At 37.3% G+C, this 118,433-nt stretch overlaps 2 protein-coding genes across 3 annotated transcripts; one reads left to right on the top strand and one right to left on the bottom strand.

Annotated features, from left to right (window-relative positions):
* Positions 1-27,926: 27,926 nt before the first annotated feature.
* LOC149839610 (small heat shock protein, chloroplastic-like) lies at positions 27,927-29,136 on the top strand. Of its 2 annotated transcripts, none has more exons than XM_090002675.1 (2): positions 27,927-28,297; positions 28,419-29,136. In XM_090002675.1, the coding sequence occupies exon 2, from the start codon at positions 28,438-28,440 to the stop codon at positions 28,873-28,875; it is 438 nt and encodes a 145-aa protein (XP_089858801.1). In that variant the 5' UTR covers positions 27,927-28,297; positions 28,419-28,437; the 3' UTR covers positions 28,876-29,136. The 2 variants fall into 2 exon arrangements, with proteins under 2 accessions (XP_089858801.1, XP_089858800.1); XM_090002674.1 differs by having other exon boundaries at positions 28,412-29,136.
* A 2,815-nt stretch (positions 29,137-31,951) lies between these two features.
* Positions 31,952-115,543, bottom strand: EMB2423 (telomere length regulation TEL2 family protein). Its single transcript, XM_090002673.1, has 11 exons — positions 115,443-115,543; positions 91,854-92,034; positions 90,235-90,432; positions 64,352-64,506; positions 61,116-61,386; positions 51,590-51,801; positions 51,420-51,518; positions 50,740-51,317; positions 39,329-40,101; positions 39,035-39,233; positions 31,952-32,242 (listed from the first exon to the last, which is right to left on the bottom strand). Exons 3-11 carry the CDS (start codon positions 90,387-90,389, stop codon positions 32,108-32,110), a joined length of 2,577 nt encoding a protein of 858 aa, XP_089858799.1. The 5' UTR covers positions 90,390-90,432; positions 91,854-92,034; positions 115,443-115,543; the 3' UTR covers positions 31,952-32,107.
* Between the last annotated feature and the right edge of the window lie 2,890 nt (positions 115,544-118,433).

Here is a 118,433-nt window from a genome sequence, read left to right as displayed (position 1 = left end):
TTAAACCATTTAAAATTATATTAATTATTATTTTACTGCAAATAATGGCTTAAAATATTATTAATTAAATTCACAATGTCGCAAAAATTGTGAGGTATTACACCCAAGCCTTCTCTTAAGAATAAATAAGGCCTTCCTACGCCTACGTATTACCTTGTTGACTTCACCAAAAATAGGGACACCAATTCGCTCTCTTTTACTCCACTACACATCCATCTAGGCACCTCCCAACACCACAATAATGAAGGTCAATAGCAAGGATTTTTTCTCGCCGTTATTGCCTATTTATCGTTGCTATAGGTCTATAATGACGATAAAAAATGGCTGCCAATTTTTGGTCTCAATTGAGTAGTAATGGCAACATTTATACATTACCGTTAATGTGTCACCCAACACCGATGAAGAATCTCGTCAAAACTGGGAACACCATTAGCGGTGACCCATACCTATAACAACAACATTTTTGTAGGGTCTTTATAGCATGTAACATGAAGAATTAACTCATTGTTTTAGCCAACAACGATGATAAGTAAATCGCCATTATAGGCTATGAATGCAATAATTAAGTCATCATTATAGGTTGCAACGATCACATAGGGTTAAGGTTGATAACGATGACACATGAATGTCATGGTTATAGGCCTTCAACCTACAAAAATAAATTTTTTATATTAGTTCTATGTTTTTTATATTACATTAAACAAAACGACAAATACAATTCAAATATACACTTCAAATATCCTTAAACATACATCCATTTAAATATAAACATACACTTCAAACATCATTTCAAATGTAAACATACACTAGTGTTTATAGATCCTCAAACATACATTCAAATATAAATATACACTTCTCCAACCCCCCTCAAACATATATTCATTCAAATATAAACATATACGTCAAACAATAATTGAAATATAAACATACACTAATGTTTATACATCCTAAAACATACATTCAAATATAAACATACACTTCTTTAACCTCCTCAAGCATTCATCCTCTCCAACCCTCTCAAACGTTCAACTTCAAACCTACATTCAAATATAAATATACACTTCAAAAAACAAATACACTTCAAAAAACAAACATGGTCATCTCCAACCCCTTCCTTTGCATCCTCTGCAAACCTGCAACAAATATACTTTAAGAATGAGTACAATTTGACAATTAAAAAAATATATAAAAAAAATAATTATGACAATGTTAATGATGATGATAGCAGTATAAAATTCAATACGATAACTTACAGATATTTTAATAATATTGCAATTAAAGGCTCGATAATGCTTTCACCTTTTCCTATACTTTCATGAAAATCTGAAAAAGCATAAAGATAACATTAACAAAACATCTTTTTACATTCAAGAGGATATCAACTTCAATTCAATAATTATATATATAGATATATATCACTTTATATATATTTGAAATCAGTTTATATATATATATATGTATAATCAATTTCACACTAAGTACTCATTATGGTAAAAATTAATACATGCCAAACATCCTCATACACACATCCATTCAAATATACACTTCAAACATCATCAAAAATAAATTCATTCAAATATATACTTACATTTCAAATATCGCTTCAAATATAAACATACACTAGTGTTTATACATTCTTAAACATACATTTAAATATAAATATACACTTCTCCAACCTCCTCAAACATTCATCTTCTCCAACCCCCTTAAACATATATCCATTCAAATATAAGCATACACTTCAAACATTATTTCAAATATAAACATACACTAGTGTTAATACATCTTGATACATATATTCAATATAAACATACACTTCTCCAACCTTCTTAAATCTTTCTCTCCAACCCCCTCAAACATACATTCATTTAAATATAAACACACTTAAAACATCAATTCAAGTATAAACATACACTAATAATATTTAGCACTATACTCTATGAAAAAAATAAACTTAGAGAATAAAAAAACTTACTCTCGTATGATACTTCTGGAGGTATATAGATGATATACTAGTTTATATAATGCACTCCCCATCGGTTCATGTCCATCTATTTTAGTCTACAAACAACAAATTAATAATCTATTAGATCAAACATATTTAACACTATACTTTATGAAAAAAAATAAACTTAGAAAATAAGAAACTTACCCTCGTATGATAGCTTTGGAGGTACAAAGACATATTAGGTGTAACAACCGTGGAAAAAAAATCCGTGTCGGACACGTGTCAGACACGTGCCCTGCACGCGTCAGACACGTGTCACGGTCGGTCCGTCGTGTCAGACCCGGATCCGAGCTGGACCCGGACCCGAGCCCAAACTCGGACCCGGCTCCTCGATTGTTCGAGAAGCCTGTGACTTTAATAAGTCACAGGCGTCTCGGGCGAGGGGCAGAACCCCTCGCCCCTTCTCTCTCTTATCTGCTTTGCCCTCCTCACGTCGCCGCCGCCGGCGATCGGAGATGCCGGCGAGCGTTTCCGTCCGGATGCCTCCCCTCTGAGTTTCGGCGATCCAAGACTCCCCCTGTCTGCTGACGACTGCGCCAACAACGGCCTCTGAGCTCCAGCAAACCCCCTCTCTGTTGTGTCTCCCTGCAACTGCCGCCGTGAAACACTTTCCCCTTTCTTCCCCCGTCGACGACTCGCCGTCAGCCACGACCTCCGTCCTAGGTGTTGCAGCCGCCGGCGATCGTTGCCACTCTTCGCCTCTCACCCTTCGAGCATCACTCTTGTATGTCGTCGACTGCGCTGGAGCCCCCCAACGTTAAAGTTGTTATCCCACTGCCGACCTCCCCATCGTCGGTAGTCACCGCCGATAGCCTCCGAGCTGGCATCGGCGGGTGCTGCCGCCAGGCGACAATGCCACCACCATCGCCACTCGTCTCCTCTCTTCTCTGGCTCCCTCTGCCAGTTAGAGGGCGTGCGTCGGTGAATCTGAGAGCCCTTCCCGGCGGCCTCCATCAGTTGATGACCTTCCTACCATCAACGACTCCGTTTGCTGTGATTTTTCGAGGTATAACCCCTCCCCTCTGCTTCTCCTTTGTGTTGAGTGGGTCGACAAGGGGGAAGAGCCCCCTGTCGCCTCTTGTCGGTAAGGGGTTACCCCCCCCCCCCCTGCCTTTTTGCAGTGGTCGACTGGGGGGCGGAGCCCCCTATTGTTTTTCGGCAGGTGTTACCCCTGCCTCTTGGGGTCCGTTGTCGGGGGGGGCTTTGCCTCCCTACCCCATTCTGTGTGCGGTAGGGGACTATCCCCCTACTTTCTTTTTGGTTTCCCGGCAAGGGGCGAGGCCCCCCTGTCATTGCTCTCATTTTTCGGCAGGGGGTTTCGCCCCCTGCCTTATGTTGTTGTCTCGGCAGGGGGCGGTGCCCCCCTGCTCTCTTGTTGTTTCTTGGTAGGGGGAGGGGTCCCCTTGTCTTTGTGTAGCTTCTCGGCAGAGGGCTTCGCCCCCCCTGCCTTCTGTTGTTTTCCCTGTAGGGGGCGGAGCCCTCCAACACCCTCTGTTGTTCCTCGGCAGGGGTTTTTGTCCCCCTGCCTCCTGCATTTTTGCCGGCAGGGGGCGAAGCCTCCCTACTTTCCTATTTTTGAGCAGGGGCTTGCCCCCTGCATCTCAGTTCTCTGGCAAGGGGCTTTGCCCCCTTGCCTTGTTCTTGCTGCCGGCAGGAGTGGCAGGGAGTTCCTACTCCCTCCCCTGCCTTTCTTTGTGCTAGCAGACAGGGAGCTTCTGCTCCCTGCCTCTGGCACCCTTGTCTGCAAGATGCAGAGCTTCTGCCTCTGCCTCCAGCGGGCAGGAGGCCTTGCTGCCTTGTTGCTTTTTGTTTACCTTCGGCATATTCTAACGTTTTAAGCTCTCCAGATTGAACGGTGGATCCAGCTCGCCCTCTGTGGCTCAAGCTCTTGCTTGCCTACGCTACATGCGTACGAGAACCAGCAACCCCTTAAGGTAGGGGATTGTTGCGTGAAAGGACAATGAACTGATAAATGCTAAAATAAGAAAGATAACTAAAAGAAGACGATATATGTATACATATAATATATATATTTTTATATATACGTATGTCTTTACCTTCAAGGACGCGGTTTCACGATCCTTATCCTCTTTACTTTCTTGCATTTTCCTTTCTGTCGCCGCTGCACTATATGTGCCTAGGATTTCCATTCATGTCTTTACATTTCAAGTCTTTTGACTCAAGGATGCGGTTTCGCGATCCTTGTCCTCTTTACTTTCCCGCACTTTACTTTTCTGTTGCCCCGCGCTTTGCGCCCTGGCATTTACTTGCTTATGTTTGCCTTGTTCTCTAGGATGCCTGGTCCTCCTTTATGTTCTTGCACTTTACTTCCTGCATTTACTTGTTGCCCCGCGCTTTATGCGCCATGGCATTGCTTCTGCTTTACTTTTTGTGTTTTACCTTCATGTGCTGTCGTGCTTGCTCTTGCACTTACCTTTTGTATGTGTTCGTCTTTACCTTGTTGCCGCACTTCGTGCATATGCCTTGCTCATGCATGTATTTTATCTTCGACGTATGCTTCTTCACTTGCTTATGCTTATCGATCTATCGAGGTGCAACCCCATGCCTCGTGAGTCATCCTTTACACCTGCGTAGTTAGTATAGGATCTCGTACCTCACGAGTTGCTTACGTAGTTGCCTGCTTGTGTGTTACGATGATTGAGGTATGATCTCATACCTCATGTATAGTTCTAACGTTCTACCATCGCGGTGCAGCTTCCCCCATCGAGTCTTGCCCCTCGTGTTGCCTTTGTATTAGTATGTGCATGAGTTTGCCTCTTGTTAGTTTGCACTCCCTGAGTGCAGCTTCGAGTGTATAGTGTATATCGTTTCACTTGTCTTACAAGCCGCGACACACACTTATGCACTTCGGTTCTCTAAAAACATCGTCTTAGGTGCAAACCTATTTTCAAGATGTATAGCTTCGTAAAGCAGTGATAGCGGCCGGATCTCCCAAATTGATGTATTTGGGAAAGGTGTGTTACAACCTTAGTTTGCCTATTCGATACGACTCAGATCACCTTGTTTAAGAGCCTGTACACGAGTAGGACGGGGATCCTAGCGAGGTACTTGCGCCATCGCTAGATCGGCGTTACCTCGCCTCTGATGTGAGACCGAGTTTCTAGGCTTTCTGGTTCAACCAAGATTGTAGCGCCTTCCCTCCTTCGTGAAGGTATTGTTGGATCTCTTACGAGGGATCCATGTTCCTCCTCTTATAGTTGTACCCTTAGTCACGTACGATATGTTTGGACTATGAAGAGCAGGATGAAAGGTCTATAGTAACCTCTAAGCGTGTATTGACACATTAAACTAATCATGTTATATTGATTTCGCCTTATAGGTAGATTGTTTGCGATTGTCTAAAGGACCCGAGCACGATCAGTTGGAACTTGAATGAGTTCACTGTAGACTTCTGTAAAGCAGAAGTGTTGGGATTTCTTGCGAGAGATCCATGGCCCTCTTATCGTGGTTGTACTTTTGAACAGGTACGTTGCTTACTACGATGAGTAGGATGAGACGTCTATGTCCGCCTCGAACATGCAATGGCATATGCTTGAGATCACAAGAGTGATTATATATTTGAATATGTACGATGCGTACTGCGGTGAGTAGGATGAGAAGTGTGTGATTGCCTCGAACGCACAATGGCGCGTATAACTCACCTAAATAATAATTATGCGCCTTCACAGACAAGATGCTTGATTGGGTTGAAAGACCAGATCATGTATAATGGGACGGCGGTTAAGAAACCCTCCGTCGTGCTCATTCGGGATGGTTCATCAAGAGGGAGGATGAATGGTACAAAACTCCGATGGACAGTGATTAATGGCATTCTCGGGCAAAGATCCGACCTTCCCCAGTCATCGGAGGTTAGGGGAAATCCTTAAGGCCACTTCTGCAGAAGTTCGGACACGCATCCATTGGGCCTTTGTTTGCCTTTGGGGATTTACTCTCTTGGTCACTGGTCGTCCCCTTAGGAAGCGGACTCAGTCAGTCATTCGGGGTATAATAAAATACATAGCATAATGGACCTCCGAATCGATCTCGGTTGTTTCTACGTTTTGCCTTGTGCGTACCCACAACGGCCTGCTCAGTAATGAGACAAGATATAACTTATTCACATGATCATGAGATACGCATGATGTGACATGCATTGCTTGCTTGCTTGTTAGCTCGGTAGTTAGGTATGCTACTCGTTGAGCTAGGTACGCCTGTCGAGGTGTTACCCTTGTTGGTTAAACTGCTTGCGCAGTTCTGCTAAGTAATGACCAGCTTCTCATACTAGTCAATTACTTACAATACTAGCATTATGTTAGTTGTTGCATGTTGTGATATAACTACTACATGTTTGCTTATCATAGCTACGGGCCGATAGACTGAACCATATAATGGTACTTGTATGTATTACGAGTGTTGTTATGAATACTTGTCTCATGCAATTGCTTTGCTTGACTGGTGAATAGAGTTAGTTACTCTTCACCTATTATATTTGTGGGATTGCTATAGTTGTTTGTTTAGCACTCTGATCCTTCCTGCTCTTGTGTGTAGCTATTTTACTAGAGCCTTGCTTACTCTACAACATATTTGGTTAGATTTGCTAGTCTTGCTTGTTCCTGCTTGAGCTAGCATTTATCTTGTTTATTGTAGCCTTTGTTCTTTCTTGTCCTTTGCACCCCTACTAGTTTGTTGTGAGACTGACCTATTTTCATGGGTAGGTGGTGAACAGGTTGCGACAGCTTGTGATGGCACGATGACGCGATACATTCAAGGCAATGCCCTTTCCTGACGTTGCGCTCTTGGGTACTCTTTTGATAGCTGTGGTATAAGGTTTCTTTGAAAGCATCTCTTTTGATTAGAACTCTGCATTTCTAAAACTGTATTACCAAAACGTGGTTCTTCTTTTCATTTCAATAAAATATCTACTTGAACTGCAAATCGGTTTGTAAGGGGGAATCTGCTTTTGGTTGTAATGCGCCCAAGGTTTAGGGACTTGCTGTTTTGAACCTGATCTTCCGTTGAACTTCTGTTTAAACTCTGATAAATGGTTGACTTCAAAGCTTTCAACATTTTCCATGAAAGGTTTCAAGTCCTCGATTTTGGGGCGTTACAACTTTTGGTATCAGAGCCACAGGGAAAGTGGTAATCCTTGATCATCCGGCATCTACATCGCACTGTGAGTATTATTTTGCTTAAATTATTTTGTATTTATTTGTATTAAAGAATGTGTTTTTGCTTAGATGTTGTTTCATAAACTGATCAAATCTCTAGATGCATTAACCAGAGCAGTTGAACAGCTCCAAGCGATGGTCCAGAATCTGGATCATAAGGTTGATAGGTTGGTTTGCACGAGCACCAATCTAGAGCGAGGTGTTGACCCTCATGTTTTGTCCGATCCTATGTGCCTTCAGAACCCCGATGATTGTCACTTTTTCGGAAAGGTGGGGCATTCTGCTGAAGAATGCCACTTTAAACAACGTCGCAATAAAAAGTCTGTCGAAGATAGTGCTGACAACAAGCATCGACCTGCTAAAAGACAGAAACTAAGTGAAGAAAATGAGCCTCAACAACCGTCAAACCCAAAATGTCTGAGATGCGATCGTGTTCACCGTGGACAGACATGTCCCCGAGCCTCTAGTGGCTGCTTTTATTGTGGCAAGATGAGTCACTTTATCCGTGATTGTCGCATAAAGAAGGTAGATGACCTCCGGTGAGGGGGCAGTACACCCCAACCTCCTCAGCAATAGCAACAAGAACACATAGTAAACATCGAATAGACACTTTTGATAGCCTTAGTTTAAGACTTTTTTTGTGTTTTGTTATGTATTTTTGTCAAGTCAAAGCTTATCAATGGAATTATGTATGACTTTGGTGTCTTTGTGATCTTAATGATTATGATGCTTATTAGGTGAATGACATGTCACACCTACAACTGATTAGTTTTTGGGTAGTTGACTCGTTACGCCTACAGATGATTAACCTTTAGGTGTTTGACTTGTACGCCTACAAATCATTAGTTTAGATCATTTAGATGAATGTCACCTCACAACTACAAACAATTAGTAGTTTGATGATACATCACGCCTACATAACTGTGTTGCAGAGGGTTTGGCATTATAATTGTTTGTGTGATTATATCATCTTTGTATAGCATGATTGATGAATATCTTGAATATTGGACTAAAATATCTTATAGATATGTGCGTATGTTTCACGTTGAATTGGTCAAATGCGATGTGCTTCGAGGTAAGAATTGTGAATGCATATGATGATGCAATGATCAGAATAATTGCACATATAACTTGAATCCTGTGAATTTATTGAATTATGTATGAGTTACGTAAGTTGAAGTTAGGTGGATTTATAATATATTATCTACGTGTTTCTGTGTATAGAATTCATGCTTTGATTACGCATGCTTTGAGGTCCTATTTGAGGATGTAATGTTCCTTGTGCCAATGATAGCTTCAATATGATGTGTTTGTCATGCCACCTGAATAGAAATGTTGAGAGCATGCGATGAATTTTTATATTCGATATATGATTATGGTTCGTGGAACCTTATTGGAAGAATGTGTGATTCTGTGTTTTGCTCTGCCATGTGAAGTAATACGATGCATATTGCTGATATATATGCTTATGCTCATTTTGGTGGTTGCTGACCCTGAGTGCGGTCAATTGTTCTGAGCAGTCGATTGTATTGATGCATGTATCACTGTGTATGGTATATGTTGGGGATCTGATCTCCAATGGATTATCTGCGAGGGGGTGTATGACCAAGATCAGGTGACCCACTAGAGTGGTAGATTTCTCTGAGGATGTGCACTGTCCAAGATCGGGTAGCCGCGAAGACGGTGAACTGTGAGGAAGTGTATGGTCCAAGACCAAGCATACCATCTAGGGCGGTAATTCCTTGTGAGGTCGTACATTTTCCCAGACTAGGTGAGTCGACGTGGATCTTGTTGATTATTAGTGGTTATCGACCCTGTGAGCGGTCATTTGTACTGATACGTGTATCGCAGTGATTTTCTTTGATTATGGCATTTGTTGAGGATAGGGTTCCCAAAGGTTTTCTGTGAGGGTTCGTATGACCAAGATCTGGTAACCCGGCTAGAGTGGTAGAATCTCTGTGAGGATATACACTGTCCAAGAGCGGGTAGCCGCGGAGACGGTGAACTGTGAGGAAGTGTACTGTCCAAGACCAGGTATACCATCTAGAGCGGTAATGCCTTGTGAGGTCATACGTTTCCCAGATCAGGAGGTCCGGCGGGGAACTTGTGTGACTTTGATTTCCATGAAAAGTTATGGTGAGCTTTGTTGATCTTCTGATTAATGAATATAGCCAGTTGTGAATCTATAGATTTGGCTTTCTGTTATAACATGATTATATGCCCAACTCAGATGTGTGAATCAGATTTTTATTGATTTTAGATTGTGATCATGTTTTAGACCTTCTGTTGAAGGGTGGGCTTTTATGAGAAAGTTTGATGCCTTAAGTGAGTCTTGATAGGTGGCAGTTGGCCGCATAAGGCCTTGAGAGATGGGAATAGATTGTGTTTATTCATGACGCAAAGTTTGTTAGAGATTGCGAGTGTGACACACGACGTCTTGATAATGATTTAGAGACCCCGTTCAAGGAACGCAAGCTAGAGCAAAGTCTCGTTTTGTCTCTTCATCCCTTATCGCATCAAGTAGAAGCTAATGATTAAACCTTTTCTATGGTCCTCTACTATACTCCTTTTCCTTAATGACTCATTGTGTCTCTTCATCCTTGAAGATAACGAATAAGTATTCTTATAGCCTTCTGCTAAATTCTCTTTCTATTTATGGCTCTCTATGAACTCTTGCGAAAACAAGTTATTAATGAATTCACACGCACGTTTTGTTCGATCAAGTTGTTGATTTCGAACCTTTCTTTGGGACTCATTATGTGTTGTCCTGATTCCTGCAAAAAGCTTGTGTATTTGGGGGTTCATGTGTGTACGTGCATCCTGACCTATACCTAGTTTCCTTAGGCTGCGGTCTAGGCATATCACCTTCCTATGAAATTTCGAGGACGAAATTCTTTTAAGGGAGGTAGGATGTAACAACTGTGAAAAAAAAATCCGTGTCGGACACGTGCCCTGCATGCCTCAGACACGTGTCACGGTCGGTCCGTCGTGTCAGACCCGGATCCGAGCTGGACCCGGACCCGAGCTGGACCCGGACCCGAGCCCAAACTCGGACCCGGCTCCTCGATTGTTCGAGAAGCCTGTGACTTTAATAAGTCACAGGCGTCTCGGGCGAGGGGCAGAACCCCTCGCCCCTTCTCTCTCTCATATGCTCCGCCCTCCTCACGCCGTCGCCGCTGGCGATCGGAGATGCCAGCGAGCGTTTCTGTCCGGCCGCCTCCCCTCTGAGTTTCGGCAATTCAGGACTCCCCCTATCTGCCGATGACTGCGCCAACAGCGGCCTCTGAGCTCTGGCAAACCCCTTCTCTGCTGTGTCTCCCTGCAACTGCCGTCGTGAGACACTTTCCCCTTTCTGCTCCCGTCAGCCATGGCCTCCATCCTAGGTGTTGCAGCCGCCGGTGATCGTTGCCACTTGTTATCATCGCAAAATTTTTACTTTTGCAAATCAAACTGACCTTTGAAAAAGTTTTTGAAAATAACTCGCCTCCGTTTTAAAATGCGGGAAAATTCCGTAGAATGGGACTCGCCTGTCGGTACGAGGTTCAACCGTTCCTGCCACCTTTAACAGGGGTAATTGAACCAAGGATCAATCTTATGCTCTACTCTATTCAACTTGTCTAAATCATATTCTAATTTCTAAATGCACATAGAATCAGGCATGTGCTATGAATTTTCAGAAAATGCACATTTTGAAAACATGATGTTTGCTTTGAATGATTGAAATATTTAGAAAATGTAAATCTTGGAAATGATATCACATGAGAAATCGTGAATTAGGACTTGAAAAAATATTTCTGAGAAAAGTAAAAATCGATTTCTGGGGAAATCTTGAGATTTTATGAAAATCAATTCTGAGAGAACTTGGTTTCTCTGAATTCCAACTTTGAACTTGAAAATATAACTTGAAATTTCGAATTTTGAACTTGAGAAACACTTGAAACATACTTAGAGATTTTCATATTCTGAGAAAATCGATTTCTCCATATGACTTAGAAAATTTTGAGAAAACTGATTTCTCTGAATTGAAATTTGAATTGGAATTGGCAAATGCATGAAATGACTGAATATGGATTTGAGAAATACTTTTTGTATTTTTTAGAAATGCAGTGCATTTTGAAGTTAGCCTAAGAGTGTAGGCTGAATGTGGCTAATGTGAAGATCATAAATCTAAGTATCATTCATATTCTGACTATGGCCATAAATACAAATTCCACCAAGTTTATAAACTTCATAGAAGCTAGTGGATGTGTCATTCGTGTAGACCATAGTGAATTCATAAAAATATGCATGAATCATCATCCATCACACATTAACATTATAAAAATAAACTATATGCAATGCAACCTAAGCTAAGCAGGAAATGTAAATTCTTATTCCAAAGTTTAATTACAAGTTACATCACTATTGAAATTTAAATACATGAAAAAATAAAGTCTTCAATGTACCTGCAAAACTAGAAAACTTGGTTAATGAAAATATGTTGGCTTTTCTAGATTTATCCAACAATATCAGGAAATTGTTGGATTTTGCTAGATATAAGCCTTTTCCATGATTCCCTTAAATCAAAATTGATAAAATATGAAATAAAATTGAATAAATAAGGAAGATAAGATATGAAATTTCGAAATTGGTGTCAAAATGACCAAAATACCCCTAATAACAAGACTATGGCCTTGAAATTAGGGTTTTTAGAAATATATTTGGTAAAGTGCAAGTTTTGAAATTCAAATGAAAATAAACTAGGCTAAAATATGATATGACATACTTAAACACATGAAAATTAAGGTTAGGGATTTCGAAATTTAGGTCAAATGACCAAATTGCCCCTGATAGCAAGACTATGGCCTTAAAATCAGGGTTTTCTGAAATAGATTTTGGTAAAAACTTAGGTTTTATGCACTAAATGAAATCAAATGAGCATCAAATTAAGCCTAAAGCATCCTAATATGATTATGAACATGATTAAACCCTAAAAATATATGCTTATGCACGAAAATCCAATAATATCACAAAAACTGTGATTTTAGCAGTGTTTTTGGATCTTTCAGGAACCCGGTTTTGCAATTTGCTTAATTCAGCCATCAAATGGATTCCAAAATCCATAAAAATTGGTACCTGCACTTGTTATAACCCTAATGTCGAATTGGAATTATAAAAAATAATTTTTTGACATTAAATTAATCCAAAAATTGCATTAAACCCTAAAATATGCTATTTTTGACCTAATTCACCAACCAATCTCAATCCAAGACCTGAACCAGGGGTTAAATCTCCATGGAAATTTATGAAATTTTACATAGACTAACTAAGAAGAAAAACAAAGATTTCCCAATTTACAGATTGGAAAAATCATCTCCGGTTAGGAAGAAACCTTTCCGGCAATCTGAGCTAAAATATATCACTTTTAACAGGGATTAAAACAGCTATTTCAGATTGAAAATACAGACATAAATAGCAATCCTAAACAAAAATCTCTGAAATTTTAGTGGTGAACAGTAGACAGAAAAATAATAATACTCACTTTTTACAGATCATGAATTGGATATGTGGTTTGGGATTTATGACTAACACAAGTCTGATTAGGGTTTTGGTAAACCCTAACGAATTTTAAATTTAAAAACAGATTCTCTGAAAGGGGAAAAATACTAAACAGTGATAAAAAAATCCGAAAATTTCACAGCAGACAGATCTACTCAATGTGAATCCATAGCACTTTACAGATCTAAAATCGGATATAAGATGAGAGAAATATCATCACAGCAAGTTACCTTCTTGATTTTAACCATGATTTTAAAGCTTTAAAAACCCGATTTGATGTCTGATTTTTTTGACAGGGTTCCCTAGATCCAAAACCTCTGATTTTTCTACAGTAACTCAATAACTCATGCATGCATCACATATAAAAAAATCAGAAATAAACAATTAGAACTTCTATCCGAAATAACATCATCTTTGCTGTTCTAAACCTAAAACACACAGAAATTTAAAAAAAACTTGGAAAACCATGCATTAACTAATGTAAATCAATAAAATAAACCATAAAACAGTAAATAAAAATTATTTTTATGCTGTAGAACGTAAAACAAACATGAATAAACCATGAAAATAAAATAAAAACAGGGAATCAATGGCTGGAATTTGATATCACCTTTAAAACATAGATTTAACCCATTAAAAAGGGTAAATCATATATTTTATTGGTTAATAATGTAAGGAATCATATTAAAATCAATTCTAATGGATTAAAATCCCTGTAAATCATCCAAAACAGGGTTAGATCACCTTCTTGGATCGTTCTTGCTGATTCTTGATGGTTCTTGAGGTGAAACCATAGTTGATCTTCCATAAGGAGTGGTGTCCAAGCCTAAATCTAGGTTTAAAGCATGAAAAAGCATTAAATAAAATAAGAAAAGTGAAGAAGTTCATACCTTGGAGTTGCAGCAATGGAGGAAGGGCTGGAGAGGAGAGAGAAGCTCCAAGATTTGCTACCAAGGTGGCTGGAAAAATCGTCCCCCCTTTGGGGGCCTTTTATAACAATTTTTTAGGTTTTAAAAATTAGCAATTTTGAAATTTTTGGACTTCTAAAAGGGGGGGCGATTTTGGGGTGGAGTTACCTAACTACCCTTAGTCTAAATTATCCTAAATAATGCCTAATTAAGCCCTAGCTAATCCTAAAAAATCCCCAAATCTGATGCCACTTGGCATTTTCCACATTTGGGTTTTTAAAGTTCTTTAAAAACCTTTTAAAACACTAGTTTTAAAATCCAAAGTTCAAAATGAGTTTTTAAAATAACTTTTGACTCTTCTAAATCTCTAACACTAACCAAGACATTGACTAACCCTAGTCTAGCCATGACTTACTCGAATATGTCACCACCCCGGGTGGGCCCTACTTGAGTTTTTAAAAAAAAGATGATTTTAAAACTTGAAATTGAAGGATTTTTCAAAAGATTTTCAAAAGTGAGCTTTGAAATTAAATTTTTTGAAATGGAATAGGGTTCTAACTGGGTCAGAATTCCTCTGGATATGGTTCCAACTGAGTGGGCCCATATCGATTTTTGAAAGTTTTGAAATAACTACTGAAAACAGCTTTGAAAAAGGGGTTAAAATCAATATTTGAAATTCAAGATCTCTGAAAATAGGGTCTCAGGCGAACTGGAACTCCGAGTCAGAGTCCTGAACTCTTAGGGCTCTGAGATTTTAAATTTTAGAAAGTTAAATGAAAGGTTTTTGAAAGATTTTATCAAGAAACGATGAAATAAGTCAGAAAACACAGTCAGGGTTAGACTCCTAACTTGACCGAACTCTAAAATAGAGTCCTGAATTAACTGGACTCTGTAAAATGACCTAAATTTTGAAAATAATCGAAAAAGACTAAAAATGGAAGTAAAACAGACTTAAAAACAGACTCCTGATTGGATTAGGACTCTGAGACAGAGTCCTGATCGGACTAAAACTTTCAAAAATTTGAGAAATTTGATGAATAGAGGAATTCAGAAGCGACACCACCTCAATGGGTCTCATCTGTGAATTGAAATCGATTAAAATGTGAATTTGGAATGAATCCAAATTATTTTCTGAGAAAATACTTCGAAATATAAAGTCCTCGGGTTGGAAAATGACAGAGCATTGAATAAAAACCCAGGTTTTGAAATTGATTTTGAAATAAAGCTTTAAAATTCAAATCTAGATTGAATGTTTTGAAATAGGAGTGCTGGATCTCGAAAATGAGATGCAATGTCATACAATGCTATGCAGAATACGTGCAATGACATGCAATGATCTGTAATGACTTATGAAATGGACAAACACTGGATGAAGGTAAAAATTTGGGGTGTTTACACCACTCTTCGCCTCTCATCCTTTGAGCATCGTTCTTGTCTGACGTCGACTGCGCTGGAGCCTCCCAACGTTGAAGTTGTTATCCCACTGCCAACCTCCCCATCGTCGGTAGTCACCGCCGATGGCCTCCGAGCTCGCATCGGTGGGTGCTGCCGCCAGGCGACAATGCCACCACCATCGCCACTCGTCTCCTCTCTTCTCTGGCTCCCACTGCCAGTTAGAGGGCGCGCGTCAGTGAATTTGAGAGCCCTTTCCGGCAGCCTCCATCGGTTGACGACCTTCCTGCCTTCGACGACCCCGTTTGCTGTGATTTTTGGAGGTATAACCCCTCCCCTCTCCTTCTCCTTTGTGTTGAGTGGGTCGACAGGGGGGCATAGCCCCCTGTCGCCTCTTGTCGGCATAGGGTTACCCCCCTTGCCTTTTTGCAGTGGTCGACTGGGGGGCTGAGCCCCCTGTTGCTTTTCGGCAGGGGTCACCCCTGCCTCTTAAGGTCCGTTGTCGGGGGGGGGGGGGGATTTGCCTCCCTACCCCATTCTGTGTGTGGTAGGGGACTAGCCCCCTACTTTCTTTTTGGTTTCTCGGCAGGGGGCGAGGCCCCCTTGTCGTTGCTCTTGTTTTTCGGTAGGGGGTTTCGCCCTTGCCTTATGTTGTTGTCTCGGCAGGGGGCGGAACCCCCCTGTTCTCTTGTTGTTTCTTGGTAGGGGGAGGGGTCCCCCTGCCTTTGTGTTGCTTCTCGGCAAGGGGCTTCGCCCCCTACCTTCTGTTGTTTTCCCTGCAATGGGCGGAGCCCCTCTGCACCCTCTGTTGTTCCTCGGCAGGGGATTCTGTCCCCCTGCCTCCTGTGTTTTTGTCGGCAGGGGGCGAAGCCCCCCTGCTTTCCTATTTTCGAGCAGGGGCTTGCCCCCTGCATCTCTGTTCTCCAGCAAGGGGCTTTGCCCCCTTGCCTTGTTCTTGCTGCCGGCAGGGGGCTGCGCATCTCTCTCATGTTCTGACAGGGGGTGCCCCCCCCCCCCCCCCCCTTGCCTTGTTGTGGCAGGAGTGGCAGGGAGCTCCTGCTCCCTCCCCTACCTTTCTTTGTGCTAGCAGACAAGGAGCTTCTGCTCCCTGCCTCGGCTGCTATTGCCAAGCAGGGCTGAGGTCCCTGCCTCTGACACCCTTGTCTGCAAGACGCAGAGCTCCCGCATCTGCCTCTTGCAGACAGGAGGCCTTGTTGCTTCTTGTTTACCTTCGACATATTCTAACATTCTAAGCTCTTCAGGTTGATCGGTGGATCCAACTTGCCCTCTGTGGCTCAAGCTCTTGCTTGCCTACGTTGCATGCGTACTAGGACCCGCAACCCCTTAAGGTAGGGGATTCTTGCGTGAAAGGACAATGAACTGATAAATGCTAAAATAAGAAAGATAACTAAAGGAGGACGATATATGTATACGTATAATATACATATATATATATATATATATATATATATATATATATATATATATATATATATATATATATATATATATATATATATATATATATATATATATATATAAACGTATGTCTTTACCTTCAAGGACGCGGTTTCGCGATCCTTATCCTCTTTACTTTCTTGCACTTTCCTTTGTGTCGCCGTTGCGCTATATCTGCCTAGGCTTTCCATTCATGTCTTTACATTTCATGTCTTTTGACTCAAGGACGCGGTTTCACGATCTTTGTCCTCTTTACTTTCCCGCACTTTACTTTTCTGTTGCCCCGCGCTTTGCGCCCTGGCATTTACTTGCTTATGTTTGCCTTGTTCTCTAGGATGCCTGGTCCTCCTTTACGTTCTTGCACTTTACTTCCTGCATTTACTTGTTGCCCCGCGCTTTATGCGCCATGGCATTGCTTCTGCTTTACTTTTTGTGTTTTACCTTCATGTGCTGTCGTGCTTGCTCTTGCACTTACCTTTTGTATGTGTTCGTCTTTACCTTGTTGCCGCACTTCGTGCATATGCCTTGCTCATGCATGTATTTTATCTTCGACGTATGCTTCTTCACTTGCTTATGCTTATCGATCTATCGAGGTGCAACCCCATGCCTCGTGAGTCATCCTTTACACCTGCGTAGTTAGTATAGGATCTCGTACCTCACGAGTTGCTTACGTAGTTGCCTGCTTGTGTGTTACGATGATTGAGGTATGATCTCATACCTCATGTATAGTTCTAACGTTCTACCATCGCGGTGCAGCTTCCCCCATCGAGTCTTGCCCCTCGTGTTGCCTTTGTATTAGTATGTGCATGAGTTTGCCTCTTGTTAGTTTGCACTCCCTGAGTGCAGCTTCGAGTGTATAGTGTATATCGTTTCACTTGTCTTACAAGCCGCGACACACACTTATGCACTTCGGTTCTCTAAAAACATCGTCTTAGGTGCAAACCTATTTTCAAGATGTATAGCTTCGTAAAGCAGTGATAGCGGCCGGATCTCCCAAATTGATGTATTTGGGAAAGGTGTGTTACAACCTTAGTTTGCCTATTCGATACGACTCAGATCACCTTGTTTAAGAGCCTGTACACGAGTAGGACGGGGATCCTAGCGAGGTACTTGCGCCATCGCTAGATCGGCGTTACCTCGCCTCTGATGTGAGACCGAGTTTCTAGGCTTTCTGGTTCAACCAAGATTGTAGCGCCTTCCCTCCTTCGTGAAGGTATTGTTGGATCTCTTACGAGGGATCCATGTTCCTCCTCTTGTAGTTGTACCCTTAGTCACGTACGATATGTTTGGACTATAAAGAGCAGGATGAAAGGTCTATAGTAACCTCTAAGCGTGTATTGACACATTAAACTAATCATGTTATATTGATTTCGCCTTATAGGTAGATTGCTTGCGATTGTCTAAAGGACCCGAGCACGATCAGTTGGAGCTTGAATGAGTTCACTGTAGACTTCTGTAAAACAGAAGTGTTGGGATTTCTTGCGAGAGATCCATGGCCCTCTTATCGTGGTTGTACTTTTGAACAGGTACGTTGCTTAGTACGATGAGTAGGATGAGAGGTCTATGTCCGCCTCGAACATGCAATGGCATGTGTTTGAGATCATAAAAGTGATGTTTCTACCCTCACTATTGATTGACCCCTTTCATCGTGATTATATATTTGGTTATGTACGATGCGTACTGCGGTGAGTAGGATGAGAAGTGTGTGATTGCCTCGAACGCACAATGGCACGTATAACTCACCTAAATAATAATTATGCGCCTTCACAGACAAGATGCTTGTTTGGGTTGAAAGACCAGATCATGTATAATGGGACGGCGGTTAAGAAACCCTCCGTCGTGCTCATTCGGGATGGTTCATCAAGAGGGAGGATGAATGGTACAAAACTCCGATGGACAGTGATTAATGGCAATCTCGGGCAAAGATCCGACCTTTCCCAGTCATCGGAAGTTAGGGGAAATCCTTAAGGCCACTTCTGCAGAAGTTCGGACACGCATCCATTGGGCCTTTGTTTGCCTTTGGGGATTTACTCTCTTGGTCACTGGTCGTCCCCTTAAAAAGCGGACTCAGTCAGTCATTCGGGGTATAACTGGGTCAGAATTCCTCTGGATATGGTTCCAACTGAGTGGGCCCATATCGATTTTTGAAAGTTTTGAAATAACTACTGAAAACAGCTTTGAAAAAGGGGTTAAAATCAATATTTGAAAATCAAGATCTCTGAAAATAGGGTCTCAGGCGAACTGGAACTCCGAGTCAGAGTCCTGAACTCTTAGGACTCTGAGATTTTAAATTTTAGAAAGCTAAATGAAAGGTTTTTGAAAGATTTTATCAAGAAACGATGAAATAAGTCAGAAAACATAGTCAGGGTTAGACTCCTAACTTGACCGAACTCTAAAATAGAGTCCTGAATTAACTGGACTCTCTAAAATGACCTAAATTTTGAAAATAATCGAAAAAGACTAAAAATAGAAGTAAAACAGACTCCTGACTGGATTAGGACTCTGAGACAGAGTCCTGATCGGACTGAAACTTTCAAAAATTTGAGAAATTTGATGAATAGAGAAATTCAGAAGCGACACCACCTCAATGGGTCTCATCTGTGAATTGAAATCGATTAAAATGTGAATTTGGAATGAATCCAGATTATTTTCTGAGAAAATACTTCGAAATATAAAGTCCTCGGGTTGGAAAATGACAGAGCATTGAATAAAAACCCAGGTTTTGAAATTGATTTTGAAATAAAGCTTTAAAATTCAAATCTGGATTGAATGTTTTGAAATAGGAGTGCTGGATCTCGAAAATGAGATGCAATGTCATACAATGCTATGCAGAATACGTGCAATGACATGCAATGATCTGTAATGACTTATGAAATGGACAAACACTGGATGAAGGTAAAAATTTGGGGTGTTTACACCACTCTTCGCCTCTCATCCTTTGAGCATCGTTCTTGTCTGTCGTCGACTGCGCTGGAGCCTCCCAACGTTGAAGTTGTTATCCCACTGCCGACCTCCCCATCGTCGGTAGTCACTGTCGATGGCCTCCGAGCTGGCATCGGTGGGTGCTGCCGCCAGGCGACAATGCCACCACCATCGCCACTCGTCTCCTCTCTTCTCTGGCTCCCTCTGCCAGTTAGAGGGCGCGCGTCAGTGAATTCGAGAGCCCTTTCCGGCGGCCTCCATCAGTTGACGACCTTCCTGCCTTCGACGACCCCGTTTGCTGCGATTTTTGGAGGTATAATTCCTCCCCTCTGCTTCTCCTTTGTGTTGAGTGGGTCGACAGGGGGGCATAGCCCCCTGTCGCCTCTTGTCGGCATAGGGTTACCCCCCCTGCCTTTTTGCAGTGGTCGACTGGGGGGCTGAGCCCCCTGTTGCTTTTCGGCAGGGGTCACCCCTGCCTCTTGGGGTCCGTTGTCGGGGGGGGGGGGGGATTTGCCTCCCTACCCCATTCTGTGTGTGGTAGGGGACTAGCCCCCTACTTTCTTTTTGGTTTCTCGGCAGGGGGCGAGGCCCCCCTGTCGTTGCTCTTGTTTTTCGGTAGGGGGTTTCGCCCTTGCCTTATGTTGTTGTCTCGGCAGGGGGCGGAGCCCCCCCTGCTCTCTTGTTGTTTCTTGGTAGGGGGAGGGGTCCCCCTGCCTTTGTGTTGCTTCTCGGCAAGGGGCTTCGCCCCCTGCCTTCTGTTGTTTTCCCTGCAGGGGGCGGAGCCCCTCTGCACCCTCTGTTGTTCCTCGGCAGGGGATTCTGTCCCCCTGCCTCCTGCGTTTTTGTCGGCAGGGGGCGAAGCCCCCCTGCTTTCCTATTTTTGAGCAGGGGCTTGCCCCCTGCATCTCTGTTCTCCAGCAAGGGGCTTTGCCCCCTTGCCTTGTTCTTGCTTCCGGCAGGGGGCTGCGCATCTGTCTCATGTTCTGACAGGGGGTGCCCCCCCCCCCCCCCTTGCCTATTTGTGGCAGGAGTGGCAGGGAGCTCCTGCTCCCTCCCCTACCTTTCTTTGTGCTAGCAGACTGGGAGCTTCTGCTCCCTGCCTCTGCTGCTATTGCCAAGCAGGGCTGAGGTCCCTGCCTCTGGCACCCTTGTCTGCAAGACGCAGAGCTCCCGCATCTGCCTCTTGCAGACAGGAGGCCTTGTTGCTTCTTGTTTACCTTCGACATATTCTAACGTTCTAAGCTCTTCAGGTTGATCGGTGGATCCAACTTGCCCTCTGTGGCTCGAGCTCTTGCTTGCCTACGCTGCATGCGTACTAGGACCCGCAACCCCTTAAGGTAGGGGATTCTTGCGTGAAAGGACAATGAACTGATAAATGCTAAAATAAGAAAGATAACGAAAGGAGGACGATATATGTATACGTATAATATATATATATATATATATATATATATATATATATATATATATATATATATATATATATATATATATATATATATATATATATATATATATATACGTATGTCTTTACCTTAAAGGACGCGGTTTCGCGATCCTTATCCTCTTTACTTTCTTGCACTTTCCTTTGTGTCGCCGCTGCGCTATATGTGCCTAGGCTTTCCATTCTTGTCTTTACATTTCATGTCTTTTGACTCAAGGACGCAGTTTCACGATCTTTGTCCTCTTTACTTTCCCTCACTTTACTTTCCTGCTGCCCCGCGCTTTGCGCATTGACATTTACTTGCTTATGTTTGCCTTGTTCTCCAGGATGCCTGGTCCTCCTTTACGTTCTTGCACTTTACTTCCTGCATTTACTTGTTGCCCCGCGCTTTATGCGTCATGGCCTTGCTTCTGCTTTACTTTTCGTGTTTTACCTTCCTGTGCTGTCGTGCTTGCTCTTGCACTTACCTTTTGTATGTGTTCGTCTTTACCTTGTTGCCGCACTTCGTGCATATGCCTTGCTCATGCATGTATTCTATCTTCGTCGTATGCTTCTTCACTTGCTTATGCTTATCGATCTATCGAGGTGCAACCCCATGCCTCGTGAGTCATCCTTTACACCTGCGTAGTCAGTATAGGATCTCGTACCTCACGAGTTGCTTACGTAGTTGCCTGCTTGTGTGTTACAATGATTGAGGTATGATCTCATACCTCATGTGTAGTTCTAACGTTCTACCATCGCGGTGCAGCTTCCCCCATCGAGTCTTGCCCCTCGTGTTGCCTTTGTATTAGTATGTGCATGAGTTTGCCTCTTGTTAGTTTGCACTCCCTGAGTGCAACTTCGAGTGTATAGTGTATATTGTTTCACTTGTCTTACAAACCGCGACACACACTTATGCACTTCGGTTATCTAAAAACATCATCTTAGGTGCAAACCTATTTTCAAGATATATAGCTTCGTAAAGCAGTGATAGCGGCCGGATCTCCCAAATTGATGTATTTGGGAAAGGTGTGTTACAACCTTAGTTTGCCTATTCGATACGACTCAGATCACCTTGTTTAAGAGCCTGTACACGAGTAGGATGGGGATCCTAGCGAGGTACTTGCGCCATCGCTAGATCGGCGTTACCTCGCCTCTGATGTGAGACCGAGTTTCTAGGCTTTCTGGTTCAACCAAGATTGTAGCGCCTTCCCTCCTTCGTGAAGGTATTGTTGGATCTCTTACGAGGGATCCATGTTCCTCCTCTTGTAGTTGTACCCTTAGTCACGTACGATATGTTTGGACTATAAAGAGCAGGATGAAAGGTCTATAGTAACCTCTAAGCGTGTATTGACACATTAAACTAATCATGTTATATTGATTTCGCCTTATAGGTAGATTGCTTGCGATTGTCTAAAGGACCCGAGCACGATCAGTTGGAGCTTGAATGAGTTCACTGTAGACTTCTGTAAAGCAGAAGTGTTGGGATTTCTTGCGAGAGATCTATGGCCCTCTTATCGTGGTTGTACTTTTGAACAGGTACGTTGCTTACTACGATGAGTAGGATGAGAGGTCTATGTCCGCCTCGAGCATGCAATGGCATGTGTTTGAGATCATAAAAGTGATGTTTCTACCCTCACTATGGATTGACCCCTTCTATCGTGATTATATATTTGAATATGTACGATGCGTACTGCGGTGAGTAGGATGAGAAGTGTGTGATTGCCTCGAACGCACAATGGCGCGTATAACTCACCTAAATAATAATTATGCGCCTTCACAGACAAGATGCTTGATTGGGTTGAAAGACCAGATCATGTATAATGGGACGACGGTTAAGAAACCCTCCGTCGTGCTCATTCGGGATGGTTCATCAAGAGGGAGGATGAATGGTACAAAACTCCGATGGACAGTGATTAATGGCAATCTCGGGCAAAGATCCGACCTTCCCCAGTCATCGGAGGTTAGGGGAAATCCTTAAGGCCACTTCTGCAGAAGTTCGGACACGCATCCATTGGGCCTTTGTTTGCCTTTGGGGATTTACTCTCTTGGTCACTGGTCGTCCCCTTAGGAAGCGGACTCAGTCAGTCATTCGGGGTATAATAAAATACATAGCATAATGGACCTCCGAATCGATCTCGGTTGTTTCTACGTTTTGCCTTGTGCGTACCCACAACGGCCTGCTCAGTAATGAGACAAGATATAACTTATTCACATGATCATGAGATACGCATGATGTGACATGCATTGCTTGCTTGCTTGTTAGCTCGATAGTTAGGTATGCTACTCGTTGAGCTAGGTACGCCTATCGAGGTGTTACCCTTGTTGGTTAAACTGCTTGCGCAGTTCTGCTAAGTAATGACCAGCTTCTCATACTAGTCAATTACTTACAATACTAGCATTATGTTAGTTGTTGCATGTTGTGATATAACTACTACATGTTTGCTTATCATAGCTACGGGCCGATAGACTGAACCATATAATGGTACTTGTATGTATTACGAGTGTTGTTATGAATACTTGTCTCATGCAATTGCTTTGCTTGACTGGTGAATAGAGTTAGTTACTCTTCACCTATTATATTTGTGGGATTGTTATAGTTGTTTGTTTAGCACTCTAATCCTTCCTGCTCTTGTGTGTAGCTATTTTACTAGAGCCTTGCTTACTCTACAACATATTTGGTTAGATTTGCTAGTCTTGCTTGTTCCTGCTTGAGCTAGCATTTATCTTGTTTATTGTAGCCTTTGTTCTTTCTTGTCCTTTGCACCCCTACTAGTTTGTTGTGAGACTGACCTATTTTCATGGGTAGGTGGTGAACAGGTTGCGACAGCTTGCGATGGCACGATGACGCGATACATTCAAGGCAATGCCCTTTGCTGACGTTGAGCTCTTGGGTACTCTTTTGATAGCTGTGGTATAAGGTTTCTTTGAAAGCATCTCTTTTGATTAGAACTCTGCATTTCTAAAACTGTATTACCAAAATGTGGTTCTTCTTTTCATTTCAATAAAATATCTACTTGAACTGCAAATCGATTTGTAAGGGGGAATCTGCTTTTGGTTGTAATGTGCCAAAGGTCTAGGGACTTGCTGTTTTGAATCTGATCTTTCGCTGAACTTCTGTTTTAAACTTTGATAAATGGTTGACTTCAAAGCTTTCAACCTTTTCCATAAAAGGTTTTAAGTCTACGATTTTGGGGCGTTAGATTAGGCTTGATAGTTACTAAAGTCTTTCGTTGTTTGATTTACTTTTGCTGCACAAAAGCCAGTCTAGTTATGGCGATGATATTTGGATTTAGTTGCAACCTTTATCTTCTACGAAATTAAGTATCAAAATATTTATCAATTATCATCTGAATCATCTCAGCATAACGACATGGGATCTTCATTGATGATGTGTGAGGGTGGGGTAATAAATCAACCACTCTACAATTGTCCTCCTGATACGCATTGTTGTTCCATTCTTCATTCAATTCAGTTGAAGGTTATAGAATCTCAGACACATTTCTTGGTTTTATCTTCTGTACTATATGCATTTCGCTCTTTGTGTGATCTCTAATATAAAATACTTGCATAGCTTGAGAGGCTAAAATATATGGATCCTCCCGGTATATTGAGTGAGACATGCTGACACAAGTATTTGTCCTTATGTATATGCCTATTATCAAACTAATTATATTTAAATGCATACACCCAATTTCATCATATATATTTAAAGTCGATAATATCTTTTAGAACACCGTAATGGTGTACATTAGGCTCTCCTACATCGCCTTCACACATAATCATTACCTCATTGTTCTAAGAACTGTGGTCTTCACCATGAGACTATGTATGAAACCTGATTCCATTCACATCACAAGTTTCTAAAATTATAAAAAATGCCCTTAAAATTCTAAAAAAATGCCCATAAAATTAAGTGTAGTTTGAACAGTGGTTTTTAATTTTTTTTAAAATTCTAACTGTATAGATGTGATCTATGCACTTGATTTTATAGGTATCAACTCTTGAAGTGTTCAATTATGACACACAAGCGAGTTTTTTATAAGGTTTGAAAAATCAACGGTCCAAAATCTAAAATATATATAGAAAGAGAGAGAGAAGGAGGGCGTCCAACCAAAAGAAGGTCCAAAATCTACAATGTAACCATTATTTGGCATTTTTTGACATTAGCAATCCACAGATCAAGTGATGTGTTCATCGATCAGTTACAATTAAGAAATAATAGCATGTTCTTGGCCATCACTCATAATCTTTTGCTAAATCACTAAACATACATTACTTAGGACGATGAATAGAGGTTTTGTTCAAACTGCCAACACAATTCAGAAATAACTCATCAATTTGGTTAGCTACAAAGACTCATCCAAGCTTGGGAAATATCCAAGATATGGGTCATGCGTATTTGATGAATCAAAGAAATCATTTATGAGCTCGCCAATGAAAAAAATTGATGGCTTTATGCATATAAAAACATAGCCAACAGATTAATGGACTGTTAAGACTTTAAAATATCCAACCCAACCCAGTAAATAACAAATAACAAAGACTAACCAATTGTCAAGACTTAAAATAATCGTCTAGATCTTTCCAAATTTTACAACCAACATTCAAATAGCATAAGAAAAAAGAACTCGACTCTGAAGGACTCAACCGTGTGCGCAGAAGAATTCAGCCGATAGTTAAAGCTCAAGGCCACTCACGATTGCTACTAGCATCATTGCTATAATACTAAATTAAAAAATAATTGAAACATCATACATCAAACAAGGATAGGAGAGATGCCCACAACATGAAACCCCAAGAAACCCAAAAGTACACAATGTGAAGAACCAAAACAATCGACCAAAGGCATTATGCAATTCAAATGGGTCTCATGGCGAGTCCAAGCAATAGCTCGCAAAGATCAAAGGCAACTCATAAACACCCAAATCATTCTGTTTGTGAAAAAAAAACAATAGAGAGAGAGAGGGGGGAAACCTAATTGGTTTAAAGGGGGAAACTGGAAGAAGAGAAATGTGGGTGATACCTGCTTCATTTTCTCTCTTGATGGAGTGGTTGTGTTCGCCTCGATTAAGCGGAGCAACAAAACGAAGCAACAAAAGAGCAAGGAGGAGGCTTCGAGAGAGGAGGGAGGTAGTCCAGCAGATTTGTCCAGAGAGAGACCCGAGCAGGGAGGAGGGAGCAGGCACTCCAGTCCGACGGTGGTCCGACAAAAGTGCAAAGAGATCGTAGAGAGAGAAAGACAAAGAGAGAAGAAGAGAAAAAAAGAAAAAGGGTCCATCAGGGAAGCATATCAGGTCATGTTGAAAATGAGCGTTTTCACTCATGTGGACATCGTGGCCATCCGATTTGCATTTTAAAAAGCTCAAAAGTCAACAAAACCATGTGGCATTCATCGAAAATGCAATCAGACGGCCATGATGTCCACATGAGCAGAAACACTCATTTTCAGCATGACCTGATCTGCTTCCGTCCATCAGGCCCTTTTAAAATACTAGGGTATAACAGTGATAAAAATACCACTGTTATAGAGAAAGAGAAAGGTTACAAAAGTGACAGACATATCACCGTTATAGAGAAAAGCTATAATGGTGAAACTTGTTATCTCGTCGTTATATATCAATAGTGTCAATATTATATGCCCATTAAATATTTCTGTAGAAGTTTTTTAATGGCAATAATTAACGACCATATGATGTGGTCGTTATATAGAAAGGCTATAATGGTGAGATTTATATCTCACCGTTATATATCAATAGTGGAGATATTATATGGCCATTAAATATTACCGTAAAAGTTTTTAATGACAATAATTAATGACCATATAATGTCACTGTTATAAACATACCTATAACACCAATATCTAAAGTCGCAATTATATGTAGGGTGGCAAAACCTGACACGACCCGCCAACCCACCTCTTAGGCGGGTTCGGGTTGGGCTTAAACTAACCCGTTTAATAAACGGGTCGACCCGCCTAACTCATTTATTAAACAGGTCGGATTCGTGTTAGGGGTATGCCAACCCGCCAACCCGGCTGACCCGTTTAATAACGGGTTAGGCGGGCGGGTCAACCCGCCAACCCGCCCTCTAACCCGCCAACCCGTTTATTAAACGGGTTGGTTGGTCGTGTCGGGTTACCCATTTAATAAATGGGTCAGGTTCGTGTTTGCCACAGCTGACCCATTTAATAAACGGGTCAGGTTCGGGTTGAGGTATGCTGACCCGCCAACTCGTCGGGTCGACCCGACCTGATTGCCACCCCTACCGACGGTGATCCGCAATCATAATGAATCATCACCGAAAAATAAGAAAAATATAAAATATATATGAAATCATTATTTTCCAACGATTCAACGGAAACATGTGCTCTGATACCAATTGTAGGATTAAAAAATCCATCGAAACCAAATGAGACCGATTCCATACTCTCGTTAAATCATTGAAACAAAATGAAAACCAAACTTGAAGCAGAAGCATACCTGAATCCATTGACATTCCGGTAAATTGTTGATGGTATGATCTTTCATAACCTATATATTTGGTTATTTTTCTTTTTCTAAACCTGATGAGAGAGACTGAATCTCTTTCTACTTATGAAGAATCTGAGGAGAAATGACCTGTATATAAGGTTTGAGGACCATAATCTAATATTTTTAAGTCTTTTTTCAACTCAACCCATTACAGAATTGTATATCTAGATTAGATCTTGAACCTAAAACAAATTTCAACCCACTTACTACTTTGAGTGGTAGAGTAGCATGCTTTCATGTTTTCTTAAAGACTTGCACCATCTAAAAAAACAACCTAACCATGTCTTACCAATAACGTGCCCAACGCGTTGGCTTCCGGGGGCGTTAATCCACGTGGCACCATTATATGCGTAAACGTGTGACAGTTGAAAAACGGAGTGCGACAAATAATGGTGGATGCCCCCAACATGTTCTCACGAAGATGGGGAACTTGGGGATCTCTGGAAAGCCCCAGATTAAAAAAGAGACGCACCTCTCCAGATGGAGCCGGACTCGAACCATTTTGCTCGGATTCGCTTCCCCTATAACCCCTCAAACCTAAGTTCTAGAATTTTCCTACCCTCCAATTTATATACCCATTTCCTCTTTTCTCTTCTCTCAGCACCAGTAGCCGTCTACTCTTTCCCTTGCTGAGAAGCCGAGTATCCATTCTGCCTTGCACAAGTAAACGCCAGATAATAATACCAGCATCATCATCATCACCATCTGGAAGATGAGCCTCTGCAATATAAGGGTTTCTGTTCCCTTATTCTCAGAGGGGAATTCTACAGCATACCCACGTCTCCGATCCACCCATTTTCAGTGGCCCCCGATGTCTCGGTCGTCTACTTTCAGGTCGTTGGCTATGGCTGCAGAAAGCAGAGATAGCCTGGATAATCTGCAGAAAGTGAGCAAGCAGCAGTACCTGTCCCAGCCGAATCAAAGGCAATCCCAGCCTCCCCCTTTAGGTATCATCATCATCATCCTTCACTAGAACTGTCGTCTCTTTCTGTACCGTTTCTCTTTAATAGAAAGCTTTGCTATTAAAGTGAAACTGATGTTTTGCAAATTGGGTATCGGAGAAACAAGACTATGGGACCGGTTTCCGATGGCAGGGAGCGTCCAACAGATGATGGAAACGATGGAGGACCCTTTTGCTTACTCACCATCACCCTCCTTCAGGGATGATGGTTACAGGAAGGGAAGGACACCATGGGAGATAAGCGAGTCTGAAGAGGAGTTCAGGATGAGGTTTGACATGCCCGGGATGACCAAGAAGGACGTTGATGTCTGGGTGGAGGAGAGGATGTTGGTGGTCAAAGCAGAAAAACTGAGGAGCAAGCAGAAGAAGAGGGAGGAGGAGGTGGATGAGGAGGAAGATGGGAAATGCCCTGCCAAGAGCTACGATAGATACAGCAGCAGGATCGCTCTCCCGGACACTGTGGAGGTGGAGAAGAGAAAGGCTGAAGTCAAGGATGGGGTGCTTTACATAACTATCCCCAAGGCCAGGGTTGCCGGTAGAATCTTAGATATCGATGTGCAGTGAGGCTCAGGATCAGGATGAAATGGTTGGTCGCACTCCTCCCATGGAGACTATTGGCCTTTTTCTTTTTTGGTGTCAATCCTCAATAGCGCCAAAGTTTTGACTGACTCATCTTTCTCAGTGTTTTTTCGCTGTAATTTTTTTGTAAATTTGGTTCACTGTGCGTGTGAGCTCATCAGTTGGTGGAAACCAGAGACGAGGGACGTGGAGCAAGGATATATTTGTACAGGATGGCTCTGTAAGCAATGCAATCTAATTAAAGTTTTTCTACTAATTGATGCTGCTGCTTCATTGTTTGTAACGGTTTATATCAAAGGCATGCGTTTATCCGAGAGGGCAATCTTGTGATCAGCAACCCTTGGTTAATGCTTAGCTAAGTTTCCGGGAAGGTCTATGTGAAAGCCTGTCCATGGTTTTTAGAGGCTATATTTGAGGCTTTAGAGGCTCGTGCCTTTTATGCTTCGTGGTATTGGTACATAAAAAAAGGCTTTAGTCTCTTACATAAAGCGGCTTAAGCCTTTATGAAAAAGCTTAAGCATTTTTAAAAAGAGTTATTCATTAAAAAATCATTTTACAATTTAGCTGCTTTTAAAGTTTCATGCTTAATTGAAATAAAATTATTTAAAAGATAAATAATTTTGACATAAGAACAAACGTGTGTTATACATAAATCTTTAAGTAAAGAATCCAAATTTAAACTCCATTTCAGGAGATAGCTGTTACAATGATATCCAAGGACAATCTTGTTTCATATTAGGTGCTATTTAATGGCAAATGATGTTAATTCTTAATATTTTCACCGACTATAAAAGTTCAAAAGATGATGAGTTTCTAAAAAAAAAAACCCTTACAATTTGTCAAAATTCACCTGATGACTGAAATTTCAAATGTTGGGTTTAAAATAACTGTTTTAAACCTTGCATGTGCAGACCCGTTGAGGATATGCAATTTTTTTTTTGTGGCAGACTTTACTACTGCTATTCAACCTAAAAAATTTAGGATTTTGGAGAAACACAAAAAAGAATAACGAAACTAAACAAAAATATATTTTCAACATCCGAATCACTGTAAAACGATGAACGGGCACTAAGATACAACTCCAACAACATTCTAAAAAAAGATGAACACGTGTGATTGCATCAAACCTAGTTATTTTCAACGCTAGCAAGATTGGCTTGATCTGACGAACAATTTGGGAGATATCCTCAGATACCCCTGACTAGAAAGTAGATTCACATTATTCTTTTTTGCATACCTCACAAAGTTGCATAAAATATAAGCCAGCTAGGAAGGAGTTCACATAAAATATAAGCAAAAAATGACCAATATTGACAAAGATAAGAAAGTTCGCATATATTTTATACAAGGATGAAGAAGTTTGTAAATATTTTATGTGAAGACGAAGAAATCTGCATAAAATATATGCAAACTTCCTCGTCCTCGCATAAAATATATATAAACTTTCTCATCTTCACAAATATTGATCATTTTTTACTTATATTTTATGCAAACTTCATAAGGTCTTCAAAAATATTTGTACAAATCTAACATATAATAAGAAAGTATATATAACAAAAAAGTCTATCCTTCAAAGGAAGTTTCTTCCAATTTATTCATCAGATCAAGACAATCTTAGTGGCATTGGAAATCTATCAAATTTATTGTTTTTCCTTATTTCAGGTGCAAGTGACAAAAAAACACCATAGAATAACCGAGTTAAGCGCTACCACACCACCTGTTCATTGCCTTTTTTCGAAAGGCTGGCGAGGTTGGTTTCTTTGTTTTTTTTGTTGTGTTTCTTCAAAATTCTTTAATTTTTGGGTTAAAAATTAATAGCAAAACCTGTCAAAGAAAATTTGCATATCCTTAACAAGTCCATACATGTAAATGTTAAAATGGTCACTTCAACACCCAACATTTGCAAATTTAGTCATCAGGTGCATTTTGGCAAATTATGATGTTTTTTGAAAAACACATTATTTTTAACATACAATAGTCATTTTCCGATAAAAGTTTCATGACTTTAAATAATTAAAAAAACTTAAAATGTAAAATATAAGACAAGCATTGTCCAAATGTGGTCCGAGGACACCGGTTTAATTGACTGGCTCGTTTTGTTCTCCAGAGAGAGAGAGATAGAGAGAGAGAGAGCATAGACGGCCATGTTGGTTCATTATTAACCAGTTACACCTTAAATAGCTGCGGTAGTGATAATCACAGCAAGGATGGAAACGCCAATGCCCTATTCATGTATCTATATAGGCCATGCCAGTTGAAACTGGAGTCGCACACACACACAAAACTGGTGTAATGTAGTTAAAGCTCGATTGCATCACCAACTTAAACAGCACTTGCATCACAGGCGAGAAAGCAGCGGACATGCTCTGGTTCTGATCAACCTTTAAAACGAGCAAAGCTTCAGAGGAAAACCTAATGCATCCAGAACAAGTGAACGGTGCAGGATTCAACCTTTACTTTCTAAAAAACGTTAAAATCTCCATTGCTAGATGCCACTCCAACTCTGACGGCCCTACATACCTTTTCCTTGAAATTGAATCATCTTATCAATTCGGAAGCCTTTTCCGGTTCCTTTACTCTCAGAGCATTACCTGCATAGGTAAATGCTTCTGTTTCAGTCTTTGCATAATAGAACCATTTTTTTAGTATCACTCATTTAAAGCAAAGCCAGCCTGGCCTATGCTAGCATATTGCCTGGAGGATGCAGGCTTGTATCTAAACAGAAAGATGGGCAGAACTGAGCTGGGATTGAACCTGTCCTTAGTTGCTTGATCTTGGATCCATCAACCATGAAGTCTATCAATAAGACATGCCACTTACAAGGTGCTCAAAATCTAAAACACAAACCTTATGCTTGGAAAATTCACATTTTCTGCTCTGGACAGTTCTCTTCTTTCAATTTGCCTGCATTAAAGTGCCAACTTGTGCAAAGTGCTGCTTATCTCTGACGATAATCAAGGATGCCAGTTACTCAACTAGACACTTTCAGTTATTGCAATCTATGGTTCGTACAAGTGCAATATGCTATTTTATGTGCAGATTTTGACAAGAAATCACTGGTTCAAAAGATTAGGTGGGGAGAGAGATTAATTACAAGAAAATTTACTCTACTGATAATTTACATATTTTAGCATGGGAGACCACATCCAGGTGTATCCCAAAAGCTTAACTGATGCACAACTCTATGTAATCGTTCACCAAAACAAAAGTTAAAACATTACACATTATGTTTGAATTTGATAGATCCTTTCAGTGTGTCTGCAGCACTTCCATGTGAGTAGTCTGTAGATTCAACAGCCCTGAAAGCTTGGAGAGCCATTTCAGAATGAAGTTGGAGGCATGTCATAGCCATCTGCAGGACAACATTGAAGATATATGCTTTCATAAACACCTAAAGCCTAAAAAGGGAAGGACATTATTCAGCAACTGTTGACATAAAACAACATGATGGAAGAGCCTGTATATTAAAAACAATGCTGAACTAAATATCACAAATTGCAAAAAAAAAAGAAAAATCCCATGGCCATGTTGGATTGCATATGCTCCATATAATAGCTTGGCTGATACAGAATTGGCAAAAGTTATTAAAAAAAGGACTTCAAGAGCTGTTGTGTGCAATTTCCTGTTTGCATGATGCAAGAAAAGGGTTTTGGTTATGGGCATAAAATTTCTGCATCACTATGATAAAAAGATTCGAAAACAAGCAAAATCTAAAGATTCATAGTTGCCTCCTGAGAGAATGAAACAGTTAAAATGAAAGTAAGTTGGAAGGAAATAATGGATATACTTCAAGAATTCTGGAGGGATGGGAAGAAGCTGATGTCTTGCGAACCACTAGTTAAAGTGTTAGAATGGTAGTTGATCTTTAGCCTTCACATATGGAGTACCAGATACGTTTTGTTCTGCAATCTCTTCACAAGATGACAATCATGGAAGTTTTGTTAAAATGTATCTCTTATATATATATTGCATCAATACCCGATAGGGGTATTTTTGTAAATTCACATAGTTGTTTTAGAAAACAACTATTTTCAGTTTTTGTTAAAATGTATTTTTCTTTTCTTATTTTTTTTCATTTATTTTTTGTATTTTTTAAAGACCAAAAGGGGCTCCAACCATAGAGTCGTTGGAGCCCCCAACGGTCACAAATGTGTCCGTTGGGGGCTCCCAACAACTCCATGGGAGCCCCCTTTTGGGCTCTCCTTTTGAGGCATTTTGCCTCTCTTTCTCTCCTCTCCCTTGTATATTTTTCATTCTTGAGAGCTCTCTCTCTTTTCAATAAGAGGCTTTTTATATTGTTGCCTTCTTAAAGGCTTGTGCTTGTATTGTCTCTTAGTGGATTTGTGATATTGTCTCTTTTATTCATTGTTGTAAGTGCTTGTATGCACTTTTTATATTTCCGCAATATCTCATTACATGGTATCAGAGCCACTCAATTCTTGAAGGAAAGGTGTGGTTCGTGTATCTCATATTTGGTGAATCTCTTCTCACTTCTTGGCAACATCATGGAGGCAAAGATGACCTATCCTTCAAGCTCAATGGAAAGAATTATATGATGTGGGCATCGACAATGAAAAATAATCTCAAAGAAAAGAAACTTTGGGGTTTTGTCATGGGCACCGTTCCGGAACCTAAGCTTATGCTCACAAAGGACCAAGAAGGTCAAGAAAAGGCTCTTGAAGGAGATGCTTGCCTCAAAGCTATTGAAAATCATCAAAAAAAAGTGAAAGATTGGGAAAGCAATCACGCAAAAATCCTTGCGTGGTTTATGAACAATGTTGAGCTTAAGGTAATGTGCTAATATAGCTAAATTTCGTAGAGCCAATGAGGCTTGATCCTTTATGAAGGGTATGTATACCCAAAAGGATCTTGCAAGAGCATATTTCTTGCAAGAAAAGATTAGAACCACCAAACAAGGTGATTCTAGCATTCAAGACTATTATAGTGCCCTAAACCCACTATGAGATGAATTGGCTCTCTTGGAGCCAAAATGGGTTTCTATGGAAGATATTGATTTAAGACAAAAACAAATGGAACAAGAACGTTTGTTTCAATTACTTTTTGGGCTACGTCCTGAATTTGAGCAAGTGAGATCCTCACTTCTCCATAGATCTATTTTTCCTCCTATTGAGGATGCTATTGCCGAAATCACTCAAGAGGAGACAAGGCTTGGCATGAGTAAACATGTTGATGAAGTATTTGCCGTATCAAAACCGGGTAACAATGTTAGAACTTATAAACCTCCTCATTTTGGGAAACAAGGAAACTACAATGGAGGAAGAAAAATGATTGTTTGTCATCATTGCTATGAGTCGGGTCACATTAAACCCGCTTGTCCAAAGCTTAATGGAACTTTCAAGCCTAAGGTGGCCTCTCTTGAAGAAACTACCACCAAAGAAGATGAAGGCAAGAACAATGACATCAAAGAAACTCTTGGACAAATATCTATGGCTCTCCAACAAATTCTAAAAGTTTCTTACTCCACCTCGGGTGAGGCTATTGCTTCGTCAACTTCACCCGGTACGTATTCTTGGATCCTTGACTCCGGAGCCTCTTTTCATATGACCCCCCATGAAAATACACTTATTGATGTTTGCACCAATTCAAAGGACTCTTGTGTCTCTACGGCCGATGGATCTTTTTTAAAAATTTCAAGTATTGGCTCTTTTAAAGATTCTCAAAATTTTTGTGTTCCAAAAGTAAGAGTTGTTCTCAAACTAAATTTGAACCTTTTTTCGCTCTCAAATTGCCGACCATCGATGTGAAATATCTTTCTCATCTAATGGTTGCTTTGTGCAGGATCTCCGGTTCGGGAAGCGGATTGGGCAAGGCCATAGAAAGGGAGACCTCTATTATATGGACCATCTCGATCTCCCTACAAATTATTTTTGTTTTTATGTCCAAGAAAAAAATATGGAAACTTGGCATAAAAGACTTGGTCATCCAAGTTATTCAAAAATGTATCTCTTTCCTTTTGGAAACAAATTTTGTAAGGAAAAATAAATTAATTGCAAAGATTGTATTTTTGGAAAAATGAAGTCTATTCCATTTCCAACTAGAAATTTTCTTTCATCAAGACCTTTTGAATTGGTGCATTCAGATGTTTGGGGGCCTTCTCCGGTTATGTCTAAAGGGGGTTATTCATATTATGTTACTTTTATTGATGACTTTACTCGGTATGTTTGGATTTATTTTCTTAGTCATAAATCAGAAGTATTTACTTCATTTAAAGATTTTCATAAAAAGATTCAAAATCAATTCCAAAATAACATATCTATTTTAAGATCCGATTCCGGTGGTGAATACTTATCCCACGAATTTCAAAACTATTTAACCCAAAATGGAATTTGCCATCAAAAGTCATGTCCTAGGACTCCTCAACAAAATGGCCTAGCGGAAAGGAAACATAGGCACATTATAGAAACCGCTAGAACATTACTTGTCTCTAGGAATATTCCAAAGAAGTTTTGGGCCGAAGCCGTTCTAACCTCAACTTGTCTAATCAATAGAATGCCTTCTTCCAAATTAAAAAATGCTTCTCCCTATGAAAAGCTCTTCAAATTTTCACCTGATTTCAATCGTCTTCGTATTTTTGGTTGCAAATGTTTTGTCTTATTACATAAAAGGGATAAATTGTCTCCAAAAGCAATTGAATGTGTTTTTCTAAGATATGGTGAAAATAAAAAAGGGTATAGATGTTATGATTTTAAGAATGATAAACTATATGTTTCAAAAGATGTAACATTTCTAGAAGAAGAGAACGGTTTTGATAAAATAGAAGAAACAAATGAAATTGATTATATATTCTTATATGATCTTATTGATGACATACAAGAAGATTTTCTTGAAAACATAGAAGATACACGTGAAGTGTCCCATCTTGATATAACATCCTCAAATGATAGTGATTCAAATATAAATGATAGTGATACAAATATAAATGTTTACTCAAGAAGAAATCAAGAAAATCCTATTAGTGCCCTTGAAAAATACTCTCAAATTTCTGAATCTACTGAGGAACCACAAGTTAGACATTCTTCTAGAATATCAATACCCCCAAATAGGTTTGTATCCTATGATTCCTTAACCCCCGCTCACTATAATCAAGCTAAATCTATACCACATTGGGTTGAAGCAATGCAAGTTGAACTAAATGCATTAAAAAAGGCTAATACTTGGGAAATAGTTAATCTACCCTCACACAAAAAACCTATTGGGTGTCGCTGGGTCTTCAAAGTTAAAACTAAAAGCGATGGCTCTTTGTAACGATATAAAGCTAGATTAGTCGCTAAGGGATACTCCCAAGAATATGGTGTTGATTATGAAGAAACATTCGCTCTCGTATCCTGAATGACCAGTGTCAGAACCTTAATAGCTGTCGCATCAACCAAAAAATGGCCTATTTATAAAAAATACATTTTTAAATGGCAGTTTAAATAAAGAAGTTTACATGGATCCGCCACCCGGAATTAATGTTAAGCAAGGTCAAACACTTTGGCTTTTGAAGGCATTGTATGGCCTCAAACAAGCTCCTAAAGCTTGGTATGATCGTTTCAGTGATATCATGGTAAAGTTAGGATTTCACTCTTATTATACTGACACTGCACTTTTTGTTAAAAATGCAGGTACTAGTATCATAATATTGTTGCTTTATGTTGATGATATGATTATCACTGGAAATGATCAAAATAGTATTATTGATGTTAAAAATATGTTAAAAAATAATTTTGATATGTCTGATTTAGGTTTTCTTAGATATTTTCTTGGAATTGAAGTTGCATATTTTGCTCGAGGATATATTTTGTCACAGATGAAGCTTGCTGCATATATCTGTTCTAAGTCTGGGATTTCTGATGACAAGAAAGTAGAGACTCCCGAGGTTATTAATGCCAAATTACGTTTGGAGGATGGGGTTCTTCTGGAAGATCCCACACCTTACAGACAACTCATTGGGTCTCTTACCTATTTAACCATCACCAGACCAGATATCGCCCATGCGGTTCACTCAGTTAGCCAATTTCAGCATGTTCCTACAACTGTGTATATGAGTGTTATTCTCCGAATCATCCGCTACATTCGGAATACCATCAATAAAGGGCTATTTCTATCCTCCTCTTCTTCCTTGAATCTTCTTGCTTATACTGATGCAGATTGGGGAGGTAATCCCAATGATCGAGTCTCAACTACTGGTTTTTGTGTCTTTTTAGGGGACTCTTTGATCGCCTGGCGATGCAAGAAGCAACAAAAAATTTCACTGTCATCCACGGAAGCTGAGTATCGAGCTATGACAACCACGACAATGAAACTTGTATGGCTTCGCAGTCTGCTTAAAGACATGGGGGTTGGTATTACCGAAGCCTCAAAATTATGTTGCGACAACAAGAGTGCCATCTATATTGCAAGCAATCATACTTTCCATGAGCGTACAAAACATATTGAAATGGATTGCCACTATGTTCGTGACGAATTCTTACGAGGAACAATTACCCTACCGTATGTCACTTCAGAATATCAGTTGGCGGACTTCTTTACTAAAGCTCTTCCGGCTCCTCGCTTCATGTTCATTCTTGGCAAACTTTCTGTCATTTCCCCGTAAAGTTTGAGGGGGGGTGTTAAAATGTATCTCTTATATATATATATATAATATTGCATCAATACCCGATAGGGGTATTTTTGTAAATTCACATAGTTGTTTTAGAAAACAACTATTTTCAGTTTTTGTTAAAATGTATTTTTCTTTTCTTATTTTTTTTCATTTATTTTTTGTATTTTTAAAGACCAAAAGGGGCTCCAACCATAGAGTCGTTGGAGCCCCCAACGGTCACAAATGTGACCGTTGGGGGCTCCCAACAACTCCATGGGAGCCCCCTTTTGGGCTCTCCTTTTGAGGCATTTTGCCTCTCTTTCTCTCCTCTCCCTTCTGTATAAATAGGGGTTATCCCCTGTATATTTTTCATTCTTGAGAGCTCTCTCTCTTTTCAATAAGAGGCTTTTTATATTGTTGCCTTCTTAAAGGCTTGTGCTTGTATTGTCTCTTAGTGGATTTGTGATATTGTCTCTTTTATTCATTGTTGTAAGTGCTTGTATGCACTTTTTATATTTCCGCAATATCTCATTACAAGTTTTACATTGAGTCCATGATCTTAAAGGATTTAACATTGATAACAATAGACTGATCTATCACACCCTTGTGTTTAACTTGAATACACTGGACATAGCTAACAGTGAAAATTAATTAATTCTGGAATGGAAGCACACAGATTCCAAATACACAAGTGAGGAAAAATTGGAAAAAGAAGAATCTTGCTTGTACATTCACTCTTATCCTTATTTTTAATTAAGTGAATGCTTGGATCATCAACTATTTAAATTAGAATGAAGAAGAAAAGGCGAGTAGTGGTGATGGTGGTGATGGTGGTAATGGCGATGGTGACAGTGGTGGTGGTAATGGCAGGTGGTGATTGTGGTGGTAGTAATGATGATGATGGTTTATGGTGGTGGTGATGATGATAGTGATAGAGGTTGCAATGGCAGTGGTGCTAATGCTATTGATGGTAATGGTCGTGGTGGTGGTGATGATGCAAAAAGGCAATGTTGGTGGCGGTAGTGGTGGTGGTGATGATAGAGGAGGCAATGATGATGACGGTGGAGAAGTGGTAATGATGATGATGGGTGGTGGTGGTGATGATGGTTAAGAAATGGTGACAGTGGTAGTAGTGACCGTGATGGCAGTTGTGGTGGTGGTGGTGATGATTGTTAAGAAATGGTGACAGTGGTAGTTGTGACCGTGGTGGTAGTGGTGATGGTGATAGTGGTTGTGGTGGTGGTGATGATGATAGTGGTAACGAAGTGATGGTGGTGATTGTGATGGTAGTGGTGAAGTGGCGGTGATGGTGGTGGTGGTAATGTTGGTGATGGGGATGGAATAGAAGAAAATATGTACCTGTGCAAAAAAAGGTTTCTCCCTGTTTTTGAAAAAGGGGGTGATTTTTTATTAAATTTATAAAAAGTTAAAAAAATGAAAATAAAAGATCCAAATACCAAAACTTGCTATTTAAAATAAGTATAAATAGCAAGGAGCTATTTATAAAATCATCTAAACAGGGCTTTAGATTAATGAAAGACTTCTGTTGAGGAAACATACAGATGAACATTCAGTGTCAGTGTCAGTCTCAGCAACATGAAGGGCCCAAGTTCGTATCCATTCAAGTCCTCTGGAAATATCATGATTTCCTTGAACTAGTGAGGAAGCAATATGTGAAGGATGAAGAGATAGCAGTATGCATGATGCAGTGAAAAGGGCTGATCTTCTAACATATGCTTCAGCATGATAAGAAACCATCCTGAACATGAACAAATCACAAAGTAAATTCATGTAAGCATAAAAAAAAGTATGAAGTGCACAAATTAGACATGTGGTGTGCAATGCAATACATGCCTAGAGCTAATCAGATCAAGCACTGCAGGCGCTAATGCTGATGCTTCTGGATGCAGAGCCATGCATCTCATACAAACTCCAAGCAGATGAATGAGTTTCCCAAGAACAATGAAGTCCCTTCCAAGTAAATCCACACCATGGGTTTTTTTATCATATCCTTGCATGATCGGAAGCATGAAAGCAGCAGCATACATAGGAAATTTGTTTTTCGTCCACTCGAGGTTTTCTTGTATTCTCAAAGATTGGCTGCTCCATCTTCGAGACTTTCCAATTTTGAGATGCCTTAATTTGGTAGGGAGCTCTCTTTCATATCGATGTGACCAACTCAGTAACATTCCAGCCTCAGAAATCTCCTTCCAGGGGCCAGCACTGAAAGGTCCCTTGCTGCCAGGAACATACCATGGTTGACTTCCTAAACCAATAACTGAAACAAGAGGTCCATTATGTTGCTTCCTTGTCGTAGAACCTTTAGCGTTAGATAGTTCTAGAGCTCCGTCTGTCAGCACATCAAGAATTAGGATCCTTTGGCTGATATCTACATTTGGAGAATATAACAATTTTGTGATGACATCCAAAGACTCAAATGGGCATGATGTAAGCAATGCAACAAGTGCTTTTTGCCTCTTTTGCTCAGCAGATTCTTCCTCTCCTTCAATAGTTATATCAGAGCATCGAACATGCACAAGTGCTTTAGCAAGATCTCCTGACACATGATGAAGTTCATCTGGTGCTGCTCTTATAAGATTTTCAGCATTGTCCAGGGCTCTTTCAACCTAAGAACAAGAAAATATGAGAAAACTGTAATAAAGTGGAATTACAAATAACAATAATGGACAATTACAAAGAGAATAGACAAGCACTCAAGTGCACAAACAAATCCATTAAGGGACAATGCCAAAAGGCTAAAAAAAATAAGTATTATTGAAAAGTGAGAGAAAAGGAATGATACATGTAAGGGGGGACACCCCTTATTTATATACAAAAGGGAAAGAGAGACCCTTGGGAGCTCCCCACTCACAGAGTCATTGGGGAGCTCCCAATGGTCATATTTATGACCGTTGGGCCCCCCAACGACTCCATGAAGTAGGGCCCCAAAGCTCAAAAGAAAAGAAAAAATAAGAAAAGAAATAAAAATAGTTGTTTCTGATAAACAACTATTAATACATATAAAAAGACTAAAATGCCCCTATCGGGCAATACATTAGAATACAGATTTTATATATATATATATATATATATATATATATATATATATATATATATATATATATATATAACACTCCCCCTCAAACTTTACAGGAAAAAAACCGAAAGTTTACTAAGGAGAAAGAAAACGAGGAGCAAGAAGAGCTTTGGTGAAAAAGTCGGCTAACTAATACTCCGAAGTGACATATGGCAATGTAATAGTTTCTCTCAGATATTTATCACGAACATAATGGCAACCCATCTCAATATTCTTGGTGCACTCATGAAAAGTGTTATTGCTTGCAATATAAATTGCACTTTTATTGTTACAACACATCTTCGATGGTGTTGAGACGATGATACCCATATCACTGAGAAGACTTTTAAACCACACAATTTCCATTGTCGTTGTAGCCATTGCACGTGTAACGCCCCAAACTCCAGGACTTGTAACTTTTTATGAAAAGTTTGAAAGCTTTTTAATCATTCGTTTATCACAATTTTTAAAATAGTAATTCAGCAGAAAACAGTGTTTGAAAAAGCAAGTCAATGGACCTTGAGCGCATTACAGCGTAAACTTTCTTTCGCAAGCAGTTTTGAAACCCTTACATTTAAGAAACCAAATAGATTATGAAAATGCAATTTTTAATAATTTAAGACTTTACAAATGAGAGAATTTCAAGAAAACCGTTATGCAAATTTACCGAAATATCCTCAGGAACAAAACGTCAAGAAAAGAGTCTCATCTTGATCTCATCACGCATCGTGTCATCGCAGATCCAAAATATCATATGACCATAAAATTTGTCAGTTTTACGAAAAACCAGTAGGGGTGTAAAAGACAAGAAAGAACAAAGAATGCAATAAGTAAGATAATTACTAAACTAAACAGGAGAAACAAAACTAACAGAGCTAACCATATATGTTGTTGAGTATTGCAAGCAAAACTCAAATAAAGCAAGTAGTTAAATACGAGAGCAGTTACGAACAAAGTGCTAAACAAGCAAAATAAGCAACTATAGCAGTCCAACTGATTCTACAGGTAGAAAGTAATTAACTCTACCAAGCAGTCAAGCATAGTAACTGAATAAGATAAGCATTCATAACAGAGCTTATAATGCATGCAATTATCACCGAATTCTTCAATCCATCGACAAGTAACAATGCATGTATGTAAATCCGAAGGTCTATTATGCTATGTGTTTTATGATACCCCAAATGACTGACTGAATCCGTTGCTAAGGGGACAGTCAGTGACCAAGAAAGTAAATCTCCAAAGGCCACTCGTTCACTGGTAATTGCATGCATTGTGAGCTCTGTTATGAATGCTTATCTTATTCAGTTACTCTTCTTACTATGCTTGACTGCTTAGTGGAGTTATTTACTCTCTACATGTAGAATCAGTTGGACTGCTATAGTTGTTTATTTTGCTTGTTTAGCACTTTATTCGTTACTGCTCTCGTATTTAGCTACTTGCTTTATTTGAGTTTTGCTTGCAATACTCGACAGCATGTATGGTTAGCTCTGCTAGTTTTGCTTCTCCTGTTTAGTTTAGTTTAGTAATTATCTTGCTTATTGTAGTCTTTGTTCTTTCTTACCTTTTGCATCCCTACTAGTTTTTCGCGAAACTGACCCCGTTTATGGGCATGTGATATTTTGGATCTGCGATGGCACGATGGCGTGATGGGATCAAGATGAGACTCTTTCCCTAACGTTTCGCTCCTGAGAACATTTTGATAAATTTGCATAAAGATTTTCTTGAAATTCTCTCATTTGTACAAGTCTTAAATTATTAAAAATTACATTTTCATAATCTATTTGGTTTCTTAAATGTAAGGGTTTCAAAACTATTTGTGAAAGAAAATTTGCGCTGTAATGCGCCCAAGGTCCATTGACTTGTTTTTTCAAACACTATTTTTCGTTGAATTACTATTTTAAAACTGTGATAAACGAATGATTACAAAGCTTTCAATCTTTTCATAAAAAGTTACAAGTCCTGGATTTTGGGGCGTTACAACCTTGGTATCAGAGCAGTTTGGTAACAGTGGCCACGAGATGCGAGTAAAGACGACCGTCGCAGGTAAGGTATCCGTTTTTAAATCTTGTAGATGCATATATATGAAATGCGTCAATATTAAATATGAAAGACCTCTATGATGTGTGATGTTTGAAATGTTGTTGATGTTAACTTAGAAATATGCCTAAGACTCATATTTATTATGTGATCTTTTCTTCGCCAGATGGTTTGGGTAAGAAGGGTCAATGGCCTGATGAATACTCTCATCTATTTGAATGATTGTATAAATTTCGAGGATGAAATTTCTTTTAAGGGAGGTAAGATATAAAACCCATAATTTTTAAGGATTATTAATAAATAAAGAACTCATTTTTTTATCTCTAAATTAGAAATGTGTTTCTAGCTTTTGAATTTCATTTATTGATATATTACATGTTTATTTGTTTGTACAAGCCAATCAGGGCATAATTTGCATTTATAGAACTATTTTGGACTATAAATCACTATTTATATATACATTATATTTAAATATATTTTTGATGGAGTTTATAAATTATTGGAGTGTATTTGTGTGTTATGTGGCTCTTGGTAATGGTTTATAGGGTAATTTGCTATTTTTGGCTAATCTTGTTATAATTGGCATTTTTTTTGAGTTTTTGGCATTTGCGATCGCACATGAAGGGTTCGTTGTATTACTTGGGTAGCGGTCTTTACGGACTTCAAAACCCCTCGATCTTTTGGGTATCGATTAATTATTCTTCACATTATTACAGTAAAATACCTTAACTGAACTTATAGAGAGCATGTTTAGGCACTAATTGTGTAAGCATGATGTTGCACTGAATATCTAAATGAATTGCAAATACAAGTTATGCTCACACACTTCACTTAGTTGTGGATATCTAGGACTCTTGTGATTGTAGTTCGGAGATCATGCTTGTCATGATTGTAGTTAGCGGAATATGGAGTGTGTTTGCTGCAGGTACACCTGTGTGTAGGTTTGAATGCACGTGCACTTATGAATGTATAATATGTACACAATGTGTGCCATCATACTTTGGTTTGCGCATACTATGTTGCTTTATGTGTTTGTATGAATTTGATACATGGTGCACATATAACTACTATGAATGTGTGTAAGTCGTGTTCGATGCATACTACGAATGTTATAAATTATTTTGAATTTGTATGTCTTGTTTGCTTTAGAAATATATGCGTATGATGTACGGTGGAATGGTCAATGAGATTTTGACCTACCCTTATACAATTATATCTAAGGTGATATATTGATTCATGTGGTGAAAAATGCATATGACTTTTATCGTGTGCAAATCTCGAACTATGTAGGAGTTATGTATGTTGAGGTTTAGTTGCTTCGTATTATGAAATGTGCATGTTCACGTATGCATGCATAGAACTCATGTTTTGTTTACGCATGCTTCGAGGTTGAATTTACGAAATACAATGTTTCTTGTGGCGATGATATGGTGCGTAGGATAATATACTTATTATGTATGATATGATTTAAATGCCATGTGATATAAAATTATGAAGGCATGCGATAAATGTTTAAGTTCAATAGTGAACTATGGTTCATGAAACCTTATTGGTTAAATGTGTGATTTTATGATTTAAGTGTCATACAAAGTGATGTATGATGTGATGCATATTGATTGTATACATGCTTGTGCCATGTTGGTGGCTATCGACCCAGAGAATGATTAATTATATTGATGCATGTATCACAATAGTTTTCATTGGATATAGTACCAATTGAGAAACTATTCCCAAAAGATTCTCTGTGAGGGTGTGCATGACCAGATCAGGTAATCCATCTAGAGCGGTAAGTCTCTGTGACAAAATGCATTGTGCAAGAGCTGGTAGCCCGCGAAGATGGTATATTCTTGTGAGGAAGTGCATTGTCCAAGACCAGGCAGATCATCCATCTAGGGCAGTAACTCCTTGTGAGGTTACACATTTCCCAGACCAAGTGATCCGGTGTGGATCTTGTAAATCTTTATTATGATTAAACAAAATATTATGATGAATTGTGGTGATTTTCTGAGTTGATTGAGATAGCCAATTAAGAATCTATAGATTTGGCTTTTCTGTTATAGCATGATTATATGTTGAACTCAGATGCGAGAATCAGATCCTTATTGATTTTAGATCTTGATATGAGGTTATGATTGTGATGCTTATGTTAGCGTATAGGTGACACACTTACAAATGACTAATTTTGACTTATTAGGTAAATGATACATCACGCCTACATAGTTTCATTGCAAATGATTGCATTATGATTGTATGAGTGAATATATCACACCTATGTATCATGATTGATGTGTATCATTAATATCTAACTAAATTACTTTGAATGTATGTGCGTGTGTTTCATGCTGGAATGATCAAATGTGATTTGACTTATTGTTTATAAAAATTATGAATGCATATGAAAATGATGCAATGATCTGAATGTCTTAGATGCATATATATGTGCGATGACTTATATGACTTGAATGCATATAGATTATACTTTATTGTGTGAGTTAATGTTAAATACAATATTAACTGATGAAATACTTTATATTCGAATGCTTGAAATGAATGACTCATAGGACGTTGTTCCTTTGTCTATCACCTGACGATTGATGAATAATATATCATGTCTTTACCTTGATATGTTTTCTTTAAGTTTGAGTTTGAGTTTCTTTATTAGACTTTAGCGAGTCTGACCCCGTTTTATGGGGGACAGGTAATGCAGGTAAAGTATAATAAGTAGTTGGAGCAAAAGGCTGGTCGAGTTGCATCCTCGAAGGTCCACTCTTACCTTGCGATCTTGGTATTGATGATCTTTTCGTTTTAAGTACTTGATAATGTAGAGATTATACTTTGATTTGAAATAAAATTAAAACTCTTCATATTTCAGTCTTATATTGTACATGGTTTGAAATGTGTATATCCCGTACATTTTGATTTGATTGTTATCTTTAGTATAACCTCATCCAAAGTCTTAAATATTTTTTAAAATCGTTTCCGCATTATAAGATCTGATTTACTTATACTTATCAAAAAAAAATTGGCCTCGAAATTTCAAAATTTGAACAATAATTAAGGTTAAAATTTTGGAGGCGTTATAGCACGATATTTGACTTCAGTTGAGGATAGAGTTGCACCTCCAAGAAATCAACGAATCTCCTAAAAAATATAAAAAACTAGTAGTTGAGATTCTATCATTTGGATTACCTCCAAAGTCAGCATCAATATAAGCAGTTAAATCAAAAGATGAGGAAGTGGATAAAAGCCCTTTTAAAATTGTGTTCTTAATGTATTGTACGATCTTCATTACTGTTGCCATGTGCATTGTGGTAGGGACATGCTTAAACTGGTTGGCCGCATGAACAACATGCGCAATATCAAGTCAGGTGATTGAGAGGTAAGTGAGAGATCCAATTAATTGACGATATGGAGTAGGATCTTCAAGCAATACACCATCTTCGAGTCTTAATTTTGCATTTATGACTTTCGGGGTCTCCACCTTCTTTTCATCTGAAACTCTCGACTTAACACATAGGTAAGCAACTAATTTCATTTGAGAGAGAATATATTCTTTATGAGAGTAGGCAACTTTAATTCCTAAAAAATATCTCAAGAAACCCAAGTCAGACATATCAAATGTTTTCTTTAAGATTGATTTAATTTCAATAACTCTTTTGTCATTTCATGTGATGATCATATCATCAACATATAGAAAAAAGAATCACAATTGTAGTACCTGTTTTCTTGACAAAGAAAACAATGTCAGTATAACAAAAGATAAATCCTAAATTAATCAAAACATTACTAAATTTGTCATACCAAGTCTTAGGAGCTTGTTTAAGACCATACAAGGCCTTTTTAAGTTTTAAATTTTCTTCATTTAAATTCACCCTTGGAAGAGGTTCCATGTAGACTTCCTCACAAAGTTCTCCATTCAAAAAAGCATTTTTAACATCTAATTGAAAAATAGGTCATTTTTTAATAGACGCAATGATAATAAGAGCTCGAATATTTGTCATTCGTGCTACTGGGGCAAAGGTTTCCTCATAATCTATTACATATTCTTGAGCATACCCTTTGACAACTAACCTTGCTTTATATATTTCTAATGATCCATCATTTTTTGTTTTAACTTTAAACACCCATCTACCTATAGGTTTCTTGCCTAAGGGAGGATCAATGATTTCCCATGTGTTGGCTTTCTTAAGAGCATTAAGTTCAAATTCCATTGATTCATTTCAATGAATGCATTGTTTGGCATCATTATAATGAGATGGTTCATAATAAGAGTGAAGAGTTATTAAGCCTGCTCTAAAGTTTGGAGAGAATAAGTCATATGATACAAATCTACTTAGAGCAATAAAGATACGATTTAATTTTCTAGGTTGGGATTCTTCTAAAGATATGTTTTGAGAGAACTTGTCAAGGGCACATGGATGATTACCTTCACCTCATCTAGCATACACGTGTATCATTTGCTACATGCTCATTCAAATTCTCATGTTGATCACTATCCTTATCATCAAGTGGATTCACACTACTAGAGCCATTGTCAAAAGATTCAAATACCTCAATAGAGTTAGACTCAACATTTTTTAGTAATGAATTAAATAGAAATGAATAATCAATCTTTTCTCTAGATTCTTTGCTATCAAACCCATTTTCATTTTCAAGAAAAGTAACGTCTTTTAAAACATAAAGTTTGTTATTTATTAGATCAAAACATCGATATCTTTTTTTATTTTCTCCATGGCCTAAGAAAACACACTCAATGGCTTTTAGGGATAGTTTATCATTTTTATGAGTAAGAACATAACACCTACAACCAAATATTCTTAGTCTTTTAAAATCAGGAGTCATTTTAAAAAGCTTTTCAAATGGAGAAACATTGTTCAATGAGGATGAAGGAGCTCTATTAATTAAGTTGAGGTTAGAACGACTTCAGCCCATTTTTTTTTTGAAATATCCTTTGAAATTAAAAGAGTTCTAGTGGTTTCTAATGTTTATGTTTTCTTTTCGCTAACCCATTTTGTTGCGGAGTTCTAGGACAAGACCTTTGATGACAAATTCTATTTTATTTTAAGTAATTTTAAAAATCATTAGACATTCTCCTCCCGAATCTGATCTAAGAATAAAAAGGTTGCTTAGGAATTGATTTTTAATCATTATATGAAATTCTTTAAAAAATGAGAACACATCGAATTTATAATTTAGACAATAAATCCACGTGTATCTAGTAAAATCATTAACAAAAATAACATAATATGAGTAACCTCCTTTTGATATGATAGGTGAGGGACCCCATACATCCGAATGTACTAATTCAAAAGGCCGTGTAGAAACAAAAGTTTTTTGAAGAAAGAAAATTGCTTTCATTTTTCAAAAAATGCAATCTTTACAAGATATGTCTTTTTCATTACATGTATTTCTCAAAAAAGAAAAGAGAGACATCTTCTAAAAGCTAGGGTGGCCAAGTCTCTTATGCCAATTATCAATACTTTTGACATGTACAAAATTACAAAATGACTTGGGTGAAAGGGACAAAAAAAACCATAAAGTAAAGATCGTCTCTTCTATGGCCTTGCCCAATCAGCTTCCCTGGCTGGAGATCCTGTACGGTGCAATCTTTAGGTGAGAGAAATTTTGTAATCATGATTGGAAATTTGAGAGACGAAAAAAAGATTTAAATTTAATTTTGAAACCACCCTTATTTTTGGAACAAAAAAAAATGAGAATGTTTTGAATCAAGTATTTCAATACTTGCTATTTTAAAAAAAGTTCATCGGCCGTTAAACATAAAATGAAGTAGGAACATTCTTATGAGGCGTCATATGAAAGGAAGCACCCGAATCAAGAATCCACATACTTGAAGGAGACGAGGAAGATGCAATGGCAGCACTCGAAGTGGAGGACCATTTGAAAAGTTTTGAAGTGCCTCTGAAATTTGGTTAAGTGTCTTTAATATCTCCTCCATTTTTGCTTGCTTGTTCTTTCTTAGGTGTGATTTCTAAAATGAAAGCAATCTTTGCTAAAAATTGTAATCTCATAGTTAATCTCATATACGAGATATCTCCATCATATGTAATCTTATTTTTTTTAGTTTAGTTTCTTAGTTTAGTTAGAATTAGGCTAGCTAGAATAACTTTCTATTTTTTGGACATTCAAATAGGCTTAATGCCTTTATTGACTTTTCAGTCAATAAAGCATAAAGCAACTTTTTTCTGGACATTCAAATAGGCTTAATGCCTTTATTGACTTTTCAGTCAATAAAGCATAAAGCAACAATAGGAGATGTTGGACTCCCAATGACTCTAATTAGAGTTGTTGGGAGCCCAATGACTCCCCCTCTCTAGCTTCTTTTCAGCCCTATAAATATGGGCTTTTACTTCTTGTTTGATTATTATTTTTTGTGGGTTTATCCCATCTTAATGAGATAAATTTGTCTCTCTTGGTGTGTGCACTCTTTTGAGTATTTTGGTTCTTGTGAGTGTGTTGAATGAACCTTTGTGTTCATTGAGAAAGATCTTTTGTGAGCCTATTTTTCAAGTTCTGTTTGGGGTTCTATTTCCTTACAATCTTACCTTTAAGCTTAAGACATACTGGTTTAATGTCCTGGTAGATTACAATGATGGCGAGTGACTCACTTTCTATATCCACTATTATAGTTGTGCCCATTACCATAGTTATTTTGTTTTATAAAGTGGGGTAGCTTATAGGTTTTTACATTGGAACCCGGCCTAGTAACAACCAAAATATCATTATTCTTATGGGCCATGCCAAGACGGGTTTCTTGACATACCTCGGCAAAAGCATCTTCAATAGGCATAACTTTGGTCCTACGAAGGAGAGAAGACCTCAACTTTGGTCCTATGATGGAGAGAAGACCAACTTGTTCAAATTTCGGTCTTAAACCATGAAAGAATTGAAAAAATGCTCCTCAATTTGTTCTCTTCTCATTTCAATATCTTTGAGAGCCACCCATTTAGGTTCAAGAAAAGCTAATTCATCCCAAAAAGGAGATAAAATGCTAAAGTAATCGTGGACATCCATGTCCCCTTGCTCAGTGGATCTAATTTTATCTTGACAAAAATATTGTCTAGCAAGATCCTTTTTTGTATACATATCCTTAAGAAAGAACCAAGTTTTCATTGACTCTTCTAAATTTAGCAAAATTGACACATATTTTTATGTCAACATTGTTCATAAACCATGCCAAAATTTTGACATGGTTACTTTCCGAATCCTCAACCTTTATTTGGTGTTCATTGATGGCTTTAAGACGGTCATTCCCAATGAGAGCTTTTTCAACACCTCCTTCAACTTTGATAAGCTTTAACGATAGTTCAAGAGAGGTTCCCATCACAAAACCCCAAAGTTTCTTCCCTCTAAGATGATTCTCCATGACAGACGCCCATATCAAGCAGTTGGATCTATTAAGTTTGAAGGAGAGCTCCACTCTTGATTCATGCTCCATGATGATAATAGAAAGAGACAAAGAAAGTGATAGCACCTTTGTCACGATCTTCAAACACCATAAGAAATGCTTCCAAGATCAAGAGCACCCAAATGTCTCTGGTACCATGTAATGAAGTAAGCGGAATTATAAATAACAAAGTGTAAAACACTTATAAGTTCAATAATGGACAATTACAAAGAGAATAGACAAGCACTTAAGTGCACACACAAATCCACTAAGGGGCAATGCCAAAAGGCTAACAAAAAATAAGTATTATTGAAAAGTGAGAGAAAAGGAATGATACATGTAAGGGGGGACACCCCTTATTTATATACAAAAGGGAAAGAGAGGGACCCTTGGGAGCTCCCCACTCACAGAGTCGTTAGGGAGCGCCCAACAGTCATATTTATGACCGTTGGGGCCCCAAAGCTCAAAAGAAAATAAAAGAAAAAAAAAACTAAGAAAAAAATAAAAATAGTTGTTTTTAATAAACAACTATTAATACATGCAAAAAGACTAAAATGCCCCTATCAGGCAATACATTAGAATATATATATATATATATATATATATTAACAAAAATATGCACTATCAATTTTAACCAGAAACAGGAGAAAATTTCTTTATATTTCCAATTCATCTAAAGTAAACTCGAATATTGAGAAGACGAAAATGCTCAAGACAGAGGGTAGCATATAGTGATTAATAGCTTACTCCATCTGGATCATCAGATTTGCGCAGGGCTATAACAATATCTTCCAATTGAGAATTTTTTTTTCTTAGGTCTGTATTATCATCTAACATGTCATATGGTTGAAGAGAAGATTCACTGGAAGCCTCAGAACACTCGCTCTCAACATCATCTTCAGCAGAACAATACTCATTACACAACGCTGCTGGGTCTATTATTTCATCTGGATCCACCAAAGTGAAGTCAGATAGCTTCATCTGATTGTCAGGTATACTTCTATTTGGATCCTTGCTCCTAGCACGTTTAGAGGCTTCAGTCATAGTATCCTCATGTAGTTCATGTCCATTATCATCAGGTCCACCACTGAACTTAATATCCAGCATAGGACTAGAATGATTAACCTCATCTTTACTTTGTGTTTTACGCACAGCAGTGCCAAATCTTTTGTTTTTTGAAGTGAGGCCAAACTCCCAATCAACAGTTTCTTCACTACAACTGTCATCAAGGAAAAGAAGATTTTTGGGATCAACTACTTTGGAGAACGCAAGAGCAACACAGCTGGCCATTCGCCGAATTAAATGGTCCGGGCTCTCCAGTCTATCTGAAAATGATCATGTCAAAAAAAGGGAAAAATGCAATCAGACTGATGCTACATAAAAGTTTCTTTACATCTAAAAGCATTGGTTTAAATTATTGACCCTACTGCTCACTCCTTGAAGAAGTAGGTGTGACACATCTTCTGTTGCATCAAGATTTTCTCTGGACAACTTCTCCAAAGAGAGGCCAACAGCTGCAGAAATATCTGACATATTTCAGGAACAACAAGAAATGAAACTTAAGTACAACAGAAAAAATATACGAGCCAAAGGATACATGCTTGCTGATCCATGGGAGCTGACTGAACAAACTCTTTTTTAGACCATAACTTCACTAAACTCCTAAAAATGCCTAGGGAGCACCGACGAACACAGGCTTCATCCTTAATGGTAGAAGGTGGATGTTCAAAGACAGCAAATTGCAATATCCATCTCAAGCAACAGATTGGGAATACTTTTCGAAGTAAAAACTTTTCAGTAAACATGTTCCTGAATCAATAAAATTAAACATTCAAATCAGTTCACTAGAAGCATTAAGTGAGGTCCACAAGAATAGAACAGATAAGATCTAATATTCTTGTTTTCTTTTCATTACAACGTAAAACCTTCTCAGTAACCATGGTCCACAAATGATCCTGATGATAAAAACGGAGGTGAAATCATAAACCATGGCAAAAGACCTTGTGAGGATAAAGGATCAAAGGTCTCAACTCTGTTTTACTTTCATCATTATTTTTATTTTCAAGTTTATTCCATTTGGACAAACAAGCCTCACAAGTACAATCAAATCACCACTACTTTTTATTGTCTCTGCTTTACCGACTACGTAGTCAAAAGCATCAGGCGCTGCCTAGTTGGTAGACCCCTAAAAGGACAAGTCAGTACTTCAATTAAAAAATAAAAAAGTATACAAAGTATAAATAAAAATATGTTCAATTCTTTTAGTAATAAGATGTTTTCATCACACAAGTTTTCACAAAATATACATAACCAGAATGTACATATATATAACTGTACACACATAATATATATATATATATAAGTTATTCATAACATATTCAATATAATCAACAAAATATGCTTTCAGCCTTTCACAGAAAAATCGATTTTAATACACATACATACATATATAATATTAATATCAAAATCAGAATATGTATTATATATATATATCACCATTCATAGAAAAATCAAAGAAGCAGAATAACATATTATATAATCAGTAATACCAAACATGCTTTCAGGCTTTTATAGAAAAATTCATAGAAATTCACACACACACATCTATATATATATACAAATAAAATCACATATATATTTCCCTTTCAACCTTTAATAAAAAAAAAGCTCATCAGAAACAAAGTAACACATACATATAAAAAAACATAATCAATTAAAATTAACTGTACATGATTTCAACATTTCACAGGAAAAATCCCCAAAAGCAAAGTAATGCACATACACACACACACATATAAATATAACGTAATCAATATATATAACTAACTAAACGTGTTTTCATCATTTCACAAAACAAATCACAAAAACACATGCATATATATAATTATATATCTAACAGAATACATGAAATAATAATAAAAAATAACTAAACTACCCTCACACCTAGGCAAGGGCAGCTTAGTTACCAATTAGGTGTAATGAAACTAGGGAAAGAAGTGCACACAAACACAAGTCCACTATGGGAAGTGCACATAAGCCACTAAGGGGCTAGAATAAGCACTCAAGAGCACACATAAACCACTAATGGGCTTAACGCACAACATAAAACTAATATTTTATTAATCACTAAAATGCTCAAGAGAAACATACCATACACCATGGGAGAGATCCCATTTAAATAAGCAAAGGCTAGACCAACTAGTTGTTCAGCTAGTCCCAACAGTTACAAAAGGGACTAAAAAGGATAAAAAAAATAAGAAAAACAAAAAATAAAAGTACAATAATGGGCAGGACCTATTGCATCATGTAAAAGTACAAAAATGCCCCTCAAGGGCATGACCTATTACAAACAAAGAAAAGAAACAAATATATATATATATATATATATATATATATATATATATATATATATATATATATATATATATACAACAACAACAACAACAACTACGCCTTCATCCCAAAACAATTGGGGTCGGCGATATGAACCAAAAAAGAAAATCATTCTGGGTCTTCCACAGGAATCCTTCTCCTCCAACAACTACGCCTTCATCCCAAAAAAAAAAAAAAAAAAAAATATATATATATATATATATATATATATATATATATATATATATATATATATATATATATATATATATATATATATATATATAACACCCCCCTTAAACAGACAATGAAATGACCGAAAGTTTGTCAAGAAGGAACGAAAAACAAGGTGCATGAAAAGCCTTGGTAAAGAATTCTGCAATTTGATATTTGGATGTGACATAAGGGAGTTCAATAGTGCCCGTAAGGAGCTCCTCCCGAATATAGTGGCAATCCATCCCCATATGCTTTGTCCGCTCATGGAAGGTGTGATTGCTAGCAATGTAGATAGCGCTTTTATTGTCGCAACACATCTTCGATGGAGTAGAGATGATGACACCCATATCCTTTAATGGACTTCTTAGCCAAACAATCTCAGTGATAATAGTTGTCATTGCCCGGTACTCAGCTTCAATGAAGGAGAGTGATACCTTCATAAGGAAAGGTTCACATTTTCTCAAGTTTTGTCTCAATGGAGGGCGTCTAACTCAACCTTCACATCTTTTACCCAATGAGAATAATCTTTAGCTTCTTTGTATGTAGAGGGTTCATAAAAATCATGAATGACTTGTTAAGATGTATACATATCATATATATATATACAATTTATATATTTATTTATCATTGTAATACGTAAATATCCATTAGGGGTATTTTTGTCTTTTCACAATATTGTAATAGACTTTGCCCATTAGGGGCACTTTAGTCTTTCTTTTTTATTTTATTTCTGTCTTTTTTATTTGAGCTAAGGGCATTATTGTCCTTAGCTTTTAGAGCCATTGGGGGTGGTCTCAAGGGCTCTAGTGCTCAACTTTGTCTATATAAAGGGGGTAATCCCCCTTCTTGTACTTGCATTCATGCTTAATAAGATGTATATTTTTGATGTTCATGTGTCCTTCTTTGACTATTTGATGTGTTGTATGCACTTAGTGCTTGTGTAGTACCTTAGTGCAATTGTATTGTTCCTTAGTTGGACTTGTGTAAGTGCATTGTGCACTTTGTTTTGTAATTCCGCATACTTCATGATATGGCTGATAAACAAGCTTTATATTTAGGGGAAAAGGACTCATAAGACATGAATCTACTAGGGGCCTTAGATATACGATCCGATCTCCTAAGATTGGTTTTATCTATAGATTGATTTTTCATGTATTTATCAAGTGCACATGGATGTTCCTCATTGTTATCTTCAACTCTTGAATATCATTGGACTTGCAAATATTGTCGTCATTACCAACAATGTTTGGAGTCACTGTCAACATTATGATCATTATCATTATTACTTGGTTCATTAGTGATGCAATCATTGTCAACATCGTTCACATATACTTCATCAATGTTAGATGATTCATTCATTTCCTTAGGCAATATATCAAACAAGAAAAAATAGTCATCTTTTTTAGTCATAACTTTTTCAAAACCATTCTCATCTTCAAGAAAAGTTACATTTCTTAAAATATAAAGTTTTTCATTTTTTAAGTCATAACACCTATAACCCTTTTGATTTTCCCTATAACCAAGAAAAACATATTCAATGACCATAGGAGTTAATTTATCATTTTTTTCACAAAGCACAAAACACTTGCAACAAAAAACTCTTAGTCTTTAAAATCTGATTCGATATCGAAAAGCATTTCTAAGAGAGAGATGTTTTTCAAAGTGAAAGATGGCATTCTATTTATTAGCAAACTGTTGTGAGAGTGACTTCGGCCCAAAAAATTTTAGGAACATTTTTTGAAATGAGTAACGTTTTAATAGTATTTATAATATGCCTATGTTTTCTTTCGGTGATGCCATTTTGTTGTGGGGTTCATGGGCAAATTTTTCTTTAAGTAACATTTGAACTCATTTGATAAAAATCCACCTCCCGAATCCGAACAAAAGATATGCTTGTTACCTTGAAGTTGAATTTTAATTAAGTTATGAAATTCCTTAAAATAAGAGAATGATTTTTATTTTTGCCTCAGGAAATAAACCCAAGTATTGTTAAGATGGATGTATTCTTTTATATATACATATGTGTATATATACATATGTATAAATTAATATGAAGATATATATTTATATATTATATATATCTTAGTCAACCTAGGTTGACTAAGTATAAGTCAACCCACATTGACTATTTCTAGCCATTGGAGGCTAGTCCAATGGCTAGAAGGGGATCCTTCTCTCTTTTCTCTCTTCTTCCCTCTATAAATAAGTGTGTACATAAGTGAGACTTGAGAGAGTGATGGACAGTTTTAAGATTATGTGTGTGATTTGAGTGTATTGTAGTGAAGATTCTTTGTAATTTTTATTTCTTTTATATTATTTGAATTTCATCCTTAATGAAATTGTTTATTTTTAAATCTTGTGTTCTATGAGCATTTCTATTATGAATATGTGTTTAACTATATTGTATTCTTTGTCCATGGGACGCATTTCAGAGTGCATTGAGATCCATGTCATTTTGTGACATGGTATCAGAGTGAGGCATCGAGGTCTTGGAAAAGATTCATATTAATGAATGAAATGGATTCAAGGATTTCGCATTCCGGTATGTATCTTGGCTTCTTGTTTTTCATATGTATGGTAAGTTTTAAAAAGAATTATGTTAAAAATAAATATTTTTTGAAGTATGTAGAAATAATTGTGTTTTGATATATATATATTATATATATATATGTATTGGATTATGGATGTGTAGTGAAAATCCATATTTTGCAAAAATATATATGCTTTTACACACTCACTTCATTTGAATAAAAATATTTTTTTATATTGTACCTTATTGTGTATCCCCTTTATGGTATTTGTGATTGTGTTCTTTTAGAACACCTCTTCTTCGTCCCCTTTGTGGGTATTGTGAGTGTGTTCCTTAGAGAACACCTTTGTAGTTATTCACTCAAGTTGAATATATGGCTTTTTAAAATATTATGTGTTTTGCAAAGTACTAAAAATTCACATTTCTCAACGTATGTGTGGACTATCTTTGGAATATTGTGATGTGATCAAGCATGAACTTTTACCGTGATCAATTTCTAATGAGGCTTTTTTTTAGTATGTTTTTTCATATATATTTAAGCAATATTTGCGCTATTAAGTAAGATTATTTTCAAATAACACGTGTTAGATTAAGATTTTTGTTTTTGGCATATGCCTTAAGAAGTCTATATTGAATGGCATAAGCATGACTTGTTATTGTATAATAAATGCGTTTATCTTTTGTGATTTCTATCTTGCGTATTAATATACTACATCATGCTTATTGAAGAACGTTACATCATGAGAAAAAGAATCTAATGTTTGATGCGAATCATATATGTGGATCTTTATGGCTTTTTGGGAGTATTTTATCAAAAACATCAATATTGTTTTTATGAAGATAGCCCTTAGTTAATTTTTTTGTATCTCGCCCACTAGCGGGGCTATGTATCTTTGTGGTTGTGCACTAGTGCACTTAAGTTTTTTATAACCCTTTGGGGATCTTCATATGATTGTCTTCAATTGCCTCATAGTAAACTTATGATTTAGCTCTAACCTCTTATCATGTGTTCGTCTCTTTAATGAGACTTATTGACCTTTTGTATGTGATGTGTTGTAATAGCGTGTGTTTTTCCATGATTTTCAATTTCAAAAATTATGATTTTTTAACTAAATATTTAATAAAATGATAAAACCGTGGGAAAATATCTTTAGATATAGGTGACGTCAACTGGGTCTGGGCATGGCCCAGAGTCCACTGACAAGACCTCAATGAGCCAAATAAAGTTTGTGATATTTTTCGTTTTTAACCTTTAAATTTGAGCAAAAATCGAGCAAAACTCAAGTTAAATTTAAGTAAAATTCGGAGGCAAAAATCAGGTATGTATACCGTTAGAAGTGTCTTGTAATTTTGAGAATGTTGGTGCCTTATATTCCAGAAATCGGTTTACGGTTGTCCCAAAAATGAACCACCTTTATTTTTGCCTTTTTCTGGATTGGATCGAATTGGATCCACTATGTTTGATAAAAGTTGACAGGGATCTGGACCCAGTTCAAGACCCATATTAACTAGGATCTGGTCTAGGTAGGATCCGTATGAATTTTGGACATGGATTTAGACCTTGGATCCGAAATCCAAATATGGCCAATTTAAAACTTTAAAATCAATTTAAAAGTTAAATTGGGTAGGTAGAGTTCTACTTGAAGTAGAACTATACCATAGGGAGGCTTCCATAGGGGGGTGATACCCTCTGGAATATTCTATAGAATATTTTATAATATAATAAATTAAATTATTAAATTATTAAATATTCTATAGAATTCCTAGGGACGTTCTCTGGTGGACAATGATGAAGAAAGGTGTTTCTCTCAAGTACATTAGTATAATTAAAGATATGTATGAAGGAGTAGTAACCAATGTCCGCACTTGTGGAGGGGTGACAACCAATTTTCCGATAACGGTTGGGTTACATCAAGGATCTGCTTTAAGCCCTTTCCTATTTGCGATAGTGATGGATGAGCTTACGAGATCAATTCAAGAAAATGTACCGTGGTGTATGTTGTTTGCTGATGATATTGTTTTGATTGATGAGTCTAGAGCTGGGGTTAATGCTAAGTTAGAATTATGGAGACAGACATTGGAAGCTAGAGGTTTTAAGTTGAGTAAGAGTAAGACTGAATATATGGAATGTCGGTTTAGTAAGCAACGAAGTAGTGATGGGAGTGTAGTGAAGCTTGGTGAGCAAGAAATACCGGTGAATGATTATTTCAAATATTTGGGATCCATCATTCAAAAGTATGGAGAAATTGATGGAGATGTAAATCATAGGATAAAGGTTGGGTGGATGAAATGGAAAAGTGCAATTGGAGTGTTGTGCGATCGTAGAATGCCATTGCGGTTGAAGAGAAAGTTTTATAGGACGACTATTAGACCCGCTTTACTATATGGTACGGAATGTTGGGCTACCAAGAGACATCATATTCAAAAAATGAGTGTAGCTGAGATGCGAATGCTTAGATGGATGTGTGAAAATACAATAAAAGATAAGATTCGGAACGAGGAGATACGTAAGAAGGTAGGTGTTGCACCCATTGAAAATAAGATGCGAGAGAATCGTTTACGGTGGTTTGGACATATTCGGCGAAGGCCTAATGATGATCCAGTTAGAAGGTTGGAGAAATGGGAAAATATATTAGTTAAAAGAGGTCGGGGTAGGCCTAGGAAGACTTGGATGGAGATGATAGGAAAGGATATGAATGCTTTGAACCTCACCGAGGACATGGCATTGGATAGAAATGATTGGAGGAAAAGGATTCATGTGGAAGACCCAAAATGAATTTCTTTTTTGGTTCATATCGCTGACCCCAATTGTTTTGGGATGAAGGCGTAGTTGTTGTTGTTGTTGTATTAAATTATTAAATTATTAAATTATGGATTTATCTAATAGATAAGGTGGAGTTTTACATAAAGTAAAACTCTACCTAATTGGGGTCTCTAGAGGGGACGTCACGCTCTAGAGAGACCTTTTAGATAAGAACTCGATGAAAAAATAAATAAATAAAACAAAAAGATAATGTCACTAGAGAGAGAGAGGAAGAGAGAGTTAGAGAGAGGGAGAGTTGAGAGACCTTTTAGGCTTAGTTTTTGTACCATCCAGGTACCTAATATATCCATAGCCCCTAATGATGGTTGCATAAACTTTGACTAATATACGAAATTCATCCCGTCAAAATACATAGGAATAATCTGAATGTTTTCCTTCTCCATACTCATCCACAACCCCCAAACTACAAGATTTAATAAGACTGCACACAGAACAAACAAGCAATATGCACTTCCAAGTAATAGAATATTGTTGTACTACAACACCGCGCACAACAATATCAAGACAACCGCAGCAACAATTGCAACAAGATACTCTATATGCAGATGTGAAACAGCCTCACTCAAATTATCAGCACATATATAGAAAATCCACACCCACACACAATCAACTACGAGGATGCTGAAACCCAAAACCAAAGAAATTGGAAACTATTACTCACACCCAACACTAAATGGTGAGTAATTAGTGGTGAAGAAGACAATACTTCAAACCCACCACAAAATCAACTGCAAATATGTCAACACACACCAAAATGGAGATGCCCATATGCACAAGCAGCAAAGAAAGCAGTTACCATCAGCCGTAACCACTCCAAAATGGACATCAAACTAAAAAATCTTCTCAAATAACCTCACAAACCACTTTGCACATCCTTCTTATTATACTAAATACAGTCCCAATACATTCATTTGCAGTCACCCAAATCCATCCACCAGATCAAATCAGGCAGAATGCTCAAAACTGGTCCAATTTATTTCTATTTTCAGAAAATCCAAGAAAAACTCACAGAAAATCAGAAACTGAATCGATGGGCCTGATTCTTGATTCAAGAGGTCTCTAAAATCAAGATCTATTGAATCCCCTATTTAATCTGACCAAACCCTCACAAAGTGTATTGACCTTGCTGACATCAGCACCAACCATGTGAAGGCATGAGCACAGTCAACTGTGAGCACGAGAATGAAGCTTCCCTTTCAATCTTCTTTTCAGCAAAGATATGGCTTTGATACCATACCACAAATGCAAACATTAGAGTAACTACAATGAGGAAGAAGAGAGAAGGGAAAGGAATAACAAGAACTTCATTCACTTGCTAAATGAGAAAAAATACATCTTAAAGGGATGAAGTTCATCGCTTTAAGATGTAGGGACATTTTGTATTTTAGAGGAGGTTAGAGAGTCAACAGTTTTTATCTTGTAGTGAAACCAAAAACGGGTTCATCCGATGAACCCGTTTTTGGTTTCACTACAAGATAAAAACTGTTGACTCTCTAACCTCCTCTAAAATACAAAATGTCCCTCATAATAATCTATATACAAGAGAGAAGGTAAAATAAAACTAACAATACATATGGTACATCAGTATATTACAAGACACTTCTCAACAGCTTCAACATGTGTGACAGATTGAAAGTTCTTTCTATATCCAATAAAAAAACTAAAGCAGTTCACTTCAATAAAGTTAAAAAGGACATCACTTTAACTGCAAGTAACAATTAATAAGAATTTTATGGCATGAACAAGTCCTCATGCATGATTAATTGCTGGCATTTATAGGTACTCGTGGTGGATCCTTCTAGGATCTGCAACATATATTGTGTAAACATAAGAGACTCTCTCTCTCTCAATTTGCACAAACATATATGTTTACATGTGTGAGTATATATATAGGACATTATTTTCAAGAAAAGATCATAATAATATCATTACGTTATCAAAATATTCACATTTTGGGAGTTTCTCAAATGTATCTCAATATATTAGAGTTTTATGCTTTTAAACATCATCTACAAAATAAACCAAAAATAGAATTTATGACTACAATACACATGCATGCAAACACAGTGTGTGTGTGTATATATGATGCAAAAGCAAGCCATAGCAAAAGAGTAAGACAATGTGTTGCTATCAATCCTGTTTAGCTTTCTATTGCCATCCATACACAAAGATTAGTATGACCTTGTCGCTGTATCATGCTTAAGAGCCTCGGAAAAAAGCATCTGAAGTATCCCATATGCCTCGTCGTCATTAACATGCATTTCAGACATTTGAAGCAACAATTCCTCTGAAAATCTTTCTACAGCATATGAGTCCTTTATAGCTTTGAATAAACATTGCCAAATGACTGATTTGAAATTTGATTCAATTAAATGCAAGGAATCAACACTGGCTGACAAGCAGATGAGAACATCCTTAAGTATACAAGGGAGCAACTCGTGAAGTAGGATATCTGCAAAAGAAGGGGATCCATTTTCAATTTCAAGTGTCCAAATTCTACTCATAAGTGTTAGTTCAGTTTTGCCTCCTTGTATTTTTCTTTCCTGGGTCCAATATAGTCCAAGGATAAAGAAAAAGATTAAAAGTCACATCAAACATAAAGTCAACTTACAATAACTCATGTACAAATATAGATGTAATATATAAGCAGGCATTCACAATCAGCAACCAAGAGTCCGAGGATCAATGGATGAATGTAATGACATAGTTTTTGGAATTCTGAAATAAAATAACAGACAGTGAAAAAGAAAAAACAGTTTAAGTGGCTTATTCACAGGAAAACACAAAACAAATAAAATATTAGTGAAAAGAAACAAGACTTGAATCAAAACTACATTGGCTTATTTTTGCAATTTCCGTACATTCTACATTTTTTCTATCTATTTCTGTCACTCGATCATTGAAACTTTCCCTAAACAACAGATTCTCATAAGGATAAATGTCATAATCATTTTTTATATCAGGAATAAGATCAAATAGTAAAAGAATATTCAGTTTCTTTGACTCGTTGATCTTTTTCAAAGTATTTTTCTTTTTCAGCAAAGTTGTCATTTCAAGAAACATACAACTTATCTAAAACAGGATCATAACATCTGAATCCTTTTTATTTCCAGCATATTCAAGGAAAACACATTAAATAGCTTTAGGCAAAAGTTCATCAGCTTTGTTGATAAGAACAAAACATTTGCAACCAAAGACCCTTAGTCTAGCATAATCAGGAGAGGTTTTAAATAGTTTTTCAACGGGAGAAATATTTTTCAAAGATTTTTAAGGTAATCTATTAATAAGATAAACAACAGTTAATGCAGCCTTATCCAAAAAAGGTTTTGGAACATAACTAGAAATGAAGAGAGTTTGAGTAATTCAATTATGTGCTTGTGTTTCCTTTCAACTAAACCATTTTGCCAAGGAGTACATGGGCAAGCTTTTTGGTGAGTTTATTCTGTGTAGGTTAAGATATGATTCAAACTCTTTACCAATATTTCCCTCTTCTGAATCTGTCCCAAGAGTCACAATTTTTTAATCAAATTTGGTTCCAAGAAGATAATGAAGAGTCTTAAAAGCAGTGAATACTTCATGCTTATGTCCAAAAAAATATATCCACGTATATCTCCTGAAATCGTCCAAATAAATAACATAGTATGCAAATCCTCCTTTGGAGATAACTGGAGATGGACCCCAAACATCCAACTATATTAATTTGAAAGGTTTGGTAGGAAAAAAGGTCCTATCATAGAAGGGCAAAGATTTAATTTTTCCAAGAATACATTCATTATATGATAATTCTTTTGATTTTCCAAAACATGAAATGAGTTCCATTTTAGATACAGATGGGTGGCCAAGTCCCTTGCACCACAAATACAAATCCTTTTTAAAAGTATAAGTAACATGAGTAGGTAAGTTTAAATAGTTCATGCAGTATAAATCTCTTCTATGCCCTTCTCCAATCAACTTTCCTAACTGGTGATCCTGCACCTAACAAGACTTGGATGAGAATGAGCCATCATACCCATGATCACAAATTTGAGACACAGATAGAAGGTTAAAACTTACTTTTGGAATATACCTAATGATGAGAATTGAAAAACATTCATATTTTTTAAATATTTTTCAAATTTTGCAATTCCTTTGATGCTAAAAAAAGTCCTATCTAAAGTTGAAACAAAAGAGTTGTTTGAAATAGGTTGCCACTCGGATAAGAAAGCAGAGTTAGGGATCATATGAAAAGAGGCAACACAATCAAGAAGCCAATTGTCCATACCAAGAATAGAAGGAGCAGAGATGGCCAGTCCCAAGATGCTTGGAGATTCTTTTAATATTTGACGAATTGCCTCTGTTAACTCTGTCATAATCCATTCTCCAATGCTCTTCATGCTTTGGTCTTGACTCGTCCCGACAACATATTTACCATTTTTTAGTTTAGGGCAATCTAACCTAATGTGACTGCTTTCTCCACAATGATGACAACCAACCTTTCGAGAGCCTCTACTATTATTCCTGTTGAAGTGAGGAGGCCTATAGGTTTGGGTAGAAGCTCCCGGTTTGGTGACTGCAAGGACGGTGTTATTGCTTTTGTCCTCTCCCAATCTTCCTTCCTCCACACTCAACTGGGTCAGAGTTTCGTGAAGAGTAGGAATAGTGGATCTATGAAGAAGCATTATCCTCACTCCTTCAAACTCGGGGTATGGCACTTGGGTATGGGTATAGAGGATATGACGCGGCAATTCCAAAAAAATGTGGGTACGGGGACACGACTCTATATATATATATCACATAAATACAAAATAAATTCAAAATAAACTGAATATAATCTAAATATATATGCTATATCTAAAATATTGCCTATATACTGAAAATATAAAGTTATAAACTGAAAATATAATTATAAATTGAATACAAACTTGTATGTACGGAGGGTCAAATGGATTGTCCAGGTGTCAACGCGTGTCGACATGGGTACGGAGGGCAAAAATGGAGTGTCTGTGTGACAGAGAACTCGGGTCTCAAGCCATTTAGGAACATGAACATAATACATGCATATGCTCATATCATCATCAGGATTCTTCCCATATAACAGCCAATCACATAAAGAGGAAAGTAACATAAATTTCTTTAACAATTAACCATTATGACACACAAGGTAGCAAGATATCTCCCAAACAAAACAGTCAAATAATACAAGGCTCCCAGCCCAGAATTATACCCAATCCTAGCAATCCCAACCCATCCCAAAAATCCTCTCCAGGCCATTGCACAAGTTAACAGAAGTATTGAATTCTCCAATGCAACAGTTGGATTGTGAGAAAAATCTACAAAACCTAATTTGAGAATGGCACAAATTATCTTACAAGAAAAGCAGTTATTCTTGTCTAAAACATGATTGCACTATCAAGTTGGAAAATTGATATTTTCATTACCTGCTGAGCCACGCCTACAAATGCGAGCAATCAATTGACCAATAAATGAGAAAGCACCATCTGCAACAGAAGATATTTCTTCTCCTTTAGAAAACACTACAGCGCTGTCTTCAACTTCAGCAAGAATTTGAGCAGAAACTTGTTTGAAGAACCAACTGGAAAATTTTGTCAGGAATAAACTCAAGAATATGTTAGTGGAATACTAAAAATATATAATAATAAGAAATACATCTAGAGAATGGCATTAAGATGCGAAAGTTTCCAAACTGTAGTTCTTGCATCTCCATTCATTAGAATGAATAAACAAACACAAACCATTATGAGTAAACCTTACACCCTTAAAAATAAAATAGAAATGCAGATAATATGAGAATGACAATGTGTGTAACTGAGCCTGGGTTTATGTATCAATGACGGATTTGCCTTTTCTATTGATCCCTATGAATTGGATCAAATAAATTTCTTGGATGAGGTATTCAACTCAAGGATGAACCAAGAATGCAGTCCAAATAATCTCATACCATGATGTGTATGGGATAGTCTTTATTAGCAAAGAACAAAACAATACAACTACTGAAGTAAACCAACCCATAACTGATAGTAAACCCCCAACCCCAACCAAGGCAAACAAATAAACAAAAGGGGGGAAAATTGCCGCCCTAGTGGCCTTTGATAACTGGTGGGAAGGCTAGTCAATTAATCCAGACATGATGAGTCTCTACCTCTGTAACAAATATCGTGAGATTTATAAAAATCTCACGATAATATCGTGAGAAATTGCCAGAAAGTTTAAAACGACAATTTCTCACAAGATTTTCAAACCGTGACAAATATCGTGATATTTACGGTTTTAGCAGATATTTATCGCAATTTTTTTTATTTTTAAATGTGTTTTATTTATATTTTCTTATAGAATTTGTTTTTTTTTTATATTTTTTATTGCCAAGATTTTGCCAAAAAGACATAAGATTTATGAAGTTTTTGACTCCCGAGATTTTGCCGTTTTTAACTTTTGTCACTATGGTCTCTACCATAGTCACAAATATCAGTATCGGCTATAGCTCAGTGAGGCTATTTCTCGTGATATTATGGGTTTGGTGATAAATCTCAGGAAAATCTCGGGGCTTAAAAAATATAAAAAATAATAAGAAAATACCATGTTTAGACAAAAAAAAAACATAAGTAAAAAAAGAAGAAAACATATTTAAAATGTAAAAAATACATAAAAACAGTAAAACTAATTGATAATATTGTGATAATATCACGAAAATATCGTGATATTTTCAAAATATCATGATATTTTACCTATATTATTGTTTGTTGAATTTACAGCGATAATATTGCGATATTTTCAAAATATCGCCGATATCTGTGACTATGGTCTCTACAGGTCGACCCATTGACAATGTAAAGATTCAGTTCCATACTTTAAAAGGACAGAAAAAATCAGGTATTCCTGGCTTCAATTGCTTGTTTCAGTTAGGGATAGATCCTCAGGTCATGAACATGATACACACACACACACACACACACACCAATACATATATACCCGTACTATATACATACATACGTATATATACATATATACATACATGCATATATATATATATATATATAAAGATAAATTACATGTTAAAAGTGGGCATGGCAAAAGAACTTACAGAGTATAGGGAATATGAATGTATAAACATAGAATTAAACTTTCCACAGAATGCCACAAAAGACATGAAAAATCAGCATACAAGTAACAAACATGAGTTAAACGTATAAAATCAATAGTCATTGTTTCACAAACGTATTCTCATATTTAGTAGATAAAACACTGCCTCACTTCTGCAACACCACTTCAAATAAGATGATCTTGCTGCATGTATTATCTATGTGACATGTGCCAAGTACAAATATTCCCATGTACAAATACAAATGCAGTATTATATGTCCCAATCTAACTTGAAAGACAAGTTTACCCCTGCTATAGCAATATATCACTACACATTACACATCACAGATTACATATAAACTAAACATACAATCACCACATAAATCCACAATCTTTAACACATCCATCTATCCATACCACCAGTTTGGTTTGCCTCTTTCAATTCCGTCGCTCCTGACACTGATTTTTAATTTTTGGCTACGCTTTCTTTGGGTCTACCTCTTATAAGTAGAAAAGAGGTCAACCTAGGTGAGAGCAAACTAAGACATCAAACGTTAAAGATTTCCATCATGCAACATCCATGGGATGCTAGGCCTCTTCTGAAAAAAAGAAGAGTAATGTAAATGAGTATTCGAGAGACAAGATGAAATGGCCATCTTGAAAGATACAAGACCAAGATGGCAGCTAAGAGTTGCATATAAGAATATAATGGAATACGATGAAAACTCTACTCCAATAGCTTTATTTATTGTCATTCATACCTTGATTCTCTTGCAACTATTCAAGGATGGAAATTTGTATGAAATAGATGTGAAGAATATATTTTGTAATGGTCACCCACATGAGGAAGTTTATATGTATGCACCACAGGGTTGGCATTGTTCTTCATCTAAGAAAGGCCTTATATGGCCTTAAGCAAGCTCCTTGAGCCCTGGTTTGAGCACTTCAGCAGTATTTATGATACTGGTCACTTCATGCTACATAGATTGCGATATAATTCTTCTGGTATTGTTTACTCTTGCTATATATTGATGAATAGTCAATTTGACAATGACTAATTTAGTGTTTCTTCGACAATTCAAACTTGGTTGCTAGAACAAGACTTCCTGTTGATAAAATTGTTGACAGTCCTAAACAGTTCCTAGGTAAATGCCATAGAAGGTGTAGTTTTGACAGAGCCTACTTATTATTATGTAGTCACCATCACCAATCTCATATTGTTCATGTGATTCAGTTTATAAGCCACCATTACAGTCCAAGTTCTATTGTACTTCACATTGTTTGGTACATCCGTCAAACAATTTCTGAAGCTTTACTTCTATCATGCACTTCATGTCCTAAGTTGTATGCCAGTTAAGACGCTGGTTGGAGTGGAGATCTTACTAATAGGACATTTACATTGGTGTTTGTCCTCTCTTGGCTGGTTCCTTTGTCTTTTGGTGTTGCAAGAAGGAAAAAAATTGTTTATTTACTTCCATAGAAACAAAGCATGTGTTACAGCTTTCACAACAGCTAAGCTTACTCAGTTGAGCTACTCGTGAATATAGGAGTCTGTATATCTTTCCCATTTTATTTCTTTTGTGATAAGGGTGCCATCTACATTTCCACAAAATACATTTTATGAATGCATGGGTCATATCTAAAGAGTACCACTTGTCCACAGATATTATTTAGATGGAATTTTATCCTTTCCCATGTCTGGTTAGGCCTACAACTTGCTGATTTCTTGATCTCTTCATGAAGTCATTCCCTTCGCCTTGCTCAAATTCCACTTCAACAAAATCTCATCCGTGACACATTAAGGGTGTGGGTGTGGGTGTATGCCTGTTAGCAATCATTATCTAAAGTCCATTAAGGTTGAGAACTCGATACATTCTATTGTGTACTTTTGATGAGCAAATTGCAAAGCTGGCATGCTTGGCACGCTCCTGTATAAAGATCCAGAGAAGATAGATGAAAGATGACAAATAAGAAAAGAAGAAAGGAGAAAAATATTCTTTCATTACATCAGAAGCGACAGCCAGAGTCTAAAATATGAGAAGCAAGTGAATGGCATTCAATAGTAAAAGAAAGCAATGAAAATTCTAGGATCTATTACAACAACAAAGACCATTTGATGTAAATTTGAGGGTCTCTTGCTTATTGTTTGAAAAAATTGCAAGACCTTGCCCCCAAAACCAAACCAAAGCTATGGTTTGACCAGAACATGACTGAAATTGATACAAGTTTGAGTCTTTCAACCCACCAGATTTTGGCCCGAGCCGACCTGGCTTAAACTGTTAACAGTTGATCCCAATCACAGCCAGTATATGTGTGTGTGTGTGTGTGTGTGTGTGTGTGTGTGTGTGTGTGTGTGTGTGTGTGTGTGTGTGTGTGTGTGTGTGAGTTGTGTGAGGTGTGTGTGTGTGTGTATGTATGCATGTAACTATTGTAATGAAATACCAAAAACAAGTGCACAATACAACAGCCACTAAGGGCAATACAATAACAAAGATGTGCACAATGTTAAGATGTATGTTCTATTTTTGTGTATGTATATATATATATATAATATATAATTAAATATATATATTATATATTGTATCTTAGTCAACATAGGTTGACTAAGACTAGCCATTGGACCTATTCCAACGGCTAGAATTATATATACATTACATATTGTATCTTAGTCAACATAGGTTGACTAAGACTAGCCGTTGGAGGCTAGTCCAACAGCTAGAAATTCTAGCCATTGGAATAGGTCCAACAGCTAGTCCTCTCCAACGGCTAGAAGGCCTCCCCTTTTTCCCTCTCTTCTCTCCTCTCTTCTTTCTATAAATATTGTGTGTGTGTGTGAGTGTGGGTTGAGAGAGTGATGGGTAGTTTTAGGCTTTTGTGTTTGAGTGTATTGTAGTGACGATTATATGTATTTTTCTTTTGTATTTTTTAATGTTCTTTATTAATGAAGTTATTCATTCACATTCCTTGTGTTTCATTTTAGTTCTTATGTTTTTGTCCAAATGTATTATGTTTCGATTCTTGGAGTTCATTTTGGAGTGCATTGGGATCTGCATCATTTTGTGACATGGTATCAAAGCAAGGCAGCGTGGTCTTAAAAGAGATTTGTATTAATGAATGGTATGGATTCAAGGATTTCGCATTCCGGTATGTATCTTTGTTTTTCTACTTTCATATGTATGATTGGTGTTTTAAAAGGGTTATATTAAAAATAAATGTTTTCTTTTGAAATTAGAATATATAGAAATTGTTGTCTTTTGATATATGAAATATATGTCTTGGATTATGGATATATATATATATAATATTGAAAATTTATATTTTGCAAAATTATATTTTGCAAAAAATATATGGTTTCTTAAAATCTTATATGTGTTTCATGTTTTGCAAAATATTAAATTTTATGTTGTATTTTTTTTGTGTGTGTCTTAACGTATGTGTATACATAGATTAGCTTTGGAATCTCTAATATATTGTGATGTTTCTTTGGTAATTTTAATTATGTAACCATGCATGATTTTAATTATGTAGCCTATATGATTATTATTGAGTGGCATAAGCATGGTTTGTCATCATAAACTCGAATGCATATTTTAATAATATTAAACGTATTTCTCTATTATGCGCTATATTTTCTAGTGGGTTCTCGTTTTTATACTTCTTCTTGAGCATTTTATAAGACTCTTATATGCATGTTGCTTAGACCTTAGCGGTTTTCTTCTTGTGAATTGATATTTCATTGAATGTTTATTGCATATTGTGTTTCAATAAATCTATCATTTTTTATGCCCTTGGTGGCATTTGTGATTGTGCACTTTGTAGCATTTGTGATTGTGCCCTTAGTGACATTTGTGCTTGTGCACTTTGAACTTGTTGGTGGACGCTTTGTTAGTGCTTGAAGGTGTCTGGCCTTTTATTGCATGATTCTTAGAGAATTTATATTAGTTTCATTGTGATAAAATTTCTAGAATGATATATGTGAGTTCATGGTTAGTGACAGTTATGTATGTTATTTGCTTATATATGGTTTTTTAAGAATCTCTATATCTGTTTTGGCCCTCTTTAGTGTTATATGTCATTGTTGTCTCATAATAGACTTGTAATCTATGTAACACAAACTCTTCTAATAGGGCAATGCACCAGCGTCGCACCCGCATGCATGTGAGTGCGACACTTGGACACGACTTCCTTTGTGTCAGGTGAAGTCAACCACATTGAGGTTTATTTTGTCCAAAAGTAGATTCAGTTAACCCTAACCAAGTCCAGTTTTATCTATATTATATATATAAATACATAAATGCATACATACACGTATACATATATACATATATATATATATATAGAAAAAGTGATAGATGTGCAACCCTTAGGTGTGCAACTACTAGCGGGATGACGTTGAGCATCCATCGAGCCGCGCGATGGACGTGCAACGTCAATTTTCGCAAAAATACCTTTATTGGTACACTAAAAGTGTGTGCTAGTAAAGGTCTAGGACCTTTAGCGACGCACCCCAGACCTTTAGCATCACACTAAAAGCACCATTAAAGGTCCCATACCTTTACTGGCGCATACTTTTAGTGCGCCAGTAAAGGTATTTTTGTGGTTATCCCACTGGCATTGCGCTCCTAGTGATAGCGCAGCTACGCATCACTCCATATATATATCCACACCACACTAGTGTGGTGTTATTTTTTATTGAGAAGGAATAGTTAATTTGATTTATTGCATGAATTTATGCATGATGAATTGATGATATTATAATTGTTTATATATATACCCTCCCCGCACCCCCTCACCCAAGTTTTTTTTAAGTGCCGCATCCGCACCTATGTGACATAACATGTAATCTAGATTGAGTCATCTCTCTATATAGCTTATTTGTATTGACCATGCATATGATTGCATCAATTGACATCTTGTTGTGCATATGATTGCACTATATTCATTCTATGTTTTCATCTGCCGTTATTGAAATTTGATTTGAAACTTTGTTATCTCAAATCAGTTCTTATATGAACTCGCTTAGTTGGAAATTGATTTATGTGAGTATTTATTGTCTTCTTATGGCATTTGTTTTTTCCATCACAGATTTTTTATATGATGCATCATTTCATTTTGGCATTGTTGTTATAAGGTCAGAGTTAGCCATTGAAGTGAGTTAAGCATGCACCTCAAGTCATCTTATCAATTTGTAATTATAAATGTTTATGAATATCGTGTTAACACATGTCTTAGATCTAATTGATAGTTGATTGGCCTTTGGATCCATGTTGCTCTTGTTAAACCAGAGTTGTTTGTCGGGGTAAGTTGTGTATACCTCAGGTTTGTCAGTTTAGATTGTTAGCTTATAGTTTGGCTCTAACTAACGGTTGTTTGATTTTTGGTTTCGTGAGTGTGTTGTATTACTCATTTGTATATTTGGCCATTGCTATTATGAATGCTTATAATTATGTTTATCTGTAATGGCTATCTGTTTTTTTAAACCATGGTATTTCAAAAGTTTATAAAATTTAATATATATATATGTCTTGATTTATAAATATTTTCCTTTTCTTCTTGGTGACATTAGTTTGTTTTCATTACAAGTTCTCTTACCTCGTGCTTTTCCTCCTATTATGTCTCTTATTTAAGTATCATTTTATATAGACAAAAGGAGTTATTTTGTAGTGAGTTATGTGCACCCATTGGTTATTGACACTTTTTGTATGTTTGTATTATGCTTTTGTTCTAGTAGCTGATACACTTGAATATTGAGGTTTGTCTCTTATTTAAGTGTCATTTTACGTAGACAAGAGATGTTTCACTAATGTGGTGAGTTATGTGCACCCATTGGTTATTCACACTTTTTGTGTGTTTGTATTATGCACTTATTCTCATAAGCTGATACACTTTAATATTGAGGTTTCTCTTATTTAAGTGTTATTTTATGTAGACAAGAGATATTGTTTTGCTAATGTAGTAAGTTATGTGCACCTCATTGCTTATTCACACTTTTTATGTGTTTGTTAAGCCCATATGTAACGACCCCAACTCATATCCCTTAAAAAAGTGTGGATTTTTTTTTAAATCATTGCGGAAACATTCCCAGAGACCCGAGACCTTACAGTTCCACTTCCCATTGACTAATCAATCAACCACAAGGGATCTTACATTTATCATCCATACAAAACCAAACCAAACTTTTATTGAATAATTAATGATAGTCTCGAGACAATAAGGAAATTCAGGGTGCATAAACAATTGAATGTAAAGAAAAGCTGAGTCACACTGTCTTTCTGTGAAGCTGTCTAGCAAACGTGTATCACTCGTAGCTCTCCCAGAAGCAAGTCGTTTCACTGATCCTCTGCGACTGCGAAAAATCATATAAATAGGGTGTCAGAAATCCGAGGAATTCTGCGTATGAATTCTTCTAATGAAACAAATGAGCATAAAGAATACAGATAAGAATTCATGCAATACTTTAGAGGGATGCAATTATGACAAATTCATAATTCCATTAATCATCCATACAATAGGAAACCATTATTAAACATGATGAAACATTTAATAAACAATATGGATCACAAATTAAGCTATAAAGACATTTAACATGCATTCACCAATATATCACAATTAAGACAATAAGTAATTTCGCATGATCTAATGCATAGCAAGAATATGCATGATTTCAGTGCAAAGCATGAGTAAATTATTTTCTTTTATTAGAGTTTTCTTTTTCATATGCATATCTCTATTAAATGCACACAATTTAAATTCCTCTTTTTAATTATTGTTGTCTGCGGATACTCCAAACGAGTAAAATCTCCGAGGTCAAGTTAGGTTATCTGGATAACTTAACACAAAATTTGTATTTTATTACTCAGTTCTAAACTTAGCCCTTGACCGATATCAGAAAACAACATAATCCATCGGAACATTAAAAATCAACATATGATATCGGAGACACTATGAAAATCAGCACCCGCTGGCGCCACTTTCTTGGTATACCAAAATAACAGTTGTATCTACACACCACCCCCAGGCAAAGTGACAGTCTCTCCTTAAAACTGTGGTCAGAAGAAGAACTTCAATATCGGGTTCAAGGGCAACAACAACGCACACGGAGTTTTAGTATCCTCATGGTTTCCCCAAAACCGCAACTCCAAGAGTCTCGTACTCCCGACGAGACATCTTAGAAAGTACATTATATTGTTCTTTTATTTTTATTAGATTATTATTATCTCATTTCTTTTATTTGCAATTCAACATGCAAACAAAGGCAACAACTCGCATCTACCCCTGCGAGAGACATCACGGGACTCCCGCCCGTGGAAACACATAGAACAATGCAATACAATGCAAAATATTAATGCGATTTTTGTGATGCATTTAAAATAAATAAAGGAGCAAACCACAGCTCGAGGCCCACGCGGCCCACGATGATTCATTCCAATCATCGATGCACCATATGCAAAAACCATAATACTATATCATATAACATAATGTCAACATGCTTTCAATGCACATTCATGTATACCAACATAACAATGTGCATGTAACAATAATAGTCATATGCGTTCTGATGCGCATCCATATATATCAATTTAACCATGTGTATGGGCCAACAATATTCATATGCATGTGCATGATTTTACACATTCGTGGTAAGTATATGCTTCCATCCTATACTCATATTCATATCACATGCTTTTTCTCATTCATGATTCAATTTCATTAAACCTGTGAACATGCATACAGCTATGTATATGTAAAACATATCCTTCCAAGTATGCACATGTTCATGAATACAGCCGTACATCACATTCGAACTAGGTATGACCGACTAGATGCAATAACACGGGTATCCCATTCCCTTGCATGCAATAAGCCCACTTGAACTCGATTACTAATCTAGGAATTCATAAATCAAACTTAATTATGTTCAAGTTATACAGTTAGAGGTACTATGCATGATTAACTTACAATTACATGCATTCAGAACCAATATCACACCCATGACAGGGCATATTATACATTAAACCCTTAAGCCATTAGCAAATGACGCACGCATGCATCTGCACCTTCAAAATGTAAGCATGGTAAACATGAAAAAGAAACTGAATGATGATGCATACTTAACAGAAAATAATTTGCTATTCATATATAAATTTATTTATTTTTTTGAACACCCGGCCTGACCGACAAAGGGCTGGGCCTATGCAAGGACACGGGGACTTGGCAGGCCAGCCGAAACTGGGTTCGGCTGGGCTGCCAGCCATCCCAAATACGCATGCCCAGCCGACTAACAATCAGCTGGGTTTGCAAACCTGTTAACCAAATTTTTTTTTTTTCGAATACATGTGAAAATCCCATTTTTTTCATGCAAAAAGCCAAATTTAATTTAATTACAAATCTAGAAATGCATAACTGAGGAAGATATATATATATATATATATATATATATATATATATATATATATATATATATATATATATATATATATATATATATATATTTGGACTGAGTGCAGCCCCAACCGAGCCCCACTCGGCTGGAGCCATTGGCACAATCCCAGCCGAGTCGGCTCAGCTGGGAGGGGTCAGGGTACCCTGCACAGGCCCGGGCCCCTACTGGGTCCAACACTGGACTGTCAGGCCAGCCTAGACCTGACAGCCAGTGCACAGGCCCTGTCAGGGCCTGTGTAGGCTGCTTCCAAGGCCTGGCAGTCAGCTGCCTCTCTTAAAATATGTAAAATGACGTCTGAAAAGCCTGCCTCTAAAACAGAAAAGTTACCTTGTCTTGATTCCAAAAAGTGTCCTTAAGAAACCTAGGGACTTATTGTAAAGTATTATTCTTGCGAGCAACAAAATTTGCAAGAAAGTAAAAACAGCCCAAGGCAATACATCTGTGTAAACATACAAAGAACAAGCCCTGTGTAACTTCTCTTTGATGGTTCTTCAACCAAGATAGTGGAATAATCCTGTGAATAAGTTATTAACTCGGAAGTGTTTACAACATTCTAGTTAAGATATTCTTAATGAAACTCATGGTGGCACCTACTTTCATTCCTTCCATTATACTCCATCAAAAGGAAAGGCATCTCGTATAAGATTATAATGGTATATCCTTGACAGAACTTCTGCCACCAGTGGTCATATGTGAGACCAATTTTTCATTTAGCTATTTGCTGAAATGAAGTGGATGTTGAAGCGTTGGTGTGAGATAGATCAGTGAAAATATCTCAAAAAGGAGATAAAGTGTGATATAAACACACCACCACCAATGTGCACAAATGCACAAGAACACTTAGAACAAATGTACACAAAAGTACAATAAAGAAACACAAATGCACAAAGGCATACAAAATATAAAGAATTTGTATTGAGAAGAATGGAAAATAAAAGCTCCAAGAAGTGAGAAATACAAAGGGGGATCTCCCCTATTTATAAGATGAAATGAGCCTTGGAGGGGCTCCACTAGCTGTTGGAGCCCCTCCAAGGGTTAGAATTCTAACCGTTGGAGGGGCCCAACAGCTAGTGTTGAGCCCCCTCCAAGTTGACCTTAGTCAACGAAAAACAAAAAAACAAAAAAAGAAAATGAAAAGTAAAAATATTACAACATATTCATAATTATGAATATGCGCAAAAAGGGGGGAAATGACTATAATACCCTTGTGGGCTTTACAAAAAGATATTTACATATATCTAAAGATGTATACATATACATATATATAACATATATATATATGTATATGTATCCCTCTTTAGGTATATATATATATATATATATATATATATATATATATATATATATATATATATATATATAAAAGAGAGATACATTTTAACACCCTCTCTCAAACTTAAGGAGCAATGACCGAAAGTTTGCCAAGGAGAAAGTTGAATCTGGGTGAGCAAAGCGCTTTGGTGAAGAAATCTGCCAACTAATATTCTGAAGTCACATAAGGAAGGTCGATGACTTTTTGTAGATATGCTTCTCTAACATAATGGCAGTCCATCTCAATATGCTTTGTTCGCTCATGAAAAGTGCGATTTTTAGCAATATAGATTGCACTCTTATTATCACAACACAATTTTGTGGGTCCTTGGATTTGAATTATCATATCTTGCAGCAACTGATGAATCCAGACAATCTCTATAGTTGTAGAAGTCATGGCTCGATATTTTGCTTCAGTAGATGATAAAAACACCATCTGTTGTTTCTTGCATCTCCATGAGACCAGTGATTCTCCTAAAAAAATACAAAAACATGTGGTGGAGTGACGATTATTTGGGTCACCTCCCCAATCAGAGTCGGTATATACAATTAAATTTAACTCAGAAGATAAGGAAAGGAAAACTCCATTGTTTAAAGTTCCCTTTATGTATCTGACAACTTGTAGAACGACACTCATATGGACGGATGTAGGAGCATGCTGAAATTGGCTTGCAGTATGCACGGCATGAGAGATGTCTGGCCTTGTGATGCTAAGATACATTAGAGACCCACAAGTTGCCGATAGGGGGTAGGATCCTCCAAAGGTGTCCCATCATCGATCTTCATTTTTTATCCCACAATTTCAGAGGTCTCAGATTTTATCGTCAGTAATACCTGATCTGTCAAGAATCTCACAGGCAAGTTTAGTTTGAGACAAAAAATAGCCTCTATGAGAGTAGGCTACCTCGATACCAAGAAAGTAAGTCAGATACCCCAAGTCTGACATTTCAAACCTTTCTTTTAAAGTGGTTTTAATGTTTCTGATGCCCTTTATGTCACTACCTGTTATCAACATATCATCAACATACAAAGTAAAATCACAATTCCTGCATCAGACTTTTTGACAAACAGAGCAGTGTCGGTGTAGCATGAGGTAAATGTTAAAATGTAAACTGTAATATATATATGTTTTGTTTTCACCAACAGAAATGACAAACTCTCTCCTCGTGCAATCCCATGTGCCTTTTTAGGATATGCTAATAATAAAAAAGGCTACAGGTGTTTCGATTTTCAAAATGACAAATTATATGTGTCAAGAAATGTATCTTTTTTGGAAAAAGAAAGCTTCTTTGAATTTGAAAAATCCAAGGATGTCACTGAATACTCGTTTTTAATTGATCCAACTTCAAAATCCAATGAATGTGATGTTGGATGTGACCTTGACAATGATCAAAGTCCTATTGTTGTTGAAAATGATGATAATGAAGAGCAAATCCATAGGGATGTTAGTCTACAATATTCAAGACGTAGAGAGCAAAATCTTCCATGTGCATTACAAAAATACTCTGAAGTCTCACCTAGAAGAACGTCTAGAATCTCTAAACCTCCAGAAAAATTTGTGTCTTATGAATCTTTTTCACCCACGTATAGGGCCGCCATTACACTAATACAATCATATGTTGAACCATCATCCTATTCTCAAGCAAAAAATCATATAGAATGGATAGAAGCCATGAAAATAGAATTGGATGCACTAGAAAAGGCCAATACTTGGACGATACAAGATATTCCTCCGGGTAAGAAACCTATAGGTTGTAGGTGGGTATACAAAGTCAAAACCAAAAGTGATGGGACCCTGGAAAGATATAAGGCCTGTTTAGTAGCAAAAGGATATGCTCAAGAGTATGGCATTGATAATGAAGAAACATTTGCTCCTGTGGCCCGTATGACCACTGTTAGAACTTTAATAGCCTTGGCCTCCATTAGAACATGACCTATCTTTCAATTAGATGTCAAAAATGTTTTCCTGAATGGGAATCTCGTTGAAGAAGTATACATGGAAGCCCCACCTGGTATTAGTATCCCTAAGGGTAAAGCTCTTCGTCTAGAAAAAGCTCTTTATGGTCTTAAACAGGCTCCAAAAGCCTGGTATGACCGATTTAGTCATGTTATGTTTGATATTGGTTTTCAACCTTGTTTAACTGACACTGCTTTGTTTGTTAAGAAATCTGATGCAGGCATCATTATTCTTCTTCTCTATGTGGACGATATGATCATCACCGGAGGCGACAAACAGGGAGTTGCAAATATCAAATCTCTTCTTAAAACTCACTTTGAAATGACTGACTTAGGTTTATTAAGATATTTTTTAGGCATTGAAGTTGCTTATTCCCCTCGGGGGTATTTGATATCTCAATCTAAATTTGCTCTTGATATCGTTTCCAGGTCTGGAATTACAGATGATAAGAAAGTAGACACTCCAGAAGTTGTCAATGTTAAAATGAAAATTGATGATGGAGAACTTCTTGATGATCCTACTCCTTATAGACAGCTTATTGGAGCTCTTTCTTATCTTTCCATTACTAGGCCAGATATAACTCATGTGGTTCATACAGTCAGTCAGTTTCAGCATGCTCCCACCTCCGTGCACATGGGAGCGATTTTGCGTATTATTAAATACTTAAAATCCTCTCTTTCACGAGGACTCTTCTTGTCTGCTTCATCTTCATTAAATTTAATTGCATATACTGATGCGGACTGGGGAGGTGATCCCAATAATAGACACTCAACTACTGGTTTTTGCGTGTTCCTAGGTGAAACCTTAATTTCGTGGAGGTGCAAGAAGCAGCAGAAAGTCTCGCTTTCCTCCACCGAAGCTGAATACAGAGCCATGACAACCACCACTATGGAGGTTGTTTGGCTCAGACGATTGCTAGCGGATATGGGAGCTAAAGCAACGCAAGCTTCAAAGATGTGCTGTGATAACAAAAGTGCGATCTACATTGCAAGCAACCAGACATTCCATGAGCGCACTAAACACATTGAGATGGACTGTCACTATGTCAGAGAGGAATACTTACATGGAACCATTGATCTGCCATATGTTACATCAGAATATCAATTAGCAGACTTCTTCACCAAGCCTCTCGCTGCTCCCAGATTTCACTTCCTCTTAGACAAACTTTCTCTCATTGTACCGTAAGTTTGAGGGGGAGTGTTAAAATGTAAACTGTAATATATATATATATATATATATATTATTTAATATTATTATATTTTTTTTATTATTTTCTTTTTCTATTTTTCTTTATTTTCTTTTTTAGCATCTAGTTCAATAGAAACTAGATATTTGATCCAGTTAAGTTCCTGTTGGAACTTGACTGTGCAAATAGCTGTTGGACTGTAGTCCAACAGCTATAATAAATGTTGTTGGACTATAGTCCAACAACTATAATAATAAATGTTGTTGGACTGTAGTCCAACAGCTATATTAAGAGACGTTGGAATCCAACGTCTCTTTTGGAGAGCTCACCTCTCTCCCACTTTTTTGTATGTATAGGGGTGAACCCCTTCAATGTAAATTACTATGCTTCTTAAGCATTTTGTTCATGAATAAAGTATTATTTATTTTTCAAGTGTTCTTCCTTTTATACCCTTTCAAGGGTCATGCTTGTAGTGTCTCCAATAGACACTTGTTTGTGAGTTATTTGTTCATTTGTTGAAGACCACCATTTCATTACAGTAAAACCATTTTTGAACCATTACTTCATTAAATCGATCATACCAAGCCTTAGGGGCTTGTTTTAAACCATAAAACGCTTTTTGCAAACGAAGGACTTTTCCCTTTGGTACGTCCATACCAGGAGAAGCATCCATGTAGACTTCTTCATTAAGGTCTCAATTTAAAAAGACATTTTTAACATCCATTTGGTAAATGTTTCATTTTTTAATAGATGCAATGGTGATCAAACATCTTACAGTAATCATTCATGCAACGGGGGCAAAGGTTTCTTCGTAATCGATGTCGTATTCTTGACTATATCCTTTTGCGAGAAGGCGGGCTTTATATTTTTCGAGAGTGCCATCACTCTTGGTTTTGACTTTAAAAACCCATCTACATCCAATTGTTTTCTTTCCTTTTGGAAGACATTGAAAAACCCAAGTTTTGGCTTTGTTGAGGGCTCTAAGTTCGTTGTCCATGGCATCCCTCCACTCTATCATTTCCTCAGCTTCAAAATTTCTAGGTCCTTGATATGAGTGAATGGAACTAAGACATGCCCTATGCTTTGGAGAAAAAGACTCATAAGATATAAATCTAAAAGGATTTTTCCTAGATCTTTCAGTTCTTCGAGAGTGGTTGGAAGGTTCACTAGGGTCAATATATTTCTCTATTGCACTTCTAAAAGTACTTTTATCTCTATGTGTATAGGTAATTGGTTCAATTATTATTTCTTCTTCATGTTGAATGGTTTGAGGAATACTTTCACTTATATCCTCATTCTCATTCAATTCATCATCGCTAAAAAAATCTTCATTTCTAGATAATAGTTCAAACAAGAAAGAGTAATCGGCATTATCTTCATGAGTTTTGTGTTCTTCAAAACCACTCATGTTTTCTAAAAAGGTTATGTTTCTTGAAACATATAGTTTATCATTTTTAATATCATAACACCTAAAACCTTTTTGTGTTTCCGAATATCCCAAAAACGCACAAGGAATAGCTTTGGGAGATAGTTTATCATTTTTGTCGGTGAGAACAAAACATTTACAACAAAAAATTCTTAACCTATTCTAATCGGGTTCTTTTTTATATAAGGTTTCATATGGAGATTTGATTTAAATTTTTGGATGGAAGTCGGTTTATGAGATAAACCGATGCAAGAGACGCTTCGGCCCAAAATCTTTTTGGATTTTTTTGATAAATGAGCAAAGTCCTTGTAGTTTAAATTATGTGTCTATGTTTTCGTTTGGCCAACCCATTTTGTTGAGGAGTTTTAGGGCAAGACCTTTGATGAACAATCTCATTATTTTCAATATAAATTTTGAAATCATTTGAGAGATATTCTCCCCCAAAATCGGTTCTAAGAATTTGTAATTTACTATTGAATTGATTTTGTATTATCATATAAAAAACCTTAAAAGTAGAGAAAATCTCATGTTTATGTTTGAGGAACTATATCCAACTATATCTTGAGAAATCATCCACATAAATAACATAATACGAAAAACCTCCCTTAGACACAACGGGTGCCGGTCCCCAAACATCCGAATGCACAATTTCAAAAGGCTTAGTTGAAAACATAGTTCTTTGTCTAAAAGGTAAGCTTCTCATTTTACCAAGAATACAATCATTACAATTGAAGTTGTCTTTACATAAAGTTTTAGCAAAATGTAAATAAGAAAGCTTACAATATTTGGATGCCCAAGGCATTTATGTTAAACATTTATATCTTTATGTTGGGCAACACTACAAAAAGAGGGTTTTGAAATTTGAAGAAATTTCATAAGGTAAAGATCCCCCTTCCTAGAACCTTCCCCAATTAACTTCCAGGACCGGCAATCCTATATCCAACATTTATTTGATGAGAATTTGATATCACACCCATGATCTGATAGTTGAGAGACGGAAAACAAATTTAAATTTAGTTTTGGTATAAATCTAACTTTAGGAATAAAAAAACCTTATCTTTCAAAATCACCAATTCCTTTTATTTCAAGAGAAGCCCCATCCGCGGTAGAGACAAAAGAGGGTGACAAATTTTTTGAGTATTTAGAAAGTGCAAAAATATTTAAAGTCATATGAAAGGATGCACTCGAGTCTAAGAGCCAAATAAACTTACCGGGAGGAGAGAAGGTGGTCATGGCGGCTCCGAAAATGGATCCCTTGAGGAGTGGTTGAAGAGCTTCCATGATCTGATTGAGAGACAAAGTAGCATTGTTGGAAGTTGATGGTCCTTCCTCCTTGGTTGGTTGGAAAGTAGTAGATATAGCCACCATCTTCTTCCATTTAGGGCATACCGGTTTAATGTGCCCCGGTTCTTTGCAAAAGTGGCATATGATTTTACTATAATTGTAACGCCCCCAAAATTTTGACTTGTGATTTCGAAAACATTATCGAAAAACCTTTCAAAGATTTAAAGTTTTAACTTTTAAAAACGACAGCGGAAGACATTTAGAAAGGAGCATAAGTCAACAATCCTGGGTACGTTAGTTGAAAAACCATCATTCACATGAACAACAACTTAAAAGAATTGAGGAAATAAGGCAATAGATTAAAAATCAGCAGTTTATTACAAAATGAGCATTTTTCCAAAGTTCAATAATCTAAAGAAAACTCAAAAAGACTCAGAGCCAAGCCGTCAGCAGAAAGAAGATAAATCTTGATCCATATTGCACCAAGCCATCGGCCGCCTGTGAAGTCCTACTCCTCACCTGCCCATAAAATGAGTCAGTTTCATAACAAACCAGTAGGTGCACGAACAGATAAGTAGAATGAAAATAAAGCAGGACATTCATGAGATAAGCAGTTATGATATTTAAACAATCAATACAATTATAATCTATTCTAACAAGTGTAACATGTGCAAAGAGCTATTGTTTGAATCATTTCAAGCAGTGTAAGTTTCAATCATCTACAACTATTCAAGAAGATATTCTTTGAGTTCTGATATTAACTGGCCTATGGGTACGCACAGACGCGAAACGTGGAAACAGCTGAGACCGATCAGGGGGTTTATTATGTCAGGTGTTTTTATTAACCCGGATGGCTGACTGAGTCCGCTCGTAAGGGGACGGTCAGTGACCAAAAGAGTAAATCCCCAAAGACATTCGTGGCCCATGGATGCATCCAACTTCTGCAGAAGTACCTGAGAGTTACCACCTAGGATAATTATGGTAATTTCAATTCCCCTAACTCCGATGACTGAGGAAGCCGAGTCTTTTGCCCGTGGGGTGATTGTTAACAACCTGTCCATCGGAGTTTTTGTACCATCCATCCTCTCCCTTGATGAACCGTGAAGGTCGAATGGGTACGACGGGGATTTCTTAACCGCCGCCCCATCCTACATGCTCTGGTCTATTAGACCCACTCGAGCATCTTGCCGGTGAAGGCAAATTGTCACCATCTATGTGATCTCAGCATTGAGCTAAATGCACGCATCGAGGTTGCTACAACCTCATCCTCCAACTATCGTAACCCACATGGGACGTACTTGTCCAAAGAGTACGGTTGTACCTCCCTAGAGGTACGACTACAATGAGAGGGCAACATATAATGTTTTATGATTCTTTTGGTTCATACATGACATGTATTGCTCTTTTGAGCTATTGGCCTGTGGAAGCCGATATTATCACATCAAAGTGGAAGCCGATATTATCATATCAAAGTCAATGAAGTGTTGATTTCCCCCTTCAAGATACTCTATGATCTCACCTAAAATTCATACCATACCTGCCTTAAGGTTCGGTTACAATAGCAATTGCAGTGGTTTTCTCTTCAGAAATGAGTCTATTCACAAAGTCTACCTTAAGTATGCAGTTTCAAAAGAATAAGCATGCAGAACAGACAATCACGAGTTAAGTAATCCTACAGGTAAACAGGTATGCCAATTAAACTACTTGATTCTTTCTAGAATGAGTCTACCCAAAGAATTTACATTAAGCATGCAATTTCAAAAGAATCAAAATGAGTAAAACTCTAACCAGCCAATACTTCTTCAGATAAGCAGGTATGTAGAATAACTATTCAATCTCAGAAGTCTTATTTTATTTAGTTCATACAAACTCTTCGTGCGACTTTCCCCTACCTCGAGATGTCGTGCAGCTGCGTGCGTCTACGCGTGTAGATAATACGAGGCTCAGGCCGCGGAGCTAGAGCGGGGTTCGATACGAAGTCTGCAAAAGTATGAGTATTCAGCGCTACATTATTTATCATGCGAAGAAAAGAACATCAAGCCTGTCGATCAAAAAAAAAAGAGAGGCAGCAGGGGTGTGCCCCTGCTGGCCAAAAACAGACAAGCAACAAGGGACAAGCCCCTGCCTGCCAACAACAGCGGGGCGACAGGGGATGAGCCCCTGTCGAAAACAGCGTGACGACAGGGGGCCAGCCCCTGCCGACAGCAACGAGGCGGCAGGGGTCCATCCCCTGCCAACAACAACGAAGCAGCAGGGACTGAGCCCCTGCCGACAGCATCGAAGTAGTAGGGGGTCATCCCCTGCCGACAGCCACGAAGTGGCAGGAGGGCCAGCCCCTGCCGACGGCATCGAAACGGCAGGGGGGCCAGCCCCTGCCGAAAGCACAAGACGGCAGGGGGGGCCAGCCCCAGTCGACGACATCAAAACGGCAGGGGGGCCAGCCCCTGCCGACGACCTCGAAGCGGCAGGGGCTGAGCCCCTGCCGACAGCACGAAGGTAGCAGGGGGTCCGCCCCTGCCGACAGCCGAGAGGCGGCAGGGGGCCAACCCCTGCCGACAAGGAGAAAGAGATCGGGACGGGGGGTGACAGGGAGGGCAACCGACCTCCCGTCGGTTTCCCTATCACCCACAGGGGGTGAGGGGGGTGTCGCAGGGGCCTTGGTCCCCTGCCGGCACTCCGGCAACTTCCCAGAGGGAAAAGGGAACAACAGGGGCCCCATAGGCCACCTGTCGGGCCCACGATGGTCACAGGGGAGGTGGGAGGCCGCGGCAGGGGCTGTAAGCCGCCTGTCGGCCTCCCGGCGAGGTGACAGAGAGGGGTGTGAGGAAGAGAAGAGGGAGGAGAACGACGTACCTGGGAGGCGGTGGCCGACGGTGCTGGTGGCGTGCGCAGGGAAAGCGGAGGTCGGCAACGTGCGCAGGGAAGGAGGAGAGGGCTGGCGCAAGGGGAGCGAAGAGTTGTGCACCACCCCTTGCGCTCCTGCAGGGTTCTTAAAGGCCTCAGGGGGGCGATGAAAGGGGAAACCCCGGTGGGTTTCCCTAATCCACCCGAAAACGAAGGGGGGGAGGGTTGCGGCGCTCGGGAAGGGGGTTTTCTCAAAAATCCCCTTCTCGAGTCGGGTTATTAAAACCCTATCGATGACGGGCCCGGGTCGGGTCCGGACTCGACCCGGCCCGGGTCCGATAATTTTTTTTTTGTTTTGAAACGTGGGTTTTACAATAATCTCTTCTTCTATAATGCCCACAATTTTCTCTTACTCCTTGATTTTTGTTGAAATGAGGGGGGTTATAGGTTTTAACATTATTCCCCGGTCTTGAGACGGCATAAGCACCCTCATCCTCATCCTTAGAGGGAACGACCCACACTTAGATTGGTTTTATTCATTCTCAATCTAGTTTTTTCTCCACTTAGTTTGGTAAGCACATCTTCCAACGGAGGAGAAGAGAAAGAAGACAAGAGAGAGGATCTAGTTTGTTCGAACTCAGGTCTAAGCCCATTTAAAAAATTAAAGAAATGTTTCTCTTCTAATTGTTTGGCCCTCAATTCAATAGCCTCTCCACTCCATTTAGGTTCTTGGAGAGCAAGTTCATCCCAAATAGTAGATAGCTCGGCAAAATACTCTCTAACGGACATTTCTCCTTGTTGAAGGGTTAAAGCCTTCTTTTGGAGATAGTATTTATGGGACAAATCTCTTGAAATATACATTCTTTCAAGATATTCCCATACTTGATATGCCTTTTTGAACTTTAGTATGTTGGCATTAATTTTGGTCTCAACCGAAGAGAAGAACCATGAGAGTATTTTGTAATTTTTCATTTCCCACTCATCATGCTTCTTATTGTAATCTTCAAAAGCCTTTTCTCTTTCTTCTCCCTCAAGAACATTGATCTCCCCTTTCTCAAAGATAGTAAATTTAAGTTCGGGTTCAGGAATAATTCCTTGAACATATCCCCAAAGAACCTTTCCTTTTATATGGGCCTCCATATTCCCGGCCCATACATGATAATTCACTCCATTTAATTTGAAGCCAAGAGAGAAGTGTGAATCCTTTTCGCCCATTAGAGAGGATACAAAGATAAATAAATGCGTACCACAATGCGAAATGAGTTCCTAATTGATGTAGGAGGCTTCTAAAATACTGAATGAAGAACCAAGTCTTCACTCCAACCACCACAACTTAATGGCACGCTTTTTAAAGTACTCCAACGAAGAGAGAAAAATGCACGATCTTCTTTTCCTTTGAGCCTAGCTCTGATACCATGTGAAAATATCTCAAAAAGGAGATAAAGTGTGCTATAAGCACACCACCACCAATGTCCACAAATGCACAACACTTAGAACAAATGTACACAAAGGTACAATAAATAAACGCAAATGCACAAAGGCATACAAAATATAAAGAATTTGTATTGAGAAGAATGGAGAATAAAAGCTCCAAGAAGTGAGAAATACAAAGGGGGATCTCTCCTATTTATAAGAGGAAATGAGCCTTGGAGGGGCTCCACTAGCTATTGGAGCCCCTCCCTCCAAGTTGACCTTAGTCAACGAAAAATAAAAAAACAAAAAAGAAAATGAAAAGAAAAGAAAAGAAGTAAAAATATTACAACATATTCATAATTATGAATATGCGCAAAAGGGGGGAAATGACTATAATACCCTTGTGGGCTTTACAAAAAGATATTTACATATATCTAAAGATGTATACATATACATATATATATATATATATATATAAAAGAGAGATACATTTTAACAAGATCCACCCTAACAGAGCAGTGATGTATATATATTAGCATGTTTAGCACTTATTGACTATGATTCTAAATACCACATGTACCTATTTTGATTAGCAATAAACGGGGCATTACACAAAAAGCGACCAGATGACCAATATAATTTTCAAGCAAAACTCCGTTGAGAGTGAAGTCACATGATGTGAAAAGAAAACAAACAGATTAAAAAAAATCACATTCTGCCACTACATAAAGGAAATATGCAAATTTATGAAGGATACAGGAAATTCATCAGTAAAATCTACACAGAAACCAGAATATACATATTTAACCACTAGCAAAATTTTATGTATGTACCATTATGAAAAGTCAATCACAAGTTTAACACATCGCACAACATAAAAATATGACTCTGTCTTAAGTTTCATGTATTAAGCATTGTACATAAATAAATTACGACCACAAGAACCCACTGACCTACCGCTGAAAACCAAAATAGACCATGGTCATATTAATCCATTAAGCCTTTAATGAAAATACCAAGGAAGGTAGACAAGTTGTCCATTTCTTGCAACAAATTGGGGAAAATCAGAAAGAAAAAAAAAACATACATGGAACCCCGCTATACTCAATATCTCACTTGACTCAAGAGAGGAGACCCATACCTTTGCAAAAATTGAAGAAAAATTGGAGTTGAGGTGCAAAAACGTGGGTGGTGGAGAAGATCCTCCTCCTCTACTTCTTCCTCCTTCCTCTTCTCTCTCTCTCTCTCTCTCTCTCTCTCTCTCTCTCTCTCTCTCTCTCTCTCTTTTTCTCCTTTTCCTTTCGTGATGACATATAACACTAATATCAAATTTTGAATCTCGCCCGAAAATAACCCGACTTTCATTCGAATTCAGCTTGAATTTAAAGGTCAAAAATAAAACTCTTTATCTCGCTTTGGTTGGCTCGTTACGACCTTGTTGATGGGACCTAGGCCAAGCCCAGACTCAAAGACATCCGTCTAAAAACCGAGCCCCAAACGATTTTTCTCCCAGACTTAGCCAAATTTTCGGCAAAATCAGAAAATGACTACATACAAAAATATGCGATGTTGCACCATAAGTGGAATTGTAAATGTGCTCTTGTTCTAGTAGCTGATACACTTGAACTTTGAGGTTTGGAGGTCTAGTGACGTAAATTGCTTGTAGTGGTCGAACTATTGTTAAGGTTTGCAAAATATTATTTCTTGATATTTGTGGGATTTTTAAATCTCTCCATAAAATTTCTAATTTTTTTCACTCATTTTCCCTTGTATGGGAAACAGTTATTGAATTATTTTCATGCATTCTGCTTTGAATATGTTTTAATTGAATGATTAAAGATATTTTAAATTTGTTCCATGATTGGTTATCTTGCGTGATTTACATAATGATATGTCTTGGTTGTATAGGATGCTATATTTTGAGTGTATTTATGGATATTGTTTTTATTGTTGAGATTTAAATTGTTATAATCAGTTTGAGACAATATTTGTCATTATTACAAAATATATCTTGCTATGATTTGTATGTGGGATTTTGAACTTCCCCATTACTTTTGCTATGCATTTAATATGGCTGCTTTGGTTAAACTCCTTTGCGAGTTATTTATTCATGGTATTAATGTCGTTTGAAAATCCATATTTGATGCATTTTATGCATTAATGTGCTTTTCGTGATAAATGTGTGTATTGACCTTGAATAATGCATGTTTTAATGAATATTTAAAGTGACAAATGATTTATGAGTTTATCTTTGAGATATTTTATGCATGCATCTCTTCTTTTGATAATATGCAATTATATTCTCTTATAAATTAATAACTATGATTTCATAAAATTATCTATTGAGGTGAGAATCTCAATGAATATTGTGTTAGAAAATTTAATGACTTTTTCAAAAAATTGATGTCGAAATTTTTTCTTACTATTAAAAGATTTTGAAAATTGTTAAATTGTCTTATTAAATATATATTGTATTTTTGGCGTGCTTGGCCATCCTCTCTCCCATTATATATATATATATATAGTTGGCATGCTTTGTTAACTCTATTTACAGGTTCTCAAGTAGTGATGATATTGAAGATTCCAAAGACTCTTTGTATAATATAGCATATGATTGAAGATCAAGAGTACACTTTAAAGAAGCATCAAATAGAAGAACTTGTTGAAGTCAATGAAGACTTTCTATGTAATGGGTTTCTTCTTTTGCAATTGCAAACTTACAGTGAGTCACTGTAAGTTTGAGGGGGGTGTTAAGATGTATGTTCTATTTTTGTGTATGTAAATATGTATGTGTATATATATTTTATATATTGTATCTCAGTCAACCTACGTTCACTAAGACTTAGTCAGCATAGGTCGACTAAGACTAGCCATTGGACCCTCTCCAACGGCTAGAAGGGCACTCCTTTTTATCTCTCTTCTCTCCTCTATTCTTTTTATAAATATTGTGGGTGGGTGTGAGTTGTTAAAATGTATCTCCAAAACCTTGTTGTAAGTATAAATATATATACTTATATACATAGAGATACGTATACATATAATATATTATATGTATATGTATCTCTACATATATAAATATATATATTTATACGCTTTTGATTTTCTTACCCGAAAAGGGTATTCTTGTAATTTCTTATCTTGCGCATATTCCATTTGGAATATGCTGTAATTTTCCTTTTTATTTTTTTGTATTTCATTTTTTCATTTTTTTTATTTTATTTTTTCTTTTTCATAAAGATGCATTGGGGGTCCCCCAATAGAGTCGTTGGGGGCCCCCCAACGGTCACAAATGTGACTGTTGGGGGCCCCCCAACGACTCCTTTGGGAGCCCCCCTTTGCACCTCCTTGCTTTTGTATAAATAGGGGTGTTTCCCCTTGTTATTGTTCAAGCTTGAGAGTCTCAAGCATTTGCTCCTTTTTATGAAATACATGCATTATTGCATGTTTACTACTTTTACGCTTTTTTGCGTATTTTGTTCAAGTGTTGTGAGAGTGTCTTTGTGCACTTCTTTTATAAAGTATTTATGCTTGTATGCGTATTGTCTCTTCATAGACATTTTTCACATGAGTGTGAGTTGAGAGTGATGAGTAGTTTTAGGCCTTTGTGTGTTTGAGTGTATTGTAGTGAGGATTATATGTATTTTTTAATGTTCTTTATTAATGAAGTTATTTATTCGCATTCCTTGTGTTTCATTTTAGTTATGTTTTTGTCCAAATTTATTATGTTTTGTTTCTTAGAGTTCATTTTGGAGTGCATTGGGATCCATGCCATTTCATGACACAATCACAAGGCCAGTAAGGGCAAATACAAGACTAGAGCATACACAAACACAAGCCACTAATGGGCAAAGAGAATATAAAAATTATTATTTTTATTAAGCCACAAATGCTCATGAGAACCATGACTTAAACAAGGGGTTTAACCCCATATATATACAAACAAGAGGAAGAAGACTAGTTGTTAGGCTAGTCCCAACGCTACCTAATTAGCTGTTAGCCTAGTCTAACAGACCTAGCCTAACAGCTAGCCAAAAAAGGCAAAAATACCCTTGTAAAGCAGATAAAAAGACAAAATTAGAAAAAGAAAAAAGAAAAATACCTAATATACATTCTAAAAATACACACACACACACACACACACACACACACACACACACACACACACACACACATATATATATATATATATATATATATATATATATATATATATATATATATAACAAATATGTATGTGTATGTATAACAACCTTATTATAGATGACAAGACTATCAACAATTTAGTTCAAAGAATACCTCCCCAGACAAAGCACAATATGAGAAGACAAAAATATCTGAAATCTTAAAAGCGAAGGATACTATGCAGAAAGTGCATCTGGGGCCCCAATTCTAGCTTTATCAGGAATAGAAGCCACCATCTGTGCCATCTTTGATTCAAAGACCAAATTGTATTTTCTTGGCAGTTCGGTACCACAATCAGTTATGACGAATGAAGGGCTGAACTCTTTTGCCATACGACGTACTCCTTGAAACTCAACCAAGCAAATCACCAATAGCCTACCACAATTGCTCAAATTGTATAATTCCATGAAAAAACATCTTAACTTTTCAAGGATAAACAAGAACAAACTGCACTGTGTCAAAGAATTTGACACTTTTACAATGAGTAGAAATGGTTTAATAAAGCATGCAGCACAATGAACTCAAGAATTTGGTATAACGAGCAAAACAAGACACATCCTCTGATATTAGCATGCAGCACTATGACATCCTCCAAGAAATAAACTGCAATAGATTTGTATAAACAGGAAAAGGAGCACACTGACTAATGGAATCATATAACGGCAGATTAGTACAGAGGTCATCAGACAACACATGGCAGAAAACTTATTCGTGAGCAGAAGCAGTGCCATGTCATAAAAAGATGGCAGAATTGAACCTTTTTCTCCACCAGAAATCTAGGAACTCAAAATGGTCATCACTGTAAGCATTATACAAATCCAATATTGACTCTTCACAAAAAATTTGCATGATGCAGTTATGAGAAATCAATATTTTGGTGTGCTGTCATGATGGAAGCCCATACTCGAAGACTAATTCCAAGGTTGACACATGTTGGACAACCATTTTTTATTGACCTGTTAGGAAGATACTGAGTTACTACAAAGAATACTGTAGAAATTTTATACATTTTGTGATGAAAATGACAAATTTAGAAGTTAATATCAATATAGACTCCTGAAAATGCCAATATGTAAAGGATGGTTAGCTTCATGGCATGCAAATCTAGTTTTGGGCCTTTTGAGAAATTCTTGACTCACCTTATAAAAGATCAGTAAACTGTCAAAGTGAAAGTTCATAGTCTCAAAGTTAGCTTCAAGTCTGACAAATATGGGATAACTTTTTCCCATCAACCTGTTTAATATTGTGTTAACGATAGGTATTTCAGAAAACGTGTGATGAAATCTAGTAAAATTAATGCTTATATATCATTATAGAACCCTGAAATGCTTATGTGGACAAAAAAAGTTAGCATCAAGGTCATCAGATAATATTAAGTGAAAGCTTTCTTATTTTTCATTTTTGCAGGCAAGCTGGAGGACAACCCCCGTGGGATTCAAACTTGAGATTCCGTAGTTATGACAGTGCAACCTAGCCCTCCAGCTATCGTCTTCAATCCCAATTAGATGAACACTTTCTTGATCACAGAATAAGAATGCAGAATCAAATGCTGACCTTTTTCCATTCATTGAAGAACATGCATTGGCCCGTATGGTGAGCATTCAAAAATCTAACATTGGAAAGTTTCATGGAGAAAGCAGAAACCCATTCTCAAAAATTGTTCCAATGCTCATACATGGTGGAAAAATGTGTCTCATCAACCCATTAATAAGAAACCAGGTACTGCACACTTAATGAAACATATCATGGAACGTGATAAATCATCATGGACTCCTCAATATTCTCAGGTCTCATACCTTTCAGCATTTGAACAAACCACATTTAGATTAGCTCTATCATCTAAGCCACTCGGTTTATAAGACAAAATGGGAATTAGCGCTTGAATAGCCTCACTTGGAAGTGCATTAATGAAAAAAGAATCAAAGACAAGTGTCCTCGCCGTCAAGGGAAAACAAGCCAACCAGTTCAAAGCAATATCTGCAAATACAAAAGCTGTTAGAACAAAGGCATATTCAAGCATCAGATTCAAGTGCTAAATGAGGAACACCACATAACCCTTATTTGTCATATGACTCATATTCAACAAATCTCTAAACCAAACAATTATAGGTGTCTTCTTGCAGAAAAGAGACATATCTTACAAATGATTACATAAGAAAAAAGAGAGTTATGCAAGAAGCAATTACAATGAAATGTCTAAAGCAACTCCACACAGAGAGAAGTGATAAGAAAGAAACACACCTGCAGCTTTGAATCAACCTCGAAGTTATAATAAAACTGAAAAATTCATCTCAATGAGGTCCATCTGCGGGATTAAATGAAATAGCTGGATGGTTAGGTTGAACTATCATGACCAAGGGGTTTCTGGTTCAAACAGGGGTTATCCCCAGCTTGCCTATCAGGAAAAAAAAATCTATCTGCATTTATAATTGAAATGAAATGGGGATCTTCGAAACACGAGCTTTGATTAACAAGAGCAAGTGTCAAGAATGACACTAAAGCATAACCCTTAAAAAGGGTATAACTGGAAACAAAATAAAAATAAAAATGTATTCTTTATTGATATGAAAAACCAATTGCTTAAGAAGCATTGGAGTAAAATACAAGAGGGGCTGCACCCCTTTATATACACAGTTGAAAGAGGACTCAATAGAGCTGTTGGGCACAGTCCAACAGCTCTATTTAGAGCTGTTGGAATGTGTCAGTCCAACAGCTCTATTGCTAGTCAAGTCTGGACAGGACTTGACTAGCAACAGTCATTCTAGTTCAAACTGAACTAGATGACATAAAGACAAAAAATAAAAATAAAGGAAAAAAAATACAGAAAAGAAAGAAATTAAAAATGTATTTATATATATATATATATAATAATATAATATTATTATATATACATATATGTACAGTTTTACATTTTAACACTCCCCCTCAAACTTACGGTACAATGAGCGAAAGTTTGTCTAAGAGAAAGTGAAATCGGGGAGCAGCGAGAGGCTTTGTAAAGAGGTCTGCTAACTGATATTCTGAAGTGACATATGGCAGATCAATTATCCCGTGTAGATATTCCTCTCTGACGTAGTGACAATCCATTTCGATGTGTTTGGTGCGTTCGTGGAATGTTCTGTTACTGGCAATGTAGATCGCACTTTTGTTGTCACAACACATTTGTGAAGCCTTTGTTGCTTCAACTCCCATGTCAGCAAGCAGTCGTCGGAGCCAAACTACTTCCATGGTCGTGGTTGCCATGACTCTGTATTCAGCTTCGGTGGATGAGAGAGATACCTTCTGCTGCTTTTTACACCTCCACGAGATTAATGATTCCCCTAAAAAGACACAAAAGCCAGTGGTTGAGTGTCTGTTATTGGGATCACCTCCCCAATCAGCATCAGTATATGCAATTAAATCAAGAGAAGAGGAGGAAGATAAGAAAAGTCCTCGTGAAAGAGAGGACTTGATGTATCTGATAATACGCATGACTGCTCCCATATGAACAGAAGTAGGAGCATGTTGAAATTGACTTGCTGTATGAACAGCATGTGCTATATCTGGTCTGGTAATAGATAGATAGGAAAGTGCCCCGACAAGCTGTCTGTAAGGAGTAGGGTCTGCAAGAAGTTCTCCATCATCAATCTTCATTTTAACATTAACAACTTCTGGAGTGTCAACTTTCTTATCATCAGTAATACCAGACCTGAAAACAATATCAAAAGCAAATTTAGTCTGAGATAATAAATATCCATTAGGAGAATAAGCAACTTCAATGCCTAAAAAATATCTCAACAAGCCCAAATCAGTCATTTCAAAATGAGATTTAAGAAGTGTTTTGATTGTTTCAACTCCCTGTTTATCGCTTCCGGTGATGATCATATCATCCACATAGAGAAGAAGCACAATGATCCCTGCATCAGAATTCTTAATAAACAAAGCAGTGTCAGTTAAACAGAATTGAAAACCAATATCAATCATAACACGACTAAACCTATCATACCAAGCTTTTGGTACTTGTTTAAGTCCATAAAGAGCTTTTTCTAAGCGAAGGACTTTACCCTTAGGAATACTTAGACCAGGAGGGGGTTCCATATATACTTCTTCAACTAGCTTTCCATTTAAAAAAGCATTTTTGACATCCATTTGAAAAATAGACCATTTTTTGATAGAAGCTAAGGCAATTAAGTTTCGGACAATAGTCATACGAGCCACCGGAGCAAAGGTTTCTTCATAATCAATCCCATATTCTTGGGCATAACCTTTGGCTACTAAACGGGCTTTATATCTTTCAAGAGTACCATCACTCTTGGTTTTAATTTTATAAACCCATCGACATCCTATAGTTTTCTTCCCTGGAGGAAGATCTTGAATATTCCATGTAGAAGCCTTTTCAAGTGCATCTAATTCAACTTTCATGGCTTCTATCCATTTGATATCATTTTTTGCTTGAAAATATGTGGATGGTTCTTCATATGAGTGAATTAATGCAATAACTGCCCTATATGTGGGTGAGAAAGACTCGTATGATACAAACTTTTCTGGAGGCCTCGAGATCCGGGATGATTGTCTAGTTGGAATGTTAGAATATTTCTCAAGTGCACATGGAGTATTAGACTCTTGTCGCCTGGAATATTGAATACTAGTATCTCTAAGAACTTCTTCATTTTCAACATTAAGATCAATAATTCTTGGATCATCATCAAAGTTACAATCAAGGTCATATTCATCAGATGTTGATGTTAGATCTAGCAAAAAGGAGTACTCAGTGACGTCTTTTAATTTTCTAAAATCAAAGAAACTCTCCTTTTCAAGAAAGGAAACATTTCTAGACACATATAGTTTATTATTTTTGAAGTCAAAACATCTATAACCTTTCTGGTTTTCAGCATATCCTAAAAAGGCACAGGGAATCGCACGAGGGGAAAGTTTATCATTTTTGTCAGTAAATATGAAACATTTGCACCCAAATATTCTTAATCTAGAGTAGTCTGGAGAAATGTTCATAAGTTTTTCAATGGGAGTGATATTTTGTAACGAAGAAGATGGCATCCTATTAATGAGATAGGTGGCAGTTAAGGCAGCTTCTGCCCAAAAGTCTTTAGGGACTTGATTTGCTATTAATAAAGTTCTAGTGGTTTCTATAATATGGCGATGTTTTCGTTCTGCCAGTCCATTTTGTTGAGGTGTATAAGGACAAGATCTTTGATGTGTGATGCCATGCAATTTAAGATAATTTTGAAAATCTGTGGATAAAAACTCTCCCCCTGAATCTGTGCGAAAAATAGTAATATCATTTTGAAATTTGTTTTTAACCATATTATGAAAAGTTTGAAAGTATGAAAATACTTCAGACTTATGTTTGAGAAAGTACATCCACGTATGTCGGGAGAAATCATCGACAAAAATAACATAGTAAACAAATCCTCCTTTAGAAATTACTGGTGCAGGACCCCAAACATCCGAGTGTATTAATTCAAGTGGTCTTGAAGAGAAAAAGGTTCTGTTCTGAAATGGTAATCTTTTCATTTTGCCGAGAATACAATCTTTACAATCAAATGATTCAGAGTTACAAAATTTCCCTAGATTTGGAAAATGTTGGATTTTGGCTATATGTGGGTGACCAAGTCTCTTATGCCACAGTTCCAACTCTATTTTTTGAATATTATAACAAAAAGCTTTCTTCGGCATTTCCAAAAAATCCATGTAATAGAGTCCTCCTTCTCTATGGCCTTCCCCAATCAGCTTGCCTGACTGGCGATCCTGTACCCAACAACCATGAGAAGAAAAAGAAATATTACACCCATAATCAGAAATTTGAGATACAGATAAAAGATTTAAATTTAATTTGGGAACATGTCTAATTTCTGGAATAAAAAAATTTTTTGTTTTATAAATTTTTTCAAAATCTCCTATTCCTTCTATTTCAAGAGAAGTCCCATCAGCAGTAAAGACCTTTGACACACTTGTTTTATTTTTAACACATTTGGATAGACTTTGATTATTTGGGGTCATATGAAAAGATGCACCAGAGTCAAGAAGCCAAGAAATTTTACCTAAATCAGAAAAAGATGAGGCTGCTGCGCCGGTTGAAGCTTCAGATGAGGAAGAGGCACCTTTGATGAGAGGCTGAAGGATCTCCATTAGTTGGGCCAGGGAAACTGGTGCATCCTGATCTTTAGGCTCCGATCCAGCAATTGCAGCTCTTTTTTCTCTCAGCTCCTTAAGTTTGGGACATTGTGGCCTGTAGTGTCCCGGTTCATGACAGTGATGACAAATAACTTTCTTCTTATCATAGTCACCATTTTGTCGGTTAAAGTGAGGAGGCCTATATGATCGAACATGATTCCCTGGTCTAGACACGGCTAAAACGGAATCATCTTCAATTTTTAAAGAACCTTTCCGGAGACGATTTTCTTCCATTGTTAACTCTTCAATAGTTTCAACAATAGAAGGAATTTTTCCCCGGTGAAGTAGGGCCGATTTAGTGGTTTCAAATTCCGGCCTTAATCCAGTGATAAACTGGTAAAAATGTTCAACATCGAGTTGTTTCTGACGAAGCTCGATGTCTTCGGCACAATGCCACTTTGGTTCTAAAAGGGAAAGTTCTTCCCAAAGTTCGGACAACCCATTGTAATATTCACGAATAGTTTTGTCTCCTTGTGTCATCATTCGAACTTTTTCTTGGAGGTTGCACACGTGTGCAATATCTTTAAGGGAATACATATTCTTAAGGTATTCCCATGCCTTATCGGCATGATCAAATTTGGCAAGACTTGAGCATTTTTTAATGTCAACGCTATTGATAAGCCATGACATTATCTTCGCATGAGATATTCTCCATTCTTTCCATTTCTTCTCGTATGAGGCAATAGCCGTGATTTTCTCTTCTTCCGATAGAGGGACGTCTTTATCTCCCTCCTTTTTAGTAAGAGATAGCTTAGGTTCCGAATCGGAACCATCCACAATCCCCCATAAGCCTTTTCCCCATATATGGTGCTTCATGATTGAAGCCCATGTTACATAGTTCGTATCGCTTAGTTTCATAGGCATGATGGTGACTTTATCATTGTCATCCATCGATTACAAGGAGAGAAAGAATAGGGATAGAAGAGAAACAAGAAGGAAAATGAGAAAGAAAAAAAAAAAAAACAATACAACAAGATGTGAAATCTTCTCCAATGAAGTGATAAAACACTTCTCTTCAAGTGGCGAACACTTTTGCAAACGGGCACGGAAACCGAGGCAGCTTTTCCTCAAGATTTAGTACTTCCGCGGCTCTGATACCATGAAATGAAATGGGGATCTTCGAAACACGAGCTTTGATTAACAAGAGCAAGTGTCAAGAATGACACTAAAGCATAACCCTTAAAAAGGGTATAACTGGAAACAAAATAAAAATAAAAATGTATTCTTTATTGATATGAAAAACCAATTGCTTAAGAAGCATTGGAGTAAAATACAAGAGGGGCTGCACCCCTTTATATACACAGTTGAAAGAGGACTCAATAGAGCTGTTGGGCACAGTCCAACAGCTCTATTAAGAGCTGTTGGACTGTGTCAGTCCAACAGCTCTATTGCTAGTCAAGTCTGGACAGGACTTGACTAGCAACAGTCATTCTAGTTCAAACTGAACTAGATGACATAAAGACAAAAAATAAAAATAAAGGAAAAAAATACAGAAAAGAAAGAAATTAAAAATGTATTTATATATATATATATAATAATATAATATTATTATATATACATATATGTACAGTTTTACATTTTAACAATAATATTTGTGGATTTCAAGTGTGTCATCTCAATGTATGCTTTGTTTCTCACAGAAGGAAATGATACCTTCTTTGAGGTGACGCTGTTCTTACAACATTGGTTTCATTCATATGGATCATGTGGAATTAATGGAAGCATGTAACTTCAGGTCATATGCACCAGGTCGTGCAGGATGTAGTTTATGTTTTTCCCATTACCTTGAAATAAGAAAAATTCTGATGGTTTCAGAGGCCTTCTTGATCATTAGGGACCTACAGACCTACTTTTTGCTTGAACTGAATTGAATAAGCTCCCTTTTCTGATGGATTTTGTGAACGTTTTTCCATATTTCACATGCTATGTCCTTCCATGCACACTATTGGATTATAGCCCTATTGTACTGAACGGATTAGCAGTCACCAAAATCTACAATCTTCTACTCTGGAAGTTTATAGGTCAGTCACTGCTGGAAAAGGTAGAGGTGTATTGAGCTCTTTTCCAATTCATATAAAAAAAAAATTTGGAAGCACATAACAAAGGGGAAAGGAAAGTAAAGACTGCATTAACTCTCAAAAGTTTGAAGGAACTAGGAGATCTTCAGCTTAAAATAAATGACGATGAAGAGACAATTTTCTGGCAAGGCACATCCAATAAAGGGGAACATGAGAGGAAACTACATATAAACAATGCTGAAGGATAGTTTGACACTATGGAGATCCAAATAAAACAATTTTCACGGAATGGCCTCCACAAATATTAAGAATTAATAAGATGCGGTATCAAAAGATCGATGCACAAGAATTTGAGGTTCATAATATTCTAGAGGAAACAACGCAACATTTTGAGAACAGATTTAAGAGATGGCTTAATGAAGGGACATTCTAGGCTCCAGCATCTTGTGAGTTTCCCCATATTGACTGAAACGATGTTGTATTACTACTAGATCATTTACAGTAGATGCAATCATCCACCCAGGTCTGGAAGATTTGAAAATATCTTCCTGATCTCCATATTGGTAACCATATAAATTCAACCAAAAATTGTGCTTAATGGTTATCACCCTAATGGTGCCATGCCTAAGAAGTGTAACAAATTCCTCCTCATTGCAATGCCAAGAGAAATGTGTGATCTTTCAAATATCAAATTGTTTACGCCGATCTCATTGTTGGTAATGATTATAAAATCATTTCTAGAGCCCTTGTAAATCTATGGACTATGAAAAGTGTTGGTAGTACAATGTTGTATGCTTCATCTATGAGAATTTTCGTGTCGGTTTTCTAGTATGTTAAAAATTGTGCATCATATGTATATTACCTTTTAGTGTGATTAACCTTCTATGTACATGTATGCATATGTCAGTCTTTCTAGGAGTATTTCAGAACTTTTTTATGTAGATTAAAGTCAACTGTTTTTTTCCTGGAGTGAGGCTGAAGGGTTTGACCCTTATATCAGGCTTGGATCTGCTGGTTTTGATACTAGACCATCATTACTGTGAAAATTCACTCATCTGGGCCAGTTTTTCATGATTTCGTGCAGCATGATGATGTTTTTTTTGAGTATTTGGAATTGTTGATTTCCCTCTAATAGTGGTATTTGTTGGGTGATTTTGGTTGTTTGTGGTTGTCTGGTTGACTGCTAAATCGGTTTATATGCTGCACTTCGCTATTTGGCACTCTTTGTTGTGGAGGTTGGTGTAATTTTGGGTGATTGACAGTCATCGACAGCATAGTGGTAGTGGTGTTTTGGAAGTTATTGTGTGTAGCATATTGCATTGGTGATATTTTGCTATTTGGGAGTGTGCTGTTTGTTTGTAGGAATACTGAATTTTGTAGTTTGGGGGTTCAGTGTAGTAATGGAGAAAGGAGAAAGTATTCAGCTTCTTTCGGTAAAGTTTGATGGGACTCGTGCATCTGTTTGTCATAATGGTAGATTCAGTGATATGAAGATTATAATGTCAGGAGCATTCAGATGTGACACGAGTGGCATGACATGCTACTATTGCAAAGAAATGGGGCATATGAAGTGATCCTACCCTGAATTGAAAAAGAAGAATGAAGGTTTTGTACCTCAGTCTATTGGAGTGAGTTTTAAGGACAAGAATGGACAAATGGATGGTAGTACAAAGAACTAACTTGTTGACTTGCCTATTGGAGGTTCTTTTAAGCATTATGGTATGAGTCAGCTACGGATTTTCGAGTTGATGCAGCAAATGCAGTAACAGATTCTCCAGTTGCAGCTCTTAACTCAGTCATTCACTCTTGCACCCTCTTCCGAGATCTCTTCTATTCCTACTTCCTCTTTTGATATTGCTTGTGCAGGTATTTCTGTTAGACTTCTTGAGTCATTGATAGATTCAGGAGCATCGTGCCATATGATTTCTCATGAGTCCATTGTATCCAATTGTCAGCCTTGTTGTGGTATTTTTTTACACTGTAGATGGCTCACCCATGAGTGTATCCAAAGTTGGGTTCATTACTTCAAATTCTTGTCCTAGGAGTAAATTGAATATTTCACAAGTTTATCATGTCTCTTCTCTTGCAATGAATTTCATTTTTGTTGGTCAAATTACCAAGCTAAACTGGAATGTTATCTTCTCTCCTCTTGATTGTGTTGTATAGGATCAAATCAACTATCAAGAAAAATGATTGGAATTGTCCATAAAATGAGAGATCTGTATTACTTGGATTGGATAGATATGAGTGTTCAAAATGGAGCCGTTGAGACCTCTCCCAACGTCTCTCTTGAAGACCTTTCTGTGTATAAATAGGGGTGAAACCCCACTCAAATGTAAGCTTCTTTTATGGGTTGAGATCAATAAAAGTATTGTTCTTTATTCCTTGTTCTTGTGCCCTTTAGTGGGTGTTTGTGAGTGAACCCATTTGTGGTTCTTTATGTGTTCATTTTGGTATTTTGATGAAACTCTTTTGAGTGTCTATTTTTTGTGATTTAGTAAACATCTTTGGAGGAACTCATTTCCTTATATGATATTAGAGCTTGGTGATCAAGCTGAAATTGTTTTCGGTACATTGGGAAATGTGCTACTCCAAATTTGAAAGTGTTGAAGCTCTCTTGCAATCTCTATTCAAAGTGCTCGTGATTGATAGTGTTTGCTTGGTGGTGGAGTGTTTGTGACTTCCACCTTTACTCTTATTATTTTCTCTCTTCTTTCTCTACTTCTCTCTATTCTTTTCTTTTGTTTATACCTCTGTAAAAATGGAAGACAATGAAAATGTCATCATAAAACCCATTAAGCTTAATGATTCAAACTATGTAACATGGGCTTTAATTATAAAACATCTTACATGGGAAAAAGGATTGTGGGGACTAGTAGATGGGACCGATCCAAAACCCAAGCTAATCCTCACCAAAGTAAAAGGAGAGAAAGAGGTGCCTCTTACGAAGGTTGAGAAAAATAAAGCTACGACCACTTATGAGAAAAAATGGAAGGAATGGAGAATGGGGCATGCCAATATTATGTCTTGACTAATTAGTAGTGTAGACATTAAGAAGTGTTCTAATCTTGCTAAATTCGAACATGCAAACGATGCATGGGATCATCTTAAGAGAATGTATTCTCTTAAAGATATTGCACATGTGTGCAACTTGCAAGACAAGATACGAAATATGACTCAAGAAAACAAGAGCATTAGAGAATACTATAATGGATTATCCAAATTATAGGAAGAGTTGGCTCTTCTTGAACCAAAGTGACATTGTTCAGAAGATATTGAACTCCGCCAAAATCAAATAAATAAGGAGCATTTTTACTAATTTATCAATGGTTTGAGATCGGATTTTGAATCCAATAAATTCACTCTTCTTCATCGAGGAAAAGTTCTCTCAATAGAAGACACCATAGAAGAATTAAGTATAGAAGAAAATACGCTTAAAAAGTGACTCTCTAACAGTGATGATGACTCGGTTCCAACCATATCTACACCGGAAAACTATGTTCATACCTATAAGCCACAAAAGGCCAAATGATGAATATTATGGGAAAGCAAAGCAATGTGTATGAGAGAAAAAAAGTTATTGGATACTATTGTCGTATACCGAGACATGTGAGAACATGTCTTAAATTGAAGAAACCTTATGAGAAGAAGGTTGCCTCTGTTGGACTTCCACAAGAGTCAAATGATATAAGAATCTCACAAGATCCATCCATTGGAAACATGTCCCTGCCACAATTAGTGGAAGCTCTACAACCTCTACTCAAAGGAGCATTATCATCAATAGAAACCCTGGTTCCTTCCTACGGCTTCTACGATCTCGGTAAATCTCCTTGGCTTCTTCACTTAGGTGTCTCTTTTCATATGACACCAAATTATGATATATTATCCGAATGTCATAACTCGTGGATCAAATGTATTTACTGTTGATGGAACATCTCTTGAGATAAAAGAAATACGAAATTTTGAAAACATTTATCAAAACTCAAAAAGATTTTCTATTTCAAAAATTAGATATATTCTTAAATTAAATTTAAATCTTTTATTTGTTTCAATTATCTGACCATGGGTATAATGTTTCCTTCTCCTCTCATGGTTGTTGAGTGTAAGATCGTCAGTCAAAGAAGTTGATTAGGGAAAGCCATAGAGAAGGAGGCTTGTACTATATGGATTTTTTGGTACCAAAGAATACATTTTATTGCAATGTTCAAAAATTAGATTTGGATTTTTGGCATAAGACTTGGTCACCCTAGTATATCCAAGATTCAGTTTTTACAAAGATGATTTTTTTGTAATTTTAAAAATTTTACAAGCGAAAATTATATTCTTAGCAAAATAAAGAGATTACAATTTCAAGAAAGAACATTGGTTTCTTTCCAACCACTTGAGTTAGTACAATCAGACGTTTGAAGCCCAACACCTGTTACATCTAAAGGTGGTTTTGTGTATTATGTAATTTTTGTGGATGATTTCACGAAACACACTTGGATTTATTTCATTAAACACAGTGTAAAGTTTTCTCACATTTTCAAATATTTCACAATTTGGTCAAAAACTAATTCAAAAATGATATTTCCATCTTTCACACTGATTCAAGGAGAGAGTTTTTATCAAAAGAATTTAAAGACTACCTAAGCATAAATGGTATCACACATCAAAAATCTTGTTTTTACACCCCTCAACAAAATGGCTTGGCCAAAAGAAATCATAGGTATATTATAGAAACAACAAAAACATTGCTTATTACAAACCAAGTACCCAAAGAATTTTGGGTTGAAGCCACATTAACTGTGGTTTATCTTAATAACATAATGCCATTCTCTTCTTCGAAAAATGTATCGCTTATTGAAAAACTTTTCAAACAAGTCCTAGATTACTCTAGATTGAGAGTCTTTGGGTGTAAATGTTTTGTTTTTACCGATAAAAATGGCACGCTCTCCCCGTGCTATTTCTTGTTTCTTTTTAGGGTATGCAAATAATAAAAAGGCTATAGATGTTTTGATGTTAAAATTAAAAGGCTATATGTTTTAAGAAAATTGTCCTTTTTAGAAAAAAAAATTGAAATTGAGAAAACTAAGAAAATAACTGAGTATTCTTTTTTGTTGGATCTAATTCCGAAGATTGGTGGTTGTGATAATGAAGATCAGGAGGTTAGTGAAGAAGAAACTCATGATATGAGTGAAGAACCATTTCATAAGGATCAAGGTTGTATCCAATATTCCAGGCGTAATAAGTCTGAATATCCATGTACTCTTGAAAAATATACCAATGATGAAAAACATGTAGAAACAAAAACTAGAAGATCATCTAGAGTATCAAAAACCCCTGAAAAATTTGTCTTATAAGTCATTTCCACCTAAGTATCAAGCCTACATTACGATGATACATTCCTATATAAAACCCTCCAACTATGTTGAAGCAAAGAAACATCATCAATGGGTAGAAGCAATGAAAGTAGAATTAGATGCCTTAGAAAAAACAAATACTTTGATTGTCCAAGATATTCCCCCAGGAAAGAAACCTATAAGGTGTCGATGGATATATAAGATTAAAACCAAGAGTGATGGAACTCTAGAAAAGTATAAAGCCAGATTAGTTGCCTAGGGATACTCTCAAGAGTATGGAATAAATTACGAGGAAACCTTTGCACCAATTGCCAGAATGCTCACTGTTAGGACCTTAGTAGCTCTTGACATTGTACATGCAGTTCACATAGTGAGCCAATTTCAACATGCTTTCACCACTGTTCATATGAGAGTAATTTTGTATATTATTAGATATATCAAAACTTTATTTTTTAAGGACTTTTCTTGTCTGCTTCTTTCTCCTTAGATTTACTTGCTTATATTGATGTTTACTAGGGAGGTGATCCAAATAACCGACACTCAACCACTGGTTTTTGTGTGTTTTTAGGTGACTTGTTAATTTCATAGCGATACAAGAAGCAACAAAAAGTTTTTCTTTGTTCAACAAAAACATAATATCGAGTCATAACTACAACCACTATGGAGGTGGTTTGGCTAAAGAGATTACTAGTTGATATGAGCGTTCAAAGTACATAAGCATCACGACTGTGTTGTGACAACAAAAGTTTCATTTATATTGTTAGCAATCGGACCTTCCACGAACGAACCGAACACATTGAGATGGATTGTCACTACGTACAAGAGGAATACCTACATGGCACTATTAATCTTCCCTACGTTACTTCATAATATCAATTGGCGGACTTTTTTTACCAAACCTCTTGTTGCCCCTAGATTTCACCTTCTCTTGGACAAACGTTCGGTTACTTAACCGTAAGTTTGAAGGAGAGTGTTAAAAATATAAATGTATATATATATATATATATGTTAGGTTAGTACATAACTAGTAAATAGTAACTAGGTTAGTGTCTAACTAGGTTAGTCTTCTTTTTACCTTTTTTCTTTTTACTTTTTAGTTCCTTTTAGCTAGAGAGGCATTGGAGAGAGAGCCCAACGACTCTATTGGAGCCGTTGGGACCTCTTCCAACGTCTCTCTTGGAGACCTTTCTTTGTGTATAAATAGGGGTGAAACCCCCTCTCAAATATAAGCCTATGTCACACAGACTCGGCTAAGGAGGTGCCGCACCCGAGTCGACACGCCCCGACACGGGTGCGGCTTCGGACTCGGCCCGGACTCGGTCAACGCTGAGTCGGACTCGGTCAACGAGTCCAGGCTGAGTCCGTCCACATTTTGGACTTGGTCAACTTTGACCGAGTCCAAAAATGTCCCTAAAAAACCATTTTTTATATTTTTTATTTAAAAATATATATATAAAAAGAGGCACAGTGTTGTGACAGTGCTGCAATCACAGACTGTGACTATGCTGCTGCAGTCACAGTTTGTGCAGTGTGCACAGTCACACACAGTGACTGTGTGACTGTGCACAGTCACAGTGATGTGGACTGTGCACAGTCACAGTCTGTGACTGACAGACTGTGCACAGTCACAGTCTGTGACTGTGCACAGACACACAGACTGTACTGTGGCATTTTAAAAATAAAATAAAAGTATATATATATATATATATATATATATATATATATTTTGCCGAGTCCCCGTGTCCAAAAATTTTAAAATCGTGCCGCACCCGTGTCGCACCTGCACCCGCACCCTTGTGACATAGATATAAGCTTCTTTCATCGGTTGAGATCAATAAAAGTATTACTTTTTATTCCTTGTTTTTGTGCCCTTTAGTGGGTGTTTGTGAGTGAACCCATTTGTGGTTAGTTGTGTGTTCATTTTGGTATTTGGTGGAGCTCTTTTGCGTGTCCATTTTTTGTGATTTAGTGAACATCTTCGGAAGAACTCATTTCCTTACAATGAGCTCACTGAAGAAGTTTGGAGTTAGCCTAGGAGTTGTAGTTAGGATGAGTCTGTCTTCTGGCACTAGAGATTAGGTCATATCTCTAACTCTAAGTCGTAGTATTTGGCAATGTTGTCTTTATCATAGCGTATAGTATGATACGCTACGATACATATCGTTACTTTTTAGAAAAACAATACGATACACACTCGTATAGTGATACGAGTGTGTATTGTATTTGTATTGTACGATATGGGGCTGTATCGCGTTGTATCATACGATACAGGGCATATCATACGATACAATGTAGGCACCCTTTAAAAGGGCTGAAAAGTAATTTCGCATTTTTGGGTATTAAACATCTCTTGAGGGTCGACTCCCTCATTTGTGTAGAGGCCATAAGAGAGGTATCCATGCACCTTAGGAATTGTGAGAGTGAGGATCTCAATAACCCTGTAAGTCTCCCTATGCTAATCAAGAAGCCCCAAACAGGTTTGACACGATGTAAAAGACACACATTTTGTACATTTCTCACATTTCTTCTGGGCCTCCATAAGTGCAAGGGCATCCCAGGTTCTCTGCATATCTGAATAAAATTCTGTAATGGATTTGTTTCCTTGACGCATATTTCTCAACTCTTGTGTGAGTTGATAATGCCTTGTCTGATTCTCTTATCTATAGGCTTGCCTGAGGTACGCTCAAGCTTCTTTTGCCTCATGAAATTTTGAAATATTCATGGCAGCTCTCAGTTCCACAGACCCAAAAATTCATCCCTTGACTCGCATTGTTCATGACTCATTCCTCTGTAGACTTATCGACACCCTCATCATAAACCTTGGGTTTTGCCTTAGAACCATTCAAGTAACCTCTCAAACTTTCCCAACAACTACTGCTTCCAAAAAATCAACCCAATATGCATAATTAGTCTCATTCAACTTAACCGAGATAATCTGAATCCCTTCCCTCTCCATAATACCTCAAACAGTAAATGTTACCAAAAGTAAAAAGAATTAAGCTCACCAAAATCCTAGCAAAGACACACCAAAAATCAAATGGAAGTCACGAAGTACTCTCTACACACAAGAGATGTTGAACCAACACAAACACGGCCCAAACTTAGCAAATAGGGGCAGCCGACACTCTGAAATCCCCAAATATAGTTTGTCGCAAGCTATAGACACCTCAAAACTTGCTCAAATCTCCTCCAAAACCCCAAAATAGTTGACCCAATCAGTTTCTCCAATCTTCTATAGCAAAAACGACCTGAATAGAACTGATTTGAGCCTCCAAAAACCAAAAATGGAAACAGATTCAATGGTTTTCTCAAATCTGGAGTGAACTTTTCAAGAAACTCAAAAAATCTTGAAAAAAATTACCAAAAATCCGAAACAGCTCCCCAAATCCAATGAAATCAAACTAACCAAAACTGGTCTGAACACATCAGTCGTTCCTTTCTAAATGGCCTATTTTTCTAATGGATGTTAAATATGTCTCTTTGAATGGTAATCTTAATGAAAAAGTTTACATGAAACCCTCACCTTGATTAAGGCACATGAAAAGTTCTTTGATTGCGCAAGGCTTTATAAGGTCTAAAACAAGCTCTCAAGGCTTGCTATGATCGATTCAGTAATGTAATGACATAACTTGGTTTTAAATCTTGTTATACTGACACTACATTGTTTGTTAAGTCATCTGGTGCAGGCATGGTAATATTTCTTCTTTATATTGATGACATGATTATCACAGGAAGTGATAAGCAAGGATCATAGACTAAGTATGCAGCAGAGATCATTAAACGATCAGGGCTTTCTGATAAAAAACAAGTTGATACTCTAAAGGTTATCAATGTTAAAATGAGAAATGATTATAGAGAACCTCTGAAGGATCCAACTCCTTACAGACAGTTGATTGGTTATCTTATCTCTCTATTACTCGTCCTGATATTACACATGTTATTCACTCTGCTAGTCAATTTTAACATGCTCTTACTACAATACATATGATTGTTGTAATGAGGATTAATAGATATATCAGAAAAACTATTAGTTACGGTTTATTTTTGTCATCTTCTTCCACATTAGAAGTTATTGTTTATTCATACTCTGATTGGGGAGGAGATATAAAGGATCGTCGCTCAATTATAGGTTTTTGTGTTTATAGGAATTCATTGATTTTGTGAAAACGCAAGAAGCAACAAAAGGTGTTTCTGTCCTCTACAGAAGCAAAGTACCGAGCTATGGCAACCACTACTTCTGAGTTGGTATGACTGAAACAATTGTTAGAAGACTTAGGAGTTCATATAGCAGAACCCTCAAGATTGTATTGTGATAACAAAAGTGCATTTTACATCGCCAACAATCATTCATTTCATGAACGGACCAAACATATCGAAATAGATTGTCATTATGTTAGAGAGAAATTCTTGAAGAACATTACATTGCCATATGTACCAACTGAGTATCAATTGGTGGACTTCTTCACCAAAGCACTTCTGTCACAAAGATTTCAATTTTTCCTTGGCAAACTCTTGGTTGTAAGATCGTGAGTTTGATGGAGGGTGTTAAGATATGCATATTTTCATATATATATACAAAAATTGGTAGTTGTGCATATTAGAAAAGGAAGTCTTCACGTTCAGCTGTGTAGGAAAAGAAAGAACAAAATAACGAAAGAAGGGGCTGCAGGAAGAAAAGACGTCAGAGTCACAGTCTGCATCTATCAATGTATTAATATATTGAATACAAGATTTTAGGGTACGAAAATACCCTCTAACAATATCTTAAATTACATTACATAATAACTGGACATTGACCCGGTTCAGTACATGGATCGGGTCGGGTCCTGTACATACAGAAGTTGGGTCCAAGACCCAATAACGACTTCTTTTCAGCCTCCCTCAAGTTGTGCATGGTCCTGGACCATGAACAACTTGCCTTTCAGAAACCAAAATCTCTCCTTTGTCAGCCCTTTGGTGAAAATATCAGCAACCTGCTTTTCAGTTCGCACAAACATGGGCTCAATCTCACTTTTCTTCAACCTTTTTCCTAATAAAATGTTGATCTATCTCAATATGCTTTGCTCGACTATGATGAATGGGATTGAAAGACATATTGATGGCACTTTGATTATCACACAGTAGCAGTGATCGAGCAATAGGTTCTCCCATTTCCGTTAGGAGATGCATTATCCATGTGGCTTCAACAGTGGCAGCTGTCATCGACCTGTATTCAGCCTCAGTACTTGACCTAGCGACCGCCTTCTGTTTTCTACTGCTCCAAGATACCATGTTCGATCCAATGAAGCTGCAATAATCAGATACTGACCGTCGTTCATCTGGATCACCTGCCCAATCAGCATCAGCATAAATAATGATCTCATGGCTGCCGCCTGGATCTAATTCACTTTTCTTATATACCAGCCCATCACCAATTGTACCCTTCAGATAACGAAGTATTCGTTTGACTGCCTCCATATACGACATATGAGGTTCATGCATAAACTGAGACACCTGATTAACCGAATATACTATATCTGGTCTAGTAAAAGTCAGATATTGTAGCATGCCAACTATGCTACGATACTTAGTGGGATCTCCGTATATATACCCTTCTTTAGAACTCAGTTTCTGATGAATGACACTTGGAGTTGCTAATGGCTTACCATCTGTCATGCCTGCCCTGCTGAGAATGTCCAACGTGTATTTGTGTTGAGTAAGTGTGAGTGTATCACATCTTTTATCAACTTCCACCCCAAGAAAATACCGCAGCTCCCTTAAATCTTTCATTTTGAATCTCTGATTTAATAACTTCTTTACCTCCTCAATGTGACTTTTGCAGTTCCCTGTGATGACAATATCATCAACATATATCAATAGGAGAGTAGTGACATCTCCTTCATTGTGAATGAATAATGAGTGATCCAGAAAGGACCGAGAAAAGCCATGCCTTTGTATCTCTAGTGAAAAACTCTCGAACCAGGAACGAGAGACTTGTTTCAATCCATAGAGTGCCCTCTTTAGTTTGCATACATACTGCTTGGCGTCTCGTTTTGCATACCCAGTGGGATGTTCCATGTAGACTTCCTCTTTTAAATCCCCGTGTAAAAATGCATTTTTTACATCTAATTGACTCAATGTCGATCTATGTTCAATGGCTAGACTCAACACAATACGAATGGCTCCCAGCTTAACCACAGGACTGAAAGTTTCATCGAAATCTTGTCTTTGTTCTTGTGTGAATCCCTTGGCTACAAGTCTAGCTTTATACCTTTCGATGCTTCCATCTGGTTTATAATTTATCTTGTATACCCATTTTGACCCAACGACATTTCTATTTAGTGGTCTAGGCACAATCTCCCATGTCCCACATTCATGTAAGGCTTCCATTTCTTCATTCATTGCTTTGACCCATCTTCTAGAACTTGCAGCTTGATAGAACATGAGAGGCTCATCCTCTTTATTTATGGACGTCAAGAATAGTTGAAAATCCAATGAAATTTTTTTATAGCTTACCCACCTGTCAAGCGAATGTCGAATCCGTGAGGATCTTCTGATATCCATCATCTGTGAAGCAGGATCAGAAGGATTCGTATTTGTACAAGGAATGGATGAGGGCTCTTTCTCTCGCCGGGTGTATACAACACCCTTATACCTTGTTGGCTCCAAGTTTTGTGTGACAATCTCTTCTGCTTGAGTTGCATTTGCTGATTCTTCATATATCTCCTTTTGACTGAGTCTGCTGGGCAGTCTTCCTTAGCACTAGAGAAGAGTTCTGAATTTAACCATGGGTAGTATACCTCAACACTCGGACTTGAGTTAACAACATGAAGACTTGAATTAGGCGGTTGATCATCAAAATTCAATTCATCAAAAACTACATTTCTTGATATTTTGACGTGTTTACTCAATGGATCATAACACCTATACCCTTTGTAGTCTTCAGAATATCCCATAAACCGGCATTTTAAGGCTTTGTCTTGAAACTTATGTCTCAATGAACTGTCAATGTGAACATAGCAAATAGACCCAAACACACGTAATTTATGATAATCGGGTTGTATGCCAAATAGAGAAAAATATGGTGACTTATTTTCTAAAATGGTCAGGGGCAGTCAATTTATCACATGAACTGTGGAATGAAAGGCTTCCGTCCATAGTGCTACAGGAAGATTGCTCCCGTGCATCATGCTCATTCCACTCTCAACAATATGTCGATGCTTCCTCTCAGCAATCCCATTTTGTTGAGGTGTACGTGGGCAAGACACTCTTCTCTTTATCCCATTATGTTGAAGAAAACTAACAAAGTCACTAGAGGTGAATTCACCTCCTCCATCACACTGGAAATTGAGAATGTTGGTAGAGAAATGGTTCTGAATAAATGAATGAAATTTCTGAAACAATCCAAAAACTTCTGATTTGTGCTTCATGAAAAATATCCAAGTATAACGTGAATAACTATCAACGAAAATGAGATAATATTTACTGCCAGAAAGAGAAGCAATTGGGGCAGGACCCTAGACATCAGAACATATGACCTCAAAGGGCCTTGAAGCTCTCTTATTAATGGAATTGAATGGCAAAACACGACTCTTACATAAATGACAACTAGAACACTTTATATCAATGACTTCTGAACTCAGACTGGACTTAGGAATGAGATTATTTGAGACAAGTTTTTCAATAAAATGACGACCACAATGACCCAGACGACTATGCCAAAGTCTTGGCTTATTACATTCAGAAATGGCAAACACAAACTCAGAAGGAGCGAGAAATTGATGTTGATGTGGCTTCAAGGATGAATAGTCAGAATGAACAGAGGAAGGATCTTCTTGAAAGATGTACATGTTGCCCCATCTTTTTCCCTCAGTGAATGTCTTCCTCGTGCGAAGATCCTTAACATAAACAGAAGAGGGAGTAAATTCAACTGAAGCATTAACATCATCAACAAGTTTTGAGACAGAAACAATGTTCTTCTGAATATTAGGAGCATGAATAACATTTGAAAGTTTAAGAGAGGACTTGGACATGGGTATAATGGCATTTCCAATGTGTGAGATAGAATGATGAGAATCGTCTCCCGTGACTATGCTATTCTTACCAACATAAGGAGAGAGATTCAAAAGTTTACCCGCATCACCCGTGACATGAGTCGCTGCTCCGGAGTCGACGTACCAAGTGCCTTTATCATTTTGCTTCATATTCAAGCCTGCCAAAGCTGCCAACAACAACTCTTTTACTTCTCCATACCTCCTAGCCTCTGTTTGTGATGCTTTTCCCTTGTTTTGAGGGTTGAACCAATAATTTGCTTTAATATGCCCTTTCTTGTTACATAAAAAACAGGTGGGAATGGGCCTTTGTCCTTGTATATTGGGCGTTGGAAGTATACCACGACCTCCAAAAGTATTTCTCCCGTGGCCTCCCCTTCCTCGAAAGAAATTTCCTCTACCTCTACCATAAGTCATTCCTGTGGCCAGCACATCTTGGGTTCCTGAATGTCCATGAATGCCTTTAGAAGATCCTTTCAGAGTCATTTCATATTGCAATAGTTTGGCACGAAGGTCTTCAAATTTTGGAAGTTCTGGTAAACATAATAAAGTGGTCGTCATAGCATGATAATCTGGCCCCAACCCACTCAATGTTTGTTGTACCTTATCCTTTTCACTGACGAGACACCCCACAATAGCCAGTTGATCCGTGATGCCTTTCATTTTGTTCAGGTATTTCATAATAGACATGGAATCTTTCTTCAACATTTGAAATTCTCGCTTGAGAAACATGATTCTCGCCTCAGAGATCTGCGAATAGGTCTGAACTAGCTTGTCCCACAATTCTTTGGCCGAACAATCATCAGGAATGGCTACAAGAACCTCTTGTGAGAGGGTTGAAGTGATGTATGCCACTAACGATTGATCCCTTTTCATCCAAGTAACATATTCTGGATTCTTGAGAAGAACAGTAGATTGCGCCCCTTTATCGTCCATCTTTTCCTGCGAAGTGAACTCTAGAGGAGGTGGAACCGATCCATCCAGATGACCAGAGAGGTCCTGACTCCTTATGAACGGAACAATCTGTCTTTTCCAAGTAAAGAAGTTGGAATTATTCAGTTTTTCAGAGACTAGTTGACCAAGAAAGTTGGAGGAGAGACCGGACTGCGGAAGGGGGGAATCCATTTGAGGGGAAAGTAAATTATGATAGAAATCGGCACAGAGATATGAAAGAAATTTATGACAGAGAATAAAGGTTTGACAGGGAATAAAATAATATTCAGATAGAAAAATAAAAGGATGATCATATATACTATTTCAGAACTGTGTAAGGCACACAGTAGATATAGAGGCAAATAATGAAGAACTCGTGTGGACAGAAGAAAAGAGAAGGGACAGATCTGAAATAACAAGATCTGAAATAACCAGCAGGTATAAAGAATAAACAAGGAAGCTCGGCTTTTGCGTGATACAGGGGAAAGTGAATCAGATTCACGTGCCTGAGCAAATCACGTGAAGAGTTAGAAAGTAAAACGAGAGAAGAAGGGTCAGGTTCACGTGATTAGGCAAATCGTGTGAAAGAATAGGACTCGAATCCACTAGAAAAGAGAAGAGGAAGAATCGTTAACTTGACAGAAAAGAAAAATAGGAAGATAGTTGGAAACAGAATCCAATAGGTAACAGCAGACTGAATACGATTCAGATCTGTGATGGAAGATAGAAAAGAGAGGAGGAAGAATCGTTAACTTGACAGAAAAGAAAAGGAGAATAACCTGTAGGAGAGAAAATCGACTTTTCACGTTGACAGAGTGAAGCCGAGACAACTCTTTACACCCAGAGGTTTTCACGTTGACAAAGTGAAGTCGAGACAACTCTTTACACCCAGAAGTCACGCTGCTCTGATACCATATTAGAAAAGGAAGTCTTCACGTTCAGCTGTGTAGGAAAAGAAAGAACAAAATAACGAAAGAAGGGGTTGCAGGAAGAAAAGACGTCAGAGTCACAGTCTGCGTCTATCAATGTATTAATATATTGAATACAAGAATTTAGGGTACGAAAATACCCTCTAACAATATCTTAAATTACATTACATAATAACTGGACATTGACCCGGTTCAGTACATGGATCGGGTCGGGTCCTGTACATACAGAAGTTGGGTCCAAGACCAAATAACGACTTCTTTTCAGTGCAACCCTTAAGTGCGCAACTAACAGTGGGATAACACTAGTGTCAATTTCCGCAAAAGACCTTTACTGGCGCACACTAGTTTGGGACCTTTAGTAGGGCACTAAAAGCACCAGTAAAGGTCCCGGATGTGCCGCTAAAGGTCCCAGACCTTTACTAGCGCACACTTTTAGTGCGCCAGTAAAGATATTTTTGTGAAAATTGACACTGAGCGTCCATCGCATCCCGCTGGCATTTCGCTTCTAGTGATTGCGCAGCTACGCATCACTATATATATATTCATTGTAATAGTTAAATACCCAATAAGGGTATTTTAGTCTTTTCATAGCCTTGTAATAAGTTGTACCCATTAGGGATACAACAAACCTATATATTACTTTTAGGGGCACTTTAGGTTTTTATTATTTTTCGTAATTTATTCTTTTTATCAAGGGCATTATAGTCCTTATAATGCTCTTGAAAGAGTTGTTGCAGTGCTCCTAACAACTATATTTCTAGTTGTTGGGAAGTGCTCCCATCAGCTATATTTCTAGCTCTTGGGAGCACTTCCCAATGGCTCTTCTTTGCTTTCTTTTATGTATAAATAGGAGGTGTAACCCCTCTTGTATGTTATGCTTGTTCAAGCATATTTGTTATACAGATTCTATATTTTTTATAGTATTCTTGGCCCCTAAGTGGCCCATGTGTATGTGCTTGTGTGATTGACTCATAAGTGGTCTTTGTGTTCTTTGAGATTGTGTTCTTGTAAGCCCATAAGAGGCACTCTCATGTTATATTTCTTATTTTGTTACACCTATCACTTGTCTAAATCTTACCCTGTCTTTACTGCAAAAGTTTCCTTCATCCAAATAAGTGGAAAGATAACATGGTCAGTGAGACAAAAGAATCCGAAACAAATTGCTCCCGGCAGCTTACTATGATACTGAAGGAAAAGAAGGTAGCTGATACAAGTGGGTTGTTAATTTAGCCTAATGGTTGAATAGAAAAACACGGGGCTAGGTTTAGTTGCTAATGGTAGCATATGAACTTATAGAATTGATTATCAACAGACTTGTGCAATAGTTATGAAACTTAATTGGAAACTATCATCTCTTGCAGCATACAAATACAAAAAACATGATTTGTATACATGTTAAATATGGAGAAGAAAGAACACCATACTTCCTGCATGTATCATTACTAATAGGCTCCAAACATCTAAAACAATAAAATAAAAATTAACTTATTCAGAACAAAGTTATGCATATGGCTTTACAAATTCAACTATAATTAACCAAAAAACAATAACAGCAATATGAGAATAAATCATATAATACTGTTTCATTATACACAAATCCATCATATGAATAATCAAGCAAGCATATGAAACGATTGATAATAATAGCTAAAACTTTAGTATATGTACAATACAGGTGGAAAAGGTAAATAAAAAACAACTAAAAATACGTTCTCTAAACCATTATGGCAATTTCACAATGAAATATTCCACTTTAAGGGAGACATGGGCTAAAACAAGGCAACATCAGCAAAGATATTTCCATGACATGAACAAGTCCTGACAAAAAGAAAGACTTCAAGAGTTCGATATGATACATAACAAAAGGAAACTTCATCGGAGTTAAATGTGATAGACATAGCAGAACCATTTCATGATCAAGAATAGGAACTATCTTACGGAGAATGTATAGAGCCAAATTACCATAAAGTAAAATCTTTGCAAATGCTGCAAAAGCAGATCCTTGATAAAAAAAGTGCCTACAGACTTCCCTACTAGCATCGGTTGGAATCCTTGTCTGAATGACCTGAGCAAGATGTATAGCATATGAGTATGAGTTTCTTCTTCTCAAATAGTTCAGGAAAACAAAGAAAACATTTTCCAAAAACATGCAGAAAGGATCAGATGTGATAAACATTCTAGTCAATAAATGGAATGACAAAACAGAAACACTGCAAGGTGGTACCAAAGCCCACGTTGGAGAAGAGAACTGACCCGTACTTAGTCATTATAGCAATTGGTGCATTTCAGTGATCTCACAAATACTTTAATCGTCATTTTACTCTACATAGATGAAAATATTCTTTTTTTATTGGCATAGATGAAAATATTATCAACAAGGCTTGGGCAACAATTTTATGTGTTAACAACCGTTGGCCCATACCACCCTAGTACACAAAGATGACTTTTAAAAGCTAGCACAGAGTGTTTCACAAAAGATCACATTGAGTAATATAGACAAAATACACAATAAGTGGTTTGATGACATACTAGAAACAACAATTTACTCATGCATGAATCCAAAATGGCCACATTTATGATGACTATGATTCTAATAAAACTAAAACTCCCAAAGTGCCTGCTAAAGAAAAAAGAATGAAGTTTAACCATTGAAGAAAAATCAAGGTAATATGGAAAATTCTTTCTTCTTTTGTCAGTTAAGCTGGTGGATAACGTTACTATAATCCAAAGCAACAGAACATATCTGTGAGAGAATCAAACAGATTAGAATTTTCATTCTTTAGGTTGTAAAACAACTGTTCAGGTTGCAGCTAAACAGAATATTCTTCCAACCACAGAACAACATATTTTTAATAGTATCCATAGCCTTAACATCCGCCTAGAACATTTGGAAGCTTAACTACTAAAAAGTGAACCCAGAAAGCTCTGGTTGCTTTATAATAAGGAAGAAAAGAAAGCAAATTTTCAAGTTGAACTTCCTTAAAGAAATTGATATTACATATTATACAGTTCTTGTCTGATTTTTGCATCATGGAAAGTGTAGTTAACTCTAAGGACCCTTCTATTATATACAGTGGAAGGTGAAAAGCTTAGTTGCAAGCAATACAGTAAAAACATACCAACTGGGATTTGACTACCAAACTCATTATTGTAACCAACTACTCACCTACATCAAAATATTGAGAACTGTTTTCTACCATCACAAGAGGAAGAAGAGGTGCTAAGGAGAGAAATAGAAGGCACAAAGCAAGGGAAACCTCATTAGCTCCAAATGAATACAAGACACAACATAAAAAACATTCCCTCTTGGTTACACTAGAGGACGAAAAAGCTTTTGGTGAAACAATCTACAATCTGGCTTGTTGCACAAGGAAATATTCTCTTCTAAATAGGCCGTCCGCGTGAAGTGACAATCCATCTCAATGTGCTCACTTCTCTCATGAAATTTTGGATTCTTGGCTATGTGAATTTCTTTGATTGTCACAATACAAAGGTGTTGCATCTTCAATAGTAACTCACATGTCCTTTAGCAACCATCCCAACCACAACTTTTGTTGCAACAATTCCAAAAAATGTGGGTTCAGGGACACAACTATATACATCATATAAATATAAAATAAATTCAAAATAAGCTGAATATAATTTAAATATATATGCTATATCTAAAATATATATTACATACTGAAAATATGAAGTTATAAACTGAAAATATAATTATAAATTATAAATTATAAATTGAATACAAACTTGTATGTATGGAGGGTAAAATGGAGTGTTCGAGTGTCGACGTATGTTGACATGGGGATACGCGTGTCGACATGGGTACGAAGGGCAAAATGGAGTGTCCAGGTACCATAGATCAAGGGTCAACACGGGTAAACAGGGTGCAGGCTATGTCACATGGGTGTGGGTGCAAATGCGGATTGCAACGAGATATGCGGAAATACAAGAGTGCTATAAGCACTTGCAATGTCCTACAATGGACAACCAAAAGAGACAATAGCTAAGTCTACAAAGGGACAACACATACACAAGCCTTGAGATAGGCAAAAATATAAAAGTCGCTTTATTGAAAGAGAGAGAGCTCTCAAGCATTAAGGAAATACAAAGGGGTTCACCCCTATTTATACAAAAGAAAATAGAGGAAGGGAGGCCACATGGCCACAAAAGGGGGCTCCCATGGAGTCGTTGGGAGCCCCCAACGACTCAATGGTGGGGCCCCTTATGTGGCTTTAAGGAAATGAAAAAATAAAAAAGGAAAAATAATGTAATTACAGAAAATAAAAAAGGAAGAAAAACAAGTACCCCTATCGGGTATTATGTGAAATGACCATAATACCCCTATCGGGTATTATGGTGTATTTAGAAGAAATACATACATATATATATATATATATGTATATATATACATGTATTGATACATATATTTTAACCCCCCCCCCCTCAAATTTTACGGGGAGATGACGAAAAGTTTGCCAAGAAGAAACATGAAGCGGGGAGCGGGAAAAGCTTTAGTAAAGAAGTCCGTCAGTTGATATTCTGAAGTGACATATGGAAGAGTAATTGTTCCTCGTAAAAATTTACCCCGAACATAATGACAGTCCATCTCGATATGTTTGGTGCGCTCATGGAAGGTGTGATTGCTTGCAATATATATGACACTCTTGTTGTCACAACATAACTTCGAAGCTCCAGCAATATCAACTTCCATGTCTTTGAGAAGACTGTGAAGCCAAATTAATTCTATTGTTGTGGTTGTCATAGCCTGGTATTCAGCTTCAGTGGAAAATAGCGAGATTTTCTATTGCTTCTTGCATCTCCAGGCAATTAAGGAATCTCATAAAAATACACAAAAACCGGTAGTTGAGATTTTATCATTAGGGTTACCTCCTCAATCTGCATCAGTATAAGCAAGAAGGTTTAATGAAGAAGATGAGGATAAAAATAACCCTT

The sequence above is a fragment of the Nuphar pumila genome, chromosome 4 (assembly GCF_984573655.1).
Source record: "Nuphar pumila chromosome 4, dmNupPumi1.hap1.1, whole genome shotgun sequence".
NCBI classification, from domain to species: domain Eukaryota; kingdom Viridiplantae; phylum Streptophyta; class Magnoliopsida; order Nymphaeales; family Nymphaeaceae; genus Nuphar; species Nuphar pumila.
This window is presented reverse-complemented; position numbering and strand designations above follow the sequence as displayed.

Coding starts and splice junctions, on each gene's coding strand:
- LOC149839610 (XM_090002674.1), top strand. CDS start 28,063: ATGAGCCTCTGCAATATAAGGGTTTCTGTTCCCTTATTCTCAGAGGGG. Junction 28,298..28,411: donor ATCCCAGCCTCCCCCTTTAG/GTATCATCATCA, acceptor TGGGTATCGGAG/AAACAAGACTATGGGACCGG.
- EMB2423 (XM_090002673.1), bottom strand. CDS start 90,389: ATGGCAAAAGAGTTCAGCCCTTCATTCGTCATAACTGATTGTGGTACC. Junction 64,507..90,234: donor CCAGATGCACTTTCTGCATA/GTATCCTTCGCT, acceptor AAAATTTTCCAG/TTGGTTCTTCAAACAAGTTT. Junction 51,802..61,115: donor AAGCATGATACAGCGACAAG/GTCATACTAATC, acceptor TTATTGATTCAG/GAACATGTTTACTGAAAAGT.